This window comes from Gymnoscopelus microlampas (assembly GCF_963454915.1).
Source record: "Gymnoscopelus microlampas genome assembly, chromosome: 14".
Classification (NCBI taxonomy): Eukaryota; Metazoa; Chordata; class Actinopteri; order Myctophiformes; family Myctophidae; genus Gymnoscopelus; species Gymnoscopelus microlampas.
The window spans coordinates 23,277,569-23,397,849 of record NC_139951.1 but is presented as its reverse complement, the minus strand read 5'-3'; the positions used below and the strand labels follow the sequence as shown (position 1 = coordinate 23,397,849).

Sequence of the window (120,281 nt, the reverse complement as noted above, 5' to 3'; positions counted from 1 at the left end):
GAGGTGGAAGAAGGCAGTTTTGGTGATGTGGTTAACATGGGACTGGAAGGAGAGAGTGGGGTCCAGGATGACACCCAGGTTACGGACTTTGTTGGAGGGGGTGACGATGGAGCCGTCAATATTGAGGGCGAAGTCCTGAGTGGAGCGGGTGATGGAGTCGGGGCCAATGATGATGATTTCTGATTTATTGCAGTTGAGTTTTAAGAAGTTTGTTTGCATCCAGTTTTTTATGTCGGTCAGGCAGGAGGTGAGGGTGGAGTGGGTGGTGGGAGTGATGGCTGTGCAGGGGAGGTAGAGTTGTGTGTCATCAGCGGAGCCCGTGACGGAGGCCGTGTTTGCGGAGTATCTGTCCAAGGGGGAGCATATAGAGGATGAAGAGGAGGGGGCCAAGTACTGAGCCTTGGGAGTTGTGTGTGATTGGCAGTTGTTGATGGATATGAAATGGTGTCTGTCAGTGAGGTATGATTTGAACGAGGAGAGGGCCGTGTCTGTAATTCCAATGGTGGTTTTGAGGCGTGAGATGAGTATGGAGTGATGTATGGTATCGAAAGCAGCACTGAGGTCGAGGAGAATGAGGATGTTGAGTGAGCCGGAGTCGGAGGATAGCAGAAGGTCATTTGTTACTCTGATGAGGGCAGTCCATATGGACTCAGGTGATCCAGCCTGTGAACCCTCTTCACTGTGAACCTAGTGCTGTATGCTCAGATGCGAGGCCTGACTTAGATACAGTTATAACCATTACAGTGGTGGGAAAAAGTACTGAAATGTTTTACTTACGTAAAAGTATCAATACGGCAATGTAGAAATATTTTGTTACAAGTAAAAGTCCGGAATTCCCCCCCCCCCCATCCTCCCCAGCAAACCGATCCCTGGTCAATAGTGGCCAGCTACAGTAGTAATAACCACATGGTGAAAATAAGAAGACAGACACTTGTTATCCATAAATATAATATTTTAATGTGCAGTACAATATATCATCTTTTATAAGTAATGACTATTCAGTTCACTTTCCCAATTCTAGCAGAGCAGCGATGGAAAGTTAGTGAAGGAGTCCAGTGGAATCCTACCACTCACACAACTAGCAGTGAAGACTCTGCTCCTTTAGATCTTCCCTGGGAAGATGCCTTCCTCTCTCTGGTCGTCCCATTTCTGAATCTGCAGAGATAACGGGTACAAAATTACTTCAAGTCTTAATATTGTTAATTTTACAGTTCACTCTTACAGTTCACCTGAATGTTGTCATTTGAATTGATGGGTTTAAAAAAGTGCCATGATTCTTTATTGGAATTTGTTATTTTACAGTAATGTATCAACTATCAGCTCTCAATGGGCCATTGGGTCACACCCACAAGGGGAATAAATTGGATTTTATTTTAGCCCTGTAGAGAAGTTTTAGTAATCGAATTGGCTGTATAGCAATGAGAAATGGAGAACACCCAGTCAAGCCTGTCTCTTAAAGAACCCATGTTGTGGATATAACTCATCTTGCACAATATACACTAATGACACACACTGTCTGGGAGTGTGTTTTTGATTCCCAGGAAGGGAATGCTCATGCAGAGGAACTTGCTTGACCTCTGCCCAACGACAAAGTTAGGCCACATATGTCCAGTCACACAATTGGTTACTATTACAATTCTGGTGGTGAAAATAATTAAGCTGTGGGAGAAGTCCAGAAGTGGGAAGAATTTACCCAGGACATTGGGCAGAGTGACTTGTAGACCCTCTTATACCAATCACAGGGGGCGGTGTCAACTCCTTTGGCATCCAGAGATTTTTGGCAACGGTGATAGTCTAAAAACAGCAATGAATATGAAAACATGAGCGTAAATAACACAAACAAATCAGCCATTCTCCTTCAAAAGCCACTGTGCAATAACTAAGTAAGTTTAATTACTGTAAATAAAACCCAAGAATTTGTCAACTATGATGACCTCCTCACTGCATGTAATAGCGTGATAGCTGAGAGAATGAAGGAGTGCTTATAGTGATTGGTGACTATAGGACAGAGAGGGTGATGATGACAATCAGACCACCTGTCATGAGTGCATGAGTCAGACACACTGCTCTGCTGAACACTAGTGACCTCTGGCTACTACTTTGACAATTATTGCTGGTGTATTGTTTTTTATTTAACACTGAGGCCACCAAACTAACAGATCTAAGAGACCATGGGCTAAGGTAGCCTGGTAAACCATCCCCCTTACGGAAATCTCATTTGCAAATGAGATATCCGGAGGCAGGGGTTTACCAGGCTAGGGCTAAGGAGGAGGGGGTCCAAAGAAATCTGCTCAAATTGGATTGGCCTACCAGCTAAGTGGTCCACATATTTAAAGATCATCATTTGACCTCACCAATTTTAAAATAGTGTCTTTTTTAGGGACTTAAATAATTCTTGTTATGGCTATGCACACTTAACTAACTTTAACTTGCATTACATTTTTAAATCGTCTTCATCAAACAAATAACATGACTATGCAACTTAGCCCAGCTGCCTTGTTTGACTGTGTATCTGGCTGGCACTGTCTGGCTGGCAGTCTTACCCATATAATTCACAAAACAGTTCCTAGTCTGGTTCTGGTTCGGGAATCTGGAGTCGAACGGCGCAGTGCGGTAGTTCTGGAGCTTGGTTTGAATGTCCTCTGCCATCTGTTAACAAACCATTCGTTTCTTACATGATGCAAGATAAGAACAACAGGCAAACTGAAGCTGCGAATGTAAAGGTTCATTTTAGGTCAGCGACAGCACCATGGTGACGAAAGCATCATTATCAGACAGAGAGCAGCAGCAGCGCACGACCTCACGTAGACTATAACTTGAAATAATATTTGACTACTTCCTACTATAGGCTAGCCTACTGTACGGACTGATCTTTAACGATACCGAATATGGATGAAAATTCACCCCGACGGAAAAGCAGAGGATTAATTTAGGCTTTTATGTGGAAGAATGCATCACTCACCTCTGAGATTATTCTGGAAATGTAAATTCACTCTATGATCAAAAACGCATCGTTTTTGATCGAGCGTTTACCTTTTATCTTTTACAAAACACTGAACCGTATTGGTTCTATCCTTGACATAGTCTGCACGTTCTCACTTTCTTTCAAGTAGGCCTATAGGACTACAGCCTGAAGTTTTCTGAATCAATTTGTGTCTGCATGTTGTAGACCTATATCAACTTACTATGTCAATATAATATCAATTCATTGTTAAAAACAAATTGAAATAGCTGTATAGCCTACAATCGCTGCTGGTCAAAGTAAATGCTTTCATTTTCAGATGATAGGCGCTATGCATTGACAGAATATATATATTTTAAAAAAAAGTAAAATCAATAAAAGCTCTTTATTCTTCTAAATTATGAGAAACAATGTCAATAAATGTTAGAATACCTTTGGTGCCGGACGGTCCTAGGTTGATCAAAATGACTTGTAGCAGAGGGAGAAAGTTGCGTGGGGTGCAGATGCTCAATGCGCGTCAGTCAATTGTGCAGCGCGTCCTGCGCGCCTTTTAGCCTAATGACTGCAGTCGTGCATTCCTACCAGAACGGCATGGCGGCCAGCCAGACAGCAGGTCACATTGGAATGAAGAGAAATAAAATAGTTTCCTCAGCACAAGGCAGGACCATAACTAGCTTAAACAAGCGCAAAGGAAATCATGTGCAGTAAATGGGGAAATAATACCACAAAAGCCTGTGTGGTAATGTTTATAAAAAAATAAAAAATAAAATTAAACTTTTTTAATGCACAATGCATATGATACAAAGGCGGAAATAGAGTAGGTAGGGCATAGTTAATCATTAATATAGTCTATAAAGTTAGATAAACAATGTGGCAGCCTAGGCGTAGGCTATGTAAAGATAATGTTCACTTCTTGGATTCAAGATCACCTGTTCCAGGTTTTCTTGTTCAGCATCTAAAGAAGTCCAGGGTAAACTGTTGCGCCTGCTTTGTCCTTTGTTCAGGGTTGACTGGCAGAAACAATAAATAAAACTCGCGCTGCATAAACTTTCTTAGACAGGCACACACATTTTATTTTATTTTATCATGCTTATAAGTGCTCTGTGCTCAAAGTGAAAGGTGCAAAAAAAAGCAGCAAATATTGAATTGATATCTGATAATAAGACGGTAGTTTACTAATTAAACCATCACCTCTGGGCCCTAATCTAAATTCTAAACCAGGAATGTAGGCTACTTTCGAAGAATGACAGCTGCCTGACAGCACCTGTCGCACGGTGACGGGGTCCGCAAGTGAAGCCACTAACTAGTTCATGTCAAGTGATTAGCTCACGTAGCATCTTTCATCTGTTTATTCACTTATAATGTATGGTCTTAAACCGTGATAGATTGGCCATTGGGCTTTGGCACGGTTCTATTCCTTAGATTTGCACATTTCATTAATTCATGGTCATCATGGTCTAACAGAGTGACAGCACTCACAGCAGTGCAGCACTCAGTCATTCCATAATATAATCCCTAGTGAATAATGAAAGCACAGGGATTGTGAGTTGTGACCACCACTGACATTTCCATATTCCGTAATCCATGTCTTAAGGAAGGGGATAATGCTTGGTCAAGTAATCTCTCCATACTGTCCTATTGTTTCTGTACAGGGCATTCAGCAGCAGACAGTCCACCTCGGATTAGACCATCTCGTCAATGTTTTTTCTGCTCCCCCTGAAGTCAGTAGGAACCGGGAGGTGAATGGATGCAAACACGTTCAGTCCGGTCAGCAGAATTGATCGTCCAAAACATCTTAGAGGTAATCGGGAATCCGACTGACTACCTCCCAATGGGGCAGCAGCAGCACCCATTTCCAAAATTCTTTACAAGGAGGGAAATGAATAGGTAATCGCAGACCCTGCTAATCGCTCTGTGCGTCATGGCAAGCGGCACGCTCCATGGTTAAAGTGTAACGCAAGTTACACTCCGTCTGATAGATAGTATGTGGAGCTACGTGACTGTATGCCCGTCCTTCCGCATATTTGTTATTTTACAGTAATGTATCAACTATCAGCTCTCAATGGGCCATTGGGTCACACCCACAAGGGGAATAAATTGGATTTTATTTTAGCCCTGTAGAGAAGTTTTAGTAATCGAATTGGCTGTATAGCAATGAGAAATGGAGAACACCCAGTCAAGCCTGTCTCTTAAAGAACCCATGTTGTGGATATAACTCATCTTGCACAATATACACTAATGACACACACTGTCTGGGAGTGTGTTTTTGATTCCCAGGAAGGGAATGCTCATGCAGAGGAACTTGCTTGACCTCTGCCCAACGACAAAGTTAGGCCACATATGTCCAGTCACACAATTGGTTACTATTACAATTCTGGTGGTGAAAATAATTAAGCTGTGGGAGAAGTCCAGAAGTGGGAAGAATTTACCCAGGACATTGGGCAGAGTGACTTGTAGACCCTCTTATACCAATCACAGGGGGCGGTGTCAACTCCTTTGGCATCCAGAGATTTTTGGCAACGGTGATAGTCTAAAAACAGCAATGAATATGAAAACATGAGCGTAAATAACACAAACAAATCAGCCATTCTCCTTCAAAAGCCACTGTGCAATAACTAAGTAAGTTTAATTACTGTAAATAAAACCCAAGAATTTGTCAACTATGATGACCTCCTCACTGCATGTAATAGCGTGATAGCTGAGAGAATGAAGGAGTGCTTATAGTGATTGGTGACTATAGGACAGAGAGGGTGATGATGACAATCAGACCACCTGTCATGAGTGCATGAGTCAGACACACTGCTCTGCTGAACACTAGTGACCTCTGGCTACTACTTTGACAATTATTGCTGGTGTATTGTTTTTTATTTAACACTGAGGCCACCAAACTAACAGATCTAAGAGACCATGGGCTAAGGTAGCCTGGTAAACCATCCCCCTTACGGAAATCTCATTTGCAAATGAGATATCCGGAGGCAGGGGTTTACCAGGCTAGGGCTAAGGAGGAGGGGGTCCAAAGAAATCTGCTCAAATTGGATTGGCCTACCAGCTAAGTGGTCCACATATTTAAAGATCATCATTTGACCTCACCAATTTTAAAATAGTGTCTTTTTTAGGGACTTAAATAATTCTTGTTATGGCTATGCACACTTAACTAACTTTAACTTGCATTACATTTTTAAATCGTCTTCATCAAACAAATAACATGACTATGCAACTTAGCCCAGCTGCCTTGTTTGACTGTGTATCTGGCTGGCACTGTCTGGCTGGCAGTCTTACCCATATAATTCACAAAACAGTTCCTAGTCTGGTTCTGGTTCGGGAATCTGGAGTCGAACGGCGCAGTGCGGTAGTTCTGGAGCTTGGTTTGAATGTCCTCTGCCATCTGTTAACAAACCATTCGTTTCTTACATGATGCAAGATAAGAACAACAGGCAAACTGAAGCTGCGAATGTAAAGGTTCATTTTAGGTCAGCGACAGCACCATGGTGACGAAAGCATCATTATCAGACAGAGAGCAGCAGCAGCGCACGACCTCACGTAGACTATAACTTGAAATAATATTTGACTACTTCCTACTATAGGCTAGCCTACTGTACGGACTGATCTTTAACGATACCGAATATGGATGAAAATTCACCCCGACGGAAAAGCAGAGGATTAATTTAGGCTTTTATGTGGAAGAATGCATCACTCACCTCTGAGATTATTCTGGAAATGTAAATTCACTCTATGATCAAAAACGCATCGTTTTTGATCGAGCGTTTACCTTTTATCTTTTACAAAACACTGAACCGTATTGGTTCTATCCTTGACATAGTCTGCACGTTCTCACTTTCTTTCAAGTAGGCCTATAGGACTACAGCCTGAAGTTTTCTGAATCAATTTGTGTCTGCATGTTGTAGACCTATATCAACTTACTATGTCAATATAATATCAATTCATTGTTAAAAACAAATTGAAATAGCTGTATAGCCTACAATCGCTGCTGGTCAAAGTAAATGCTTTCATTTTCAGATGATAGGCGCTATGCATTGACAGAATATATATATTTTAAAAAAAAGTAAAATCAATAAAAGCTCTTTATTCTTCTAAATTATGAGAAACAATGTCAATAAATGTTAGAATACCTTTGGTGCCGGACGGTCCTAGGTTGATCAAAATGACTTGTAGCAGAGGGAGAAAGTTGCGTGGGGTGCAGATGCTCAATGCGCGTCAGTCAATTGTGCAGCGCGTCCTGCGCGCCTTTTAGCCTAATGACTGCAGTCGTGCATTCCTACCAGAACGGCATGGCGGCCAGCCAGACAGCAGGTCACATTGGAATGAAGAGAAATAAAATAGTTTCCTCAGCACAAGGCAGGACCATAACTAGCTTAAACAAGCGCAAAGGAAATCATGTGCAGTAAATGGGGAAATAATACCACAAAAGCCTGTGTGGTAATGTTTATAAAAAAATAAAAAATAAAATTAAACTTTTTTAATGCACAATGCATATGATACAAAGGCGGAAATAGAGTAGGTAGGGCATAGTTAATCATTAATATAGTCTATAAAGTTAGATAAACAATGTGGCAGCCTAGGCGTAGGCTATGTAAAGATAATGTTCACTTCTTGGATTCAAGATCACCTGTTCCAGGTTTTCTTGTTCAGCATCTAAAGAAGTCCAGGGTAAACTGTTGCGCCTGCTTTGTCCTTTGTTCAGGGTTGACTGGCAGAAACAATAAATAAAACTCGCGCTGCATAAACTTTCTTAGACAGGCACACACATTTTATTTTATTTTATCATGCTTATAAGTGCTCTGTGCTCAAAGTGAAAGGTGCAAAAAAAAGCAGCAAATATTGAATTGATATCTGATAATAAGACGGTAGTTTACTAATTAAACCATCACCTCTGGGCCCTAATCTAAATTCTAAACCAGGAATGTAGGCTACTTTCGAAGAATGACAGCTGCCTGACAGCACCTGTCGCACGGTGACGGGGTCCGCAAGTGAAGCCACTAACTAGTTCATGTCAAGTGATTAGCTCACGTAGCATCTTTCATCTGTTTATTCACTTATAATGTATGGTCTTAAACCGTGATAGATTGGCCATTGGGCTTTGGCACGGTTCTATTCCTTAGATTTGCACATTTCATTAATTCATGGTCATCATGGTCTAACAGAGTGACAGCACTCACAGCAGTGCAGCACTCAGTCATTCCATAATATAATCCCTAGTGAATAATGAAAGCACAGGGATTGTGAGTTGTGACCACCACTGACATTTCCATATTCCGTAATCCATGTCTTAAGGAAGGGGATAATGCTTGGTCAAGTAATCTCTCCATACTGTCCTATTGTTTCTGTACAGGGCATTCAGCAGCAGACAGTCCACCTCGGATTAGACCATCTCGTCAATGTTTTTTCTGCTCCCCCTGAAGTCAGTAGGAACCGGGAGGTGAATGGATGCAAACACGTTCAGTCCGGTCAGCAGAATTGATCGTCCAAAACATCTTAGAGGTAATCGGGAATCCGACTGACTACCTCCCAATGGGGCAGCAGCAGCACCCATTTCCAAAATTCTTTACAAGGAGGGAAATGAATAGGTAATCGCAGACCCTGCTAATCGCTCTGTGCGTCATGGCAAGCGGCACGCTCCATGGTTAAAGTGTAACGCAAGTTACACTCCGTCTGATAGATAGTATGTGGAGCTACGTGACTGTATGCCCGTCCTCCGCTATTTACAACTGCAGCGACGCCCTGTGCGCATGCCAACAGGTCACAATCACATCACACGCACTACGTATGTTCCATTAAAAACAATTCAGTATGTTATTTAAAAGGATGACTTAGCTCAGTGGCTGACCCACTTCCAGTGGCTGACAGTAGGCTAACGGTCTACATTTACTTGAGAATCTGTACTGTGCTTCAGTAGTCGGATAGGCCTTATGACACATGACACATTTCAAAGACAAATATTGTAGTCTATATTTCTGACTCATAAAAGTCAAAAGTTAGCTAGGCTACTACATTTTTAGGAAGGGAAAAAGTACATTACCACAACTGTGGCTCTTAATTTTCCTCCAATAAAGTATTTCTATTTTAACCATTTAAACCCTATTCAAATATATAATATAGACAATTTTCGGGGAATGTATACATTTTAATACAGCAATGCATTGTTATAAAAAACAAAGTTAAAATTGTAATTTGTACTTTTTAATGTTTTAAATAGTATATACTTTTGAATACTTAAGTATTTTTTTAAAGCAAGTATTCCAGTAGCTTTACTAGCTTACTTTACTTTAATTCAGGGACAAATCCGGCAACTTTCACTTGTAGTTGAGTGTTGAGTAATATTTGACCACAGGTATCGATTCTTTGACTCAAGTATGGGGTTGAGTACTTTGTACACCACTGCCCACTTCGTCCAACTTCTTTGTGCTCTCACATCCTTCAACTAGTTCAAGTTTTTTTTGTCACAAGTTTACAGGTGTAAAAGAGGGTGAAATTATCATACAAGCTCAGACGATTTGCAGCTACACAACATAATCATAATAGATCAATCTAAAGTCCTGTGACTGCCATGATAAAAATTCAATGAATGAATCAGTCTTATAATTTAACATTAGTTTGTTTATTGCCAAAATTCAAACAGAAATCTAGTCAAAACCGAGGGAAAAGACAACTACAGCGTGAGCCTGTTCCACAGGTTCAATATATTAATATATGGCAAAATATATATTAAAAAATACCCCACAAAATGTTAAAAGCATGTTCAAGGGTAAGAAAACAGACCAACCCTTAGAAGGAGCTGTTTAGGCATAACCTAAACAGTTCAGACAGTGTGCATCAAAAGACTTAATTATAGTTACAGCATCTTGGATTAAGGAAGTACCTTATGTCCTCTAATCTACAGTACCCTCTAAAACAGTATAAGGCTACCATTTCTCTGAATGTAAAATCCATTAAAAAAAATACATGCTTCAACTCGAAACAATGATAAACCTCTGGTACCATATACCAACAATCAGTTAACATTTACTACCATCTAATTTCAATAGGTCTATAAAGTCCCAGGACACCCGAAATAAAACTATAGCCCTTATTTGTGTACTTGTGCAAGTCGGCCAGAACACCCATGACCAAAATTTGCATTTTAAAACAAAATGTGAGACCCCAGAGGGTTAAGGGTGTTGTAACTTAAAACACACATAAACAGTGACACTGTGTACTGGCATGATTTGGCTGCCTTTTAAAGCATAGTGCAACTATCTGTTGCATAGATCCATATATTCATATTATTCCAGCTCTCAGAGACACCTGTTGCCAACAGAGCATTTACGCTCAAAAGTGCAAGGAAACAATAAAGCAAGTCAAGTCATCTCAATGAATGATGTACAGTAACAGTAAGAGAACAGCAGTCGGTGTAGTTGGATTGTCAGAAGGCAGTCTGAACGCTGACACCATAGCAGGGTGTCGTCTAGCGTTGCAAACAGTAGATAAGGTTGACCTTAAAACAGCATGTCTACATTCAGCATGCTATGAAGCACTAATGCCTGGCAAATCCTATTCTAATTTCTTTAATATTATTATTTTGCATGTCTTCTTTATTTCGGACAGTGAGAGATGGACAGGAAAGGTGGGAGAGAGTGTGGAGGTGACATGCAGAAAAGTGCCGCGGGTCGGATTTGAACCAGGGCCAGCTGCGGGAAGGAGTATAGCCTTATTTATGTGGTATGCGCTCTTACTCGGTGATCCACCGGGCGCCCCCAAAATCGTATTCTAATATGAAGTCAACTTGAGCACGCTAAACAACAAAGGAATTGGTTTGGTTGAAACAACAAAGGAATTGGTTTGGCTGACAGCAGTTGTAAGGCAGTCATGTACTCTGTGTTTTATGTTAACCCATTAAGACCGGGAACGCATCTGTGTCATTTTAAGATTTATTTGGCTATTCAAAAATATGAGCTTGTAGATCTGCTATTTTTGAAAAATCATGAAAATGTGTGCAAATATTCGATTTTTTTCCTTTCTTTTGGCAGACATTTGTAACTCAAATCTTTGCTTCTGGGGGTTCCTGGAACTAAATATTTTACAAATGTTCGCTTAAAAAAATATATAATCCAAGATTTTGCCACAAATGTTCACGATTTTTAAAAAATAGCGGCACTTGGTGCTATGAGCTTGTAGATCTGCTATTTTTGAATAGCCAAAGAAATCTAAAAATGACACACAGATGCGTTCCCGGTCTTAATGGGTTAAATGTAAAATGTAGCCACACTACAGATTGTTACTACGCTATTTTGGTTGCGACATGAATGGATGTGTGGTAGTATATGTAAACGGTAGTGCTGTCAGTCCTCACTGAAGCGGAGTCTTTGGAACACCTCTTTAATTTCGTCGTTGCTCTCTGAGCTGCTCCCGCTGCCAATGCGTAGGACCCTGCTGTTGGGAATGTCCTGCTTCAGCTTCCTCTTACTGAGGGCCACGGTGCCCTCAGCTTCCCCGCCACCCTGTGGACCCGTCAGCAGGATGTAGCAGGCATGGCGCCCGCGCTCCAACAATGTGGCTGAGATAAGGACAGATAAAATATTGTACTTTATACATTCTGTACACACACACACACAGCACATAGTCATGCAAGGTATTCGCCACAGTAATGTAGACTATGCATGACTATGTGCTGTGTGTGTGTGTGTACAGTGTGTATATGTATCTATACATTTACGGAAACTGTGTGTGTGTGTCAGTCAGATGACCAAAGGGTGTACAGTGCCAAGTGTCAATTCCGACTGACGGTTTCCGTGAGCCGAAACACCACTGATATCTGTGTCTGATGTCCGCGGGTGTGTGGGCACCGGCGGCAGTAAATTGTTACTGAACAAACACTGTATAGCACTGATAAGAGCTATTTAACACATACTTTAACAACAATATTATTAATAATAAGACAAATCAAACAAACAAACAGTAATCAGACTTACCTTTAAATGCAATGATGTGGTCCATGATATTGGTTGACTCTAAAAGGACTTTTGAATAGTGTGGATGCAGCATGTAGGATCGACGGTCCTCAGTCAATGGTAGCTGGAGAACATGCATTTAAAAAGTCAGTGTCTGACAAAATGTATGACCCATGCTAAACATCTAATTTACATGTTTATGATGATAATATAATAATGATTAATAATAATGATATAGTTATATCTAGGGCTGCAAAATATTGAACAAAGAAAATCATTACGTGATATGATCAAATATTTAAATTGTAATCAATTACTTTAATAAATGATAATCTTCAATATGTAATATTTTAGAATTTGCTCATTCTGAATGACTTTTGCTGTGTAATCCAGGAGGAATCCATAACAGACTCTGGCCCAACACTCACAGAGGTGTTGGTCTCTGATGGCATCATGCCCCAGAACATGAAGACAGAGAAGGAGTTGATGGTGTTGACTGAGGCTGGTCTAGGGGAGTTGGCACTGGCCATCAGCTTGACTTCCCACAGCACACCACCTGACGCCCCATCCAGAATCGCCAACTAATTAAAGACAAGTTCATATTCACACACGGTTTGTCTACGGTACCCCCTCCCCCTTTTCACCCTATACAGTTGTGATACCAATTACCAATTTCCCCCTCACATGCAGTCCCTGCCACTGCAAACCCCTACAGTTGGTCATGTGGGAGGGTGTTAGATAACTACGTGTCTCCTCTGATACACATGGATTTGCCTGCACCTGACAGTGAAGAGTTTAACCGGAAGGACACAATGCATGCGGGGAACACGCCATTCCTCTCAGATCCGGCACCTCACTGAACAGGCAGGAGTCCCAAGTGCAGTGACATGGATCGCCCTCCCCTGCTGGCTTCCCATCCACAAACACTGACAATTGTGTTCATTGGAGCGCCCAGCCAAGCCGGATGCACTGCGAAGGAGTCAAACCCTTAGTTCCTTCGGTGGTGCTGTCTACCTTCACTCAACAATTAATGTCAAAGTAACCCCCTTTAGCACGGCACTAAACCCAAGTGGAGCTGACCTGTGGTCAAAAGTAGAAACCTGTGGTTGCAGTGAGAAAACAAAAAAGAAACAGGATAAAGCAAAGAAAATTAACAGACTGTTTTATCACACGGTGGCAGGTTTGGCCTCTTTAAACCCAACGTACCCTATTTGTGCCATTTCCGATGTCCTCCTCAATCACTATATCAAGAATCCCATCTTTGTTGAAATGACCAAAGGAGGGCTCCCTGAATAAATGAGAAGATAGCTTATTTATTTCCCTTAATCTCCAATACTGAGTATGTGTTTGATTAAAACCATCAACATTTTTTAAAGAAAGAATCCACTATGGTACCTCAGCACTGCGCTGGTATTCTTCCTCCACAGCGGCTGCAAAGTGCTTCCATCGATCAGTACCACTTCCTCTGCAGTCACCAGCAGCAGGTCGGATGGATTGTCTTTCTTCCCCATCATCAGCACATGTCTCACTGAGCGTGACCTGACAAAGAGAGAGAATCACATTATGTTTCAATGTCATAGCTTTGAAGACGCTCGCCTCCTGAACCCCACTTCTTCTACTGCACAGTAAAACACTCAAGGCCCAATCTTCCACCTGGCACAAAGCAGCAAGTTCATATTCCATGGGCGTGCTGGTCTCAAAATGAGGTGTGGCCTGGAGCAAACAGGGTGCACTGCTATCTTACGCACAGATAAAAAAAAGTACATAGGACATGGTGTAGCACAGTGGTTCTCAAAGTTTAAAATGATTTAATATACACAACGTGTATACTACACAACGTAAGAAACGGACTGTAGACAACATACACCCGAATGCACGTATGGATAATATGGAGCACATGTAAAGGTGCACACATGCTTTCTATATGAATGAATAGATGTATAATACATTGGTGCACACAACACTGACGATGCATAGGAATGTATATATCTTATCACTAATTCTATATACAGTATCAGTGGTTCCCGCTGGATCAGGGCCCACTTGAAATTCTCAAAAGCGTCCTGACCACTTAACACAGCAGCCAATTGGCTGCCATGGTCAGATGGATGGGCCCTGTGCATTTTCAGATCATGTTTATTATTTTAATTATCAACCAATCAATTGTGTTCCAGCTTGGATCAACAGAACCAACGTAGTATACTTTAAGTTCTTATTTATTGGTATTAATAATTTTTCAAGGTTTTACTGTAAATAACAAATACAGACCGTTTTTTTTAATACAGTATATTTTAATGTTATATTTTGTTTTGCCAATTATTTCAGGGCCCATTTGAGAAATCACTGCCCACAGGTTGGGAATTGCTGCTATATATATAATGCTAAATTACTACCCCCTGCTGCTAAGGTTATTTGCAGCTAGATTTCCTTGTGTGTGGGTCATTCTGCTTTTTTTCATGGAAACTCAGCATCATCTTTTTGTATTTCATGCTGCTGCTGTTTTTGCACAGTCTTGCGGACATGCCGAACCAACATTTCACTACTTGTACCTGTATAAGTGAGTGACATATAAAACCTTCTTGAATCTTGAGTCTTGATTCTTGATTCTAAAAAAATAGCAACGACAACAACAACACAAGCCTCTGGCTAAAGACATTGCATAATTGCAATCAAACAATCGATGGTTAATGGAGGTTTGTGACTGTCTCTTACTCATAGACAGGTACAAGGCCAGTGGTGTTACTGGCTTTGCTTTCCCAGCGTTGGTCCTTTTTGAGGCCCGTCTCTATGCCTGCTTTAGCCTTGGCAGCAATCCTCCAAAGGGCCAGGCCATACAAGCCAGTATCTGAGAGCAAATACAGGACAACTCAATACTGCCATCAACTGTATACAAAGATTAATACACAATGGTCGAAATGGGGACTGAAATCAGTTTAATTATAATCAATATACATGACCCCCAAATCGACACAAAATCAATGCAAATCAAAAGCAAAGCATAATGTTATTGTTAGGATGTTCATTTGTTTCCTAGGAAAACAGCACTAAATTGGCAGGTCTCACTAACCTTTCTGAAACAGTACATAGTGAGAACCTTTGGCAGTGGAGTGCAGAAGATGTCTGTCTGTCTCTGATGAATCGAGAAGTACCTCAGATCCAACCTGGGTCCCTGTCTTCCCTGAGAGGATCACCAGCTGTGTCTGCAGGCATGACAACAGACAGTTAATACTGAATGGATGCTTTTCTGTTGATTTATACTCTGACAGAAGACACTGTCCAGTGTCCTCAATGCTTTGAATTTCTGCATATCCAGGCACTCCCATAGATTGGATGATAATTATGTTAAATTGAAATTACAACACAATACGAAGAAAACAAAACAATACACTGAAACAAAACTAAATAAATAAGTAAAAAGACATTAAGTAGAAGAATGAAAATACAACAATGTAGTGCTACTGGAGGGGGGTGAACGTGCCTGTGCACATGGGGCATAATACAGAAAAAATGTCATACCTGAATAGTAATGCAAAATATCTCAATAGTGATACAATATACAATATGACTATGGGTTCACACTTAGCGACAGAGAAAACAAAACATATGCATTTTACATGTCAACTACGCTCTTATTTTAAACATTTAGTTGGATGTTTTTAGTCTAATTCGGTCTCAGTGGTGCGCCTAAAGACTGAACTGGTCTGTCGGAATCGCTGTGGTCATAACTAGCTCTAAAGACAGAAATTATTGGTGTTAACCTTCATGGCTCCAGGGGCCACCAGAGCTACATCCCTGACGCCATCACCATCCAGATCAGGGATACTGAGAACAGGCAGAGTGCTGCTCAACCCTGGAGGATGAGGCTGTTGCCACCTGACAGTACCTAACAAAACAGAGACAGCACTCAGTTCATACTTTACATTACATTACATTCAACGCACTTACCTAACACTGTTATCCACAGTGACTTGTCTTACAATAACTAAGGAGCAGCAACAACAATTACAGGATATGAAGTGAATTGATTTTTATCCTGAATTGAAATGTGATGTCTCACCTGCACAAGAGATAGTGATTACATATCTGTTGCTATTTATATCTGCTACAAATGTTTCTCTGCTTGCACAAGAAGTATTTCTGCCTCATTGTATTTTAACCATGAACTTATATGACATTGTATATTCATTGATTTTTGACACTGTGCCTTCTTGTTATCTGACTTTCTTTCCTTGTCAGAGAAAGAATGGCCTGGCCCTTTTACATCTGTAAACTTCAAGTTCTGATGTGAAAGTTACAATAAAGTCTGAATCTTACATCAGGTAAACCCATAGCAAATGTCTAGGCGGCAATGGTTGGCAATGTCAAAGGGAAATAGGCAGCTACAGTAGGTAAGCTTTGCACAGCTTTGGTGGAACTGTAGATACAAATATATATTTTTTCTCCATCTTTCTAGTAAAGCTTTCCGTCACCTTTGAGTGGATTTCACATGCATTTCAAAAACTTCTGCTACTGGGTCCAGACTTCAAATACATGATCAAGATAATATCAGAAAACACAAAGGGTGCTGAAAGCATAAGCTTATTTCCTATATTCCCATAATTCAGTCGGTATTGGTTGTATATGATCAGCAATACCGGTAACCAGTGTATACATTTTTTTTTAATTGTAACTGCCTGAAAAGGTGTCATATAATCCCATGAGGGATGGGCCACGAGGTGGCATGACACGTAAATAAAATAATTCATTCATAATTAAATAATTCATCATACTGTATATTACAGTACTGCGCCATTGTACTGTACATTTAGTACAGTGGCAGTCTCTCAAGCCAAACTGTTGCCTCCCACAATTTTCAAACGCTTCCGTCATACAGTCAAGTAAAGCGGATGCCCTCCCCCCACTTCCGTTTTTGTCTTTACACTGCAGTTGCGTAAATTTGTCCTTCTGTAAATCAAATTAGTCAAAGCTTGCTGCTTAACAGTAAACAATTAAAACATATCAGATGACAGCTTGCTTTCTCGGATTTACAGTACAGTACATTGGTATAATACATTTAATTTCATTATCTACTTTCAGCTGACCAAGTATGATGCCGTTCATCATTGTATCTGTCATGATGACTACACATATTTGTGGCAGGAAGTGAGGCATGTGGAACTGAGTCAGTGGGTGATGAAGGATTAAATCATCCTAAAATACAATAACAAGCATTGTTCCTGAATTAGATGTTTTGACAGGATCATGGACAAACAACCTGTTCCTGACTTGGTCAATCCGAAATTCGGTTCTTAAGGTCCTTACACACCGGGGGCGATTTTTTCATGCGAATAATACGTTTTTCTTTAAAACCTTATAAAGTCAATGCAAGCTTCCACATCAGTTTTGCAGAGCGAAAAAGCGTCTTTTATTTATTCGGACCGAGACCGAATTTTGCGTATATTCGCATAATCGCCTTTAGTGTAAAACCAACTGAGAACCATTGGTTTAAAGTACAAATAATAGATACATGCAGCAGAATTTGTCACTCACCGGTGTGTTTGTCAATGGCTGTGAGCTGATCAGAGTGCGACACGAGGCAGTGCCAGCCCCTGTCTGTCTCTGCGTCCAAACCACATTGGGCCCAGTGGAACTCAGGTGCCAACGGAAGCTCCCACACAGTCTCTCCATCTGTCCCTGACACCGCTGTCACAAACAGGCAAGGCGAGGCCACATCTGAAACATACAAGGAGTGTACATGAATTTCACACAGAAGCCTTATTAATACAACAGATAGGTTGGCCAATGGCCATATTCTTTTTTTGTTTGTTTTTACTCTTTGCTTCATAACACTTTAATCATGTTGGGGTCTGATATTGAATCTGCCCATGCCAGCAACTCAACACATTTCTTGTATGTTTGTGCAAACATTTAGATTCAGATTACATAAACATTTCAGAATATGCCCATACCCTTGCCACACGTAACATTCTGATTGCCTTCTCTGTCCTTCCGGACAAACAGGATGTCCATTACTTTGTCTTTGCTGGCATCTTCAAAGGCGAGGAAATCGTAGGTGGCTATAATGGAGAACGGAGTACAATCAGCCAAGGAAGCAGAGTAAATGTCAGTAGAACAATACAGTGTTTGGGTGTATGGCTGCAGGCCTCTCTCTGCCATGTCCTCACCTGCTTGGGGGAATGTCCTGTTCCAGGCTGTGAGATACTGCGGTCTGACAGGACAAGGAATGATGAAGGAGAATGCAAACACGATGGTCAGACAGAGGAACAGGGAGAGAAAGAAAATCGCAGTCCTCCAATGGGTCAACTTGGCAAAGCCTGAGCCTTTTCCGCAGCCCTTCCTCTTCAGCTCAGTGGCTGATGGTGCTATTCCTGCCTCTGCACCATCCTGATCTGGCCCCCTCTTCAGAGGGTCAACTTCTGTGGCGTGGTCAGTGGTCTCCATCGTGGTACAACCTATGGAGCTTGTTGTCATGGAATAAGAAGTAAGGATGGAGGTTAGAGTAGAAGAAAACGGCTCATAATAAAATCATCACCATCTTCTGCACTGAATAAATGCTGACGGTTTTGAATGGCAGCTCTAAAAAGCGTCAGTTAACCTCACATGAGACCATGTCTGTTCTATTCAAGACCACAAACCCATGTACACTATGCCAGCCTTTTGGTGATAATAAAGCTACAAATACACCTTTTGGCATTCATGGAGATATAAATCAAAACAATCAGAGCAGTGGCAGAAGGTCCAGCTAGTTCTACTGCACTAGTCTTTGTGGTTTTGAAACCTATTCAGACTTGCCAGCACTGACTCCAGAGATTTCTCAGCAGAACAACAACAAACCCATGACTATCACTGATGTCCCAGCAAAACCTATTATTTGTTCTGTAGCCAGAGGGGCATGACAGTATTCCACTCCATTCATCGCCTTACAAATCAGCTACCTTATAACCATTCATCTCTACCACCTAAATGACTTCAATCTTTTGAAATGTCACCTTACAATTTCTTACTTTACTGGTGAGAATGTGTACAGTAACAGTAGACCACTCGTCTGATTAAGTAACGTGGTGCTGGTTAGCGAGCTATGTTAGCAAGCTAATTTGGTAACTAACTAACTAACTTACTTATTCAACAGATGCTATCAGGATGAACAGCGCAAATATTGGCTAGGCTCCAGATCTCCACCATTTAAACTTCAACATATTTACAGTGTTTTTTTGGAAAAGTATATGTTCTCTTACTTTATTTTCCCACTGCCGTCTTTTGTGGCAAGCTACAAAGGCTAGCCAGTAGCCAGCAGGCCTACGTACAAACAGCCAAATACCAACTCTACAGTACACTGTCCAGCAGCTTCAAGCTCAGGCTCGGATGCGTAAACAAAACAAACACACTGTACGCCTACCTCACGTCACGCGCAATTTTGCCAGGTTACACGAAAGAAACAAGCAACCAGGTCTAGGAAAACAAGCCCAAAAGAAGCGACTTAGGTCACTTGAGCGCTTTCAAATCTACAAGCTCACATGGCGCGCCGCGTCGCATCGCAAGCTTGTAGATCTGCTATTTTCAAACGCTCTTGAAATAAAATGTGGAATATTTGGAATATTTTTTATTCTAACATTCTAACAACACAAATGTTCCCTGGCTGGCACAAAACCGTTTCATGAAAATATTTGAGTACCACTGTTTTAAATGTTAATTAAAAAATGCGGAAGCAAGCAAGTACACGTTTAGAAACAAGCCCACAAAACCGCAACCACAAATATGTACAAGCAACTATACAGAAAAACAAGCTCAACGTTGCTTATAATAAGCGGACACGGCAACGCTGGTCACGCGGTCCGTCTACCGTATCCGTATCCGGTAACAAACACACACGAACACGCACACGCACACACGCGCGCGCGCACACACACACACACACACACACACACACACACACACACACACACACGAACACACACACACACACACACACACACACACACACACACACACACACACACACACACACACACACACACACACACACACACGCGCACACACACACACACACACACACACACACGCACGCACGCACGCACGCACGCACGCACGCACGCACGCACACACACACACACACACACACACACACACACACACACACACACACACACACACACACACACACACACACACACACACACGCCACACGTGCCCACGCACACGCACAGTCGCACACACATGCCATTTCCGTATCCGCTAGGGGCGGCTGGTTGTAAACCTCGCGTGGCCTGACGCTGCACGAGATTTGCCATAATAGGATGTGACGTCATTTCTCCACATTAACCAACCGGAAGCTGGAGAGTCCTGCTGGCTTCAAGGAGCTGCGAACGTCCAGTTGTCGCTTGGAGGAGTAAACATTCTTCTGACCCGTTTCACACACTTTGAAATACAAAACAACCGTCGTTAGTATCTTGGGTTTCTTCGCGTCGGAGCAACAAGACCCCGCGGCCATGTCTGCCCAGGCTCAAATGAGAGCTTTGCTCGACCAACTCATGGGAACTGCGAGGGATGGTGAGTTGTTGCAGCACAGTGCTAGCTGCTGCTAGCCACTTAGCAAAGATGGAGCCATTGCAAAAGGCTCGCTTGTGTTGGCGTGTGGAGTGGTGGACAAAACAGTGCATGAATGGGTGGACTTGGACTTGAGGCGACTGTTTCAGTGTCTGTTGATCCAATTAGCCAGTTCTCTTTAAGGGTTTTGGATTTAATGTTTGTGTCCATTATAGCTAGCGCTATGAGTTTGGCTGTTTTTCTAGTGATGTTTAGTATCGGCCTGCGAGCAGCTGGTAATAAGATAAGCCTCCTACCCGAGTCACCGATAATGTTACAGCAAATGAGCGAGGTTCCATACATGGATCTGATCAATAAGTAAAGGAAACTTACATCTTTATTGTCAGCAGACAACTCTGCTTAATTTAAATGGTCTGACACTATCTTCTTCTATCTTCTATGTTTAAAAAGATGGTCATCTATTGGGGATGAAAGCTCTACACGGAAGTGTATTGTATCGACTATAAGTCATTTAGTCATTAGTTTAATGACTAAACCTTGGAATCTATGAGCACATTTACTGACTTACTGTGAAAAGCCAAACCGGATCCCGAATCAGCAGAAGGGGGTTTAGCATATGCTAGCTCCATAAAGAACCTCTCACTCCGCTATACAGCTCCGAGATGAGGTTGTATGTCGTTCTCATCCAGGATCGGGCGAACGTCCGCCAAGGCTCCGCTGTTTACCCTTTTGTATACATCGTATCCCAAAACTAATGGTAGATTCCAAACCGCACGGATGTTTAAGGTTTGGTCGGGGGCATAATATTTTAGATCGGGAGCGAAACTACCCGTTTAAATTGCTTATTTAGTCAGCCTGTGGCCATGTTTCCCATTGTAGCCAAACCGGGAGCAGTACTGGCAGCGGACGTAGGGGGGTTTTCCGGGTTGAATGGGAAACATGGCCACAGGCTGACTAAATAGGCGATTTAAACGGGTAGTTTCGCTCCCGACCTAAAATATTATGCCCCCGACCAAACCTTAAACATCCGTGCGGTTTGGAATCTACCATTCGTTTTGGGATACGATGTATAAAAAAGGGTAAACAGCGGAGCCTTGGTGGACGTTCGCCCGATCCTGGATGAGAACGACATAGAACCCCATCTCGGAGCTGTATAGGGGAGTGAGAGGTTCCTTCTGGAGCTAAGCATATGCATGCACCTTTTTGCAATATGACAAAATTATCTAGCCTGGTAAACCCTCCCTCCGGAAATCTCATTTCCATTTGATTCCGGAGGGAGGGTTTACCAGGCTAAAAATGATCGTGCATTTGGGCTTTTTATTTATTTTGCATTCTTGATCGTACAGTGTGTAAATTGTCATACATCTGGCAACACTGACAGTGAAAACAATATATACTTTGTATATGTACTAATCAATAAGTCACTAATGGTTATCAGTAATATAGTGGCCATGGTTGCTTTCATTGTATGTGAAATCCAGAAATTGCTTATAGCAGCTATTTGGATACAAACATTAAAAAGACAGATACAGCTGTCAAGTCTCTGGTCATGAGCAAGCGATGACAACTTTATTAATAGCCCAACCCACTTGAAAACAAGAGATTGATGAGAAAGACTCTTCAGCAAGCTAAGATTAGTTAATTATAGAGTATGCAAGTTTGTGTTGTGCGTTTGTGGGTGTATGTGTGTTGAGATTAATATTAAATTCTTCCCATGCATATGTTGCATACAAACTGAACAATTGTGGCCCCTTTATTTTATTCATAAAGGTTCAGTGTATCTTTGCCAGCCTACATCAATCTGCAAAGGAGTTGCAGAAAGCCTCATGTTCATCGAGCCGTGAGTCACACATGATTTTTAAAGCTGTTATGATGAATATCCAAACAATATGTTTGCCTTCCGGAAGTTTTTGTAGCCTATATTTCATATCTCACAAATGGCTAAAAAAAAAGAATCTTCAAGTGGCACTAGAAGTACAATTTGGAGTAGTGTATGCAGCCTGAGCTATGACGTCTGGTCGCGCTGAACAGGAGCAGTTCATTGTTCCTTTTAGACGTCTGTTTTAAAAAGAAAATATCAATCAAAACAAAAAAATAAAGAATTAAAAAAAAACTTTGCACAGATCATTTACAATCTGACTTGTGTATGACTCCCAACTTCTTACTACAGGTATGGGCAAGAAAACAGTTCCCATTTATACTTTCCTACAGCGGGTTTAAAATTCTGCAGCTGAGGTCTTGAAGATGCAGATGGGTACAGTATATGGTGCAGATCGCAGTGTGTATAAACTAACTTTTTTCCTTGGTTTTATTCATATTTATTTTTATTTATTTCTTTTCAATGTTCCATATCAGTAAAGGACTGACTTGGCTGGAGCAAAAATTCTGGAATGTTTACACCTCTTATCACATTTTCTATAAGCAAGGTCTTTTTCCCCCATCTAGTCAATTACAGCTGTTGCATAAAGATCCCATTGATACACGTCACAGACAGAGTCACACTGTTGTTTTGTTAATTTGTGATGTTCCCATACTGTGACTTTAGATCCATCTACCTATATCCCAAGCCTAATACTGTAAGGTTCAACTGTTATCACAAGCTAAACTTAGTAGAGGCTCTAATGTTACACATTATTCATGAAGAGAGGCTTGGCTGAGGTAAGCACCAAGACTGACAGGAAATATCCCAGACCAATATGGCCATCTGCCAACCGTAAGCTGGTCACATTACTGACGTAATTAGTAGTCCGATGTTGGCTAGCAGAAACATTTGGCTTCTTACAGTTCATCCTAAATGCAAGTGTAATTTCCTCTATTGTTAATAGAACGTTGCATTCAGACTGTAAGACATGACACCCAGTGTATGGATCTTCACCTGGCTATGCGGTGGACAGAAGATCTTAAAATATACCTGTCTTAGTCACATTTTATTTTTTCTGCCCCTTTGCCGTAGTCCGAGCACAGTAACAGATTAGAAAGCATTGGATACCTCGCTCCTACTAACAAGTATGTGAGGTCATTCTCATTGGCTGTTTTTGGACTGTTTCAGGGGACGAGACGCGCCAGAGGGTCAAGTTCTCAGACGAGCGGGTCTGCAAAAGCCATCTGCTGAACTGCTGTCCTCATGACATCCTGTCTGGAACTGTAAGTACTTGTAGGCAACCACTGAGGTCTGAATATGCTTATTGAAATTAACCTTCTGAAAGGTGTTGGACATTTGAGGTCAATGGATCTCAAATGTTCTAAAAAAAACAGTATGCTCATTGCTGTCATTGAAATTCTAAATTTTAAAGAGCACTCATGCATGCCTTGCTTGTATGGTTATAGCCTCAAGACAATCAATAGATTTATTGTGTGGGAATAAATGATCACAAACTGCTACTTTAAATGTCAGATCCATCTATCAATTTAATTTTTGTAAACAATGTAATTAATTTTGTTTTCTTTTTATGTGTGTGTGCGTACACATGTTTATAGCGTATGGACCTGGGCGAGTGCTCAAAGATCCACGACCTGGCACTTCGGGCAGATTATGAAATTGCTTCCAAGGAAAAGGATCTGTTCTTTGAGCTTGACGTAAGTAGTGTCCTATTAGTAATGATCTACCCAAATATAAATAAGGGTTTCAGAATCTAAGTCCTTCTCTTTTTCTTTTGTTTTTCCTCCCAAGGCGGTGGATCACCTGGAATCTTTTATCGCAGACTGCGACCGGAGGACAGAACTAGCCAAGAAACGTCTGGCTGAGACGCAAGAAGAGATCAGTGCTGAAGTGGCTGCTAAGGTAATAGTTGTCAGCAATCCCATGAGAACCTTAACAGTCTCGGGTATATGTTATAATTGCGCTCTACACCAGGGTCGGTACGTCCTATACAATCACTTAACCCCCCCCCCCCCCCCCATGCAAAGTACGCTGGTATGGTTTGTCCCTGCAATGTATGCAAAAAAGCTGGTGATGCATTGTGAGTTTGATTATGCTCTACTTTACATGCTGAGCAGAATGCATGCTCTAATCATTTTGTTGGACGACATAATTAGGGATGCCACAATCTGACCTTCAGCCAATTCGAAATTCGGACAGCCCTGGCGAATATTTTTCGATTATTCGACGCCGCCGTTTTTTGAAAAATATTTTTTTTTTTTCCCCCGCTCCTGTTTTAGCATTATCACGGTCATTTCTGGGTTGCGCGGCCCAATTATTAGTTACGTTAATGTTTGGGCTGGGATGCTTTCCAGCAGGGGCCTCAGTGCGGCTGCAGAGTTCATGTTTGGGCTGGGCTGAAACAGTGAAACGCTCTGAAACTGTGGCCATTTACAATTATTAAGACTATAATATTAGTATTAGCATATATTTTGATTGAAACTAAGGCATACAAAAGTAAAAAGTAAAAAAAAAAAAAGTAAAAAGTAAAAAAAAAAAAAAAAAATTTAATAATTATTATTATTATTTTTTTATTAAAATCGAATTTTAAAAATCATTTTCGATTATGGAGACTGTAACGAATATTCTAAAATTCGAATAATCGGTGGCATCCCTAGACATAATGCCAAACCACGTCTCTATGACTCCATCTCTGTCTGTCTCTCTCTCCGTCTCTATCGCTCTAACAAGTTACATCTTGTACCCCCATCGGCAATAATGGACCACAATACCTTTCAGTTAATTAGATTTAGTCACACATACTGTAGCTGCCCTGGTAGCTCAAGCAGTTATGCTGACCACATAATCATAATGTCCTTGGGTGGAGTCCGACTCAAGACACGTTTAATCTCGTTCAATCTCTCTTCCGCCTCTTTGCTGACAGAAATGTCTAAAATGTTTGGGGAAAAGAAACTATTAATCTATTGATTGAAAATTGTATTGCTTGACATTTGGTAAAACTGGATTGCATGAATAAATGGCCCATGGCACTTTGTTTTTCTTTGCAGGCAGAGAAGGTCCATGAGCTCAATGAGGAGATCGGGAAGCTCCTGGCCAAGGCTGAGCAGCTGGGTGCTGAAGGCAATGTGGACGAGGCCCAGAAAGTCCTGCAGGAAGTAGAGAAGGTCCGCACCAGGAAGAAGGATGCAGAGGTGAGGGGGTGCTCTGGAGTAATAGAACTGATCTTATTCATATACAAGGCTGGTACACTAAAGCCAAGTCTTTTATTTGTCTTCATCCCATCCCATCCCATCCCAACAATACAATCAGAGAGCCGTGCGCCTTTGGAACCTCAACCACTAAGGAACAACTCACGGCCAAAGCACTGCTCCATTTCACTCCCAACTTGCTACAAAAATCACTCATGCAAAAGTATATAAGTAATTCTACTTAATTTTCAACCTTCACATGTGCCTCCTTTTATAATAATCAGAAAGTGTCATAAAGTGTCTGCTCGGAATTTACTTCCGGGTGGTCAATCTCACCAGCCAATCATCATCTGCCAAACAGTGACCACCCTTTCACGTTGCCACGTCCGTTGCCACGTCCGTTGCCACGTTGCGCTGACGTGCACGAAACAAGCGTTGCCGTGCGCACTATCCGAACGAGCCCAAAGGCGCGCAAAAATAAGCCGACCATTGCTTATACAAAAAGTCAGACCTGGCAACGCAGCCTACGCCAATCATGTGTGAGAGATCTACAAGCTATGGGGCAGAGACGCCGTGTGCCATGCACCGTATCTTAGCAACAACGACAGCTCTCACTCTCATTGGTCGTGTCACGCTAAGAGCAGTTTCCAGACAATGGCATCGCAGAGAGCTTGCTGTAGTGTTTATATATATCTATGGCTGTAGCCATCAGAGTCAGTCGCAGCGACGACGGACAGGGCGCTGTGATAGTTGGCATGTAGCTAACGCTAACGTGGTTGTCATGCCTGCAGCGCCTGTGCAATCACTTTGTCAACAATGCACGTTCGTGTGGTAAATGTTATTATTGCTGCTCCGTTCCATTGTAGATGGTGTTTGTGTGGGCTTGTGTGTCTTCTGGTGTAGCTCCACAGCAACTCCAGTAACTAACGTAATGGCAGGACCGCCCCGTGCAACGCACGTTTAGGCTGCATTATGGTAATGTAGTAATTTCAGATCATTTCGGTCCGATTAGGGCAGTGCCTATCCCCCCCCCCCCCCCCCAATTAATCATATTTGAACTGGGGACCCCCCCCTTTTGTTTGAGTCCGTTCGCCAAGTCAATATTGTGAAAATAGCAGATCTACAAGCTCACAACGCCTGTTGTAAGCTTGTAGATCGGCTATTTTCAACATGTTTGCCTCTTTCATATATTATTTGACAATGTGGCCACTGTTTTATAGTATAGTTTGTTGACTACTTTTGTTGCAGTAATGGTCTTTTCCTTTACTTTAGCTTTTTTATTGTCTCCGCCAGGCCGAAAGGCATGGCGCGAGAGTATGTTTTACCCCCTGTCCGTCCGTCTGTGGATAGCTAATCTCCCGCATCGTTGGCTTGATCACAGCGAAACTGTGCACACACACTCCCTGGATGCCAATTCAGAACCTCTGCCCCATTTCTTTCACATGGCCCTGTTATAGTGCCACCAGGAGGCCGCTTTTTGCGAAACACATTTTCTCACAGTACTCCTACATATTTTGCCCTAACATCACGCAAATCGATACACAGTAGTATCTCTATAGTCATTACAAAAAAAACGGTCTTTCAGATTTTTCATATTCCATCCTGATTGACTAAAATGGCTTCCAAAGTTTGCAGGACTGCTCCGTTTTGACCAAAATGCCTCAAATTATGAACACAGCATGCACTTTCCGTGCAACTTTGCACCCACATTCCCACTATGCCGAGGAAGAAATTCCACTTCAGATTTTTCCTAATCAGCCTCATGGTGGCGCTATAACAGTCAGATTTGTGCTTTTACCTATAACTGCACCAATCTGTGTAACACTTTGTATGTGCACTCTCCAGAGGTCAAGGAAAAACCTTTCCCCTGCATTTTTCACATCTACCTTTTATAGCGCCACCAGAAGGCCGACTTATGTAAAACATATTTCTTTACATTACTCCTTCCGATTTTATCCAAATTTCACGCAAATCGGTACACATGATCTCTATAGTCATGTGATCAAGACGGATCTGTTTAATCTTTCATATTCCATCCCGATTGGCTAAAATTCACATCTAAAGTTTGCACAAAATGCCGCAAATCATGAATGCAGCGTCCGATTACGGTCAACTTTGCACGCACATTCACACTATGTTGAGGAACAAGTGCTACCATTTTAACATTGGCCTGTGGGGGGTCCCCACCGACAGGTTGAGAACCACTGTATTAGGGTAGAGTCCGTGAGAGCTGGATAAACGAGGTAAAATGTGTCAAAAGGAGTCTGTACGGCTGTCGATAAATGAACACATGACGTCGGTGGGAGAGGAGATATTGTGTCTTTTGGACAAACAGCAGCGTGGTGCTGATGTTTGTTGTGTGAAGCAGCTTAATGTCAGAGTCTTTGTGTTGGAGCGCCTCAGTGCGGCTGCAGAGTTCATGTGCAACCTCTTCCAGAGAGCGATAGAGACACTAGAAACTCTGCTGGAGAAAAAAAAGACACTGCTGGGTAAGGCTGAACGATTAATCGTTTTCAAACCGAAATCGCGATTTGAAACCACGCGATTAGCTAATCGCAAAGGCCGCGATTTTTTAATTTTTAATTTTTATCATAATAAATCATTTTAATATTAATATTAATCCCAGAGCACCCGCGGGACTTGTCTCCTTCTATCCAGAGTGGCTGCCTCTCTCTACAGGGAGCGAGAGGGCAGCGCCCCCCCCCCTCTCTCTCTCGCTCTGTCCCTCTCATAGTGTATCGCCGTCGGCTGCGAGTATTTAAAGTTTGTCGAACGGCCGTGTCGCGCGTAGCGGTAAAACATTATTTTCGGTGCGACACAAGTAGTGTAGTAGTAGTGTTGCTCCTATCTATGTTTGTTTCTGTAAGTGTAACTTATATTTTTCCCATCATTATTAAACTATTTCTGTTGGATGCTGTGATCTGATGTTAACAATACGATGCACAGCACTTCCTGGTCAGTATTGCCAGGTTTTGTGAGAGAAATAAGCAACCCTGTCTATGAAAACAAGCCCAAAACAAAAGAAGCGACTATGAACTGTATCTTTGTCACTTATGTACAGTGGTGGAAAAAGTACTCAAATGTTGTACTTAAATAAAAGTATCAATACTGCAATGTAGAAGTACTCTGTTACAAGTAAAAATCCCAAATTCAAAATTGACTTGAATAAAAGTAGGCCTACAAAAGTATTGGTATCAAAATGTACTTAAAGTACCAAAAGTACTTATGTTTGAAAATAGCAGATCTACAAGCTCACAACGCGTCGCATCGCGGCGAGTTGTGAGCTTGTATATCGGCTATTTTCAAATTACCTATGTATAAAATAGGGCTAAAGTGGTTAATGTAGGTTTTATAATATTATAATTTATATCTGCAAAGTAACTAGTCACTAAAGTTCTCAAATAATTGTAGTGGAGTAAAAGTACAATATTTGCCTCTGAGATGTAGTGGAGTAGGAGTTAAAGTATTGGAAATGAGAAATACTCAAGTGAAGTACAAATGCCTCAAAATTGTACTTAAGTACAGTACTTAAGTAAATGTACTTGGTTACTTTCCACCACTGCGTTATGTATTCTGAGTTTTTCACTTCCAAGGAGTAGCAGTAATACAATGTACAGTAGGAGAGGACTTTGGCTTGTGAGACAAAAAAGTGTTACATTTTAGTTGAATGTTAATCTACATAAGCTAAATACTGGATATCAGTAAATATGCTTCTGGAGCCATAAGTGAAAGACCTACTTATTTCACTGCTGTGAATTGTTTACACAAAATGGTAATTATTTGTTTAATTTTATTTTTATTTTTATTTATTGAACTTAATTTCAGAAAAAAGCTTCTCTTCTTGAGCCATAAGTTAATGACTTAACAAGTTCAATGTTGGGTTGTTTACAAAAATAAGCTATTTCTATTCCAGCTAAAGGTTTGAATATATACATGGGAAAAAAGTACTTGGAAGATACATGTTGGAAGCAATGAAGCAATTCATATCTTTTAGTTCTCATCCTTATTTATTAGAATCTAGAACAGTAAATAAATGGTATGCCATTTGGTAATGTTCCATTACTTCCAATTACTTTTTAAACGTACACAGTGAATACTAAACTGAAGCTTGACTTTAAAAAAATGTTTAAGATTTTTTTTATTTTATTAAAAAATCGCAATCAAATCGCAATCGCAATATCGGTCAGAAAAATCGCAATTAGATTTTTCCCCAAAATCGTTCAGCCCTACTGCTGGGCATTGACTTTCATATGGACATTGATCTACACACACAACATCAAACTACACACTACAGGTATGATGCAGCGTTTGCATTCCAGCCAGCACGCCAGCGTACTTTCCATATGGTTTCAAGGTGGCCTAAACCATATGGACCCCATGTCAGCAATGTCAGCAGGATCCACTTCAGTCCCAACTGGGATGCCCTTGTGGGACATACGTGTGTTCTACCTGGGCCTTAGGTGGGCCCCACCTAGGCAATTCTATGTGGGGCCGAGGTGGGTCTTAACTGCGATGCCCATGCGGGCTATAAGTAGCTTCTACCTGGCCCTTAGGTGGGCCCCAACTAGCCACGTTTATGTGGGACCAAGGCGGGTCCTAACTGGGTTTGCCCATGCAGGCTTTAACTGGGTTCTACCTGGGCCCTAGGTGTACCCTAACCAACCAGAGTGCAGTGCCCATCGCTCCAAATGTTGTGACGTCAGGGCTCTCAATACTGCACATTGGTGGAGGAGGAGGGGCCGCAGGGCGACCGCACACATCGCTGAACCAATGGTAGCCCACGGATGTTTCCTCTGGAGATTTAAAATCTGCCCCTCTATGCCACATATCATCCGCGCTACAGGGTCTTCACTGACCGAGCCACGGCCCCACTGGCCCTCATGACGCTACGCCACTTATATGCGGTGCCAAGTGGCCGCGGGCGCTACGTGGGCGTGGCCGCGGGCTAGACGCGAGGCCCTGCGTAGCAGGGCCGAGCTTCTAGTGGATACAAATGTAAAAAGAAAAAAATCCCCCAGTCTCAGTCAGATTATCTGCAGTGACGATAGTGACATCCCCTCCATGCAATGGGGACATGGTGCAAAGAAATGTAACCTCATCTTATAATTTCTTCTCCTTACACTTGCCCTCTCAGGAAGAGTACAGGAACTCCATGCCTGCCTCCAGTTTCCAGCAGCAGAAGTTGCGGGTGTGCGAGGTCTGCTCCGCTTACCTGGGTCTCCATGACAACGACCGTCGCCTGGCCGACCACTTTGGTGGGAAACTGCACCTGGGCTTCATTCAGATCCGAGAGAAACTGGATGCGCTGAAGGTATGCTCAAGTCTAGCCTGTCCCCACATTGTCTCTTTTTCACCTTTTTTGTTTTGACAAAGGAACAAGGATTCTTGACGCTTAACTTCTAACTCTACTGTTTAAATTGTTACTACTTTATTGTACTATTGCACTCATTCACTTGCCGTAGGACGGTTAAAATAGTAAAATGTGTTGGATCTTTGTTCAATATATAAATCTAAAGTTTATAAACTGCCCAGGAATGTGTTCTGTGGGTATATATTGTCAAACGTATAGCTTGATATCTTAACCAACTTCACTGATTCGGCATGTTGGAACAGAAAACTGTGGTGGAAAAGCAGGAGCAGAGAAACCAGGACCGCCTGAAGAGGAGAGAAGAGAGGGAGAAGGAGGAGAAATTGAAGAAGAGGTGGGTACAGCACATTTTTATAAAATGTATATAGATTTGTTTTACTGTTAAATGAGCAGGGAGTTTTGAACCACGTCAAACTAAGAATGTACCAAAGTCAAAGATAGTAATTATAGGCGAAGTAGTAATATTTTACATTCTTATATTAATGTGTGTGTGTGTGTGTGTGTGTGTCTGTGTGTGTGTGGAATGCTTTACTGGCAAACTCATAATCTTTGTTTCCTCTTCACAGGACCAGGTCACGCAGCAGAGAGCAAAAAAGGTTTGTACATTTCCCTCAACTATCTCACACAGTTAAATCATTTGTAGTGTTGTCAGTGGTGAAGAGAGATACGCCATCTTATTGTCAATTTGTCAGATTGCAACTATCAAATATTCTCTTATCGATTATTCTTGTTTTATAATATAGGTAGGTGCATGGTCTGACCTTTAGGCTGTTGAGATACGATGCATATAGACGCTAGCATGTGTTGGCAATAACAGCTAAGTTATTCAATGCTAGTATACTACCATATAATCTGGATTAATGATAAAATCCTGGATGTATAGAGCTAATAGTGTTACAGAGTATAGTAGAATAATGTGGTGTCATGTGACAGCACATAGTGAAGGGCTATTGTATGGACTTTGTAGAGGTGTATGACTCCATCTCATGGACAATGTGTGTAATTGCAAACAAATACAACTGCCATTGATAACTTTGAGACTTTTTAAAAAATATATAAAATGAAAAATATATTTCTCTATAGCTTTTATTTTGTGGTTTCCATACATGTAGAATATCAGTGGTAAATAATACACATGTGCTCTTTTCTCCTCAGGTCTCGCTCACGTGACAGGCGGAGGAGACGCTCGCGCTCCTCATCACGGGACAGACGCCGCTCCCAATCGCGCTCCAAGGAGAGTGAGAGGAGGCGACGCCACCGCAGTCGCTCTCGCTCCCGGAGCGGAGGTCGCCACCACAGCCACACCCATGACTCCAGACACAAGTAAAAGACACTCGCTCAAGCTAAACTCTCCTACTCTCATCTAGGGATGGGCAATATTATTGATATCGCGATATATCACGATATTTTATTTTGCGATACTATATATCGCGATATTTTTTTTTGAAAAAATAAATATATATATATTTTTTTTTTCTTTCTTTTTCAGATACAGGCTTTATGAAAAACATTCAAAGAACCTATCACAGATCTGCAGCTACTCAATATGTAGTGTATATATATATATATATATATATATATACAATATTTAGTTGTGATATATGTATATATCGCAATATATCGCAATATGTATCGTATCGCAATATATCATGATATCGCAATATGTATCGTATCGCAATATATCGTATCGTGACCCAAGTATCGTGATGCGTATCGCAAATAATCGTATTGTGACCCAAGTATCGTGATACGTATCGTATCGTGAGATTGTTGCCAATACCCATCCCTACTCTCATCCACGGTTGTTTCACTCTAGAACCTGTTAGGGCTGATTACTTCAATGTTGACATTGGCTGCTGTTACATGGACAGTTTCATTCGGAATGAATACACTTCTATTCGGAATGGATGAATTCATTCAGAATAGAAATGCTCATGTAAACACGTCAATTGGAATAGAATATTCCATTCCAGTCTGACCCGAATGAATTTTCATTCGGGTTTGGAGGGGTGGTATAGACCGTTTGAATCGGGATGTACCAATCGGAATTGACCATGTAAACACTTTATTCCGAACGCTCCTCTCTGTTTGGAATACATGCATTCCTTTGCGCATGTCCATGCTTAGTAGTGCTGTCAGAATTGTCCAAAAATGACCTATCAAATCTCTAATTCGGCCACGGTTGGTGCTGAGAAGCGCTCGCTCCTGCGGGATAAAATTAATGATTCTATTCTATATAGCGTCATTTAATAAGCCTTTTTCTAAACGGGTATTTTAGTCCTCAGTTTTTAAAAAGAATCCCTGGCCACATGACAAAGATTTTTTTTAAATCCCTGTCCACACGTAAACGCAGAAACGCATTGATCAGCTGCAAGTTTCAATTTTAAATCAGATTTTATTTTATTATTTTTATTTATTTTATATATGAGGGGCCAAATACATATACATTTTAATCACATGTTAAGGCCCAATACTGCAATAGCTGCATTATTTTAATAGCATACGTGAACAAAAATAAATGAAAACAACATTATTAGGGCGCAGCTGCAGCGAAAACAGATGAATTTTACTTCATCAATTCATTACATGGGCAGCCGGAACGGTCGTCCCAAAACACCCCGCCCCACGCACCTTTTGAGCGGGCCATCCACGGCTGCTCCATGGTCGCTGGATTTTGACCCGGGGCGATTGTGTTTTAGGGCGACAGACCCCGCATTCAACCCATGTGCGCTACGCAGCGCAGAAAGAGGGTTTTCGTCACAGTGAATGAGTTACAGCATGTTTCAAAGCTTTTTCATAATATAAGAAAAACGTGACACTCGGCATAATGAGTAGCTTATACTTTCTACTTAAGTATATTTTGATGCCAATACTTTTGTACTTTTGCCATAAATGAGCGTGCCTTGTTTCATAGACTGTAGTGTTGCTCTCTCTCTCCATTTATTATTATAATGACCGTGAGCGGTCAGGTGTTTATGTATTATTATTTATTATTATAATGACGCCATCGTACCTACATGAGAAATGTGACAAATCGTATAGGCTAGCCTACGTTTTACCGTGTCTGGTACCAATACAAAGAACACAGGCTTGCACCGCATACAACGCTGCCTGGCCAGGAGTCGGTGCGTTGCTTCCCGGCCTGCCTACGACCTACAGACCTCCGCCGCGGAGTCACAAGGGGGCTATTGCCTCCTCCCATGCCCACCAGGGGAAGCTCTGCTTTGGGTAGTGGCCCCTGGTCCATGCCCGGGCGTAGGCGGGAACCACTTTGCGCATGTCAAAAGTTATATTCCGACTGAATGCTTTGGTCATGTAAACAAGGAATACTTTTATTCGGGTCCCATGTAAACATATGCAGGTGAGTGGAACGGATTCCTCTATTCGGAATGAGTTCATTCTGAATGAATTCATGATGTCCATGTAACTTTGGCCATTGTGTCTTGTAGACAAGACAGTATCTTTAACCCATTCAGACCTGAGGCCGGTAAAAAAAAAACTTCTTCTAAATCCAACAGTTTTCTGAAAAACTTATCAGAGGTTCTCAACCTTTTTCATGTCAAGGACCCCCAAAATCTCAAAATATTTTGTTCCAGTGACCACCAGAAGCAAAGATTTGAGTTGAAAGTGTTCGCTTAAAAAAAAATATATATATATATATTCAAATGTTCATGATTTTTCTAAAATAGATCTACAAGCTCGCAGCACAAAGTGTCGCTCTGTAAGCTTGTATATCTGCTATTTTTGAATAGCCAACGCAACAATCTAAAATGACACTGATGCTTTCACGGTTTTAATGGGTTAACCTATTTTTATTAATACCATCTCTCAGGTCATCCAGGGACCGAGAGCGCTCTTCCAGAGACAGGTCATCCAGGGAGTGTGACCGAGACCGGAAGGATAGCGTGAATGGCAGGTCAGAATCTCGCCGGACGGATGATAGGGATGCAGGAGACCTCTAAAACTCCATCCACCTAAACCCAAAACCTCCTCCTGTCTCTCTCACATACATGTATATCTATCCATCCACGCATCTCTATGAATGATAACTTTATATTGCAGACTGTTCTTGTATAACTTAACCTGACCCCCATTTTGTTTGATCTTTTCTTTGACTGCGACTCCAGTCAAATCTTTGTATACATATGGTAATTTACTGCATCACTTGAAATATTATATGCCTTCTTTTATTTAGCATCCGGATATATATTGAGGGTTATCGTTAGATGAGGGTTAGTCGATGGTGCAATGTAACATAATGCCCACACGTCGTTGAATCGGGGGCTGGTTTATATTCATTATATGCTATGTCTTTTTTTTATTTGTGAAAGTACCCTGCCCTGAAGCCAATTGGAAATGTTGAGATTTGTCTTGGAGTAAGCGTTAACTGATTGGCTGTTGGAGTGACCTTTAAAACATAGTCAATGATCCATTATTTCTTTCCCCCTTTTTTATACAGAACCACTCGTCTGTAAATGTCGTTTTGTTATCCTGATTATCGTGTATCTGAATTGGCTTATAGACCATGGTTTTTATTATGGCCCATTTATTTCATCAGTGTATGTCAAGGAGCAGTTGAAGCCGCACTGCATGACTCGAATGTCCACATGCAAATCGAGACTCCAATGTCCACTTATATTTTGTTTCAATAATGTAATTTTGGTGAAGCCCCATTATTTGTTTTTTAGAAAATGTAAAGGAATCCTGGTTGCTGGTGTTGGCCTCTTGTTTATTTCTCGTGAAGAGAGTGTTAGCTTGAGAGTTCGGCCAGTATAATATGGAGCGTAATGCTATTCTGTAGGAAATGGTGGCAGAGCCTCTTACTACATTTTGTCATTTTTTAAATGTGTTCAGAAATTTGTATTGTAACATGTTAGCCATGGAATGTGATACGTGGGTTGATAAATCCTTTTTTCCTCCTTGTCATAAAAAATCCCCATCTTGGAAATCCTATTCTAAAACAACACCTGCTACTTTGGTCATGTCCTATATTCAAACTAATTGGCATGGCTTGTGCAATTTATTCATTTAAAATTTGTCAGCCTCCAAAATTGAATGAAAAATGTAGTCAATGCATTTCTTGACCTTTCTTGACCTAATGTGTGAACTCTGTAGACTTGTCATGTGTGTTTTGCTGGAATACTTTATTTGAAGCCTCAATAAAAAGCCCAGCCTTTTAATTTTTAATGTTCATCATGCCATTTCTTGCCATAGAACTCACTTGTCTGAAACATTTAAGGAAAATAAGTAATTTACTTAACAACAAAATTCCCTGAAGGGTCAATGTAGTTTTGAATTACATTATGAAAATATTCGCGACTATTATACAGCATATCTTAATATTTGACAGTACTGCTCTAAGAAACCATCCTAATGTGCATTAAAACAATGAATTGCTTCAATTCAAAATGGAATGGTACTACTGGGTATGAACGCTATGCACATAGTGCACAGTACACTAGGGGTGTGCCGATATATCGTCCCGTGATATCGCGATACGTTTTTGTGACTATGTATCGTTTTGGAAACTTTTTTGTTTGATTCAAAACAGCTACAAGTTTGCATGTCTGAATAATGCAAAACAGAAGTATTTGTTTGCATTTGCAATCCCCCCCGCCCCTCATATATTTTCATAATAAAAAAGTGCTGTGTATCGGCACACCTAATCACTGACATGTACACAGACCCGGCCCCCACACACACACCTTATGTTTGCGTGTGTGTTATCTGAGAACACACTTCTCACATCTCCCCCTTTACAGTTGTTCCACAACAAAAGATTCACACTAATTATTGCGTTTAGAGTTTAGACAATATGTCACAGGTGGGTGTTTTGCTGGAATACTTTATTTGAAGCTTCAATAAAAAAGCCCAGCCTTTAAATTTATATAGTACATCATGCCATTTCCTGCCAAGTGACTAAAAAAAAAAAAGTTGAATGAAAAGAATAAGTAATTTACAAACAAACGATAAATACATTCACTTAGTCTTCAGCTGGCAGGCAGAGATTGCACACGACACAGAGCTTGTCTGAATGGAAGCCTATGTCAAAGTCAGAAAAATCTCATTAAGCCTGATTTATACTTAGACGTACAGGGTTGTGCATCGAAAATAGCAGATCTACAAGCTCACAACACGTTGCATCTGCGATGTCATACAACAGACTATAAATTAGACATTAGCATTGCACTTGAATAGTATGAGGAAGAATTTTACAGCAAGGCCTTGATCCCAGGATAAGGCTGCCTTTGAGATTAAGTTATTTTAAAATGCCCTTCATGTAATGCTGCCTTTCATGACCGTCTTGTACATGGTTTATCAGATTGTCAGGACATCGTCAATGAAGTTCAGTCTTCGCTGGTACTTCATATGGGCACTTGTTTCACAATGTGTAGCTCTCATTCAAATCAACCTTCATTTTCTGTTTCTCCATGACTGCCTCCAGCTCTGTGGCTCTCCGAGCATCCTGTAAGAAAAAAAAACTGTATCAATACTTGATAGTTGTATAAATGACAGTGATTTATGCATTTTCATAACAGACCCTGGGAATTTGGGAACTTTTAGAAGCATTCATTACCTCAAGCAGGGCTTTCTGCACTGTGAGCTGACTGTATACTCTGGCGCCCTCGTCTGGAATCACCGCACGTAGCTCTTCCTTGTTGAGGGAGAACAGCTGTGCACCGGTCAGCACTCCCAGACACAACACCGTACTAAAGGACAGAGAGATAGAGAAAGTAATTAAATGTTGTATACTTGTTAGCATACAAGTAAGACGCGCGAACGCTGGAAGCGAACGCAGCTCGAAATATGTTGCAGGTGTGTGCATTTTAATCAGAGCATTGTCTACATTCCTGCGTTCTTCATGGCCACACTGTAGTGCAGGTGTCTGTGTGTGTGTGTGTGTGTGTGTGTGTGTGTGTGTGTATGAAACCCTGCTCGGCACTCTGGCGCACTCTGGAGGCTGCACACAGGCAGTGTATGCACACAGACAGACACACACACACACACACACACACACACACACACACACACACACACACAAGCCGAGCAGGATTTCATAGTAAGCTCCACTTGGGCGGAGGCGCGCCTCCTTCCGCGTTCGCAACAATCACCCATGATACTCTCGCAACACAACTTTTTGTTACTAAAAAAATAATATTTCTTTGTAGATTAAACAACTCACTATTACTTATTATTACTACAAAATAATTAAACAAATGTTGAAGATATGGAGATCCAATGATAGTGATAGTGATCTTATACTTTATAGCACTACTGTCTGTCTTTAATAATGGCCCTGTGACAATGTGACTGAGCACTTTGGGGCATCTTTCCCTGAGTGTGCCGGAACCCAGAAGTGGTTTTCAATAAGTTATTTGTGGGCCAAGCACTATTTTAAACACATACATTGGGTCCTGCCCTCATGGGCAATGTGATATTTGGGTGCCACTGTGAAACCACTTGAGTGGCTTGACATTGATCATCAAATCAGAATATCTTTTTTCTTTTCTTTGACTCAATCAAGTGTATCAATTTGTTACTCCTTTGAATGTCATTTCTAAACAATGAAATGGTGCCTGAAGATCTGATTGAGGGGTGCCTGTTAATCCTTGTTAGCTGCTTGATTTGAGCATCTTGGGTGGATTGCTATTATACTGTGGTTGGTTGATTAGAAATGGAAGGGTGGAGTCTGCAAAGTAGTATAAGGGAAACAACTCAGGTGGAGTGCAGGCTGCCATGGGGACGAAGTTGGAACTTTGCCTCTCCATTAATTTAAGTTGTTTGTTTGATTTTTGTATTTTCTTCAGTTGCACATTTTTGCTATTTTTGTTGGCCTGGATCAAATAGAAGCTGTTATGATTTGTTTCTGCAACCTGTTACATTTTTGAAATGTTGGTGTTTTTTACTGACTTTGTGCCTATTCACACACACACTTTGTGACACAGTGACATTATGATAACTATGACACTCACGGTTCACTAAAGCCCTTCCCTCGGAGCCACTCGGCCACCTCATCCGGCGGGGAGTGGTAGTCCAGGGGCACAGAGGTGTCCGATGAACGAGGGATGATGAGGGACGGCTTGTTCAGATTGGCCTTCCCGTTGGTCAACCTCTGTAGCAGCTCATCATTCACCTGCATGGCTGTGGGAGGTGAGAGAGTCATGTTTATTTCACACACTTTTTATTTTAGGTAGATGGATCCTGATTTAAACCTTACAATGGTGTTGCTCACCGAAAATACATGATCTGCTATTCTGGAGTATAAATTAAGCACAAGTCAGCGACATAAGGTCAGTCAGCCACAGGAGCTGAGCTTTGGAGGGCAATCGCCACCATTTGACTACCTCCAGACTCTTTAAAAGTCACATTAAAAACAACTATGCACAAATAGACTGTTCCCAAAATATCAAGGGTTCCCCTGAACATCTGACGTATGCACGCATGCACACACACACGCACGCACGCACACACGTGCAGCAGATGTTTAACATCTACCTGTTCACTCATGGTGAGTTGCTGTGGATGAGACACTTTAACCCCGGCCTCCCACTTTTGGGGATGTCATCAGAGGCGATGATTTTGCAATACAAATTTAAAAAAACTATACCATCGCACATTCTGAACCCCCCCTTGACAATGGTTCTCTGTGACCCACTTTGACACCCTGGGGTTTAGAAGCTGGTACCTTTATCTGTGTCCTCTTGCGCCTGTATGTGTTGGCTGTAGGGAGGTAAGACGCGATGCCGCTGGGGGGACGGGGCAGGGTGTAAGGCAGTGGGGCTGGGCGGGACCATGGAGAAAGTCTTAGCCAGTGGGGGCGGGGCAGGAGCCTGGGAATGGAGAACAGAGAGCAAATAACATTGGAATGCATGCAGGTATGTAAGCAGGTAGGCGTGTGTGTGTGTGTGTGTGTGTGTGTGTGTGTGTGTGTGTGTGTGTGTGTGTGTGTGTGTGTGTGTGTGTGTGTGTGTGTGTGTGTGTGTGTGTGAGAGAGAGTGTTTGTGGTGCATTACCTTGGGAGCTGTGTTTGTCACTGGACTGTCTATGTGAGCCACAGGCTCCAGGATGTTGAAAGGAACAAAGCCGACCTCGTTGAACCTATTTCGACATTTCCACCAGCGCTTGGATGATTCAACCACCTGCCCAAGACAGTGCACTAATTAGTATCTCATAATGGTTTAATAACTCATAGCTACTATTCCCGATTTATGCTAGTCGTTTTCCATTGAGCCCCTGTTGCCATAATTGCTGTATCCGTGTCAAAACATACATCTCTATCTCATGTATATTGGCTTTGGAAATCTTATGTGGTTCTTAAGTGTCGGGCTAACGGGCTCACGCCGTGCAAATATGATTCTGGGGCGGTCCCCATAGACACCCTCTCTAGTTGTTAACCTGGTTACTAATCACAGAGTGGTGGCATGAGGTAAAACTATAGCCAAAGGGGCTAGCAGTTTATTAGTATTGGGTGGAGTTCAAGAATACACCTTGCACATCACTGTGTGCAGCGTTATTATATTAATTGTTATCGCATAATGGCTCAGTGCTATGCCACTTAATTGTATTAGTCATTTACTTGCTTTACCTGTGTCTTTGCAAATCGCACAGTTGGATATCATCACAAATCTCAGGGTTTACCATTTAAGCTCTATTTTATATTTGGGTATTCAACAATAGCAATTCTACAAGCTCACAACACAACACATCACAACACATTGTGAGCTTGTAAATCTACCATTTTCATTTTCTACCATTGGCATTCAGTTTGAACACTTTTGCCAATAATGACACGCCCCAATATAAGGACGCCAGGGTTAAAGAGGTTAAGCTGCTGTCTAATTGATCATTCCCTGGCTGAATATTTGGCAATGAACTGTTGCACTTTGTCAGTCAGTGGTCAAGGGTTGTGTTTAATGTTGGAACGAACCAAAGCAGATTCCTTGAATGAATCTCATACTTGGAAAAGCAAATTCCTTGCATAAACCTCGCACTTGGCAATATAGTGCTTCCCAACATTCCTAGATTCTTGTTTGTGGGTTGCTAACCTTTTCTGGATCAGGGCCCACTTGAAAATCTTGAAAATGTTCACGGCCCACCGGCTGCCGTGTTAAGTGGTCAGATGGGTGGGCCGCGTGCATTATCAGAGCATGTTTATTTTAATGATCATGCTCTAATTTTTCAAGGCTTTAAATTTGTATTTTTTACATATATATACGGTACACACTGCACATATATTTTATATTTATGTTATATTAGCATTCAAATCTTAGTGTTTTGCCAATTATTTGCGGGCCCACAGGTTGGGAATCAGGGTTCTAGTTTCTTACCTCTAGTATATCTCCTTGCATCACAGACAGCTCACTGCTGTTCCTGGCTACAAAGTCATAACTGCAGCTATATAGTATCTCTGGCTCTGGTGGGTGTGTATCGCTGTCCCTGAGAGGGAAAAGGAAATGAATGAGTTTTATTCTCTGCTCTCACACAGCAAAATGCTCAGTGTTAATGTAACTCAGGGACAGTAGATTTGGGTCCCTTTGCACAACAAGGGTAAACAATGACGGGTGAGTGATTTGTATTTGCAGAGGTGACCTACGTTTCATCGTTGGTGGGTGTGGCAGGGGGTTCGACTGACTGAGAAGACATTTGCTGTTGCGAAAGAGAGGGAAAAAAAGGATATGAGCACAGACAGACACATACAAAACGAGCTAAAGAAAGACACACACCTGTTTTTACACGCGGTGGTATAATGTGTCTATGCCGTAATGTACGCAGGTATTCCATACCTCCTGTTTTACGAGGAAGGCCTCATGTTTGTGTTGTGACTCGACCGGATCCTCCCAAACCTGCCCGTCTGCCTTGGAAGCTTCTGGCTTCCAGCCATCCAGAAATACTGGTGTGTACGGCGCTACAGGCTCGTGCAGCTGAGAGCTGTGAAAGAGTGGAGAGTCAGCATTGGCCTTATATATCAGTTTACAGTGTAACCAAAAGCAACTGGGTTAAACGTAGGTGCAGCTATTGTGAATTATAGTGATTGAGGGACAACATGATGAACAATGAAGAACTGCTATGTATGAATGTCAACCCTGACTACTTTTGTTTTGTGTCAACTTGTCATTCAATCAGTGTGGTCGGTGTACGTGCAGTAGTTTTGGTTTGAAGCTGGATCAGTATTTTCCACAGTGTCAGAGACAAATATTGACTTGTGTCATGTCACTTCGACCTCCAAAGGCCAGACTGGATGACACTTGTCACTGTTGGCTTCAGATGAACTAGCATATCCAAGCAGATTTAATCAAACACTTCCCCCATGGCCCTCTCGCCGAAGTCAGTATCCCACCTCACAGTCACACACCCTATTTATGTATACTGTGCACGTTGGCTTTCCTTTCATTTGGCTTTTCCTTTCATTCATGTACAGTATGAGTTGTGGCTTTGGCAAAATTCTTACAGTAAATGATTGTCTAAAACTGTAAAAACAAGAAGAGTATAAAAGCCCTGCTAGCAACCCCTAGACTAGAGGCTTTGCTGGCAAGGCCACAAGGTCACCAAAATCTGTCAAGTTCATCTGACCTTTAGGACCGAACTTCCCCCATAAGATGCAACAATAAATAAGGAGGCAACGCTCCACCTAATTAAGGCATGAAACCGAGGAAGCCGGCACTCCTGTACACGCAATCGAATAGGACCGCCAGGCCAGAACGCCAGGGTTAGTGAGGTTAAGGGAAAGGTTATGGCCTTAGTTTTAAAAAGCACAAGGAAGAATTGTTGACATGGTAGTGAGTACTGGCCAATCAGAGCGTGTCTTCGCTGAAACAAACAACTGTGAGTTGCGTGCAGCAAGTTTCATGATTAAGTGAATGTATGAAACGCATAACATTAATTTAACTAGATTTTCATGATCCCTTGTCACTATTGGCGTCTGAAGATGATTGCTGGTACTGACCCAGGGAGAGTCCAGTTGGGACCGAGAGACGTCCAGAGCTGCCTCTCCTCCTCGTTGAGTGTGTCTTGCAGCAGCGAAACAGCAGAGTTGGTGAGGGCAGGGCTGGAAACGGAAGCCCCCAGAGCCGGTCCTCCTGTCGTTTTCACCATCTGCACACGCACAGATAACAGAAGATCATCAGTCTCATGAAGTAGGCTACTCATTATTATGTATCATAACATGATGGATTAGGTCAAGATGAAGGACTCCTTCAGCCCCACTGCAATTTAGGTGAATCAATGTAGAGCATCAATGTCGGAGTCATTTATTTTGTCAAGTGTTTGTTAGAGGTAGGTAGAATACAGAGTTTTTCCTGTGCCTTTGAGGGCGAGATTTTGAGATACAGAACACATTGGGAAGTTTAATGTCACGTCATCCTCCTGATACATCGATTCAAATCGTTTTTTTATCTTTAAGATACTGACTCCCTGTCTAATCTATTATCAGTTGATAAGATTATTGCATATCATTTCCTCAATTGCGTTTCCATTGTTAACCTTTGTCTGCAAACTAATTTCCCTGAAGGGACAATAAGGTTTTTCATTAAATTATGTCACAATTACCTAATGTTAAAGACACTCTTATGCAGCATGTCTTAATATTTGACAGTAAGAATGATTTATAATCACCCTGACTGATTTGGTTAAACTGCTAACACTGTTAAAAGAGTGTATTACTTCAAATCAAAAAGTCGCTTGGTATGAACACAAGGCACAGACGTACTGGGTGGGCACACCCAATCGTTGTGAGATTGTAGATCGGCTGTTTTACGTGATACCTAGCTATCACCTAAGTATAACCCCAATCTGAACATCTTTCTAAATTATAAGCCCAACTCTAAACCCTTCTTTAACCATCAAACAACCATTCTCTTGGGAGGACCAGGAAAACTGTCCTCACAATGTGTATTTCTCAAATTCCACTATACTTGTGGGGACATTTGGCCGTCACAAGTATAGTAATACGCACGCACACACACACTGTCACACACTGTCACACACTCATATAGATAACCAGCTTCTCACACCTCTCTTTCCATACAGGTGTGCCACAACACAAACATTTCACACACCCTGTTTTCAGGTTTACCATTGATTTCTATGAACTGAAATATCTTGGGACTTAACGAGTCAAATCAAACAGCACAGGTGGAACTTGCTGAACCTACCTGATATCTATTTTAATTTGACATAGATTTGCTAAATATTGCATTAAAATATGTTAATATACTGTGGACCCCTAATCTCAGTTCCTTCTCATAGGGCTATTAGATATTTTACATGTATTATGTTAAATGTATACATGTATTAATTAATAATACTGTTATCATAGTAGAGCAGCTAAATCTGGGAACAAAATACTTTGAGGGTTAGGGTTAGGTATTAACTGCATACTGTACCTGGATATACAAATAAGAAATGGCAGTACTGCAAACAAACCCAAAACAAATGCTATATTAATCATGTCATTGGAGTTTCATTTCAGGCTATCGCAATGGGACCTGCCTTGTGTAAATATTGAATGGCACTCATAGTTTCTGCTAACATGACTTGCTTGAAGAGGCATGCTCACTTGCAGCCTCTTCTATTGAAGAGTCAAATTGGCACACTCTAGATCCAGTGCACAAAGAGAATGTGTGTCCAGTAAGTGATTAATGCATTATAACTCCATACACAATATGTTATGTCATTTCCCACAATTGATACAGTACCTCTACCAATACATTCTATTTTCTCCTCTCGCATAGGATTTTGATGGCATCATGGCAGGCAATAAATATTATGTAAGCTCTAAGTACTTTAGGAAACCCTTCATGTCCCATCTCGGCATTTTATCCTGCCTGCTTTAAAAGACGAGGCTTCGTGCTGACAGCAATAGCAACAACAGGTGGTGTTGTCCCTGTCAGTAAAACTCTCTCTCTCACGCAGTCTCACCGGGGACCGGCCAGTAAGGAATGGGCGTAAAGGTTATGACTGACTCACCATATCCAGGGGTTTGAACACATGGTGCACAAGCTCCTCAGATGAAGGGTTGGCAATGGCAGACTTCAGACGAGCCTAGACAGACACAGAGAGATTAACGCAGTTATAGATAGACAAGAAGGACAGAGTGAGAGACAGACAAGATAATAATAAGTGGCAAAGAAAAATAGGTCATGTTATATGTTTGTATGTTCAGCCACAACTCATACTGTGGCAGAATTCTTACGGTAAAGGATTAGCTATAACTATAAAAACAAGAAGAGTCTAAAAGCACTGCTAGCAACCCCTAGACTAGAGGCTTTGCTGGCCACAAGGTCAACAAAATCAGTCAAGTTCATCTGACTTAGAACTTATTTGCCCCCCCAAAGCCCTGTCACATTACTGCATTTATCGGCCCGAGACCAGTTTAAAACTGTAATATTCTTAGTAAATCGGTTGCATAAAGTCTAATTGATTATTTCGTGTTTATAATTTGTTTAATTGACTGACAAATTAGTGTGAGGTTAGGGTTAGGCACAGTTTTTGTGAGCTTAGGGTTAGGTTTTTAGGACCGAACTTCCCCCGTAAAATGCAACAATAAATAAGGAGGCAACACCCCACCTAAATAAGGCATGAAACTGAGGAAGCCGGCACTCCTGTACACGCAATCGAATAGGACCGCCAGGCCAGAACGCCAGGGTTAGTGAGGTTAAGGTAAGGGTTATGGCCCTAGTTTTAAAAAGCACAAGGAAGAATTGTTGACATGGTAATGAGTACTGGCCAATCAGAGCATGTCTTCGCTGAAACGCCTTTCAAACAACTGTGAGTTGCATGCAGCAAGTTTTATGTTAATCCAGAATCTACCCATTTGATTTTGAGATATCTTTAGTAACCTGATGATACTAGAAGAAAGGGTATTGGGCACCAAAATCAATAAGAGGCATCCTATTGATGACGGTGCACAGCTCATTCCATGGCAGTATTTTTCAACCGACCCATATGGCCAACCTTAGAGCCCCACTGCTAGTGGGGCAATATCTTTTGCTAAATACTCTGTTTAAAAAGATTCAATGAAGTTCAAATAAGAGAAGGAAAGAGTGCAGAAAAAGAGAGATACACAGTATATTGCCATGCAATATTCTGACAATGTAAAATGGTTAAAAACTCACCAATAGGCTGAAGCAATATCTGAATTTCTGGAAAACATCAATGAATTCCTCTTCTAGTGGAGGACGGGCCTTTGCAGTGAGCAAGTCCTCTGTTAAAAAGGAACGATAGCACAGAAAAACAGATAAACAAGTAAATCCATTCAAAACACAGAAAGTACATCTTCAGTTTCCACAATTGAGCTAGGCAAGTTTCCTTTGCAACCAAACACTAGGAGATTTTTATAAGACAACCTTTAAACCAGAGAAGGACTAGCAAATTAGTCAAATCCTCTGTTATAGTGCTGGGTGGTGGTGCATACTCTGTGTGCATAATCTATTATGTAGAGTTGGGTTGGAATGAAAGCCTGCATATTCTGTTATGTAGTGCTGGGTTCTGGGTTGGAATGAGAACCTACATACTCTTAGACCCCATGTGGCACATGATTAGAAACCACTGTAGTAAAATATCTGTTGACATGAGTTGACTTCAAAACTATAAATACTGCATTGTGGTATATGCAACCAGCCAGCCAGTTGCAGTTTACGTGCGTCTGTCCAGACTCATAATATGTAATGAAGACTTTGAAGGAAGTGTTTTGTGAACACTGTCACATTGAACTTGACCTTTGATCTCCTATTTCTAATCAGTTCATCCTGTAAGTCCATGTGGATGTTTGTGCCAAAAATGTCATGAAATTCCCCAAGGTGCTCATGAGATCGTGTTCACAAAGTTGGGATGGACGGATGGACAGATAGACAGACAGACAGACAGATGGACATACAGACATACGGCCGGACAGACAACCAGCAAACATAATGCCTCCAGCCATGGCTGTCCACTGGCAGAAGCATAAAAGCTAAACAAACTTTATATGGACTCTCTCTCCCATTTTTTACCTTCAGCGCTTTGCTTTTTGCTTTTCTTCTTTTTCTTCTTCCTCTGGCTGAGTACAGTGGCAGCTTCGGCGGTCTGCTGCAGTTTCGCCATGAAGCTCTCAATGTCGTCGAAACAGTGGTTAAGGATCCCCTGAGGAACAGAGAGAGAAAGAGAGACAGGAACCAGTTAGTCACCCTCAGGAATTACACCCAGAGATTATCAAAATCTGCTGTCTGTCAAAGTGATGATGAGGAGACATACCACTTCTCTCTCTGCGCGCAGGAAGGAGATATCTGAACCTCCATTCACGCCGTTTGCTGTGGGGAAGAGAAGAAGATTCAGTTCATCCATTTTCGTTCATTGGAGGACCTGGTATTTCCTGCATGTGGAATTCCTGCCACCCCCTCTTCCCCTGTACACACACATATACCCCCCTACCCCCACCCAAAACACACACAATGTAATCTCTGTGCTCCGGGGAACCTTTTACCTTAAATACCTCTCTGTGCCTCACTTCCCCTCCCCGTCCCCTTTTCCTACCATCTCATCCTCTTTTCCTTCACTGTCTTTTCCCTGACTTTCAAGCCCGCCTCAAAAAAACAAAGAGGCATTTTTTTTATTGTCATTAACCACATAAACCCTAGTGTCCCTATTCTGGGCATGTCATAATAGGCGAACATTAGGCAAATCGCCAAGTAAATCTCCTTACCTCTGGGTCCAGGATAAGGCGGTGGGTTGGCAGGCGGCGCGTTGGGGGCATGTGGCATGGGGGGGCTTGGAATTCCATAGGGGTCGATCATGATTCCTGTATTCTGGGAAAACCTGGAAGGAGAGGAGAGATTGGCATACTCCCAGTAAACACACATACAACACAACAACAAGCATGGGTCTGACACTCAATGAATCAATTGGAGGGAATGAGCTCACCTTCCATGTCACCCCTTCTGCGATATGGACAAAACCAAAGATCACAACACAATATATTTGTTTTACCTCGATATCGATATTGTGGCGTAATATATATATATATATATATATATATATATATATATATATATATATATATATATATATATATATATATATATATATATATATATATATATATATATATATATATGTATTTATTTTTTTCCTTTTCTTAGAGTAGATATTTTTGCTATTTTAAAAAATATAAAATACGGCTTAGGAAAACATAATACTTAACATATCATGATATTACCATACCTATCACACTATCTTGTCTCATATCACAAAAATCAAAATAATATCAATATATTGTCCAGCCCTACCTCCAGTCTTTTCACAGATGGATGTTCCAACAAAGACTGTTGCTAATAACAACTATTGACTCAATGCCAGCATGGGAAACACCCATAAGAACAAGGGCTAGCCGCCAGACTATCCCATTTGATTGTCAAGATCAAAATCCTTATTGAGTTGAATGCAAAATCCTGAAAGAATGAACCCATAAGGGTACATTTTTACACTCTCTCTCATAGTTATATTAACATTCAGAATGTTGCAGCGTAGGTGACTTCAGAACTGGGTGACAATAATGATCCCTGAAACAGATTCCTCAAGGTAATCCACTGTTTATGGAAATGATGTGGTGGCTCTTGATTGTGAAGCCCACAGCCCTCATATATTGGTGCCAACCCACAGTAAACAATGTGGGAAAAACAAAATGACTGAGAACTAAAATGTTACATAAACACATGACTTAAAGGTGCTGTAAGTGATTTGGGGCTTTGTTTTGTTAAAATAAGTGTTATATAGCTCTATATAACACCAATTTCATCCAATCAGGAGGAGAATTGGATACAGGTCGGATAAACAAGTGAAATTGGAAGTATTGATACAAAAGAAAACAAGCAGACAAAATTGGAACTGAAACTCTATCAAATTGAAAGTGATAAATTCTCGATCCTGGTTGGATGAAATGCTAACCCACCTGAAATTGGATTTTCTGTTTACTAAAGAGTTGTAGAGACGGGAAGACCCCTGTTACTGAACAAACACATTATAACAATGACCTGATGAAGATGTAGGCCTATTGATATCAAACGTTGTCACGTTATTTGCCTGCACCCTGTAAATAAAAAAGGCTTTAGTTGTCCGAGTTTGCGCCAGTGCCTTCCTTCTTCTAATCTACATTATAACAATGATTACTATCAGAATATAGAGCTTGAACTTTTAAACCAAAAAATATCCCTTACACAGCACCTTCAACACAAATTCTCCCTAAGATATAACCAATGGCTATGGTAAGCAAACAATGGAAATACCAGAGACAAGGACAAAACTTTGGCTGACGTTGGTATGTTTGCCTTTCCTTACACACCTGCACGAGCAACAAGTCCTTCAAAGTACTAATTAAAAACAATTCAGCAACATGGTACAGTATATCCACAAGCAACACATAACACATTCTCTTACCTACTGTGTGTCCTTTGAGTGTCCTTTGAACTAATGCCTCAGTATTCCGTCCAGGTATGAACTTAATGCACTGCTGTCATGATAACCCTCTCCCTCTCTCTCTGTGTGTGTCCACCTCTCTCTGGCTCTCGCTCTCCCTGTCACAATGGCCTTGTTCTCTGTCACACCTTCTTAAGTTATGCAGAAAACCAGAAAAACTGGTCTCTCCTCTTGCTTTTCTGTCTCTCTCAGCTGCTCTGGCCTCTCTCTCTCCCCTCCCTCCCTCCCTCTCTGTCAGACAGGTGGGTGAATACTGTGACTATGATGTTGATTTGGTTGTACAGAAACTAAAAGAGGATGGTGAGAAGAGTGGGGCCAGGTAAATACTGTAATTATAGAGGAACCATGTCTGTTTGTTTGTTTATTTTATCATTTCTGTCTATTAATTTACAGACAGACAGACACTTTTGGAGAGACAGCGAGATCCGATTATACAATATCTGTGTAGGCCTACTAATATTTCTTCCTCTCTCTTTTTGTTAGACGTTTGTGCATAGACATTTGTGTGCACACACACACACACACACACACACACACACACACACACACACACACACACACACACACACACACACACACACACACACACACACACACACACACACACACACACAGCTTCAATGGCTGTGAGTAGCCATGACCATGACGTTCGCTGTACCCGAGGGCCTTAGGGCGCTGCTGGCTCCTGTTGGAAGAGGAGACCAAAACTGCACCCGTGATGTCATCGCGAATCTGCTCCGCCTGCAGAGACAAGTGGCGTGAGTGGCGTAAAGTGCCATGGCGTGTAAAACCTGAACTAGCCTGGCAGTTCAGCTGTGTTAAAGCGCGTGCTGTGTCATGTGGTATCATGGCTTGTCTCCCCTATTCACAACGCATTATTATGCTGCATAATAATGCGTTGTGAATAGGGGAGACAAGTGAAACCAATTTAAAGTTGAACACAGCCATGTTTTGTCCCCTCAATAGTTTCAGGTGAACCAATGAATGAAGTTACTTCAGTAGAAAAAAAGAGCCAAATTACGTTTCATGAATTATGTCCCACCCCTAAGTGGTGATGCTCAAGCAGCACACTTAGTTACATAATTGTATATCGTTGCTGTCCGGCAGGAACCAGCACACTACATATATCCGCTTTTGCATTTTTCCCATAAATCAGTGCTATTGATCACCCTTTACGTCTGTGTGTTGGTAAAAAAAAAATTTGAACCAATGAAAAGTATTAAAAAGTGCTTCTGACAAAAGCAGCTAACTCCATTGGATCCGTAGATCCGAGCAAACTCGCAAACTTTCTGCTAAACCCATTGACCAATTATTTGTTTACAAACAATGAGACTGGACGCACAGGTGACTGTTTCATGTAATCAATTCCCAACAGAACAGATCCCCAAACCTGCTGTTTTGGGGTGAGCTTGTTTCAGTTCATTCAACCCAGAGCCTTCTATTAGAGAGTTGCGCCAATGAGGGGTCAGAAACAGCGTCGGTCACGTAGCTGGAAATAGTGACAAGGAGCCGTTGACTTCAATGCATTCCATGAACTTCCGGTTTAGGGATTTGTCACTATTCGCCAATGTATGTGTATGTAGAAGACCTGACCAGAAGAAGTGAACGGAGTTGGCGTAACTCTCTAATAGATGGCACTGATTCAACCTCATCTGTGTGTAGGCTAGTGGGGTGTGCCCTGGTGACACATACACTAATACTTCATCGCGTAACGGTATTGCGCACCGAGAACAGCTGACATACAAGCTCACAACCGCGTCACGGATGCGACTGCTGTGAGCTTGGAGATCTGCTATTCTCGGCCGTTCTCTGCGCACGACACCTTCGCGGGACGGAGCATAAATTAGTCTTGATGGGCTGCAGCTGCGCGAGCCAAGCAAGTTCTGGTGCACCATAGAGCGCTCCCTGCCTCCCTCCGTTCTTATGACAGCCACTGGAGGTGGAGTTTTGAGGACAAAGTTGCTTTGAATTGTTATTATTGTTTACACACAACTGAACCAAGGATTATATATTTCAAGAGCGAGAGATCACAGTAAAAATCCTAAGCATTCTTCCTCCAAACTGGGAGAAAAACAGCATCTGAAAGTTTGATGGGGTGCATTTTTACACGTGAGACTGTGACCACTTTTACATTGCATCTTATGAGCGGTGGGGTTCTTTTGCTGCCGACCTGCGCGCGCATACTGTTTCGTATCAGTGTGACGTTATGGCTAAACCAGCTACTTCCAGCAAAGGGGGGTGGAGTTAGCTGGTTTTGCTGACTCCAGGCTCCACCCCATTTTTACCTCCAACCTCATTGTGAGCTTGGAGGTCCATTGGTCCATTCAGCTGTTCTTATCAATGATGAACAAAACCTCCTTTTTTTTCATTTCCTGAACATTTATCATTGTGGAGTTAGCTGGTTCCTGCCGGACAGCAGAGATATCATTATTTGCAAATATTTACGTAATTATCACAGAATGTTGCCATGAGACTGCCAAGTCTCATGGCCAAACAGTAATAGGCTTGTGGGATACAGGCAGGGCTACTCTGCCACATTAACAGCTTGTAGCTGCAGAATGTCAGCTATAGGATGACAGCCTATTCTCATCCTCTTCTTGTATTCTCTAAACATGACAGATAGTCATGGCCAATGGCCAAATTAAAATTAAATGATAATTTTAACCATTCATCTCCAGACCCATCTTGTATCAGACATGACAGACTCCATGAGATAAATGGCTGCCTGTTTAGGTGTTCTCAGATATGCTCACCTTCACAGTCGCACAGCTGAAGAAGTGAATGTCTGGTTTCTTCTGGTCTGCACTTTGGCACACTAACAGAAGTAGAGATGGGAACCGTTTCTCTTTGTGGAGTGCCTCACAGCGATAGATAGATTTGAAAGAATAGTTCTCCAGCTCATCCTGTATGAATAGATATTGATTATAATATGAATGGCGATAGCAGCAACAACAATAATAACCATAATAACAATAGTCATCATTGTCTTTATTATATTGTACTCATTCTGTGCTGTTATATAAGCTGACTGGAATGGCAATCCTAAATCAGTCATCACTAGACCATTATAACAAGCCATTGCAATGCCGTTCTTTTGTGGATACATAACTGAAAAACATTATTATATTTCTGAGCTGTGAAAGTTTCCATTTACCCCCATAAATGTACTCTACTTAAAAGTTGTGATGATTTTTTTAATTGACTTTTTCCTACATTCATCTCAATTAACCACATTGAATCATTCTCCGTTTCCTGTATGTAACCTCTAGTCCTGTTTACTTCTTGGGCCGTGACCCAAGAATGTCAGTGCTACAGTATGTGTACTGCTATATTGTATGTATGAAAAGTGGGACAAACAACCAGTTGTTACAGACAAAGAGAAGAAAGAAAATATATATACAGTATTGCATTGCATGAGAAAATTAGCTTGGCTTCAAACTGTCAGATAATATCCTATGATTGAATATCTTTGGGAAACCCACACTGACATTTAGCGACACACTGTGCCTACAGGCAGGGGAGAGATGCAATTTGATCAGGCTTCTGTAAATTGCATCCATCAAGCGTTCAATTCACTACTGCTCACTTGACAGTAGTATTGTTTTTCAACTTAATTCTTCAAAGTACAAACTGACAAGAGACTTGAGAAGCAGGCAAGCAGCATTACACAACTTGTTCTTAAGTGTCTTTTGTGTTTGTGCATTGTGATGCTGTCATTCAGTCTTCAGGTGCAGTAAAGAGGAACCACAACGTGTTATTTTTGTCCCCACAGGAGAACACTGTCTGCCCCAGCTCCTGCCTCCCAGTGCCCCCTGATGCTCTTAGCTGAGTGTCCTGCTTGGGGTCCAGAGTGTTATTTCTAAAATTAGGATCAATATTGGCCTGACCTGGCTCTGTGTGTCTCGAAGTCGAATGGCCTCTGGTCCAACCTCCAGGATCATCTGCTGGCTCCATATCTTGTTATTCTGAGCCATGATAGAGAGACGGGCCTGTGCCTCCTCCACACTCTGCACCTCTCCATTCTGGAGGGAGAAGGTCATCAAGTGCTGTGTTGGGGTTAGAGAGAGAGAAAAGTAAAGAACAGGGCATATAAAAACTATAACAGGTTTCTTTATCTTTATATATTCTAAAAATACACTTCTCTGTGTTTTTTTGCCAACAGGGGTACTGAGCTTGCTTTCCAGATAAGCATGAGGTGAGCTGTAGGCGTAGCAGCATCAGAGCTGTGTGGTTTACTGTGATTGGTCTACATGGACATACATATATAGTGTACATACATACATACATACATACATACATACATACATACATACATACATACATACATACATACATACATACATACATACATACACTGTTACTGTACATACATATACTGTGTGTATATATATAAATATGTATGTATATACATACAGACCAAGCCTGTCTAGAAGGTTTGGAAAACAAATAGAAAACAAACAGTCTCTGAGGAAATTGGTTTGTGCAAATGTCCTCCTTTCTGTTAAAAAAATAAATAAATGACAGCACTTACATTGACAACATATTGTGACATGTTGATCATCCTTTGTGTGCCCAGAGTAGACTACTGCTTGAATGTTTCCTGCTTATCCTAAACCACAGGACAGGGTGGGAGGGGAGAGGCGGGTGAAGGCAGGGATGCTGCAGGTAAGAATCAGTGATTTGTATAATTCAGAAAACATTTCAGGTGGAATTCCCGTGGGTGTTGCTGTCAAAGGACCTTTGCTCCACTCATACATGTAGAAGTAGACAGTTCATTTGTTACTGATATAGCCATTTGCCATTGATGAGTCATTTGAAGGCAGCCTTCCACACTATAGGATCCAAATGAGCAAGTGCAAAAAACTGTGTTGTGCAACTGTGAATTGAATGGGAGTTTGTTTGCGACTGTGACGCACGTGATTGCTGCTTTTGTGTATGTATTAATAAGTGTTTCAGCCAGGGGTGGACATTAACTCATTACAAGTACTCTTTAACAAGTTACTCTACTAATTATTACTGTTGCTTACTTTAAGTTAGTATCAGTGAGTTTGCTTTGAACCTCTTTTCTCTCATAAGAGCAATTTTATATGAAGAATTGTATTTTTCATGAAGACAAGATTGTCACCGCTTTCAAGAGCACCACCAAACTGAAGAGGGATTGGTTGCTAGGACGTATTAATATCACCACTTCACAGTGACAGTATGTAACTACGTAACTGTTGCTCAGAATAGTCATCAAAATAACTCTTTCATGTACATTTACTTAAGTAGTTGTCAAAGTACTTCTACTTGAGTAATAGGTCAAGTAACAATATTTCTACTTGAGTAGGATATTCTAATACTATTTCCACCCCTGGTTTCCTCTGAAATACAGTACTTTGACTGATCCAGTACTAGAAAAAATATTGCCAGAAAGAGTGTTGAAGGAATGTCAAAACATCCTCATTCACATGTTTCCTTATTCTCAATCTCCCTGCCCCAATCTCTCTCACTCAGTTTCTTGAGTAAGCCTACATACTGTGAATGACCAGCCCAACCAGTCTGACAACAATACTGTGTGTCTCCCAGTGGTCATTTCCTAGAAAGTTTCGAACCAAACTAGAGTATCGCCCAAATGACTTCATGACTGTTTTCCCCCCTAAACTCTTTGGCATGTCACTCACCTTATCCTTTGATACAACTACTAGATGTTGTGGTTAAGGTGGAGCTGACAACAGCATGTTTCTTTAAAATAGAATGAGGAGCATCCACAAAGGAAAGGCCTAGTTGGACACATATTTCAAGCAATTTTGAGTTTGCACCTGCCACTAGATTTTAAAGACTTGTCTTGGTCATTATACATGAGACTGCATAATCCCAAGAACGATTGAATGCTTACGTTTGTAGACAACACGAACGCTCTAGGATGAAGACAATGCGTTTTTAGGGACTTTTTTAGGGATTTTCTCAGGGTGGCTGATACATTACACAGGCACCCATATAACACATTGAAACATATACAATTTTTACACACGATCAAGTGAGGTGAGAGGTTGTCAGTGTATAGGTTTAGTGAAATAGAAAAAAGTAATAGTTTCACAAACACAACTCACATCAATGTTTACTTTATCCCTGGTGACAGTGAAATGTAATTTAATGTACAGTCAATTACATACAGATATGACAATTTGTGAGACAATGTCTGCCAACCTAATTTACAAGTAACTACCACACATGAGTATTAAGCACCATTTATGTCTTACTAATATTAGAATATAACATAAAGGAATGTTCAAAATCAACCACAATATTATGTTCACAATCAATAAAAAGAACTTGAACTTGAACTTACCGGATACGGGGCCCCAAATATTTTGGATCCGATTATGTCAACAGTCTTATGAGTGCCTCCTAACGGGGTTAATAGCAATGTGACTCTATCCTCATACCTGTCTTTCTTCTCCAGCTATTAAAACATTTGTCAAAGTGGAGGTGTGTCACCGTGTTCAGCCCTGCCCAGTCCACTCCACCTTAGAGATAAAAATGTAATTTCTCTCTCTCTCTTACACACACGCACCCACGACGCACGCACGCACGCACGCAAGCATGCACGCTTTCTTTCTTTTTTCACGCACACACACACACACACACACACACACACACACACACACACACACACACACACACTATGAGGCTCCATCCACGTCATTAATAGATGAGATTTCCTCAAGTACGCATGCATGAACGCCTACCGTTTTCTTACACGAGCGAGTGTGCGTGCGTGTGTGTGTGTAGCTGAGCATTCACGTGTGAATTTTTTTGTGCAACACACAGTTTCGCCTGCGCGTGCGTGTGACAGTTTGTCCATTATTGCCCTTTTCCTCCAGTAGATGGTGCCAGTGAGCCAAAAATAATAATATTAATAATGATAATAATAATAATAATAATAATAATAATAATAATAATAATAATATTACCTATGTATTTGTAACATAACTAAAATAGTTAGGAAGTTAGGGAAACAAGAGGTAATCATATTATCTGCAATTTGAATACTACACTATTAGAATATAAATATATTTTGAAGTTTTTTTATTTGCGCAATGCATTGTGGTCAAAATCTTTTCGGCAGGCATCTGAGAGCCGCCATTGATCTCTACGGTGAGATACCGGACATTTTACTTGCTTCGTATGTGTGTTGGACTGGAAGTGGAACCACATTTCTTATCCGAAAAAGACCTCTGTGGTAAGTTTGTGTTAATGTTAAATAATAACTTTAACGTAAATGAATTGCAGCATACAGCTGCTTGCAAGGGAGCTAACGTTAGCCGTCCTTAAATTAGCCACAAAGCCTTCTTCCCCATATATATACATATATATATATCTATGTTCTTCCCCCTCAAACATTCAGTCCAAATGCAGTTCTTAGTAGTCAAAAGGTTTCGTTGACATTTGTGTGTGTAATTGTGTTAACACTTGGATTAATAACGTTAGCTTGCGAGTTTTTTTTGCCAGATTCTGTGAGAGAAACAAGCAACCAGGTCTATAGGAAACAAGCCCAAATTAAGTGATTATGGGCCATATGAGCACTTTAAACATATACATCATCAGCTACAAGCTCGTTGTGAGCTTGTAGATCTGCTATTGTCGTCAAATAAAACTCCGCCGTAACCCCGGGCCGATTAGGTTACGGCGGAGTTTTATTTGACGACAATAGCAGACCTACAAGCTCACAACGAGCTTGTAACTGATGGGGGTCCGTGACCCCTTGGTGGCGGTCACGGACCCGGGACCCCCCTAACTGACTGAACAACGCTTCCAAAATGGGTGCGATGAAAGCTGCTTTTAGACCCTCTATACTTAGTACTTGCACTGTACTTGGTGTGTTCTTTTTCTACACCAAATATCTTCGCCAACAATAGCCGATCCACAAGCTCACAGTGAGATCTGCTATTTTTGGCGAATGTTCCCACCAGCTCCCAGAATGGGGATACTGGGGTTCAAGTGGTTAACCGTCAAGTATAAAGTTATTTTAAATCTGTCATAATGGAAACAGATATTACAAAGTAACAATGTAAAAATGATGGGGTGCCATGGATGAAGACATTATTTACAGAGGTGCCCTGAGACAAACATGTTTGAGAACCCCTGGTGTACAGTACACAGTAAAACGTGTGTCTGTTTGTTTGTAAAGCTACCTGTCTTAGAGCTGTCATATGAAAATGATATTTTTGTATATTACATGATTAGCAGTAGTGGAAAGTAACTATATAAGTACATTTACTCAAGTACTGCATTTTAGGTACTTTTACTGTACTTGAATTCAATACTGTACTTCTACTTCACACCTCAGAGGCAAATATTGAACTTTTTACTCCACTACTACAATTATTTGTAGATGATGATAATTTGTAAGTAATTACAAACAAACAAAAATGCATGTTTACCTCTTTGGTAAGCTAGACCCATAGCCTGTTGGGTCCTTGTATACAGTGTGTTATGTATCACTGCTTACTGTAATATGTTTTATAATCCGATTCCGTGAGTAACACTTGAATCATTCAGTGGCACACGTTTTCCACAAATAGAATATATATAAATGTATGCATTTGTGTTTTCCTGTATCCTCTGACAGGAGTGGTGGAGCAGCTGGTTTATTACTGGTGACAGCTACGACACTCATCACTGTGCCCTGTGTGATAAGGTGGGCTGGTCTTCTCTGAGAGGCGCAATAGTCATTGGCACCTATTTATTTATAAAGCCCTGATTGGAAAATTACCATGCTACGTCAAAAACCTAGTCACATTCTAACTCACTCCAGCGATTGGCTAGTCCTTCTGGTTCCTTTTGCCAGTTCGGTAAAAGACTGCTTTTAGCATTGGTGCACCCGATTGGAACCTCTTGCAACAAGAGCTTAAACTGAATACCCTAGCATCTATTGGCCATTTTAGGAATTTATATAATAACCGTGCATTACCTGTATGCAACCGTTTTAACTGATTGCTGTCAACGTGCAAATGTTTTTACTGTTGTCAACATTATCGTTTCTCTTGTTGTTCCTATGTTATTTATGTGTCTAATCTCGGCATCATTGTAAATGAGGGTCTTCCTCAATGATCTTTGACATGGGTTTTTTTGTGCTCCGACATGCACTGTTAACTGTGGGACCTGATAGAGACATGTGTGTGCCTTTCTAAATGATGTCAAAACTCCGCCTTTGGCATCTCCTCCTCACAAACTGGAACGGAATCACTTTTTTCTATAACGATTTCATTTCCTCCCCAGAGGACATACAACTCTACACCGATGCCGCCCCCTCCGCAGGATTCAGAGGCTACTACGCAGGACGATGGTTTTCGTCCCCCTGGCCAGACGGTTTCCACCAGCTCGACCCGGACCACACACAATCTTCCACCCTGTATGAGCTCTACCCCATTGTAATCTCTGCAGCCCTGTGGGGTTCACAATGGACCAGCCACAGCATCCTCATCCATTCCGATAACCTGTCCGTCGTCCACATCATAAACAAAGGCCATTCCTCATCTCTCCCATCATGTCACTCCTGCGCCGCCTCACATGTCTTTCCGTTACCCACCAATTCATAATCAGAGCTGCCCACATCCCAGGTCACCACAATGCTATTGCTGATACACTTTCCCCTTTTCTGTTTCAGAAGTTCAAGACACTGGCTCCACACTCAGACCAGCATCCTGTCCCGGTTCCTCCATTTTTGGACATCATCTTTCCATAGCCCATCCTCTCCACCACCTCATCCTCCAGTCCCAGCTGTCTGCCCTCCAAGGTGTAGCCGACTCCACCCTGTCCTCCTACTGGACAGCCTGGAGAAGTTATAAGTATTTCCACCACACTCACGACATTCACTTTCCCTCCCTAGACCTCATCACACTTTCAGCTTACATTAGTCACTGTCACTCCGCCCGTTCCATACGCTCTTCCACAATCAGAGCTTACCTCTGTGGAATCATCTTTTTCACTAAACTCATCACCGGTTCACCCCATCCATTCACTCAGCACCCCCAAATCGCCCTCATACTCAAAGGACTGCAGTGCAGCGAACCGTGCCTTCCTCCCAGGCGTTTACCCCTCACCTTAGATATTCTCACCGCTTGTATCCACACTATTAGATCCGGCTACGCCAACCCCTTCACCAACTTCACTCTCGAATCCATGTTTCTGATCTGATAGGCTTCTATGCCTTCCTCAGATGCTCCGAATTCACCACAGCCAATACCCATTTCGATTCCTCCATCTCCCCCTGCCTTTCCGACCTAGCAGTCCACGACAACGACACACTAGTCTTCACCATCAAACGGAGCAAATCGTCCCAGTACCGCCTAACACCCATCTATCTGTTCCGTCTCAATTCCCCAGTCAGCCCTTTCGAACCTCTGGCTAACTACGTCCACACCAGACTTTCCCAAAACGCCCTACCATCAGACCCACTTTTCATTAACGAGCATGGAACTGTAGCCACCCGCAGCTGGTTCCTACACCACCTCCGCCAAATCCTCACCCGATCCGGATTCTCCGCAGAGAATTTCTCAGGCCATTAGTTTCGTATCGGCGCCGCTTCTACTGCCGCTAGCCGAGGCCTCCAGGACCACACTGTACAATTGCTAGGTAGATGGTCCCAGGCCTATCAGAGGTACATCCGCACTAACCTCCAGGACCTCAGATTCACTAATTTAGTTACCGATCTTTGCTAACTTTTTGGGGGTAACAGCCTAAACGTGCTGTGCTGATGACTCCTATTACCAACCTCGAGCACCGTGCTGATCACGCTAACGACCTCCACCCCAGAGACTCCAGGGTCGGCGACCCTCCCCCGGAACCCTCCACCCCTCCGTTCCATTCCATTCCATTTATTCAATAAAAACCCTTAAACTTCCATAAAGGTGTGTTTCTTTGCCTAGTGAATGTAGAATTATGTGCAGGATGTAATTTGTATATAGATGTGAGAAGACTTAATTTAACTGACTAACCTTTTTTAGAATATTTAATTTTCAAAGAAAAAAAAACACACTCACACTTATGTCAGTGTGCCAATGATCACCCTCCCCTATGCCAATGTTGGCACTCGTATGTAAGGGTGTGTAATAGTGTGTAATAATTCATTGTGGCCCTTTGATGTCATCAGTTTCGTAGGCTTGCCTTCCAGATGACCAGGGAGGATTGTTGTAGCCAACAGATGAGCACCACCTTCCCCACAGGAGTCGGCACCAACCGCCAGTCCTTCCCACTCTACACCTGATGCCCACATCACGTTCAACTCTACGTTACTCTGCTGGCTGCCATCGCTCAAACCCAAGCTACCCTGCAGACCAATGCCCACCATTCCAACTCCACACTACACTGTTGGCCATCTCCGTTCAACTTCACGCTATAAAAATGTTTTCTCTATACTTGCCCACTTGAAACTTGCCACTTAAAGTTGCGGTTGAATGTATAGGCCAGGGGATGGCAACCTATTTGACATGAGTGCCATGTTTTAATTTCTTGATAGTCAGTGTGCCATGTCAACATTAAGTTTGATTGTCCATATGCTGTACATAACTGTTTTTCTTCTTCTTTATCATGATGTAATGATCATTAAACTCGGATCAATAACCCACTTATCTCCCAGACTCCCTCCCCAGTCAGAGTTAGGAGTTTGAATGAATATAGAATTATGTGCAGGATGTAATTTGTGCATAGATGTGAGGGGGCTTAATTTAACTTGACTAAACCCCTTTTTTGAATATTTAAATTTAAAAGAAAAAGAAAACTTCTCTCACACACTTATGCCAGGGTGCCACTGATCATCCTCCCCTGTGCCAACGTTGGCACCCGTGCCTAAGGTTGCCTACCCCTGCTATAAAGTATTGGTTTACTGTATTATATTATATGATGAGTATGCAACGCCACTATAAGTATGTTGATCGATGTGGTGGAGAACCATTGATTGAGTAACGAATGTCCTCTGACTGTTTATATTAACTGATGCCACTATATCTATGCATTACTCTATGACGTCAACACCAGAAAATGGCTTGTGTTCATTTACTTTTAAAACTAGACTATTGCACTACAGTAGTGTAGTTATCAAACTAAATTAAATATGTTGTGCTCTATATATCTGAGGTCACACACTGCCACCAGTGAAAGTAATAAACCAATTGATGATGAAAATAAAACTCATTTTTTTATGTCCTGATGATGCACCTTGATCCAGGTGAGTATAGGCTAAGTGTGCATAAACACCCAGTAAATGGAAAGGAAAACACGGCAGTGAAATGTTGAAGGTGAAGTGGTTTATCTCGGTTATTCAACATTTCAATGTCAAGGACCGCTAAATAGACAATTATTGGGCTCTGGACCCCATGACATTTTCCTTTATGTTGGATTATATTGGGTACATGATTATGAATTTTATGTAGATTTACAGGATGAATAGGGAGAAAGTGCAAACACTATGTTGAAGTGTAAGTCATGACTGTCATGTTTGATTTTGAAAGAGCCATTGCAACGTTATACCGTAATGCAAGAAAGAAACGTGAATAAAATACAATATGCAAATATAATCAATGTATGCTTTTTTATTCTCAAAATTGGATTTACAACATCAAAGTGCATAGTGAGGCTTTAATAAATATGAACTGTGAAGGTCAAAGAAATGTTCTACTGTCATGACAATAATAAAAAATAACATGCAGGATAAGCAAAATGTGTGTCCAAGTCAATCATGGAAACTTTAGAGAGATGGTCTCAATGAAGATGTAGGCTACAGGGCATTTTCAGACTGCTCATTGTAATTGATATAAGGCAGCCTAGTTGCCAGTGTATAGTATTATCTGCTGTAGGCCTACTTTGCACTAAATTGTGTACCTGGACAGCCTTATTACTTAAAATGTGTGGAATCTGCGCACTTTGCGCTTGCAACTTTTCCAAGGGTGCAACAATTATGGATTGTATTTGGGAGAAATTACCTGAATTAGCTTGGTGAATAGCTTGATGATAATAAAATGTAGGCTTTAGAATAAGAGAAACTATGTCCCAATTCATATCACTTTAATTAAGCCTTACTCTGTCAATTCTCAAGCAAATGTTATAATGAAAAGTTCTTAATAATCTGTGACGTGTCTATATTCATTTGGTGTATATAATACACATAATCATGTTTTCATTACTCCTCTATAAAACGATATCAAGCTCTTATAGACCCCTTAACAGACGACGTCACACTGATAAGAACCAACCAGTATGCGTGCAACCAGTTTGCGCGCAATGAAACCCATTCTATCAGGTCTCGCTAGGACGCGCCTCACCAGTCAACACACAAGAGGGGGTTTTGATTGATTGATTGATGTACTTTATTTAGTAAGACATGAGAACAGTACATGACAGTACATAACAGTACATGGAAGTACAAATTCGCAATACAAGGTCTACTAAACTGGAAAGCTCATTAAGCACTTAGCTTGTTTAAGATGAGATCCCCATGCACACAAATCATGATGACATATAAGAGACAGACAGATATACACACTACTATACAGAATGTCATACAATCAGTTTACAGGTTACTGGTATGAAGGGTGAACAATATGTACAAAAAAAGGAAGAGAGAGGGGGGGGTAGGTTAGGTTAGGACATGGGGTAGGTTAGGACTTGGACAGGGGCCATTTTTGGTTGGGGTGTGCTACCCAAAACAACAGGTTGAGAATTGATTTTGTGAAACAATCACCTGTGCATCCAGTCTCAATGTTGGTAAACAAATAATTGGTTTATAAAACCTTACATTGAAGTCTCAAATTAACTATCTCATGGCTATGGTGACCAGATCCAAACTGTTCATTTGAGGGACAGAAGTAGGCTACCACTTGTGTGGGACAATGTGGGACGGGCGGGAATTTATAGCAAATTAATACTTAAGTAGCTATTAAATGCCTTGATGTCATATTCGTCCATAGGCCTAATACTGCTCATCATTTTGTTATGACCCTGCTGTAGGCTAGGGGATATTTCTCATGTTATGGCTACTGTATGTACACTGGAGCCTGCCAGTTTTTTAATATTATATATACCTCTAATTAATATTTTGATATTAAAATAGCAGATGTACAAGCTCACATGCATGCATTGTGACCTCGTAGATCTCCTATTTTCAAAGGGTCGAAATGTGCATATGGCTGCTGAAGTGGTTAATAAATGTTTTGTAATAATAATCAAAATCTACTAAGTAAATAAAGTTTTAAAATTAATGTAGTGGACTAAAAGTACTTAAGTAAATGTACTTAGTTACTTTCCACCACTGCTAAATGTCCCTTACAAGGAGAATATTTCATTAAAATAGTTCCTTATACAATAATTCATAATTTTAAATAGCTAATGTAGAAGAACATAACTAACTAACTTTGTATCCCGTCTTTTTCAAGTACATACATTATTATTTAAATATTATTTAAATAATAAAAAATATATTTATAATTGTCACGCGCACACGCACGCGATCCAGAGAGTCGCGCATTCCCAGACACGCGTAAAGCGCCGTGCGCACCTCACTGCTCGCCTCGTGTAATCGCGTGACCAAAAAATAAATGTTATCTTTATGCGTGCGTTAATGCGAGCGTTCTCCATGTTGGTACGCGACTACGCGTAGTCGTGTACAACTATGCGAGTACGCGTGCACGTCAGGCGTGCACGTGTCGCGTGCACGCCTAATCGCGTTCCGTCAGAAATGAATGGGAAAGTACACGACACGTCTATGCGTTGAGTCACACGCACGCAGAAAATCACGCGGATGTGTTACACGGAGCTGGGAATAATGATATTAATGGAGCCTCATACACACACACACACACACACACACACACACACACACACACACACACACACACACACACACACACACACTTACTTCAATTTCTCTTTTGTTCTCTCAGTCTCAGACACATAATCACCCTTTCTCTCCCTTTCTCTCTGACTGGCTGTCTTATTATATTACATAATACACATCGGGATAAAGAAAGTAATGATTTTTGCTACACATGTCCAAGTATATTTGAACACAATACATAGAGTACATAGTTATGCACAGTGCACACATCATGCACAGTGCAGTGTCTATATCTAAAATATGCATTGATACAATGTAGCCTATACAATACCTGTAACTTAAGACATGAAATATGATTGCTATATTTGCAGTTAGAAATTACATGTGTGTACTGTTTATAGTAATAACTACATGGTATCCTACATGGTTATTTTGTTCATGGGGGGGGGGGGGGGGGTCCAGGGGGTCCCCATGCAGCTGAATGATAGTTGGGAACCAAATGCACCCTTACAGATCTGTACCCTGGCTGAGAGTGTACAAATGGAAATTGACCCTTGGGTCCATTCGGGGTCCAAGGTCCTAATGCATACCAAACTGGGGGTCCTTAAAATTAAACAGCTGAGAACCCCTGGCTTAGGGGGCTGCCTGAGCTCCCTTAAAGGTCTGATCCTAGAATCACTCGTTACATAATATCTACAACATCAGATAACAGTGTAGAACAAACCTTGGGTAATCTGCAGCCTTGATACCTGGGATTTCTGCACATAGAGCGCGCGAACATGCATCTACAAACCACAAGGTGTCGTTAAAGCTGCAATCCGGAATTTATTTGAATGAATTAAACATTTTAACCAAACTGTATGATAGGCCTGTATACCTACCCGCAGTGGTTGGAAGTCTTCCATTGAGAAATGAGGACCCTTAATTAAGTTTGTCGGGTATAGGCCGAACACTGACAGCTTGCTTGACAGATGAAGTAGCACGGCCTGAAGCTCATAAACCCCAATATCCCCTTTGTTGCCCAAGTGGGGACTGATTGCCTGTTGTGTGAGCGGTAGATATAGGGCTGGGCTACTGTAGTAGCCTAATAGCCCAGTTAACGTTTTAGCTCAAGGGGTTCGAATAGGTCTCTACTGTATGTCAGTTTATTTGGGCATGTGAAGATCAAATTTCAAAATATTCACCGATAGGATGTGGAAGACATGGGTGGAACATAGGAGGAGTCAGTCAAGTAGCCTCTGTGTGTACACAGCACTGGCATGTTTGACTTTGGCTTGTGTGTCACTGAGGACATTTGAAGAGAACATTTTAGAAGAAGAATATATAGAATTTGATGCGTAAAGGTATTTATCACATTCGTTGTTGAATGCATGACATTACTGACATGCTGACACGTGTATATTAATGTAATTGTAGCTATTGTTTATAACACATTTTATGGAGCTGGTGTTGTAATTGTGCAGAGGCTTACGTGGCAGACCCGAGCGCATATGTGACTTGTATATCAAAGCCTATAACCAAACCAATAAATAAAAGTGAATATTATTATATTGTATTTTTACTGCCGCAGCAGAATATTACTATTATTATTATTACTATTTGGATTAAAAGAAAATCCTATTAACAAATATGATCACTGATAAGCATGACAAGTGTCTTTGTATTACTGTTATTTCATTAAAATAGTATTCGAAAGAAAGGAAGAAGGAAACTGAAGTTTTGCCACGTGTTGTGTTGTAGGCTATTTCTTATTTTTTCATTAAAGCCGGCCATAAAGTCATGTCATCAACACGAGTGACTCTCGTTCAGTTTAAACACATTATTTCAGGACTGCTTCATTGTCAGGTAATTCGATCAATTGCAGATAATTGCCTGCTATAATGTAGTTACACAGCCTGTCTGTCCATCCAACTATGAACTAGCTGTCTATGGATGTTAAAAGCTACTAATGTTAGGGGAGGAGTCAGTGTTCATTCATCATTGCATCATGCGGAAGAAACACCACCCATCCACGGCGGCATGTATCAGTCAGTTGTGAGAACAGTATCATAACAGTTCATTCATTAGATTCCTATCTTTACGCTGATTCCACGCTGCGGGGACCACGCATGAATATCGATACACAGTGACACGTGTGGATAACAAAGGAAGGCGCGCTGTGCCTTGAACGTTTGTGATCTGATAAGAATCGGCGCGACATTGCAGCACATGTTCTTCCTGTTATAATCTGATCAAACACAAGAACACTGAAGACCTCCACGTGTCTTTTACTTGGATTTATTTGGATATCTTGTTTTAACTGGTTGGTTCGATACTTTTTAATTAAGCATAGTTCCCACGTAATCAGGTGAGAGCATCTCAGCACCGCTTGGCATTGTTTTATTTACCCGTGCCTTTTATGTGCGAAAGTCTCATACAGGGTAGGGGTACTTTCATGATGAATTTAACCAGTGGTGGAAAATAACTAAGTACATTAACTTAAGTACGCTTTTGAAGTATTTTTACTTTAGTGAAGTATTTCTAATATTCAATACTTTTACTTCTACTCCACTACATCTCATAGGCAAACATTGTACTTTTACTCCACTACAATTATTTGAAAACGTTAGTTACTAGTTACTTTGTAGATTTTGATTATTATTACAAAACATGCATTAACCGCTATACGTTTTGAAAATGTCTGCATAATGTACATTTTCATGCCAATGCTTTTGTACTTTTACTCAAGTAAATTCGGAATACCGAACTTTTAATTGTAACAGACTATGTTTACATTGTGGTATTTATACTTTTACTTAAGTAAACAATCTGATCACTTCTTCCACCACTGAATTTAACTTGCTTTGCCATATCTATGTTGCTGCTGATTGATTGATTGATTGAATACTTTAGTTATTTAGTATTATCAGTTTGCAAAAAAAAAAAAAGCACAGGAAACTTACGAAAAGTATAGTTCAATCAATACAAGGTCTGCTAAGCGGATTTTAAACCCAAGAAAGCCTATGGCTTGTTTCCAATTCCATTGGGGTCCTTTTGTACACAATTCATCGAAACATTTAATGACAGACAAATATACACTACTATGCAAAACATCAAACAGTTATAAAACAAAAACCAAAGAGTGGCGGGCTCTTTTTGTTGTATGTAAACTGTGCAGAGAAGATGCAGGATAAATGCATCACATTTTTTCTTTTACTATCTTGCTTATGTCCAGATTCCAGCCAATCAGTTGCTTTATCTGGCAAAAGGACATGATGTGGTGTTAATTTGTATGTATCCTCTACCTTAGATGGAAGAGAAGCAGCCCTTGCCCAGTGACGATGACAGGATTGGCAATGGCATGCCAGGGTCAGAGGTGACTGGCTCTGCTCCAGAGGGCAGCGGTCAGGTGGAGACATCAGAGCCCCCTGCTAGAGATGGATGGAACAGTAAAGTAGAATATTTCCTGGCACAGGTTGGATTCAGTGTCGGGCTCGGCAATGTGTGGAGGTTTCCATATTTGTGCCATCAAAACGGAGGAGGTGAGGACGCAGCCGTGTGAATTAGTACATGTTCAGATCAGTTGAATGGCCAACAACAGCCTATTTTCTTGTACTCTGCCGCTCACCTATCAGCTTTGAAGACAGTGAAAAAGCAATGTATACTGTCAGTTTGATAGAAACAGGTCAGCTGGCTGCCTCAATTTGGACACATTTAACCACACAGAGAAGTAGCACTTGCAATCTCTAATTCCAGCTATGCTTCTGTTTTTCTCTCTTGTGTGCGTATTGTCACATTTGAACATTATCTGTCTTTTGCGTGTAATTGTGTGTACCAGTATATTCATTTGAACATTATCTGTATATATCAAGTACTCAAGCCGATAAATAATTAATAATCAAACTCGGACACGTACAAAATAAATCCCCTGGGGGGAAGCTGAAGTTTTGTTCTCCCCAAATGCCCTTGAACATAGGATGGAAGACAGTCAGTGATGATATGAACTAAACAATGATGATTATTGTGTTTATGATAAGCTTACATCACCAGCAATGGCCGTATAGCCATTTGTGGTGTCTTGGATTTGTGAACATCTCTGTAGATGTCACATGTTCTTACGGTCAAATTAATGTCTATGGGTCATAAAATAAAAATGATCTTTTATTATGCATTGGGTAGTTTAAGCCAAGCAATCCAATTGGTCAAAGACAGACATGCTGTTTATTTCCATAAAGGTTTGTCATGCTCCTTAGTTGCCATGACAACCCTTGTAGTGGCCAGGGAGTTAGTTTGTGATATTTATTTATTTTAAATAAAAGCATTAGTGATGTGACGTACAAGAGAGCAGCACCAAAGCACATATACAAATACTGTACACCCACAGAGGTACCCATAAGCATGACCCACTTCAGTTATCAATGTTTTATTAACATCTTTTATCGTCTCTGATCAGGAGCTTTCCTCCTCCTATATGTGCTAATGATGCTGATTGTGGGAATTCCATTGTTCTTCCTGGAGCTGGCGGCCGGGCAGTCCATCCGACAGGGCAGCATCGGAGTGTGGAAGTACATCTCCCCCAGGCTCGCTGGGATTGGCTACTCCAGCTGTGTGGTAAGCTGAAAATGCTTATTGTCCCCCAAGTCTAATTTGTTTGTGGACGTGATCAATAAATGTGTTGTGACCAGTGCTGTTTGCCAACCCTAGGTGTGGTGTTTAGTTTGATTGAAACCTCCATATTCTTGCTTGCGTGTATGAAATGATTACTGCTCTACACTTTGTACCAGTACACCCGGCCTAATAATCAAAGCACACCTTTGAGTGCCAGCTGCCCAGGCTTGTCAGACAGATCACCTTGGTAGTTGGCAGAAGTCTTACCCTTAAAGGTTAAGGTTTAAGATTTCATGGGAGATTAATCCATCTAGTCCAGTAGAATAACAGAAATATGTAAAAGAAAAATAACCAACATCAACAAACAAGATTATTCTTACTTTCAGGATATCATATTACATATTACACCTGAGACTATGCATTAGCTCTTAACCAGTTCTGTAACATGTATTCGTTGGGAAATAATGTGTCGTTTGAGGGCACAATTATGCACAAGCAAGTAGTCTAGGTCAGCGTTTCTCAACCAATGGCTTGGCTCCCATCATTTGGGTTATGGACGGAGACCAACTTTAATGGAGATATGTGGAATTATGTAAGAATGTGGTCCTGACTTCTTGGAAGAGGCAAATTAGGTTTCCACATACAACTGGTTGAGTGCCACATATTTGGATATAATGGATGAATGACCATTAAGCTTCCATGGAGCCTGCTCATGTTCTGCCATGCCCACAGGTATGTTCCTTTGTGGCCCTCTACTACAATGTTATCATCGGATGGAGCATCTTCTACCTCGGGAGCTCATTTCAGTACCCTCTGCCTTGGGAAAAGTGTCCTGAACATGGAAACGTAACAGGTACCTCCTCAGCACACCTAATTTAACAAAACATGTTGATTGTTTCTCATATGCAAACTTGTCATGTTTTGATGAAATTTTCTTTTTTGAAACGAGTAGATAACCTACCGGCATGTGATTTGTGCACAGTAGCATCCAATGATAATTTGTGGGGGGTATTCAAAATATAACATAGGAATACGTGCCTACTCAAAATGAGAGTTATACATGCCGATAGTGTGATGCATGCCTAGAGGTGTCCAGGGATAGGTCGTTTCTGCATAGAAGGCTGGAAGCTACACTGTCATTGTGAAATCATAGACTTTCTTTCTGTGACTATTTACAAAAATAGTTAAAAGTGATGCATGTGAATCGACTGTCGACAAAAGTGAAATCCAGTAAATTCGGAGAAATAATGCATTCATTGGTAGGTAGTGAAGTAGCTGGATGCATGGGTTAAGTGCACCTGGAGCTGGACTGAAATTGGAGGCAGTGTAGCTAACAGCTTTTTACTCCGGAGGCCCTACCCCCCGGACCCCCCTAGCGGGTCTGTATTTTCCCTGCTCACGCACATGTCTCACCTTTTTCAACCCTAATCAGTTTGCATGCTTGTTGCTTATAGTAGCTGACTCTGAGACATGTCTCAGACAATTAAAAGCATTATTATACATGTGGTTGAGATCTACCTCTATTTGTGTTAACACGCTACGATAGTTTTGCTATATAATATTTTCAGTATCAATTCAGCAGTACAGTAAACCACAAAGTGCTACAAGATAATAAATGTCTCTCCTTGTTATTTTCTTTAACTTACAGTTAAGGAATGTGAAGCCAGCTCACCCACTACATATTTCTGGTACCGGAAGGCCCTTGACATCACAGATTCCATCGAAGAGACTGGACAGTTCAATGTTTATAGCACCTGCAGCCTTCTGGCTGCCTGGACCATCGTGTGCCTGGGGATGTTTAAGGGTATCAAGACATCTGCTAAGGTAACTTGTCTGACCAGCCTTGGCAGCTGATCCTCAAAGGTCTGTTTTGACTTATCAGGCCAGATGCACTGTCTGGACTGGTGAAGAGCATCATAGAGCATTAAAGGACGACTTCACCCATTTTCAACCTATCTTTATGTAGGTCCTCACTAATGCTCATGATAATATAGTACATTTTTTGTCTACTTGGCCTGTGTCTCAGAGGCGGGCTGTGGACTGTTCAGAAACCAGCCTACCAGTGACATCATCGATGGGGAATCAAAGATAATAGAAACTACAGACATTTATTCCTGGAATGTTAGCATGCTATAATGGAAGCCATTGTTCTTGCATTAATAAAAAAAAAAGTGTCCACAGTCCTCCTATGAGACACAGACCGAGTAGAAAAAAATGGTACCATTTTATCATGAGCATTAGTGAGGTCCTATTAAATGAGGTCAGGTTGAAAATGGGTGAAGTCGTCCTTTAAGCATTTCATATGGTGGTTTTCAAACCAGCCAAACTTCAGAATAACTAAAGTCAGCAGAGCAAACATTAGTCGGAATGAAAGCCTAAATTCCCTCGATGGCACTAAGTTTGACAACACTGGAGAAGGAAATGTCTGCAGCACTTTCTATAGAGAGGGTCTGTGTGTGTTTTTCTGTGTTTTACGAGTACAAGGCTAATCTCGCAAACCCACTGCGCTGATTACTGATTACTGGTTACTGGGTTACTGGTTACTTTTTTTTCATCTTTTTTTTTTACTGTCAACAATTTATTATTGAATGTACAAAAACAGGACAATCATCAGTTTAATCCTCATCCTCTTCTTCCTCTTCATCCTGGTTGATCTGGAAGTAGCGGAGCTCATTGCTCTTCTTGGTGTTGGCCACAACGCGCATCCAGTCACAAAGATTGTTCTTCTTCAGGTACTTCTTGGTCAGATATTTCAGGTATCTTTTAGAGAAGGGCACCTCAGAAGACACTGTAATCTTGCTCTTGCTCCTCTCGATGGACACCACACCAAGGTTTCCGGCTTTCCCGTTCACCTTGATGCTCTCCTGCAGGGACTGCTCAAAGTTAACAGCGTCCATGATGCCATCTTCAACAGGATGGGTGCAGTCCAGAGTGAACCTGAGAACGTGCTTCATCTTTTTACCACCTTTGCTGGTGCTCTGCTTCTTCGGGACCGGGGCAGAAAGGAAGAGCCACAGATTACTTTTCAGTTTCATACTTTTAGAAATGTTTAATGTTTTATAAATGTCTTTTGACAATTTTGCACACCCAAGGAAGTAAATCCTAGAATATTCTTTTCTTCAGTTTCATACTGAAATATTTAACTTTTAATTTTTGAGGCAAATAATAACTATATTTTGAAGTCAATATGTGATATGTCACAGTGTCAATATGACGTCATCAAGATCCACATGGAAGCCACAGCATTATTAGACCTGTCTTGTTTTCTAAAAACATCTGAATCTCCATATAATGGCCAAAGGGGTGGAAACGCTTTAGCTTGGTTGAAGCATTTCCAGATCAGGTCCAAGCTGAGTTAGTGCTTTTAAGCATCCCAGCCTTGACTGACTCACTGACTGGTGTAGGACTATTTTTGGCTGTGTCTCGTCTCAGTGTTTCACTTGGAGTCTGGTGGCTCATATTGGCTGTGTAAATGAAGGTGTGGACTGGTGACCAGTTTGTCCTTGGTCTGTCAACAAACAATCAATCATCTCTATATGTTATTTCCAGCCCCTGAGTCTGTGTGTGTCACAGATAGATTGACAGCAGTGTGTCAGTTGATAAAACGTCCACAGTATGTCAAAATATTGCATGATGTTCACCATCCTGTGTTTCTTATACATGATATGGTGGAATGCTGCATTGAAATACTGTGGCATGTTTGTTATGTAGGCTTAGGCTACATGTTGATTTAGCTGCTTGCCTCTCCCTTGAGCTCTGTTTACACATCACACTTCCTGTAGTTTATTGAAGTGTCTTGACTCATCAATTGTTAGTTCACAGTCACAGATGACAAATGGTCATCGTTTTGCATGTGTGGATGTGTGTTTTTGCTCATGTTAGTCAAAAAGGCAATTTGCCTAAATTAAAAGCACATCCTGTTAAACTAAAAAAACTAAAAATAACTGGGAAGGTGGATAATTATAAGCAGTCATATAAAACTAGTATTACCACACTGGACTATTAAGGCCAGTCCACACCAATGATTCGCGACGCAACTCCTTGCAACATGCAACTACTTGCAACCGTTATCCCAAATGGCAGTTGCAAGGAGTTGCATTGGTTTGGACTGGCCTTTAAAGGGGGACAATATTTAACTTGAATCCAATCCACAATGTTCTATCGTGAGGAGGACGTGAAAATAACACTTCTTAGTGTGTTCTGTATTGAGAGCTCCTGCTGTAAAATCACCAGCAGCCTATATGTGAAAGGACGCCTTTCAGTGAGTTTCACGTAGGCTAGTGGCCATGTCCCACACAAGCTCTTGACACATATCCTATAGAATTCACGAAACTTGGTTTATTAAAGGCCCCCTTTAATATTCAGCATACAATAATGGGGTTGTGCAGATTATGGTTCAATTCACCCTATGTACAAGTGCAAAATTGCAAGGGGTCCTCATAGGCTAGCAATGTATAGGTCTTCCCAGGTAGACTTACAGTAAGCCTTGTCATATGCTTAACTTAGTAAATCAGGGTTCCCACGGTTCTGGGTATTTCAGGAATGTCATTGACACCCCCCACACACATGCTCACATACAAACACACATAGCTCTGTTGCAGCTGACCCATTCAATGAATTGTCACTGGTAGATCAGACAATTCTGCAACTTTTAGTAAGTAGTTTTTATCAGGGTGCATTTATCATTATCTGCTTTACAAAACATTCTGTAGAACCATGCAGTTGCTATGGCAGCCATATGATATCCTTACAAGGTTCCCTCGACTTCTCATGATATGCTCAACTTCCAGTCACATAGCATTCCCGGCTTGAGGGAATAATCATTTATTTTGGATAAACATTTGACCATTCAGGCTGCACTACAGACACCCATGTGGATCAGGGACCTTCAAAGATAAGATAAGCCGTTGGAAAATACTAGGTAAAAAATTGCCTTTTGAACTTTTCCCTCAAGAATGGCAGTACTATGTGACTGAAACTCAAGTACATTATCATGAGAGTTGGAAGAGGACTGGAACATTTGGATTCTACCACAGCATACTATGTCATAAAGTCTTCAGCTTCAAATGTGACCATTTTGAACCAGAACCGCTATTCCAAGAGATGCAATGTTGTTTGGGTGTCAGCAGCTGGGCAACTCCTCTACCCTAAAGTTGTAATTCTCAAAATGTCTTTCTCTCCTTTTTCAGGTCATGTATTTCTCCTCCATCTTCCCATATGTGGTGCTACTGTGTTTCCTTATCAGAGGGCTACTGCTGGACGGAGCCCTAGATGGTATCACCTACATGTTCTACCCCAAGGTCGGTACACAACAACACATCTGCTCAAGCTACTCCAATAAGAGCCTAGACTTTGGATTGGTTCTGTAGTACAGTTCTCTCTTTTTCAACTCTTAATAGCTTCCACCCAGTTTTATCAACAAAACTTGGGAGATTGTCCTCAGTCTCTACTGAAAAAAGTAGAACATGCTGTTATTAATAATGCTAGCAGGTTCTGCTCTGGTAAATACATATCCCTGGAAATTCATCTTCTGCCCACAAAGTTGTACATTTAGCTAGGTGAAGATATTGCAGATGACCTATGACTCATACCTTGCTTCTAACCCAGGGAGAAACCTGTTTGTATTCACAGAACTGTCCTTAAAGTTCATACCACATTAATGTAATACCGTTTCATGCATATGACTTATTTGTTTGTTTTTTCGTGGAGATTACCCTGACACATCGGTTGTTCCAATCATCCACAGTTGGAGATCTGGGCTGACGTGCAGGTGTGGCGGCAAGCAGCTACACAGGTTTTCTTTGCTCTTGGCCTGGGCTTTGGATCCGTCATTGCCTACTCCTCCTACAATCCTAAGAATAATAACTGCCACCGTGACGCCTACACAGTCTCCTTCATCAACTTCCTCACCTCGGTGCTGGCCACCCTTGTTGTGTTTGCTGTGCTTGGATTCCGCGCCAAGAACAAGGCCATGGAATGTGTAGCCAGGTGTGTATGTGTTAGAATTTTCTAATTTAAACATTAATCATATCGGGACGTATCGGTTGGTGTTTGGTTAGTGTGGTGACCATAATATGGTCACCTCACTAACCATTATAGTTGCAATGACTGTTTGATCCCAGCTGTATCCACGTCTTTCACCCTCTCTGCCCTCCGTTTCCTGTCTCTTTACACACTCACTTAAAGCACAAGAAGCAACTTGACAGAAATAAAAGTACAGTAGGAGAAATTGATGCATTTATAGTGAAGCAGCTGGGTGCAGGATTAAGTACAGCTGGAGCTGGTCTGGACTGAAATTCTAGGTTAAAAATGTAATTGCTTTGATGTTGCAAAACCGACATGCACAGGTCTATGATGTCATAATGACACAGTGTAGCCAGCAGCCTTCTACCCAGGGAGTATATACCTACCAACCCCTCTAGCAGGTCTGTGTTTTCACTTCTCACCACTAACCTGTTTGCATAAAGTTGCCCCTTTTTGTCGTTCTCAGCAATATGAAAAAGCTGCCTGGGCTGTTATCGGACGATGGAGTGGACTACACGATGGCACCTGCCTTTATCCAGGCTGACCCCAGTTCTGTGGCCCTGGAGGACTACAGGTCTTGGTTCAAACAATACGGCATGAATTTCAATGGCTCACTCACGGACTGCGACATGGAAGCAGAGATGCAGACGGTAAAGATGGATTCTCAGAGTGGCATTCATCTTGATTTGTATCAGTGGCTTACTCATTTATGTTTTTTTTATGTAATGGGTGAATACGATTAATAGGACACACTAGTGCAGGTATAGTAGATGTTAAGACCACCACCACACAATCGCAAGGTCCCCAGGTCAATCCTGGCTGGGGATCTGTGTTACATGATGTCCTAACCGCCCTCTCTGCCCTCAGTCAATCTTCTGTCGCTCTACACTGTAAAAAAAAAAAAGAAAAGAAACAATTACGTTAGAGCAAAATGTGGAAATTGACAATTGGGGAAAAAACGTAACTGAAGTTGTAGATATTCGATATGCATGCTTCTCTCTCAAGTGTGTTGTGCTCTTGGTTGACCTGCCTTGTCTGTAGGGTGTGGAGGGGACCGGTCTGGCCTTCATTGCCTTCACTGAGGCCATATCACTCCTGCCTGGCAGCCCCTTCTGGTCAGCACTGTTCTTCCTCATGCTGCTCAACCTGGGCCTCAGCACCATGTTTGGCACCATGGAGGGCATCCTCGCCCCCCTCACGGACAACTTCAAGGTTCTGGCCAGGAACAAGACCAAACTCACAGGTAAACATTTTGACTCTAAACACGTCACAACGCGCTGCGTTGTGACGTGTTTACAGCTTGTAGATCGGGTATTTTTGCCAAATGTTCACCTATTTTCACAGAATGTTCATCTATTATGACATGCTCAGCATAGGGATTATAGGGTTCATGTGGTTTAACGGTTCTGTTTGTATATTCTTGTGTTACAGTGTTCAGCTGCATTCTTGGCTTTGTGATCGGACTGGTCTTCACCCAGCGCTGTGGGAACTATTTTGTGATGATGTTTGACGACTACTCAGCCACTCTGCCTCTTATCATGGTCGTGGTGTTTGAGACGTTCAGTGTCTCTTGGATGTATGGAGCTGATAGGTGAGATTGGGGGGGAAATCCTTCTACATACCACATACTTGTTCGCTCCTGTCCCCCTGTCTCTCTTTACATTGTTATTGGACCACAGGAATATTGGCCATGTTTTAGCCCTGTCTATTGCTCACCTAACATTTTGCAGCCTGTAATCTTCTAGGCCATATCTCCTATCGTTGCTCTTATTGTAAGTCCATCTGGATAAGCACAATTCACTAAATGCATAACATGTTGTGTTGTAAAACTCTTTGACACCATGTTGCTGATCAATTCAGATCATTATTAGATGTATTGGGTGAACTTGTGCCACAATTTCCTACTGCTCTAAACATCCACCACTCTGTGTGCTTGAAAAGGTTCCTTAATGACATCGAAATAATGCTGGGCTGGCGGCCCAGTGTCATTTACAAATACCTGTGGAAGTATGTGTGCCTGCTGGCCATGTTGGGACTGCTTGGAGCCAGCTTGATCCGCATGTTCATCGAACGGCCCACGTACAGGTCCTGGAATGAAGAGCAGGTAAGAACATGGATGATGATTTAACTCAAAATGGACTGACTGATTGATTGATTGCATTTGATTTTGGTGCCCAGCCTACATGAGCACTTCACACATTCATGCATTGCACTACATCTCTGGTGTAATACAGCATATATCACTGACTTTTTTATTGTCTATTTATTAGTACCTATGCTGATACTAACATCTACGCATTCTGTCGCTCTTTTTGCATTGGATTGATGCCATCAAGATAATGTTGTTGTTCAATGACAAAATAAAATCATCCATCCAATAATCTTGAAACTCAGATTGTGATGTTTTTCACTTCACTGCCTTTTGTTGACATGACTGTTGACGTAACAGCTGCTGCCATTATTTCATTCATGCGTTTAGTTTAGTTTTATATGAATGAGATGAGAGCTCATGTTCATATGCCGTATGTTCGTCTCCAGGCATCCGAGGTGACTCTGGAGTATCCAGGCTGGGCTCTAGCTGTCCTTTCTCTGTTGATCATATTTGCCATGATGCCTGTTCCCGTGGGTTTCATCCACCACACCTTGAGGAGCAGGTTGAAGCAACCCTCCAGAGACATGGAGAACGGTCAGTACAGCCTCGTCAGCACAGACGACAAATGTGAGACCCCCATGACCCCCATAAGCACCATGACGGAAGTGGACCAAAGCCACAATGGACCCTCTGCCCCTTTATGTCAAGATGGAGATGACTCACAGTGAGGTCGAAGTGTGAGAGTTGGAATTATAGGAACGTAGTGTGTCACTACAGTGTATTCTTTATTTATTGTTGAAATGGCATTAAGAATACTTGCTGGTTATGCTTGACATTTGCAAAGAAGAGATGGGTTTTCGGGAATATAGAATAATGCAAACTGGGCTTAAAAGATGACAGAAAAGGAGCATTAAAGTACTGCATTTTTTTACAGTAATTTAACCTTAAAAGGAACATTAATTTCAGCTTTAATGGAAAAGTTAGGAGTGGAAATACAGAAAGAAAGAAAGTGATAGAACTTATGAGTTCCTGTCAGAGTAACTCTGTGAATGACAGTGATTTTAAACAAAAAGTGTTTTTGTTTCCTGAACACAACCTCCTAACCATGCCATAGGTGACAGTGTTTAACAGTGTTTGTTTTTGTAATAGTCCAATTCATTTTTTTTAGATACACTCTTTTTTGAGTGGCAATTATTATTATTAACATTTGTCATGAATCAGCTCACCCGCTTATCCCGGATGAGGCCCCATTTTGTCACGAACCAGCTTAAAGAACTCCTACACAGGAACAGGAAAAACACACACAAGGATCCACAAGCAGAGTGGAAAAGGGTCATCACACATTTCTTTAATCAATATGTTTAACCTTGTCCTAGGTTGAATATCTTGGGAACTCTCTTTAAGCTAAATGTTTTCATATTTTGAAGACTTCACTCATTTAGGCTGTTCACTCCATAGGACAGAAGCTGCAATTACTCCATGTGTCTGGAATCTGGACACATTCACTACATAATGTTTTGGTAAATGTGGAAAAATAAAAAATAATATGTCCTGGGGGTGTGACATTTTAACATTCAAGTACATGTAAAATGTGTACACCGACTGGTTCACCGACCGGTACATTTTAAAATGTCCAATTTTTCCACATTTACGATGACAATCATGACACATACACGTAAATGTTAAAAGCGCTATCCATATACATTATTCTGTACAGATTAGATTGCAATGCAATGCATGAAAACATCTATATAACATATACATTTACACATATTGTACTGTATTGAAGCCTTCTGAAGGCCAAACACTGATACAAGATCTAGTTTTATTAGGTTTTTTGTATGGTTACAATTCTTCCGATGCCAACTTTAACATGTAAAGTTTAACATCCAATTGTCCTACTGTGTTCAACGCCAAAGTCATTTTCATATGTGTATTGAAAAAGCCTACTGATTAGCGGGGACTATGCTCTGTAGCAGTATATGCAGACACAATTAAGGGCTGAGTAGCATGGGGGGTTAATTAATTGGTGCTAAGTCCCAAGCTGTGCAGCGGTTCCTGTTGCCCATCTCCCCCACTGTTGGTCTGGGGAGGGTGTAGAAAACCACATACTGTATCTCCACTGATTAGTGGTGGGAAAAAACTTTCATTTCAGTGAATGAACGATTTTGTTCACGTTCACGGCAATGATTCCTTCAAATGATTCGTTCACGTTCTCGTTCAGTAGCACTATTTTCGAGTGAAAAACACTATCGCGGGAGTGTTATTATTATGTCGCGCGTACAGCCCGCCCTCCCATCCTGTGTATGGGGTGAGGGGATGGGTGGCATGAACTATAGCGTGAACATAACAGTTTCAGGAAGTGAACGAGCTTGTTCACGTTCACGGCAATGAACTCGTTCTTTTGAACAAATTGATCATGAACGACCCATCACTACCATCATTTTCTCCTGACAGTGAGGAGTGTCACATTGAGATTGTAACATGCGTGGGTGTTCTCCCCTTGCTAAATAGGCACTCTGACCACCCCTAGAGGGCAGCAGTGGCTCAGGGGGTAGAGCGGACGCCTGGGAATCGGTTTCCGGTGCGATCCCCGACTCCCTCTGGGTTAATGTCCTTGAGCAAGACACTGAACCCCTAACCATGCCTTGCATGGTTTCCTCCTGTGTGTGAATGGGTGAATGTAATGCACGTTATAAAGCGCTTTGGATAAAGGTGCTATATAAATGCACCATTTACCACCCAACGGGTCCCTATTGCAGCGACAAGGACTTGATCCCTTGCCAGTTTCCCACCCACAATCACTGTCAATTGTTTTCGGTGGAGCGCCCGGCTAAGCCGGAGGCATTGCTGCTGGGAATTTAGCCCGGGTCTCTCTGTGGTGGTGGGCAAGTTGCCTGCATTCTGCAAAGCTCATCAGGTGAAATAATGATGTAACTAATGGAGGTTAATTTGAGTAATTATAATGTGAAATTCTTCTTTGTAAATTGTATATTGTTTATGTGGGTAAAAAAACGTTCTATCGTGAGCTGTTTTATGGAAATGTTACATTTGCACAAGAGCCTTGTATGATCAAACATTTTCAGTTGTAATAATGCAGCTTTGAAACAAGCTGCTGTACAATGTTCTTTTAACAGCAAAACAGAACCAAGTACTGGATTAGCAACGACTTCACATAATGAGATGTTGCTTTTGTGATCTTTTTGTAAAAGTGTCACCTTGATGCTGCATTTTTTTACTTCCATCTATGCACCTTTCTATAAGCATAACTTGTGTAATCTTGTGCTTTTTCAAAAATGGTTACAATATCATCATAGACACCACAACCTCAGTTCTTTTGTTAACTGGGTGAGAAATTATACAAAATGCCTTCACATGCTGCATTCTATTGCTGAGCATTAAACATTTGTATTTATTCTTTTCGATAATGTGTTTTTATGTCAGTGTGCAAGAGTGCTTTTTAAGAAACTTCTTTATCCAGATCAATTTCTCAAAGATGAATGTCTTGCTGCAAGTTTGTATGAATTATCATTATTGAGAAGATGTAATATAATAATGCTTTTGCTATTGTATTATTTTGTTGCCATCTTTGGTGCCAATCTTTTCAAGTGTTGTTTTCTTTTTCTGTAGAGTGGATTTAAATATAGTTATTTTCTTGTTGTAATTTAGTTCAAGCTTTAAGTCTTGTATTTTACATAACTTTATAATGTTTGTTGGTCTGACTGTAAAAAAGTGCTTCTAGTTTTGTGAAATGTATTTAAAGGTTTACATTTTCAGATGTTTTTAAGTTTGTAAAAAAAGGTATTCTCAGCTCACGTATTGCTACAGTTCCAATGTAAAACAACATTTTGCATTGTCAATGCAACTGTACTACAGTAATGTAAAGTAAAACATGTACAACAAATATGGTGAAGTATGGTATCTATTATCTTAACAAATTAATTTCTGTAGGAAAGCAGGTGTGATTTGAGCGCAGTTGTCTTGGACGCACTGGGAGACCTGGTGGGAGGAGTTAATGAGAGGTTAAATGAAACCCACATGGTGGACAGTCTGCATATGTATCGGGTATTATACATTCATGTCACATGTGTATTATTATTATTATTATTCAACTTGACAAGTAGCATTTTAACAGCTTTGTTGCTGAAGCCAGCTCCAAGATGGAGTCAAAAGGGAGTTGAATCACAGAAATGCACTTTTTCAATAATGTCTTGCTTCACATTATTAGGGTTATATGTATTCAGACTGATTGAGTCAGTCAACCACCACTCCAATGTTGTTATTTACTGCACCCCTGCCCAGATAAAGGTACTGTATTGCTCAAGCTTGTAAATCGTCTATTTTCAAATGGCCGAAATGTATGTATGGCTGTGGTTACTCTATGTTTTGTAATAATTATCAAAATCTAATCCAGTAACTAAAGTTTTCAAATAATTGTAGTGGAGTACAATATTTGCCTCTGAGATGTAGTGGAGTAGAAGTAAAAGTACTGAAAATTAGAAATACTCCAGTAAAGTAAAAAAATACCTCAAAATTGTTACTTTACACCACTGGTTGGTAAAGTACTGTACAGTACCTAGTCTTGGTAACAGTAAGAAAGCATTGAAGAGGTTCTTTGCCCCTTTCTCTGCATTTTTCTCCTGTTTCATTGTCAGTTAGGCGGTTTAATTTAGTTTTTCTGTTTGAATAGTGAGTTTTAGTTAGTGGAAATTGTTTTGTTTATTATTTTGGCCTTGGAGAACTTAATGCCTTATTTGCTTCATTTCTTCAATGTTAGTTTGTCTCTGTTACTTTGCAACAGGCTGATAGTTGTGTGGAAGATGACCTACGGTATGTGTAATTGCTGCACAATATTATTATCTGTCTTTGGTTAAGGGAGAGTTCAAATCTATCATTCTTAAAGGCTTGCTACATAAATATGTGCTTCTCCTAGCAGGTTCAGAGCATCCGGCCCCAGCAGATGACCCCAAAGCTGCTGCTCGTAGCTTGCGTTGTACGTAAGTCACCCTGAGGTCTCCGAGGACATGTCAAGTCCTCTCACTGGTACTGAGCCAGTTGAGGAAGCTGCTGTCCTGGCAGGGGAGTTTGACCTGACAAACAAGAGCATCTTTGTCGTGAGGGTGAAACATCGACCCATGAGAATACCCTGCCAAATGCTGACTCACAAATCCAGTGACCTAACGGGGCCTCTCCAAGCCCAAAGTTAGACAGGCAATGCTTCTATTGTAAAAAACGGGTCATGTCATTAGCGATTGGCTCTCAAGCGTAAACAGTTAGCCTCCACAAGCAAAGCAAGCCATTCATTAATGATGAAGTGTTAGTCATGTGTCGGGCACTAGTAGTTTTGTTTTGACTCTGTGTTGGTGGACACCTGCTCGCCTTGTATGGCTGTCTGTTATCTCTGTCACATTGTGTTTGTAGTGGTGGACACGCGTTAATCTTTGTGTTATTGTCTTGGTCGACCCTGTTCTGAGTGTGAAAATGCAATGGTGGGGTAAGGTTCAAAACTGTTGGCTCTTATGGGAGGGGAGTTACATCCTCTGACTGGCCCCTTTTGGACTAGAGATTACACACATCTGGAAGTCCTTTGGTCGTCACTGGAGTTGTATATCAACCCGCAGAACCAGTGCTCCTTGACAATTGGGCTGGTGCTGATATTGTTGAGCTTGTTGCTCTTGTTGAAACTGTCTTTTTTGTTTTAGTAATGATGTAATGATGTCTTTACAGATTGAAATCAGGATTTTATTATGTGTATCTTACTGCTCTATTTGTACACTTTTAGAGTTAAATTAACGCTCCATATTTGACTGTGTATAGGAGTATTGTAGCCACTACTCTGTCAACACAGAAATTTCATTTTTCTGATGGCTGGTTGCCCAGGCCATTGTAATCAAGGGTACATCTCTGCCAAGGTAACTTATCTGCCAAGCTGTGGCAGCTGGCTCTCAACACAATATTTTGGCTGACAGCATAGTACACTTTGTGTATTTATTTCTTATCTAGCAGTCCTTGGGTCTTTTTATTGAATGTCCTTGAGATGGCAATGGAACACTGGGCCTTCCCATTTGAGTGTTTCCCAAGAATTGCCAATTCCCAAGAGTTAAGTCAAGTCAGTTTTAAATCGCATGAAACATAATTTACATGCAACTTGACAGTTACACAAAGTTGCCATTGCCTTTACACTATGCAAATCAAGTGCAATTTAGTTTCAACTAGTTTAAAGCAACTAAAAGTATGTGAATGTTTCGCCATGTAAACTCAGCCTTAGTATGAAGACATGTCTGGGGTAATTTGGAGTTTATTTCCTTTTTAATATTCTCCTAAATGCCTTTTCAAGAAGAAATTGGTTTCATGAGGTATTTGTAGTACTTCTTTGTGTCAACAGAGTGCTCTGTTGCACACATTAAAGCACGTTCCACTGATCATTTTGATCAACACTAAGCCATACAATATGGAGATCTTTTTGATTAATTATATTTGGTGTTTGTGTCCAGCTGTTTTTCTTATTATATTTCCCTCATCATCTTTTAAAGCAGTTGTTCTCCTAGGACACCCACGCTACTCTATACGTTCATTTAGGGATTTGTTTAGAACTGTGCAACCAGGTGAGTGCAGTTTGGTACAATGTATTACTAGTTGTCCCCAAGAGCCCAAGAGTTCAAAACCTTTAATCACTATCCAAGTGGATTAGATATAGATTTTGGATATTATTCGATTAATCAAACTTATATTTCTTATTGACATGTTTTCTGAGATGATTGTATGATCACAGACATGAAGTGATCCCAATCCTGTTTTTTGGTTTTGAACTACCCAAAATCCAAATCTGCTCCACTTGGATAGGGATTCAAAGTTTTGAACTCTTGGGCCCAGGTCAGGAGTTGGATTAAACATCACCATTTGTTCACCTGTTGTGATTTCTGAATAATCAACTTGAAAAACAACTATAATCCACCTCATAAAAGCAGATTTAAATGTTCTCTTCCGTAGCCTACTGTAAAAGACTGATATAAGTCTAAACACATCATTTCCATTGCCGTTCTCGGAAACATATTTTCTGTGTTCCTAATCTGTCGTGTGCATCTCTTTGGAGACGCAATTGGCTAGGGGGTGTCGTTGTCTTGGATGCGGCTTCAGTTCAACCTACATGTGGCCCAATGGGAGGAGCTAATTGGAAGCAGATAAGAAAGGAACACATGCGGCAGATGTAACCAAGACACCCTGGCATCAGCATCAGGTAAATACACACGACAAAATTCATTTTAAATGCGAACTGCAGTATTTCTTTTTCATAATAATTATACTGTGTCTGATTTAGTGGATGTGCACAGGGCCCACTACAGCTGATGCTATATTCAAACTTAAAAGTCTCTCTGTGGCCAATGATTTGCTTGAAGAATCAGTGGAAATTTTGGTGTCAGGAGGATGTCTTGCCAGCTAATTGGGCAAGCCATGCATTGGCCTGGTTGTGGCAACTGGGCTAATGGTAGACGTTGTGTAATGCAAAGTATAAAAGAACAGTCTGTAAACTTCTGATGTTGATACAAAATGAGAACACATTCAATTATATTTAATTTCAACAATAACATCAGAATGGAATTGATTGACTCACTACACATGGAAATGTGCCTTTATCTTGGCAAAGTTAAACAAAAGAAAGCTAAAAGAACAGACACCATACAATGCAAACTAATTGTTCCTATAGTACAGTAGGTGGACTGTAGCAGAGAGGCCCACATGGCTGGCCTGGTAGCTCTGTGCTTGCTGCTGGTTCTTCCCCTGAGCTGTTCAGAGATGACCCCGCTGTCTGAGCAAAGCGTCAACCCTCACCCGGCACCCGGAGCCTCCCTACTTCCTTCACCACACATAGGAGACCTGCTCCGAAAAGACGAAACCACTCCCCTGAATGCAAAGCAAACATGTAAGTCTAGAGTGGCAAAAACAAAATGTGTTCTTGCTATGAGATAGACAAGTTTGGTCTACACAGTAAAGGGAAATTCCATAGTGGAAATGAAAATGTCCCACATACTACTATAGCTATCCAGTATGACCCTTACTGCGACTTTCACCGGTATGCTCCACTTTCAAGATGTTTATAATTGAATGCCATTATTCATTTTCAATCGGTTTTAAAGTCCATCTGAAATGGGACTTTGTGGGTATTATAACTTCCGTTGTGACGTATTTCCATGTCAAACAGGATGGGAAGGTGGGACATACCGTTGAGCAGAGAGCAATCTCAGCGATGGGGGCGAGGTTGAGTTTAGGAACCTCCAGAAACACAGAAACACAAAGTAAAAACTATCAATTGCCAGGCTGGAGGTCATCTCAGACTATAAAGTAAAAACTATCAAACCAGGCAGAGCTGATCAAATATGAATCAAGATGATTTCTTCCCTCAAATGTTTTCAGTAACATATTTTAGTGTACTGTTTAGCTGTAGAACGAGATCGTTACGGTAAATATATATAGCACCACCTGTATGTAGCATAATGAATCTTAGCTCACCCATGAATCGACTGATGGGTGGACGTCATGATGAAATTGTCTGGTACTTGCTGACATAAGCATACATAATATTTTGTTTTACAGGAAGAAATCATGGTTTATTTTAGAAATAAAATATGAAAAATACAACGTGTTTTGATAAATATGTGCTAAAGCGGTTAAAAGCACCTTTAATTTCAGCTCAACTTTATTGACTTCAGTCTCCTTTATTATTTGCTTAAAGATGTGTATGTGGAAACAGTTACAATTGCATTTTTCTCATATGTCTGTCCCTCTGCAGATGCCCATGTAGCCAAAGCCAATGAGAAAGTGGGTGTGTTCATTGCTGCAGCCATGGGAACGATACTTGTCATGGCTGCAGTCTATTGCATCTACAACAAGTTCTATACCAAACACCAGTACCTGCACACCCAGCTTCACGATGACACAGGTAACACTGTCACACCTCTGCAATATGAATGTGGATTGGAATAACAAGTATGAGGTTCAACAAACAAGGTTGGCATGTTGTGACATTTATCACAGAACAACTGCAACATTCTATAGTATATCAACTTTGCAGGAGTCATGTATAGGTATTGGACACTGCAGAACACACATTGGTATGGTAATCTACTATAGAGAACATAACAGCTTACTGTACTGTTTAGATAAATGGCATGGTCCCCTATCTAGAGCACTAATAACTAAAAACTCCCAATAGACTGAACAATTAGCTCTTGATCACAGCAATATGCCAACTTTTGCAGAAAAGCAACCTCAGAAAATGTCAGCATTATTCCCTAGTGTTCTACAGTCTTTCTCTTTCTCTCTTCAGATTTCGCCCTTGAGTCCACGGATCCTCCCATGTTTTTCCACGGCTCTGTTGGGTTCATGGGCAGCATGGGAGAGGTTGGGAAACCCAGTTATGGTGCTCTCTCCGACACCCCGTCCATCATCTCCGTACCACCCAGCCTGTCCCCTCCTCCCTCCCTCCCTCCCTTCCGCCGCCCTCTCTTCGTCCCCTCACCTGCTCTCCGAACTATATCTGCTAAGGACCTGGAGAAAAGCTTTGTCTAATCTTTTGAATGAATTTTGTCATTGGGACACAATTACCTTTAACTTGACACACTAATTGGTTGTCTTAAAATGTGAACTGTAGTCACTGTGTGGTGTGTCATGTGTATGCTTCAGTCCTCAAAAGGTAGTCCTTACACTGTTTGCTATAACATCATCTTGTGGTAGATATCAATTTTATCAATAAAATATGAGGAATAGAAAGTATTGCCGTGGTGATCTCTGACTCTGTAATGATGCAGGGATAGCTCAGTGGTCAGTGACTGTCTCGTAACAGAAATGTCCCAGGCTCATTCACCTCCTGAAGCGTTGTGTCCTGTCAAAGTGCTGTTGAGCAAGATGCTGAACCTCCTACGTACATCAGATCAACTCAATGACTTAAGGTAAACATGGAAATGTCATGTGTGTAACTATTGCAAGGTCAATTTTAAAAAGGACTGTGGCACGTCATAGCCTATCATGCCAGAACATATAATTATGATTTGAATAAAACTTTCTTGAACTTAAGTTATTAAAAACATTAGCTACACAGAACATTTATATCCCTCGATACAATTACGGCAAAATAACATAGTAGAACAGGTACAACAACAAGTAAACAGAACATCATGCACTTGAACTTGCTTTAACCATGTGAAACATTCTGGGTACATCATAATACACTACAGTGAGATTTTTTTTAAATCCAGTATTCTGTGAAAATAGCTGATCTACAACAAAGCGTTGAAGCGTGATATGAAATGAAACGCTTGTAGATCTGCTATTTTCAGTGAAGAGATTTGGTAGAAAGAAAAAGGAGGGGACCACATATACACCCCTGCTAGACCTCGGCCAATCACGTACGGTATATAGGATTTAAGTGGTTAAGTGTGCCATTACCGTTTATGTTGGTAGAAACAAATTGCACCATTTAGGCACATGCAATATGTGCTGTGGGGATAGTTTGTCACAACAAAATATTTGCAGGTATGTTCGAAATCATCAGTATGTGTCATTTGTTTTGAACGATGTTGATGAAGTGGTTGCAGCCAATAACTCATGGTAGTAGTGTACTGTATCTGTCATGAGTTCCAGTGCCTGCACACCCAACTCCCAGGATACCGTTCCCTATAGTATTATACAGGTTTGTACAGGAAATCCTTGAGCATGCATAAAAGTATAACCTTGAATTTTAAGAAGTGGTGTAGGACAGGTATGACTAAGCATTGTGTCATGGCTTTACAACCGGACCCCTCCCCCCCTTCATTGATTTATATGTAAACTGACTATAAGATTATTTCAAAGAGGCTCAGATTGCTGTCGTATCCGGGCACCTCGGCTCAATAGCCTGACAGCGCGTTGCGGGTTTGAATCCTGAGCCCAATCTCTCTCTCCCCATTTCCTGTCAGCCTACTGTCCTATCAATAAAGGCATAAAAGCCCTAAAATATATCTTTAAAAAAATATATATTGTAAAGACACAAGTGTAATTTTGAGCGTTTTTTTGGCCATAACCAATTAGTGGTTGAATAACTACAGCCTTAGGGCTTAAAAGATTTTTGGACAAAATGAGGTTACTGTATATACATATATAGTATCAATTCTTAATTTGTAAAGATCCCTAATTACTAGTCTGTTCATAAAGTTGTCTAGTAAACATTGCGACTCGTTTTGTCTGTTCTTTGTTTTGTTTTGTTTTTTATTTATTTTTAATGTTGGTTACATTATGTCCCTCAGAGACTATCAATGCCCATTTTCATTGTGAAGGGGTGTGTGCCAACCAGCCCCTCCCATCTTGCAAATGCCGGAGAACTCTCCAATGTCTCGATAGACGAGTGTTTACTCTTAACTCTCCCCATTCACTGTTAGCGTGGTACAAGAATAGCCACTACTTGAATAGTCACTGCTTAAAACGCCGGACTGCGGACGGAAGTGACACGATATAGCGCACTACACACAGCAGAGATTAACGCAGCTAGGTGCACTAATCTGGTTTCAGCACCATGGACAGCGGTATAGTCACCCATAGCGTTTCAACATGCATCCATCCCGTATAAAGTGGTTTGCGTACCTTTAAACTCGACGGATTTTCAACTTTTTCAAGAAGTTTCAATACTTTTCGATACTTTTCTCCTCCGCGATTAAAAAAAAAAAAAAAGGTCTACATTATCTTAACTATGATTAGATAATGTTTAGAAGAAGCTCAGGCCTGGTTTATTTTCTGGCAATCTGCCCTTCTGGACAAACTTTTACTGTAAAATTTGACACCATTTGACCTGTGCTTTAAAACAGTGAGTCAAAATAATTTGGTTAAATATAAAAAAAAAGTTGTATGTGTGAGTGAGAAATCCAAGTCGGAGGGAGTATAGAGAACAAGGCTCGGAGCCTGGAGCCGCAAGGATGGAAGTCCGGCCGGACAGGTTTAAGATTGTTGCAGCCAGGACTCTCGGAAAGATATATGGGTAGGTGGAACAGATTGTATCAGCATTTAGCACTCTGTGGTGGAAGTAAAAGTATAAATGCTGCAATGTAGAAATACTCTATTCAGAATTTACTTGAGTAAAAGTACAAAAGTATTGGAATCAAAATGTACTCAAAATAGAAAGTACTCATTATGTAGAAAGTCCCATTTCACACGTTTTCAAATGTATAAAAATCTTTTTTTGTGAGCTTGTAGATCGGCTATTTTCAAATGGCCGAAATGTATATAGAGCTGAAGTGGGTAATGTATCTTTTGTAATAATAATCAAAATCTACAAAGTAACTAGTAACTAAAGTTTTCAAATAATTGTAAAGTAAAAGTATAATATCTGCCTATGAGATGTAGACAGTGGAGTAGAAGTATTGCAAATTGGAAATACTCCAGTAAAGTCAAAATACCTCAAAAATATTCTTAAGTATAGTACTTAAATGTACTTGTACTACACTTGTTACCCATTCCTAACACACAAAGTTCACTTTCGGTCAAGATATTGGACTGCAGGGACTCAAAACAAAGAGATGTTTTTGTTGTTGTACCAAGTCATTCTCAAAACGTATGCAACTGAGAACTGATCCACTAAAGATCAATGTGTCCTGGTGGATAGGGTTGGGTGGCCTGCATCGTGTCTCTGATAAGAGTGCAATTCAAATGCAAGGCTATTTCACTTAATAGCCAAATAAAGTCAGTTGCCAATTCTATTCTCAACATGCACTGCTTCGTGACTTGACATGCTTTTAGTCACTGGTGAACCGAAATCAAGATTGAATTGTCATCGAAGGCCAGTTAGTTGTATGTAGGCTAATGTATGGAACCCATAGAGGCTGTGATGCCGTATTCATTATGGGGTCTATATCCTATATCCGGTGCATGAAATAAACAATTCATAAGCCTATTTATAAACATACAAAATTTCTCAAAATGGTAAGCAGCCCAGTTCGTGTTTGAAAGTTCCTTTCACTCGTTGTGGGCAAAGCTCACTGGGCCTGCATGGGTGGAGTCAGTGGGCCACTGCCTACTGTAGATGCCTTGTGTATCCTCTGCATGCAGTGGTGGGAAAGTACTCAAATGTTTTACCTAAGTAAAAGTATCAATACTGCAATGTAGACATTTTGCTTGAGTAAAAGTGCAAAAGTATTGGTCAAAAATGTACTTAAAGTACCAAAAGTAGAAAGTACTCATTATGCAGAATGTCCCATTTCACAAGTTTTCAAATGCATAAAAACCTTATGCAATGCATTGTGAGCTTGTAGATCGGCTATTTTCAAATGGCCGAAATGAATATAGGCCTATAGGGCTGAAATGGTTAATGTATGTTTTGTAATAATAATCTAAATCTACAAAGTAACTAGTAACAAAAGTTTTCAAATTATTGTAGTGGAGTAAAAGTAGCCTACAATATTTGCCTCTGAGATGTAGAGGAGTAGAAGTAAAAGTACTGAAAATTGGAAATACTCCAGTAAAGTAAAACATACCTCAAAATTGTACTTAAGTACAGTACTTGAGTAAATGTACTAGTTACTTTACACCACTGATCCTCTGACTGATTCATTAAGGGTGCGTTCGTTCGTAAATATAGCACTGAGCACACTGGCCAATACAAATAGGCGAGTGCGCTCCCAGTGCGCATTTCCGAACGCACTCTATGTGTGGCAGAAGGTTTGAGTGAGGTGACTAAACGTAAAATATTTTCAACACTTAATCTCGGCAGAGTTTCAATTTAACATCACAGAAACTACAAGCCAAACGCAAACGGTGGCCATAAATTAGCTTCATTATTGCCTAATGTTGTGTTGCTCATAGGTTTTGCCGTGCCATAGCGATTGATTGGTTGATTGGTTGATTGGTTGATTGAATACTTTATTAACAGTTTGCAAAAAAAGCACAGGAAGTACAGTTCTATACAAACGCCATTGCTCTGAACTGTTTTACTCTTTACTCCACAGGTGTAAAAACGTCCGGGAGATAGCTGTTTTATAAATGTAGTAATATACGTTTTTTAAAACCTGTTATATTCTATTGAGATAATGTGAATACAAGGAGGAGAAAATCTAATATTTAACAAATAACTAACTTGATCCAAAATCTTTTGGATATTTTATTTATTTGGTATTTATTTTAAGAAGAATTCAGGTAATTCAGGTAATCAACCAACCAGCACCTAATTGATTGGGTATCGTAAGACAAACTGTCTTTCTGTGACGTGCCTGATTGGCTAAACTAAACATGCACGCATTTCTTCGCGTACTCCGTTTCTTTCTCTCAGGATTTGAAGGACCGTCTGAACACAAATCCTCTCCAGAAATAGCCCTCTCTCCCTTGTCCAAGCTGTCGGCCCACGTAAATCCCTGCAGGCCTCACACACCCAACCCAGGGCTACCTCTCCCTTTCTCTCTCTCGTCCCCCCTCCCTCTCTCTAAGTAGCTGTAGCCTACAGGCTCGCTACGTCCGCGGTTCGATAACTCGTCATCATGTTCCATCCCCCTCAAGGCATTTACTCTGAGGATTACACTCACTCACTGTCTGTTCATACTAGCCAAGCTTTTATTTCCTCTCAGCACGTGCTCTGAGGTGCACCTTGGGCACCAGTGATGGAAGAAGTACTGACATTTTTTACTTAAAAGTATCAATTCAATACCCTAAAAAAGTGCACATTATGCAAAAGGTCCCATTTCAAGTTTTCAAAATGTATAAAAACCTTTTAATGTAAACAGAAGCTGCATGGAGTTGACTAATGTATGTGTTGTAATAATAATCAAAACCTATAAGTAACTACTTAACTAAAGTTGTCAAATAATTGTAGTGGAGTAAAAGTATAACATTTGCCTCTGAGCTGTAGTGGAGTAGAAATAAAAGTATTGAACATTGGAAATACTCAAGTAAAGTACGAATACCTCAAGCAGTATTTGAGTACTACTACTTACTTTACACCACTGTTAGGCACAGTATCAGAGCAGGCCTATCGTGCGTAATGCGCACTGACTTGTGACAGTCTTTTGCACGCACCTTCTGAAGGCACTTTCTATTCTATTCAGTTCTAGGCTGCCCTGCAGCAGCAGCTACTGCATGTTGAGAGTTGTGGTTCAGCTCTAGCTTCTGTTATCTTCTATAACGTATGTTACATCAAGGGCATTTTCTACACTCTCATCTGTTCCACTTGTATTATGTCATATAATTTAATAACATACGTATTTGATGTTGCCATTCAGTTTAAAAATGGTTGAATAATACTAATAGTGACCCCTGTCCAACTAGGCGGCTTAAAGTTGTGATCAAAGCAAGTGATCATTCCATTAATGACAAAATATTTTTTTATGCCAGTGCATGCACTGTAATCATCACACAAAGGGTACACAGATCAGTCTCTCAAGGCTACATTTTGTGCATCAATATAAATAAATAAAACTCATAACATGCGCCAAACATAATGAGCTTTGCTTCAAGTCACCTGTAGTGAATCATTCCATCCCATCATATTTTAGTATTGAGCACTAGCCTACTTCCTTCAATCTGTGTAATAAGCAATGTTCTTGAAATTCATGTAGTGCAGTTTAATTTGGTCAATCATTGTAGCATTTTAATTGTAATATGCTTGTTCGAAAATAATTACTATAATAACTTGTGTGATATGGGCTGTGCCGATAAATACTTGTGATGAAAACACACAGTACAATGTACTGCTACCCTATATGCAAATGAGGCAACAAAAAAAACTCATTACACGGTGATGTACTGTAGTACTAGCCTTGGATCAAGACTATCACAGTTGTTCGTTATCGTGTCTGACTTTAGCTTTCTCTAAGGCTAATGTAGTACTATGTTTGATATTGATTGTTGTTCAATGTTTGCATCATGGAAGCATTTCACAACACTGCAATGTGTTAGACCATCGTTTCTTTGTCACACCTAATCAATGATTCAAAACAACAACAAAAACAAGTGGCTGAGCATGTCAGGGTTTTGATGATTCCAAGATCTTTGTTTTGAACTCTGAACTACATTTGCTGAATTGTCCTCACACTTGTCCTTGAGTCGTGAATTAAGAGATTAAGTTTGAGAGAGTACCTGGAGAGTTCTCTCTCTGTCTCATCTGTCTCTCCAAGCAGACCTTTGGAGGCATGGACTCAGGTCATGTAGAACTATGACTATATTCTGAGATTCCTGAGTCCTGTTTCTACTGACTCAAACTATGTATAGTCTGAGATTCCTGAGTCCTGTTCAAACTGACTCAAATAACTTTACTGACAGCAAGCAGACCTGCTGCTGTGTTGTGCGACATTGTATGAAGGGGAAGGGTCAGGTAAACTGCTGAAGATTACAAGGGATATTCTGTAACTCAAGGTCAAACATAGTCAGCCGGACATCAATGAGCCAGAGTAGATGTGTTGAAACATATTTGTGCAAAGGTTTGACAGATTGTCTTTGGAACTATTTTGCATAGATAGAAACTATGATTTTATTATCAATAACTCTAATTTACACTGATCTTTGTTGTGCATGTTAAAACCGCAGGTCATTGCTCAAGAAAGGAAAAACTCACTTGATGCAAAGATTTTCTGGACCCAGATAAAAGAAAGCAGTGTTGTGAACTATGTGTGACCCGAAGAAAGAAGGGGTGGATTGAGGAAGAAAGACAGGAATAAAGATGAGCGATGGACAGGAGGAATGAAGACAGAGAGAGAGGGAGGGGGAGAGAGAGAGAGAGAGAGAGAGAGAGAGAGAGAGAGAGAGAGAGAGAGAGAGAGAGAGAGAGAGAGAGAGAGAGAGAGAGAGAGAGATGCCCACAAAGACAAAAATAGCCAGAGACAGCCAGAGATATTAATAATTCAACACTGAGAATCATTGATACTTGATCAATGTCAAAGACAATTCAAACTGCATCTTGAATTAACTATTTCCTTACAAGAGTGTGTACCAAGAGTGCTTTGCAGTTGTGCACATATTATTTTGGACCAAGAGTGCCCTTTGTGTTTGTTTAGCACTAAAGCTTTATTTTTTTGCTGACTGCACTGTGCAGCTTTGGTGTCAAGAACACAGAGTCCTCCAGTCTTTTCGTCCCTGAGCCGTGAGTTGTGATCCCTGTCATTGTTTCAAGACTCCACCTTCTAAAATGCTAAGCAGTGAGATATACTGACCTATACTTGGGATGCTTTGGTGGTCTGATGATGCACCCTCTGTTCAGTGTTTCAGCCATGTGCCTCCATGTGGTTCAGAGTGAAAGTCATTAGATGACTATACTATATACTTATATAGTTAGACCAGTGGTGTTCAAACTGTGTTCAAGGGAGGCCCCGCCAAATGAGTAACGTGTACAAGTGTCTTTGACTACTCTAACAATATATTTCAGTATCGCCACATGTAATAAATCTTTCCCCATACTCTTGTAAGAGTTCACTCAAATGTAGGTAATTTGTATATATAATATGTTCCCTACGGCAGAATCATTTGGAATTAAGGTTGATGGCCTAATTAAAGTCAATTTTGGGTTCTGTGAAGTGTGACCACTGGGTTAGACAATACGTAACTTGCACTTAGACATGTATATCTTCATAAACATCAACAGCATGTTAAGTTGACTGTGCAGTAACAGTTACAGAGTAGATTGGCGATTTTTCATTGGTACTGAGCTGATAATGATACCCTCTATTTACAGCATTCCCACATCACAAATTGCAAGCCATTATGTCTCAAAAATGTATTACAGTATCTAACAGGGCTAATCTGTCCCGTGTGCTTTTGGATATTATGTTAGCAAAAGTGCAGTGCTCTGATGGACAATTGTATCTCATAAAAGGACTGAAACTTTTCCAATGATGTGACACTCAACTTTCATCACCTGCAAATGGCCATATCGGATGTTTGCACATCCCATATGGCCAGTATTAAAATAATCCATTAAGAACCTCAGAAATGTTTATGCAGATACGGATATGAAAATTCAGAGTGATCTTTACGGGTACTTTTTTTTTTACACTCAGTCACTGTCATCCCTATTTTGGGAAAAATCTACAAGCTCACACCATGTCGCAGTTATTTTTGTCGTATGACAAAGTACGTATAGGTCAGATCTTTCTATGCTAGCCTGGCATTGAATTCTAACTATGCCTTCTCTCCTGTACTCCCCCAGTCTGACCTTCTGTCAGTGTCCTCTGGCTGTCTCAAAGACAAAGACAAAGGGAGTTGACTGCCTGTAAAAGGCGTTACAGATGTGTCAGTACACTGCAGTTAATGAAGCAAGCTGTCTTCTTCCCTGTCCTGACTTCAGGGAAGTCAGTCTGTGTCTGTGAATTCATATAACTAGTACTTTGACACTGTTCTGCTCAACTCATGGCAATTGGATGACTGGCCCAGGGTGAATTTATATTTCATGCCTCCTGGCCTCCCAGACCGGAGGTTGCTCATAGTCTTCTTTTCTCCTTTTGGTGCACAATGGTTGAACATAGTAAGTAATAATGCGCTAAACCAGTGGTTCTCACACATTTTCATGTCAAGGACCCCCAAATCAATATGCATTTGCCTGCGGACCCCCATCTAAAAATATGTTGTGCCAGGCACCCCGTACAAGATTTGTCTTGTTAAAATGTGCTTTCGGCATGACCTGGTAGTTATGATATGCTACTCATACGCTGAGATGGCGGTGGCCCGGAACGAACCCAGAACCTTGTGGCCAAAAGTGAGTGATCAACCTAGCAACCCGGTTGAACATAAAAGCTCAGTGATAGACACACAGTGACATGATGTGACTTACCCGTATTTGTATAATGGTAAAGTGCTAACAATAGGCCTATTATATCTACCTATAAATGCACAGAATCTCTGCATGTCTGTCTGCGTGTCTGTCTATCCCCCACATATCTCAAGAACTGTGTGAGCAATCGACTTCAAACTAGGAAAAAACTAAACCAACAGTTTTTTTTGTGAAAGTGTAGGGGTTAGCAGCGATAGGGACTATGTGTGGGGGAAAATTGTCAATTGGCAAAATGACAAAATTTGGGGCAAAAGGTGAGGGGGTTGACATGGTGGTTGATGGGTTTTGCTATGTCTTCTCTGTCTATGTCTTATGCTCACATATGGAGATCCCTGGTGTCATCAATATGACATTATAGTGTTGACGTCATAGAGTTCTATGATAAAGCAGCAAGTAAATCATAGGAAATTGAGAGACAGCGAGGCAGAGGATGTACGCATGAGTGGACCTCGTTGAACATAGCATCTCTTTTAGCTGGATGAAAGGTAGAGCAAGTGGTTCCCAACCTTTTGTTGATGAGGGCCCACTTGTTAATCTCAAAAGCATCTGACCACATTTAACCCATCTGACCACTTGAATGGCTACCGTGTCCGTATTAAGGCGTTGCATGTCGAGAGCACGTTTATTTTAATGATCAATCAATCGATTGTGTTCTGGCTTGAAGTTCCTATCAGGATTTTTCATGGTTTATTTTTTGGTCCGTTCTTTTTTTATATTGATGTCATATTGTCTATAAAATCATAGTGTTTTGCCAATTAGTTGGTGGCCCACTTGCAATACCTTCAAGGCCCTCCAGTGGGCCCCGGCCTGCAAAATTTACTTGAGTAAAAGTACAAAAGTACTGGTATAAAAATGTACTTAAAGTACCAAAAGTATAAAGTACTCATTATGCAGAATGTCCCATTTCACAAGTTTTCAAATGTATTAAATGTATAAAAATCTTTTGAAAATAGCAGATCTACAAGCTCAGGCCGAAATGTATAGGGCTGAAGTGGTTAATGTATCCTTTGTAATAATAATCTAAATTTACAAAGTAGCTAGTAAAAGTTTTCAAATAATTGTAGTGGAGTAAAGTACAATATTTGCCTTTGAGATGTAGTGGAGTAGAAAAGTACTTTACTGAAATACTCCAGTAAAGTAAAAAACATACCTCAAAATTGTACTTAAGTGCAGTACTTGAGTAAATGTACTTAGTTACTTTACACCACTGTGTATTGACCATATGACCTCGCTGTAGTGACATCTACTATTCAGGTAATTTAATTATAGGCCTACTGTATATTGAATGGGCAGATATCACGTGACACTAATCACATCCTGGAACATTAATTGAGTTCACCTGTTTGAGCTAAGGTGCGTGTAATTTGTAATCAGAGGCAGAGTCTCACAGAGTCTCACACACACACACACACACACACACACACACACACACACACAGGCTCACACACGCGTACACGTCACGACTGGTTTTAGAGGGAGAAGCTCTTTGTTTACCAGACTCTCTTTCCCCGTGTTTCGCCTCCACATTGCTTGTCAGTCAGTGGAGTCTCTAAAAATATCAGAAGACTAACAACTGTCTTGAATATTCAGAGTAGAAGGCGCACAAGGTAGCTATGCATGCAGTCATTTTGCCTTGTTTGTGCACTGCATTATTATAATTTCGGTTTGTATGGGCGTTTGTTGTGTTAAGTTATAACATTTCATGGACACTTCAAAATGGCTGTCAACATAATTCATTTGTGTTCTTCTTAAAATCTAATATTTCATTCATATTGCAGTTTTTCACTGTGTGTTGGGTGAAGATAAATAAAAACAGTTGTGTAACAGCAGTTGGAGCGTGGTTTTATTGTTGTGCTGCAGCCTCAGCAGAGAAACATTTAAGAGCAGTTACATATATTCTAGAGAAGGGAAATATATGTCTAATCTGAGTGCTAGAAATGTTGGGGTTTGTTTAGATTTGGTTTTGATAGGGAAAAAAAGTCTTCTCTTGGACACCAAGCTGACTGACCACTTGTAAACAACAGACTAATTATACTATAGATTGTTTGTAGGCTACTATACAGTATGACATTGCACTCATTAGAGATTAGGTTAAGTGTCTTTGCTGCCACATGACTGAGAGGCAGGTGCCTTTGGAATGTGATGGCACAGTCTGAGGGCATGGCTACACTTAGCTCTGGTCCATAGCGTTAGAAGGAGAACTCCTCCATGGACCAGAGCTAGGCTACACTGACAAGGAGGAAACACCCAGCAACATTATTCTAATCTATACTATAGACTCTATAGTGTAGATTAGACTCTAGTGTAGATTAGAATAATGTTGGTGCTTTTATTAAAAGAATACATTTCTGACTTATTATAATTGTATCTTGTTATATTATATCTATTATTAGCACAGTTTCTGCGGAACATATGCCGAAAACATTTAACTGCTTGTACCAGTATAAGTAACAAATAAATCCCTCTTGATTGTATTGCATCGGTTAAAATGTTGTTCTCCAGACTTCTTCCCTCTATATAGATACAATATAACAAGAAAAAAATTATAATAAGTCAGAAATGTTTTATTTGAATAAAAATAAAGTAATAATACTGGATGTATATAGAAAAGTTCAAGTACAGGTAGAACGGCAGACGATAAACCTCTTAAGACCGGTACGATATGTAGTAGTAGACCTATTAAAAAATTGGATAATTAAATGTGGTGATTCCTTTGTTTTAAAGTTTAATTAAACAGATTCAAAACAAATCCTTAACTTCGTATTGTCTGCAGGGCGCTTGAGAAGAAACAGGAGAATGGAGGAGAGACCATCGAGCTGTCAGCGGAGGGCCGTCCGGAGATTGTGCAGGAGAAGGAGATGCCCGTGGTGGACTGCACCTGCTTCGGCCTGCCACGACGATACATCATCGCCATCCTCTCTGGCATTGGCTTCTGCATTTCCTTTGGCATCCGTTGTAACCTGGGTGTGGCCATCGTCAGCATGGTCAACAGCAACACCATCTACAAAGACAATAAGCATATCATAGTGGTGAGTAGCCCTAGATAGAGGATGAGGTGGTGTTGGGAACATGTGTTCAATGGTGGTGTTATGGGAACATGGATTGTCACGAGGCCTGAGGGTCTATAAGTATTGTTTTCCGTAGGATTTAAACTCTTCTCCAGAGTTGTTGTACAGCTCACAGTAAGCTGACAGTACATTCCTTAAGGTGCAAACAATACAAAGTGGCCAACAGATTTACTGCATGGCCCTGCAGGAGTCTTGGTGTCTATAAGGTTGGTGTATGTGTCTGTGTGATGAACTAGGTCGGATAGTGTATTCTTCCGCATGTGTTAAGTCCTCCTGGTGAAACTCTGTTGGGTGAAAAGAAGTGGCTGGTGACTTCATGTAACGGAGGAGATCTGTGCTCATTTACACCCTCCCACATGCCCAAATATAGAGGCTTGCAGCAACAGGGACTACAATAGTGTGGGGAAAATTGTCAATTGGCATAATTAATCCATGGGCCAGGTGAGATCTCGGTACCATTAAAAGAGGAAAAACATAGTGCCGTGGTATCATTTTGTTCGTTTGACATCCCTGAGGGATAAGATGTGTGATAGCAGTTTCAGTAGAGTAGCTGAGTACCGTTTTAGGGGTATACTCTGATTATGCAAAACCACATAATTCATTGTTGTCTAAATGAAAAAACTGTTCACTTTATGCAATTTTCAAAAAAGGTTTGTACCATGAATGGACATGACCAACATCACAATATAACAGTAGACAGGCTGAATAATGGCTCTGGTTGCCATACTGGGCAAATCCAAGATGGCTGCCAAGATGGAAATTTAATATCTATAGAATCATGAGTGATACTTCTTTTTATGGGTTTGTGGCGATGTAGAAACTATTTAGACTCAAGCTTGTACCCCAGTGCACAACTCAACTCAGGAAAACATGTAATAAACATGTAAGCAAGGATCACACTAGACTCACTGTAATTGTTCTGAAGATACTGATGTTAATGGTTCTCTATTTAGCCTTCTAAAAACACATCCCTTGTCCTATCTTCCAAAACTGTGGTACACAAAACCGCACACGATTTTGGACATACACAAGCTAGGCCTTGCTTTGGGAGAAAACATATGTGAGAGTCTGGTTGTGCTACACACATTTGCAGGATGTGACACCGTGAGTGCCTTTTACTGGTTGTGGAAAAAATAATACACTGAGGTTATTGAAGAAAAACCCAGAATTTCAGGAGACATTCAAAAAACTTGGCCAGACTTGGGATGTTTCAACAGAGCTGAGCAGATGTAGTCCTTGAGTTGTTTGCTTGTAAATGTGCACGGCCAAGCAAGCTTCCTGACCACAGTTGTCTTAGTAATCGGTTGAGACGTACAGACCTCTGCAAACTCCAGAACTGTACTAACCAAGTGCCTGAGTAAGTTTCACTGCCTACAGTTGAACAGGACAGTTCTGATGAGGAAGAGATTGAGTAGTTCATACCATGTTAAATGTCATGTTCTTTGAATATTAAGACTGGTGTAATATTTGTGATTTATTTTGATAATAATTAAAAAACAAAAACAATTGAGCTTATTGTTTATTTGCCACAAAACGGTTATTATTGAGGGCAAGGTCAACATAAAAGTCAAGGCCAAGGCCTGGGCCGCAGTGTGGCGGTCCAGGCACCCTAGCCTGGCAGCGTGTCGCTGGTTCGAATCCCATTCCCGAGGACCTTTGCTGCGTGTCACTTGCTGTCTCTCCCCATTTCCTGTCAGTCTACTGTCCTATCTATAAAGGCATAAAACCCCCCAAAAACATCTAAAAAAATGAATTAAAAAAATGTAAGTAATCTTTTCATTGTAACCTCAGAGTACACCAGAGTGATAAAGAACAGCTGTAAAAAAAAAAAGAATATATATATATATATATATGTATTAGGAAAAAAAGCAACATTTTGTTATTGAAAATTCTTGTTGTAAAAGCAAGGACCTTATTGTAAAGTAGTCTGGCATTTCTACCAAATTCAAGCAGTTTACCATAATTCAGCACTATGTGTTTCAAGTTTCAATTCAATTGTCCAATATGTGGCCCTTCACTCACTTTGATCAAAGTCAGTATGGCCCCTCTGGAAATAAATGCTGCACTAGTTGCTGGGTCATATCATTCACTATATGCCACCTTTTTTTTGTTCAAGGTTTCTTTATTGGTATTTTCTTTTCTTACCTACAGGTCAATAAGATAAAAGCATAACAAAAATATTGTATGTTATTGTATGTTACCCCTCCCACGCTCCCAAAGTGCTCCGAAAGAGTCACAACCTCGGTATCTTGTTGTACCGGGACAATACAAACAAAAGAGACACAATTGCAATGCAAGTTGAAAGAAAATGTAAAACAAAGATGAAAACAAGTCAAAGAAGTTAAGTGTACACAGAAAAATGTAAAATGAAAATACACAAAAATGAATAATCCAAAAACAAATACATAAACAAAGAAATACAGTGGGGTCAGTTTTATGGGTCATTAATGTCAGCAGCATTCATCCTCTCTATATATATGTTAAAAAAGGTTGCCAGATGGTGTAACATTTCAGAGCACACCCCCTTGTGGAGTAGCGAATGATGCATAATATCATTAACCCATGATTTGAAAGTTGGTGGGAATTTTTCTTTCCATTTAAGCAGTATCAGGCCCTAGCCAAAAGGGATGCAAAGGCTATCATATTCTTTTCTTGGCGACTAAGTTATACTCTATATGCCACCTTTTTTCCCGATCAGATATGAGGGACGAAAACAAGTAATCAGCTACTATTTTGACATTGCTACAGTATCATAGAATTTCACTACAGACATGTAGTGCATGCATTATTAACTATTTCTTTACGCTATATGTAAAGATGTTCACTGAAGTACTGTAGCCTACCATGGTGTATTAGTTGAACAATATCAATGAGAGAGTTTGTCAGAGGCGTGTCAGCTTTCATTCCAGCTTCACAGGTTTTTAACCTGAATCCTGTCTTTCACCATTTTTAAGCCTATCATTCAGAGGTTTTAACCTGAATCTTATCATTCAGAATTCCAGAGTCTTTGTAAATGAGCTCTGCACACAGAACGCATTGGTATTATGTCTGATTTTGACATATTCTTACAATAGAAGGATATGATTCAGGTTAAATATCCGCAACATCGCCCTGACTGTCACTCTTGACTCCACTGACGAGTATATACAGTATGAGACATTGACTTTGCACAGGACATTTTCATTGTGGCTTTTCTCCAGTATACTTGTTTCATTATAGTCAAATCCATGAAATGCGTTCCCAAGAGGTGACCTCATTCTCTTTAAGTCACATAATAATGTAATTCTATTTAACTGATATACATACCAATTCTCTTCCTGTGTCTCTCATTAGCCAGCACAGTTTAACTGGGATCCAGAGACAGTGGGAATGATCCATGGCTCCTTTTTCTGGGGATACATAGTAACTCAAATTCCAGGAGGATTCATCTGTCAAAAGTTTGCAGCAAACAGGTAGAACCTTTTTACATTGAAAACTAGGACAATAACAGATGCTGTCATGCAGTATATTATATCTAATACTTGTCTTTCATTCTGTTTCCTCCTGTGCAGAGTCTTTGGATTTGCTGTAGTGGCCACGTCTTGCCTGAATATGTTGATTCCCAGTGCAGCGCGGATGCATTTTGGCTGTGTTATCATGGTCAGGATATGTCAAGGACTTGTGGAGGTGCTTTGCTCTTGTTCCTCCTCTATAGTTTTTGCTTGCACTGACAAAACTTAACATATGTACCCTCAGCTGACAGCTAGCAGCTTTATCTGGCCAAATGCCATACTTGAATTGTTACCATTACACTCTGACCTGCTAACGTTAGTCATTTTGTGTTAATAAAATGAAGACGGAGAGACATACGGTTATTTAAAGTTTGTTTTTGCTAAGGGAACCTAGGTTTACATTGTCTAGTTTTAGAGGAGTCTAAAATGATACTGTAATGTTCAGAGAACGTCTGTTTTCACAGTTAGAGAAAACCAGTAACATTAGCTGTTAATCTTTCAGAAGTACATTTAATATCACTGAAATCACTTCCTAAAATGATTCCTCGTCCGACAGGGTGTCTCATATCCTGCCTGCCATGGTATCTGGGCCAAATGGGCACCGCCTCTGGAAAGAAGTCGCCTGGCCACAACAGCCTTTTGTGGTGAGTTTATTTTGTCATTGTATGTTTCTCTCTGCCATTCAGAGACTATTGTTTATGATCACGTTTTGGGGTAAAGATACAGTATATCACTGTTGTCGGGCAGAAACCTTGTATCTCCATATTTACATTTTTTATGTTTTTTTTTCGTCACATATGCCCTACTTCATCTATAAGATCTTCAAGCAAAAGTAGAGAAAATAGCCGATCTACAAAGTTGTGAGCTTGTAGATTGGCTATTTTCACTATTTCTGAAAATATTCGTTCCATTTCCTGAAAAGTATTTTTTTTTTGACATACAAGGTTTCCACCCCAGACAGTGCCAATATAATATAAAGAAATTTAATGATGTGTGTCTGTCTGTCTACTGTATATCCTAGGCTCTTATGCTGGAGCAGTGATTGCCATGCCTCTCGCTGGTATACTGGTCCAGTACTCGGGGTGGTCATCAGTCTTCTATGTCTATGGTCAGTGACCCATTTAACTATTATGTAGAGGTTGATTCTCTTAACTTATTATCTTACTATTCACATAATTCAAACATAAAAGTTCCGTTCCCCTTTGGATTTGTGTTCCTGTTTGTGCATCTAACACAGTTAGATACCTGTACTTTTCTCCCGCCCATATCCTTACCCTGAGGGTGGGATGTATATCGTGCGTGTACTCACATTCACAAAACAAGATACTGAATTAAAACAATTAGGGAATGGAATTATATAACGTTTACACTTAAATTACTTAAAGGGACTACACCATGAATTTAAAAAATCACACCCAGTGTGAAGTGGGCGGTGTGTGGTCATCACAACATGACTCACTTAAAAACAAGAAATGACATAAAGTCATAATATCCCCGCTTGCGGCAGGCTTTTTTTGCCCCAGTCTGCAGCACAAAATGTAAAAGCACCATAACATGGTTAATACATTTTATTTTGGGATGTACAATACATGAAAATTACGGGATTAGTAACGCAACTTGCGTCGATAACTAATGGAGAGTGGACATTACCGCGTTTGGCTAAAAACAGTTAGTTAGTAACATCATACAAGCATACAAGCTAACTATTAGCCAAATTCGGCTAGCGCTCAGACGAATCCACTGAGAGAGGCGTGTCTAGTCCCATAGCTTGGGAGGACGAGGGCGCCCGTTCAGATTATGGGAAAGTATCCCATTGGCTTAAACGACAGCCAATCACGCAAAAAAAGTGTCGAAGAAGTGTCGAATACATGTCGGAAATCTGTTGCGTTGTACTCAGTGTGAAAATAGACCCGCAGCTCTGCAAGCGGGTAAAACGGATAAATGACTTTTTTTTAAGTCCATACTGCTATTCATAGGGCTGCACATGTGTCATGTGTTTCGCTAGCCAATCACAGTCCTGAATTTGCAAAGTCAGCCAATCACATTACAGCTAGTGAAAGTGGTGATGACACTAGCTGTAATGTGATTGGCTGACTTTGCAAAAGCATAGATTTGCATTGACTGTGGAAGGGTAAGGGGTGTAGACTGCGTTGTAGATTATTGGCCAATCACGGTGCAGGATTGGTCAGTGTCCAAAACTCACTTATAGGGGGCGGTTACACCGCCCCAAAAATAATAATAATATTTAATATCATATTGTTTATGTCCCTCAAACGTTTTTCAAAAGGTTTGAGCCTAAATCAAGCCTCAGATATACTCATTCCAACTAACTTCTCTCTGGCTTATAAAGCACTTTCACCTGCAATACCACATTGTCCTGTTTGGCACAGGACGCTATTGAGCCAGTTTGTTTGCATGTTATCTCCTGGTTCTGTGTGGAAAAAGTGAAAAAATAAATAAATATATATATATATATATATTTTTTTGTATTTTTTTTTTGGTTGGAACTGAAAAACGGGAGGGATTGTACCCTGACGTGACGTCACGTCAGGGACCAAATCAGTTTGGCTTGTTTTGAGACCAATTTACAGAAAACCCCAGATTTGCTGTGAAAGCCTGAGTGTTCAAACTGGGGTATTTCTGGGGATAGAAGAGAGGTAGGGGAGACCAAAAACACACAAAAAAGAAGAAAAAGTTCAAATTCATGGTGTAGTCCCTTTAAATTACACTAAAATGAGGGAACAAATTGTATATTGTGCACATTAAATTGCATTTTGTGGGCTCAGTGTAGTAAATGGTGGCATAAAATTGTCTCCGCCAGGAGACTATGTTTTCGTTCTCGTCCTTCCGTGTGTCCACCAAGCTAACATTGGTCAAGCTTCATGTGACACGTGACAATATGTTGAAAGGGTGTGCTTTGATTGGCTAGCGAGACGCATGATGAAATAGAGACCTATAAATAGGTGTGTCACTCAGAGCATGTGAGCGGAGCGACGCGATTTTGACGTGAGCGCGGAGCGGGTTATAAAAAGGTTGGAGCGCTACTCAGAGCGAGGACCGCCTCCCGCTCCAGGCCGCCCTCGCGGGGAGCGCACCGAATGTTTGAGCATGCCCGGTCGCACGGACTCAGAGACACACAGACATGTGCAGTGCACAGCGCACCGAGATGTCATTAGAATTTCTACTTTCTTTTTCTTTTCTTTTTTTTTACTGTTGAGCGACCCGGTTTGAGCGGAGCGTGGAGCGAGATTTGCGCAAATCAACGTGAGCGAGGAGCGACGGGGAGCGGAGCGCGGGGGGGTTTAACATGAGCGAATAGCGAGCGGCATTTCAGCCCCCTGGAGCGCGGAGCGGCATTTTCACCCGCTCCGCTCCGCTCACATGCTCTGGTGTCACTTCAAAAGATCATTTATATCTTTTAGGTAAGACAGGATTAATCAGGAACAGTACTGGCGGAGACCTGTGCTCCGAGGAGCACATTTTCTAGTTAATATTTTACTCAATGTCCACTCTCCGTAGAAACAAAGCGTTAACATTGAAAATGCGATCATAAATCTCTGTGAGTGAGTGTGTCACCAGTGTATCTCGAGAACTGCCTGACCGATCGACTTGAAACTTTGCGTGCTTATCGCCGAGGACCCCAGGGAGTGATGCGCCCAGTAGAAAGTCAGTCGAAGCAGCGGATCTCCAAAAAGCATAGATAAATCCTCAAGTCCTATGTGGAGTAATATCAATATGATGTCATAAACTGGCCTGGACTCCATATTTGGGCATGCCTCACACTCAATATGGGTATAAAAGGGACCCACAGATACAGAAATCTCCATATATGACCATACAAGGGACATACATTGCATAAACAGGTAAGGGGCATGCATTCCCAACTTGCATGGTTCCTGACTTGCATAGTTCCCAAGTAGGCTGGTGCACAACAGGCAATATAAATATATATAGAGAATAAGGGAGGACCGGCCGGCCGGGCAAGTTTCTGAAGTCACGCTCATATAACCATGACTCAGTCATAAACATAATATGGAGCTATGAGCAATGCAATGCGCCCAAATATGGATTGTGCTGCCTAACCTCAATGTGTCGTCATGGCATCAGTAAACAAATCAGTCAGATCCATATATGGGCACGAACTCTAGATGTGAGGGCGCTGTGTACCTCTGGTATTATAAATATATCCACAGGTTTAGAAACTAGACATAGCTAATGTTCTGGACACTTTTATTTTATATTGTGAAAAAAGACATTCTAGACATTCTACCTGGAAATACATGTTTGTTTACAAACATTCAAACTTTCTGATCTGGACTCCAGCAGTCAGAGTTGCTTCCCTAAAGGTTCAGTGTAAAAATGTTGAATACCAAATCACATAATTGACTGAGAACTAGGGTTGTCCGATATTGGCTTTTTTACCGATAACCGATATACCGATATTGTCCAACTCTTAATTACCGATACCGATATCAACCGATACCGATATATGCGGGGATTATTGTGATTAGGGTAAGCTCAAATTTCATATCACACACACCATATACAGTAAGAACTCCTGTAACTTATTTATAAAGCAAAAAAAAAAAAAAAAAAAAAAAAAAAAAAAAAAAAAAATTTCAAAAACCGATACCGATATTTTCCCGATATCAATTTTTATGCTAATATCGGCCGATAATATCGGGAGGCCGATAAAATCGGACATCCCTACTGAGAACATTAGAGACATATGAGCATCTATCATAGCAACACAGTAACTACTGACTACTGACTTTTAACTTTAACTAAACAATTCTGCCCCCACCCCGCAGGCACCTTTGGTATCCTTTGGTACTGTTTCTGGATCTTGGTGTCCTACGAGAGTCCAGCAGCCCACCCCACCATCACAGAGGAGGAGAGAACATACATTGAGGAGAGCATTGGTCTGTCCTCCATGAACCAAACTCCAGTAACGGTCGGTATACAAATATTGTGTTTTGATATTTAGGTTAGTGGTTCAGTGCCTTGGTAAGCAGGCAATGATTTAGGCTAGTGTTTCTCTGCTCTGGTTGTGGAGATATACAGACAGACACAGACCATGTCTATTTTTCTATTCTGCCACCTATTCTATTGGTAATAATATTCACCTTGCATTCACCTGGGGGCGGCAGTGGCTCAGGAGGTCGAGTGGCCCCTCTTGGGAATCGGAAAGTTCCCATTTAGATCCCCGGCTCCCCCTGGGTTAGAGTAGAAGTGTCCTTGAGCAACACAGTTACGCGCGCGTGCGTGTGTGTGTGTGTGTGTGTGTGTGTGAATTTGTGAATGTAATGCATTTTGTAAAGCACTTTGGGTAAGAACCATTTATTTGACCATTTATTTGTAGGCACTTCTATCTTCTATGCACTTCTCTTATCTTCGTGCATTTTATCTACGGATGCAGGAAAATTTGTGTTTGTTGTATCCGTGAATAGAAACAACACAACACAACACATACTTTATCCATTCAATCCTCACATTCTTTCTAGTGGTCTGGTTTTTAAATTGATGTTGCCTGTCTGCCTACAAGTGTGCCTGCCCAGGATATAATAGCAGTGGTGGAAAGTAACTAAGTACATTTACTCAAGTACTGTACTTAAGGAGTGTTTCCAAGTTGTTATACTTTTACTTCTACACGACTACATCTCAGAGGAAAATGTTGTACTTTTTACTCCACTACAATTATTTGAAAACTTTAATTATTAGTTACTTTGTAGATTTTGAACAAAACATGCATTAACCACTTTGCCCTATGCATTAGGCTATTTGAAAATAGCCAATCTACAAGCTCACAAAGCGACGCGTTGTGAGCTTGTAGCTTGTATATCTGCTATTTTCTAACCATGTTTATATGGACAAATGTGTGAAATGGGACATGCTGTAAAATTAGTACTTTTTCAGTACTTATATTTCAATGCAAATACTTTTGTACTTTTACTCAAATACATTTTTTAATACCGGACTTTTACTTTCTACATTGTGGTATCGTTACTTTTACTTAAAGTTCACCCAAAAAAATACTTATTTTCTATCAATTACACGCCCCATGAAGCCTTGAATTCATGGAGATTTTTTGTTTTTTGTCACATTCCTAAGCCAATAAATCGATGACCAGGTGGCTGCTCAGTAGGAGACTCTGCTGGTCTCCTATTATTGGCTTTGGGACAAAATGGGACAAAAATAAAAAAAATCTCCATTCATTCAAGGCTTCATGGGGTGTGTAATTGATAGAAAATAAGTAATTCTTTGGGTGAACTCCTCCTTTAAGTACAAAATGTGAGTACTTATTCCACCACTGTATAATAGTCCTTCTTACATCAATACTGATAGGGAAAATCTATATGACAGGTCACTGGTATCGATTTGTGTTCTCCATCTGTGCTCAAAAGTCAATTCATTCATATTCATGTCTTCATACGTCACCCTTCATTACCACAATGGTCCATCTTCTGCTGCTGATCGTATCTCCTGGGACTGGTTTCATGCATTCGGAATTAAAGGACTCATGTCAGTGTCTATTCAGAGCTTCGGCCTTATACATAAACCACTTTCCCATGAATGGCTTTATTTTTTATTAGATTCTACATTTGTTTACATTTTGTCCAAAGTCATTAAAACATTACCAAACTTACCTAAATAATAATAACATCATTGCATGGTTAGTAAATCATAGATTTCATTCGTAAATTACTTGTTGGATTACCTACGTCAAGTCTCTGCAAGTCATACCATACTGAAATGAATGGAGTCTTTCTCGAAAATCTAACAAACCACCATATGCTTTGGAATATGGTCAGCAGTAATGTCAAGAATACTGTGAGTTAGTAGTCAGGCTAAATATTCCAGACCACACGTATGGTCCTAATTAAAGTATAAGCATAACCCTTGACAAAGAAGATCCTTTTAAATCAGAATCAACTTCACATCACAGAAGAAGTGGGTGAAATATCTAAAATCTATCTCCACATATACAGTACATACATATATTTTTTAAATATTTGAGAAACTATAGGCCATTTTGTACATCTCATGTCTGTTCTTTTCCTGTAGAAATTCAACACGCCATGGAGAGCGTTCTTCACATCCATGCCAGTGTACGCCATCATCGTGGCCAACTTCTGCAGAAGCTGGACCTTCTATTTACTCCTCATCAGCCAACCTGCTTACTTTGAGGAGGTGTTCAAATTTGAGATCAGCAAGGTAACAATGGGCAATGTGCAAAGGGGGGTCGGGGCGATGTGATGTGAAGTACTGTACTCCCACAAGCATCCATACAGTATCACTCTAAAGAGTCATGTCAAACTTTATTTGGTATACACAGAGTTTCACAGAAAAAAAAGCATAATTTGAAACACAGCCTACATAACTTTTACACAATTCCATTTACATAATTACATTACATAGAAACCACAACACTAGAAAGAGATGGATATGGACCTTGGTGAGAATAAAGGATTTGGGCCTTTGGGTAGGGTTCAAAAACACGGTTCTAATTACAGTACCAGGGAAGGGTGAGAGGGTTTCTTTTGACCTTCCTTGGTTGCGTGTTTCTGTGTAAACTTGCATATGTGATGCCCAGAAGTATAAATGTTTTTGATCTGTATAATCTAACTTCCATCCCGTCCACCACTGTCCTTCTAGGTGGGAATGGTTTCTGCCCTTCCTCACTTGGTCATGACCATCATTGTGCCCATTGGGGGGCAGCTAGCCGACTACCTACGAACCAACCAGATAATGACCACCACCAACGTCAGGAAGCTCATGAACTGTGGAGGTACAATAAGAGGGGAACAGAAGGGCTGAAGAGTACTGTAGATAGGAGTTTACATATCCTGGGATGTTTTGCTTATAGTTTCCATGGGTGGCACTTGGCATTGCTGACTCACACCAAGAAGGTCCTATGTTTGAATACCACTGGGATTGGGGTCTTTATGTGTGTTGTTTCCACGTTATCCCTGTGTTCACCTGGGTTTCCTCTTGGTGCTCTCGTTTCCTCCCACCAAAATACACACGCCAGAGAATAGTAGATGCACCGCTTGTAAAAAATATATAAATAATAATAATACAGAGCAAGAATAAAGCACAAGTGCCTTACGGAAAAAGTACAAATGATTACCAATAAAGCAAAAACATAAAATATTAAAAACATAGCAAAAAAGGCAGTGAATCAGGCAAAACCGTGAGGACATGAATAACAACACAGAGATTTAAAAATCAACACGATTCAGCAAGAGTGAAGAATTAGGTCTTGAGCTGTGCTTTAAAGCTATCTATAGAGGCTGCCTGTCTTAGGTGTAATGGGAGTTTATTACAAGCCGTCGGCTCGTAGAAGCAGAATGCTGCTTCACCGTGTTTTGTCAGTGTAAGCACTTCGAGCAGGTCAGCACGAGAAGACCTTGGAACATATCTAGGCAGGCAGTCATAGAGGTATGAAGGTACCAGACCATTGAGAGCTTTATAAACAAGTAAAATATTTTTTGAATCAATCTTAAAAACAACCGGGAGCCAATGTAGTGAAGCTAAAACTGGAGTAATATGTTCTCTCATTTTAGTTGTAGTTAAAACTCTGGCTGCCGCATTTTGAATGTCAGTTGTTTTCTTTGGCAGGGCAGAAAAAAGTGCATTGCAGTAATCAAGCCAAGAGAAAACAAAATTGTGGATCAACGTTTTTGCATCGTCCAGCGACAGAGAGGCTCTAATGCGCGTAAAATTTCTAAGATGAAAGAAGGCAATCTTGGTAACATGATTAATGTGTGTATTAAAATTCAATTCAGAATCAACTAGACAATGTTGTTGAATTTCTACAGTCTACTTATTGTCTCCGCCAGGAGACTATGTTTTCACTTTCAAGCCTCACGTGACACGTCACACGTGACAATACGTTGAAAGACTGTGCTCTGATTGGCTAGTGAGACGTACATGACGTATAGCGGCCTATAAATAGATGTGTCACTTTGAAAGAGTCTGTGTCTCTTTCAAAGTGAGGTAAGACAGGAATAATCACGAAATGGCGGAGCAATACATTATGTAGACACACTGGTGTCATCACAATACATAATATAAATAGCTTAGACAGGATTAATCAATATTTGCTGGCGGAGACTTGTGCTCCGAGGAGCACATTTTCTAGTTATTATTGATTCTATCTGCTCACTAGAACCAAATAAAGACTACTTCATCCAATCAGTTAATCAGGGTCAACTATGAACAAAATGTCAGGTTGTATGGATTCCTCTGTTGTCTCTACACAGTCCAAAACTATTATTGCAGTCATTTAATTCTGACCATAGGCACGTGAACCCATCAGATATGGACCTGTCAATTGCACTGATAACTCTCAGGACAACTAAGGGGTTAACTGTAGAGTCGGCTGAGGTGAGAACATGATAGCTGCATAAGGTCAAAAAGTCGCAATGGTGAGACGAGGAGACTATTTTTGAACTACAGAGAAATCAATAGAGAAACGAGGGACATGGGGAAGTATATACATGTCGCACTGTGATGAAGCTGCATCATGGTCAGAGACTATGCTGGGCTAATGTTAACCCCCGCTGCTAACGATTTTTAGAATGTGGAAGAGAGAAAAGACTTACCAATATATGATTATAACAATGTCCTCCTGTTGATGCATGTTTCCAACACAGAACACCTGTATTGTAACTGTACACCTTTAGCCCATTTAAGTTCAGGGGCAACCATATTTTGATCTTACCGGCATTTAAGACAACATTTTGCATGAAGAAAATTGTCTTAAATGCCATGCCGGTAAGATCAAAATATGATCGTAAATTGCTTAGTGAATCGGGGCCATTGTCCTTTTTCGATTATTATTCAATTCTAAATGGAAAGTGAACAAGTCTGGTGAACAATTTACTTTTAACTGGCCTTATTCCAGTGTGTTACCAAGTGGTATCCATATTTAATGATGTTGAAACATATGCATATACACATACTGTATGTTGTTCCATACATAATACATCACATAGCTTTATGAATGAGGAAGATTTCTATTATAAATGTCTACCTGAAATACTTTTCCAACAGCAGTTTGACCAACTGTTGTAAGTTGTTTCTTCACTTATTTGTTCTCTGCAACAGGCTTTGGAATGGAGGCTACATTACTGCTGGTAGTGGGGTTCTCTCATACAAAAGTCGTTGCAATTACATTCTTGGTCCTGGCCGTTGGCTTTTCTGGGTTCGCAATTTCAGGTGAGATACTATCAATATAGTACTTTTCTATACCTCTAACTTCTTCTGGCTGCAGTTTCTTCACTTTATTTGTTTATTTGGATGGGACAGCGCATATTAATGAACAATATATACTGTACATGATGTAATGTAAATACACCAGATTTAGCAAGGATGCTAATTTCTATCTGTAGTCCCCAAACATAAAACTGGCAACAATAACATAATCCACTACTAGAAACACATTAATTATTAATTATTAAACATATTAATGTTGACCTCTCTCACAGATCAAAAGGATTTTAATCAACACCCATAAGCTCTTAATTCAAACTCTACGTCAGCCTTGATCTCAACTGAGGAGCTTGCCTTGATCCCTCCATTGATAATTGCTTCATTGATAAAGCATGTGTAATTAATAAGATGGGTCTGTATAGTTGGCCAAGATTAACCAAAAATACTAGACTGAGACCTTGACTTTGACATAGATTTTATGATATAGTATTTTTCATATTTCCCTGGCCTGTACAGTCCCATTTGACTGAATATGAGGTCTTATTGTCCCTGTGTCCCAAGTCTCATAGTGCCTATGCCAATGTTTATGATTCATTCACTGCTTCACAGCACAGAATATAGTGTATGTTAAATGGATAGGTGATTAGGTGGTTGATGTGTCCCTAAGGCGTGATCACTGCAGGGTGTCCGCAAAAACACATGGGATGTCCAGAATGAAAACATCTTTAATATCCTTGTGCATGTGGTTCTGGAAAACAAAAACATATTGTGGCATAGAATTATGACAGTAATCTAACAATACACATAACATACAATAATGCACAATCAGCTGCACCCCAAAACTATCAAACACACCCAGCCAACTCAGCATGTATCATTGCTTGAATGCTTCACTATCAATTCTTTCACATGCTTCTCCACAAGGGTTCAATGTCAACCACCTGGATATTGCACCCCGCTATGCCAGTATCCTCATGGGCATCTCCAATGGTGTGGGCACTCTATCTGGCATGGTTTGCCCTCTTATAGTTGGTGCCATGACAAAGAATAAGGTGAGAACTGTTTCTGAATATATGTGTTATAACTCAGCGGTTTTAAGCTTTGGTGCTGGAGATCGTGTGCTGGTGAATTTGATCTTTATACTTTATCTTTATTTTCATCTCATGTCACCCTCTAATCACTACTCTTATCCTTTCCTTCTCTCTCTTCTTGTAGACACGGGAAGAGTGGCAGGGTGTGTTTCTCATAGCCTCACTCGTTCACTATGGAGGGGTTATATTCTATGGTGTGTATTCCTCAGCTTCCCATTTTTTGCTTGCCTTTAATTCTCGTCTGCATTATTCTTACTGCAAATGTGTACAGTATACTGTATACTGTAATTGGTGGTTATTGCTGTCATGGCAGCTGTAAAGTGACATATGACATGGATGTGATTAATGGGTGAGAGTCATCTGCACTGATGGCTGTGATGCTCCTCTTGTGTGCTGTAGGGATCTTTGCGTCCGGAGAGAAGCAGTGGTGGGCCGAGCCGGAGCAGCTGAGTGACGAGAAGTGCGGCATCCTGGACGAGGACGAGCTGGGCAACGAGACGGAGGAACTGTACCGGACGAGTGGCGGGGGCGGCTACGGCGCCATGAACCAAGATCCCAACGGAGGAGCTGCGGATGGTGGCGGCGGTGGAGGGTGGGTCTCGGACTGGGACAAAACCGAGGAGTACGTTCAACCACCGGCCGGGACCAATAACTACCTCTACGGAGGCGAGGACTCCCGGGAGCTGAGATAGGATGTGTGTTGCTGGTAGCCTTTGGGGGTTGGGGTGGTGGTGGTGGGGGCACGGGAACGGTAGGTTGTTTGTGGAACACAGAACTTTTTGAAAAGGAATGTGGTGGGGAAATCGTATTGTGGGTTGGGGTGGGGGGGTCGTGCTCAGCAAGTCTGGATGCACTATTATTATTGAACTGTAACAAGTGACCACTGCACAGTGGAAACGAAGGGAGATGAAGGACGCATAGGTTACGCGAGTGTGTGCGCGCGGGTTTGTGTGTGTGTTTGTGTTTGAATTTGTGTATCTTGTGTGACAGACATGTCACTAAGAGTATTTCGAGGCTCCAAAGCTTCTTTGTTGACAACCGTCAATTGACCATTTGTCAATTCCCGCCTCTGATCCCACCCCTCTTCCGTGCCCTTTGGTTGCTGTCATCATCCAGTACCATTGGGGGGGAAAAAGGTGTTTGTCAGTTGCCTCATATTGATATGTAATGTATTCAATTCTTATTTTAAACTTGGTCTTAGTAAAAAAAAGGAACATCTAGTAAAGTGACTGGGCATAACATCCCCCCCCCCCCCCCCCCCCAATAGCATAACTCAGCATAAACAACCGCTGCTATGCAGAATGAACTTGCTGGTTGGTCGGTCAGGGACCAATCAGAAGGCTGACAATGGGTCAATTGCTCTGCTGAAGGAGCAGGATTGTAGATTAATATACCTAGTTTTGTTGCATTTTTTTTGTTTGTCTCATCCCATACCTTTCACTTCACTTGTTACTAGCCAACTCGTTTTTATGTATGTAACTTGACAAAAACGTGTTATAAACTACAGCACAACAATGTCATTCCACTGTACATACATCTTTATTGATAGGTGTTGTGATTATTTAGCTAGCTTCAGAGTCGAGGCTAAATTGTAAACATTGCTGTTAGGTGATGGTTAAACAGCACAGGTAAAAAAGTTAATCCGCACAGCATCCCTTTGACTGAGTGTTTCATCAAATTGTTGCTTAGTCTCCTTCACAGTCACAAAGAAATGATGATTAAAAACATCTTAGGATTTTTACTGTCTCTTCATTTTGTTTTATTTGTTTCAGAATGTTTTTTACCGGTCGTCAGTTTATTTTTATTTTACTGCAAGCGGTATTGTTCTTGACTGTAAGCAAATTGTATATTATGCAAAAGAAAAAACATGTACATGTGGAAATATTGTATAATAAAAACTTAGAGGTGATTACTATATTTCACTTCAATGGCTATGGGCAGGTTTTAACGTAAAATTGTTCAAGTTGGCTTGGCCTGGTTTGCTTGTCATTTAGGAATTGTAAAACCACAGCTTGATCATCTGAGAGCAGCGTTGGGGTGAGTTACTTTTTGCCATTGGCTGGTTTACAAAATGACAGTCTTATCTAGCTGCTGGTGTGAGTCATGCAACATTGGCTGTCTCCCCATCGGCCCTCAATGTGGTACACGTTAATGGGGCTTGGGATCCTTCTATCCTGATACAGTGGTGTCCGGTTCCTGTTATGCTCTGCCCCTTCCCAGGAAGCGCATCGATCATGGAGCAAACAGATATTACACTCGAGGAAACAAAGAAAAATCGACCTTTTGATGGGACAAGAAAGCAGGACTGGTGGCCGCTGTCAGCGTGGTTCCATAGACCTGTTGCTATGGCACAGGGACTTTCTGTGCCCTCTCAGTACAGTCTAATATCAGTTGGATTATCCCGCCTCCATCTGCCAGCCAGCAAGAGAGTGAGTGGGGGGGTGCAGAGATATTCATTGCTGATAATAGCCTACTGCAACACTATATGCTCGACAATTCATTTGTACATTCACACTGTCTTTTTTGTATTAGTGGGCCAGAGGAACAAAGGTCACACAAAGGGAGGGGGTGGGTAAAGCAACAAAAGGAGGCAAGGAATGGAGGGAGACGGCTGAAGTCTGAAGCTGACTGACACGCTATACTGGGCTGAGGAGCTTCCTGGAGGAATTGCCAGGATCAAGTAATTAAAGCCAAGGTGGATGAGTTCAGATTTCAGAACGATTCTTATTCCTATTCCTGCAGCTTTTTACTCTTTATGATGGTCATTGGTCACCTACTTACATTTCCTTTGGTATTCTGACCTTCTTAATCATTTTAACCCTGGCGTCCAAAGTTTTAACACGTTATTCATTATATCGGTGACATTTTTCAAAAGTTTTCAAAAATCTTCACAAAATGTCATTTTAAAAGAAAATGGCAAAAATAGCAGATCTACAAGCTTACAGCATGTCACATCGCGACCCGTGAGCTTGTAGATTGTCTATTTTCACTATTTGTTGTACAGCACGGTAGGGCTGATAGGAATTGATTTCTTCTAGTAAGGCCTCCAAATGAATGAGAGAAACAACAAAGGCTTGTTTTGGAACTTGTATTTGTCTCAAATGTTTCCACTATTTAGGAATCGTTCAAATTATTCTCGCCAATATAGTGATAACATACCAATGATACAGCAATAAGCATATTAAATATTAACATTTTCAGTAACAGAATGATCTAATAGTGGTGCTTCCTGAATTACTGCTGCACTTTTAAACATTTCTTTTGGAGGGAATACAATTATCAGAAATGGAAGGAATCTAATCATTGAGAAATGGCTACTGTATGAATTTTATGTAGCCTATGGATTTGTTTTTTTACAACATGCCACTTTAGTTCTACCATATAGATACCATGTAGCTAATTAAGAATTATGTCCAGCCTACTTATCAAACCGCAAGGCTAGCACTGGTTTCAGTTTAACAATACCAGTCCACATTGATATCGGCTGTGAAACAGTGTCTGGACTGATTTGGAGTGACATGTATTAGCTCTTTTTCCCCAGAACGGAGATGGAGTATCTGTCACTTCTTTGGACATTACCCACTCACACTGAGCCATAGAGTCAGAGTGCTTGGGGGCAGCAGTCGCTGTATGCTTCACGTTCCGTCCTGATGTGTGCTGGCTCGAGATCTGAAGCCATGACGGACTACCTCCTGGCCTGTTGTCACAACTCACCTTAATTGTGTCCCCAGTGGATACAAATGCAGGTAACATTGAAATTAAGATGACACAGAGAGTGACGATGACGAATATAAAAGTGTAGCTACTGCACAGCAGTGGTTTTCAACTCTGGTCCTGCTGGGGACGTGCGATTCTGCTGGTTTTCATTATAGGCCTACAGCTGTATCTGCCTGTGCGATCAATCAGGGACTAGGATACTTTAGTCTAGTCTGGGCAATGTATAGTAGGAAAAGTGAGAGTAAGTAACTACCTGGAATAATGAACTGTAAAACCAACAATAATCCAGGTTCACAGGGCAAGAGCTGAGACCCACTGCTGTGAGCTTTTGTGCAACTTATTGAGACCTGACAATTGGTGTAGCATCTTTTTTAAGTGGCAAAGTATTACCTTGCATCATTGCTACCACCTAGTGGTATTCACTTGACATGAGTTTAACTGTCCATATTTTTAAACCTCTTATTACCTGGGACTGCACACAGCCTTGAGTAGGCAATCCTGCCTGGTAGACAAAAGACTACACAAGCCTTCAATATCTATTGGTATCTATTAGCTATTTGCATCAAATGTAGCTAGGGTAAGTGATATTCTTTGGTTAAAACGATGTTTTTTGTTAAAGGGTTAAAGCACTATATTGTGATAGTAATCATTGCTAGAGAGCGTTTGTTCAGTAACAGGAGTCTCCCTGTCTCTCCAGCTCTTTAATAAACTGCATTTTCAGGTAGATGACAACATTTCAGCCAATCAGGAGAGAGTATCCATTTATCAGCTTAATTTTTATAGTATTCCAGTTCCAATGTTGTCTGCTAATGTATTTGTGTCATCACTTCCAATTTCACTTGTTTAATCTGTGTCCTGACTGAGTTCTCCATCCTGATTGGATCAAATTAGTATCCCGACCTGAAAATGCATTTTCTGTTTAATAAAGAGCTGGACAGACATGGAGACTCCTGTTACTGAACAAAGACTGTAGTAATGAGTACTATCAGAATATAGAGCTATTTAACACTTATTTTAACCAAAGAAACCTCTTACCCTACCTTTAAGGCTTTTTTGGCATACAGTATCGATGTATCTACAGGCAGATGTGACTTATATTCATTGGAATGCCTCCTGAGGGCAGCATTTAATGTCATTGGTTCATTAAATGCTGCCCTTAGAAGGCATTCTAATGAATATAAGTCACATCTGCTTCCTACAGAGGGAAATGTTGTGGGTTACAAGTAGGGCATTGCTCAAGCATTTTATTGCTGAATGAAATGGGTGAGCCAAAATGGGCTCAAACTCGGGACATTATTACTTGTGCTCAGCACATAACTTGTCACCAGCGCAACCGAGAGGTTAATTCAACACATTTTTCATTCTTGCTTGTAACTATTCATCATATGCATCATGTATGTTGTCTCCGCAATAGGTGTCACTGCCTTTAAAAAAAACAATAACTGTGATTAGGGGTGTTTATAATTAGTGTTTGAGGGGCTTATCTTTTGTGTATTTCTCTGCATTGCATTTCCATACACAATTGTTAGCTTTATTAAATTGTGCGCCAAATAATCAAGTCACAGCCTTAATAGTTAGAAAGCTTTCTGTAATGTTGTTTTGTTGCGTTTATTAACTCATCATCTTCACTTCCCTCTCTGCATTTCACACCATCTCAGCTAAAATAGCTAGTTACCACACTATGAAATAATGAATAATCATGTAGAGAAAGCATTTTTGCAATGAACAATGTAAAAGAGAAAGCAATAGAATTTTCCATTTCTTTATCTGGAAACATTAGTATGTCTTAGAAGAAGGATACCAATGCCCTTAACTTACTGATCCAACATACCATTTAGGCAAACAACCAATTAGGCTCATAAAAGCTGTTGTGTGTCAGGAGAAAGGACCCAAGTTCAGACGAAGGCGAGTGTAGCAGGTTCAATACAAAGGTTTTATTCACAAACACAGGAGGGTGGAAATGGCAAGGATTGAAACCGGAAGGCGAAAAAACGGTAAATAAATCCAAAAAGGAGAGAAGCCATAACTCCAGAGTCCAGGGACAAGCAAAGGTCAAACACACAGGTAAGACAGGCAGAACAGAACCTGAGTCAGGACTCAGGAAATAAGAACACGGATACAAAGGAACAGAGGCTGAGACGGGACTCAGAAACATGATATATACAACTATGTGGTTAGGGAGCCGAGACAAGAAACACATGGTGACATTGCTTAGAATCTGGCAGGGAACAGCAGGGCTTAGAGACAGATCGTGACAAAAGCCTTTGTCAGGACTCAGGATGATGATTTGCTCTTGTACACGTAATATATTTTTGCTCTAGTCTTGCTTCAGGTCTTGTAAGGTCAGGGAAGGAACCACACATTTGTATTTATAAATCCACAAGCCACTATAGAGGTTATAGATTGTTGAACCTGTCTGAAAGCAATTTTCCAATTTGCCAGGTTCAAATCTAGAGTACAGAGTATGGACCTAAAATACTCTGAGCTTAGAATAGGGGAATGTATTTGCTTAGGGTGGACTAGAAAGAAATGAGATGTAGACTTCACCACTTAAACCCTATATACGTATATTTAGTTTACGGGAGTCCCCCAAGGGTCTATACTCGGCTCCCTATACATTTTGTTTTACCTCTACACCAAATATCTTCACCTAAAATAGCCACTTCTACAAGGTTATGGGCTTGTAGATATGCTATTTTAGCTGAATGTTCACCCTAGACTAAGGATGCTTGGGTTCGTGTGGTTATAAAGCACTATGTTATGGTGAAAATAGCTAATTTACAAGCTCCCTCAGACGTCGCATTGTGATAAATTGTTTTCAAAAGGAATATGGAAATCTGATATTAGTTTTAGATATTTGCCTATAATGACATCCAAAAAGGTACAGACGAGGACAGGTTGAAAGTGGTAAGGTCTCCACCCCCGTTCAGTTCCCTTTAACGGCCACCAGGGCTCACCGCTGCATTGTTCTTCTCCTCAGCAGTACCAGTGACCAGGAGTTGTACTGTCATACAGCATGCTGGACTCTGTTCCCATTTGCAGTGATGCAAGCAGATGTTTGATTGCATGAGTTTCA

The 120,281-nt window shown here is 40.8% G+C and overlaps 8 protein-coding genes and 1 long non-coding RNA gene across 25 annotated transcripts; 4 read left to right on the top strand and 5 right to left on the bottom strand.

Annotated features, from left to right (window-relative positions):
- Nucleotides 1–937: 937 nt before the first annotated feature.
- Nucleotides 938–3,520, bottom strand: LOC311059820 (cytochrome c oxidase subunit 6B1-like). Of its 3 annotated transcripts, none has more exons than XM_084077897.1 (4): nucleotides 3,395–3,520; nucleotides 2,544–2,649; nucleotides 1,694–1,794; nucleotides 938–1,155 (listed from the first exon to the last, which is right to left on the bottom strand). In XM_084077897.1, exons 2-4 carry the CDS (start codon nucleotides 2,647–2,649, stop codon nucleotides 1,102–1,104), a joined length of 261 nt encoding a protein of 86 aa, XP_083934023.1. In that variant the 5' UTR covers nucleotides 3,395–3,520; the 3' UTR covers nucleotides 938–1,101. The 3 variants fall into 3 exon arrangements, with proteins under 3 accessions (XP_083934023.1, XP_083934024.1, XP_083934025.1); XM_084077898.1 differs by having other exon boundaries at nucleotides 2,544–2,709; nucleotides 3,395–3,514; XM_084077899.1 differs by having other exon boundaries at nucleotides 2,544–2,670; nucleotides 3,395–3,479.
- A 1,832-nt stretch (nucleotides 3,521–5,352) lies between these two features.
- Nucleotides 5,353–7,177, bottom strand: LOC311060131 (cytochrome c oxidase subunit 6B1-like; the record flags this gene model as incomplete). Its single annotated transcript, XM_084078260.1, has 3 exons — nucleotides 7,093–7,177; nucleotides 6,242–6,347; nucleotides 5,353–5,492 (listed from the first exon to the last, which is right to left on the bottom strand). Exons 2-3 carry the CDS (start codon nucleotides 6,345–6,347, stop codon nucleotides 5,353–5,355), a joined length of 246 nt encoding a protein of 81 aa, XP_083934386.1. The 5' UTR covers nucleotides 7,093–7,177.
- A 3,951-nt stretch (nucleotides 7,178–11,128) lies between these two features.
- Nucleotides 11,129–19,277, bottom strand: fam234a (family with sequence similarity 234 member A). The gene is made up of 12 exons (XM_084079250.1): nucleotides 19,143–19,277; nucleotides 18,072–18,367; nucleotides 17,856–17,963; nucleotides 17,437–17,619; nucleotides 15,666–15,790; nucleotides 14,975–15,107; nucleotides 14,620–14,752; nucleotides 13,303–13,446; nucleotides 13,114–13,195; nucleotides 12,336–12,488; nucleotides 11,929–12,031; nucleotides 11,129–11,513 (listed from the first exon to the last, which is right to left on the bottom strand). The coding sequence occupies exons 2-12, from the start codon at nucleotides 18,346–18,348 to the stop codon at nucleotides 11,299–11,301; spliced, it is 1,656 nt and encodes a 551-aa protein (XP_083935376.1). The 5' UTR covers nucleotides 18,349–18,367; nucleotides 19,143–19,277; the 3' UTR covers nucleotides 11,129–11,298.
- A 969-nt stretch (nucleotides 19,278–20,246) lies between these two features.
- On the top strand, nucleotides 20,247–36,073 carry luc7l (LUC7-like). Of its 8 annotated transcripts, none has more exons than XM_084079428.1 (12): nucleotides 20,386–20,454; nucleotides 22,222–22,291; nucleotides 22,622–22,705; nucleotides 23,501–23,595; nucleotides 23,929–24,027; nucleotides 24,122–24,232; nucleotides 25,378–25,521; nucleotides 30,653–30,829; nucleotides 31,132–31,220; nucleotides 31,453–31,482; nucleotides 32,042–32,209; nucleotides 34,719–36,073. In XM_084079428.1, the coding sequence occupies exons 3-12, from the start codon at nucleotides 22,696–22,698 to the stop codon at nucleotides 34,846–34,848; spliced, it is 1,053 nt and encodes a 350-aa protein (XP_083935554.1). In that variant the 5' UTR covers nucleotides 20,386–20,454; nucleotides 22,222–22,291; nucleotides 22,622–22,695; the 3' UTR covers nucleotides 34,849–36,073. The 8 variants fall into 8 exon arrangements, with proteins under 8 accessions (XP_083935548.1, XP_083935553.1, XP_083935550.1 ...); XM_084079426.1 differs by having other exon boundaries at nucleotides 22,622–22,717; XM_084079425.1 differs by having other exon boundaries at nucleotides 22,622–22,729.
- A 642-nt stretch (nucleotides 36,074–36,715) lies between these two features.
- On the bottom strand, nucleotides 36,716–55,770 carry LOC311060968 (epidermal growth factor receptor kinase substrate 8-like protein 1). Of its 4 annotated transcripts, none has more exons than XM_084079404.1 (19): nucleotides 55,665–55,770; nucleotides 53,865–53,942; nucleotides 53,221–53,379; nucleotides 52,087–52,236; nucleotides 49,992–50,074; nucleotides 47,565–47,677; nucleotides 47,117–47,172; nucleotides 46,876–47,005; nucleotides 46,000–46,088; nucleotides 44,852–44,926; nucleotides 42,831–42,979; nucleotides 41,671–41,815; nucleotides 41,481–41,533; nucleotides 41,215–41,323; nucleotides 39,901–40,026; nucleotides 39,573–39,717; nucleotides 38,860–39,028; nucleotides 37,464–37,596; nucleotides 36,716–37,352 (listed from the first exon to the last, which is right to left on the bottom strand). In XM_084079404.1, exons 2-19 carry the CDS (start codon nucleotides 53,892–53,894, stop codon nucleotides 37,269–37,271), a joined length of 1,998 nt encoding a protein of 665 aa, XP_083935530.1. In that variant the 5' UTR covers nucleotides 53,895–53,942; nucleotides 55,665–55,770; the 3' UTR covers nucleotides 36,716–37,268. The 4 variants fall into 4 exon arrangements, with proteins under 4 accessions (XP_083935530.1, XP_083935531.1, XP_083935533.1 ...); XM_084079405.1 differs by having other exon boundaries at nucleotides 53,865–53,992; nucleotides 55,665–55,766; XM_084079407.1 differs by lacking the exons at nucleotides 49,992–50,074; nucleotides 52,087–52,236; nucleotides 53,221–53,379; nucleotides 53,865–53,942; nucleotides 55,665–55,770 and adding an exon at nucleotides 49,299–49,465.
- A 650-nt stretch (nucleotides 55,771–56,420) lies between these two features.
- On the top strand, nucleotides 56,421–61,893 carry LOC311060989. 3 transcript variants are annotated; one of them, XR_014602343.1, is made up of 4 exons: nucleotides 56,421–56,558; nucleotides 57,948–58,016; nucleotides 58,598–58,730; nucleotides 58,986–61,893. It is a non-coding gene; the product is annotated as an uncharacterized lncRNA (long non-coding RNA). The 3 variants fall into 3 exon arrangements; XR_014602344.1 differs by having other exon boundaries at nucleotides 58,598–59,166; nucleotides 60,471–61,893; XR_014602345.1 differs by having other exon boundaries at nucleotides 58,598–61,893.
- A 3,526-nt stretch (nucleotides 61,894–65,419) lies between these two features.
- On the top strand, nucleotides 65,420–80,242 carry LOC311060967 (sodium-dependent neutral amino acid transporter B(0)AT2-like). 3 transcript variants are annotated; one of them, XM_084079402.1, is made up of 12 exons: nucleotides 65,420–65,491; nucleotides 67,438–67,669; nucleotides 68,581–68,738; nucleotides 69,468–69,588; nucleotides 70,384–70,559; nucleotides 73,925–74,035; nucleotides 74,482–74,723; nucleotides 75,226–75,409; nucleotides 75,801–76,002; nucleotides 76,191–76,350; nucleotides 76,701–76,863; nucleotides 77,298–80,242. In XM_084079402.1, the coding sequence occupies exons 2-12, from the start codon at nucleotides 67,438–67,440 to the stop codon at nucleotides 77,577–77,579; spliced, it is 2,031 nt and encodes a 676-aa protein (XP_083935528.1). In that variant the 5' UTR covers nucleotides 65,420–65,491; the 3' UTR covers nucleotides 77,580–80,242. The 3 variants fall into 3 exon arrangements, with proteins under 3 accessions (XP_083935528.1, XP_083935529.1, XP_083935527.1); XM_084079403.1 differs by lacking the exon at nucleotides 65,420–65,491 and adding an exon at nucleotides 66,150–66,450; XM_084079401.1 differs by lacking the exon at nucleotides 65,420–65,491 and adding an exon at nucleotides 66,150–66,495.
- Nucleotides 71,351–71,717, bottom strand: LOC311060988 (large ribosomal subunit protein eL22-like; the record flags this gene model as incomplete). The annotated part of the gene is made up of 1 exon (XM_084079441.1): nucleotides 71,351–71,717. The coding sequence occupies exon 1, from the start codon at nucleotides 71,687–71,689 to the stop codon at nucleotides 71,351–71,353; it is 339 nt and encodes a 112-aa protein (XP_083935567.1). The 5' UTR covers nucleotides 71,690–71,717.
- Nucleotides 80,243–88,793: 8,551 nt separating the features above from the next.
- Nucleotides 88,794–114,180, top strand: LOC311060128 (vesicular glutamate transporter 1-like; the record flags this gene model as incomplete). The annotated part of the gene is made up of 13 exons (XM_084078254.1): nucleotides 88,794–88,855; nucleotides 98,394–98,649; nucleotides 102,022–102,140; nucleotides 102,240–102,354; nucleotides 102,736–102,823; nucleotides 103,201–103,287; nucleotides 106,991–107,127; nucleotides 109,245–109,394; nucleotides 109,836–109,968; nucleotides 112,293–112,403; nucleotides 113,322–113,449; nucleotides 113,613–113,682; nucleotides 113,888–114,180. 13 exons carry the CDS (start codon nucleotides 88,794–88,796, stop codon nucleotides 114,178–114,180), a joined length of 1,749 nt encoding a protein of 582 aa, XP_083934380.1.
- Between the last annotated feature and the right edge of the window lie 6,101 nt (nucleotides 114,181–120,281).

What these genes read in the sequence shown, in the direction of transcription:
- LOC311059820 (XM_084077897.1), bottom strand. Translation starts at nt 2,649, where the DNA reads ATGGCAGAGGACATTCAAACCAAGCTCCAGAACTACCGCACTGCGCCG. An exon ending in CTGTTTTGTGAATTATATGG is followed by an intron (nt 1,795 to 2,543) that starts GTAAGACTGCCA and finishes TGCTGTTTTTAG; the next exon opens with ACTATCACCGTTGCCAAAAA. An exon ending in CACTCTGCCCAATGTCCTGG is followed by an intron (nt 1,156 to 1,693) that starts GTAAATTCTTCC and finishes TTATCTCTGCAG; the next exon opens with ATTCAGAAATGGGACGACCA.
- fam234a (XM_084079250.1), bottom strand. Translation starts at nt 18,348, where the DNA reads ATGGAGACCACTGACCACGCCACAGAAGTTGACCCTCTGAAGAGGGGG. An exon ending in AGCCATTGACAAACACACCG is followed by an intron (nt 15,791 to 17,436) that starts GTGAGTGACAAA and finishes CTGTTTTGTTAG; the next exon opens with GTACTGTCAGGTGGCAACAG. An exon ending in GGCCTTGTACCTGTCTATGA is followed by an intron (nt 13,447 to 14,619) that starts GTAAGAGACAGT and finishes TCTCTTTGTCAG; the next exon opens with GTCACGCTCAGTGAGACATG.
- luc7l (XM_084079422.1), top strand. An exon ending in GTGCTGAAGTGGCTGCTAAG is followed by an intron (nt 24,233 to 25,377) that starts GTAATAGTTGTC and finishes TTTTCTTTGCAG; the next exon opens with GCAGAGAAGGTCCATGAGCT. An exon ending in GAGGAGAAATTGAAGAAGAG is followed by an intron (nt 31,221 to 31,452) that starts GTGGGTACAGCA and finishes TCCTCTTCACAG; the next exon opens with GACCAGGTCACGCAGCAGAG.
- LOC311060968 (XM_084079404.1), bottom strand. Translation starts at nt 53,894, where the DNA reads ATGATCAACATGTCACAATATGTTGTCAAT. An exon ending in CCCAACTGGACTCTCCCTGG is followed by an intron (nt 41,816 to 42,830) that starts GTCAGTACCAGC and finishes ACTCTTTCACAG; the next exon opens with CTCTCAGCTGCACGAGCCTG. An exon ending in TGACAAACACAGCTCCCAAG is followed by an intron (nt 39,718 to 39,900) that starts GTAATGCACCAC and finishes CTCCATTCCCAG; the next exon opens with GCTCCTGCCCCGCCCCCACT.
- LOC311060967 (XM_084079402.1), top strand. Translation starts at nt 67,438, where the DNA reads ATGGAAGAGAAGCAGCCCTTGCCCAGTGACGATGACAGGATTGGCAAT. An exon ending in TGAACATGGAAACGTAACAG is followed by an intron (nt 69,589 to 70,383) that starts GTACCTCCTCAG and finishes TTTAACTTACAG; the next exon opens with TTAAGGAATGTGAAGCCAGC. An exon ending in GGTCCTGGAATGAAGAGCAG is followed by an intron (nt 76,864 to 77,297) that starts GTAAGAACATGG and finishes GTTCGTCTCCAG; the next exon opens with GCATCCGAGGTGACTCTGGA.